The sequence below is a fragment of the Hypomesus nipponensis genome, chromosome 2 (assembly GCF_054491055.1).
Source record: "Hypomesus nipponensis isolate SF chromosome 2, ASM5449105v1, whole genome shotgun sequence".
Taxonomy (NCBI): Eukaryota; Metazoa; Chordata; class Actinopteri; order Osmeriformes; family Osmeridae; genus Hypomesus; species Hypomesus nipponensis.
Window position 1 is genome coordinate 12,492,849 of NC_140362.1, and position 141,772 is coordinate 12,634,620.

Below are 141,772 nucleotides of genomic sequence, written 5' to 3' on the forward strand. Positions count from 1 at the left end.
GGCTCCATAAAACCACCACCATGCCCTCAACATTCACAGACTTGGAGAAATAGAGAGATAGTGTTGTTGCGCATGGATCTACGCTGCATGTGTGTGTGTGTCTGTGTCTGGACAGTTTGTGTGTGGTCTGTGCGCGTGGAAAGTGATGGAAATTGAGAGTGAGGAGGTTAGTGAGACGGATCCGACTTATAACCATGGGGTTGTCAATGGTTTTACATCAGAGAGAGAAGCTCTGACGAGAGAAAAGGTGAGGAGGGAGGGAAACAGAGAGAGAGGAACCAAGGCAGAGAGAGTGATGGGAGGAGAGGAAAAGAGAAAGGAAAAAAGAAACAGGACATGAAACAAAGAGAGAGAACAAGAGAAGTAGCAAAAGAGGTAAAGAGGTCAGATAAGGAGAGATAGGGAGATGGAAAGAAAGATAGGAAGGAAGACGAGAGAGAGAGAGAGAGAGAGAGAGAGAACGAGAGAGAGAGAGAGAGAGAGAGAGAGAGAGAGAGAGAGAGAGAGAGAGAGAGAGAGAGAGAGAGAGAGAGAGAGAGAGAGAGAGAGAGAGAGAGAGAGAGAGAGAGAGAGAGAGAGAGAGAGAGAGAGGTGGCTCCACAGTAAATTCCAGACGAGTCATAAAAAGCCGAGTAGTGGAGGTGTGGTGGGCCACCAGGGACAAACAGAGCAGGTTTCTGGCGCCGCAACATAGCGCCCACGTACTCTGTAATCACTATTGCATGACAAAACGGTCCATGAACGTTAGGAAAAGGACGCTTGGTGACACATGAAGCTATGCTTGCCATTGCAGGACAGATCTTAGTTCAGATAACATTGTGTGTGCTTGACAATGCAACATTTTATTAACATTCAACTCTAGTCTGGTGTTTTTCTGCACATCTTAGAGGACGTAGCACAGTTGGTGTAAACAAAACGAGGAGTTCAACCAATGGCTTATTAGACAACTTGGTGGATGTCCCACCACCCAACCTTCATCAAACCTATCATTCCGCTGCACCCAATCCCAAGGAAGTATACAAGTGGACCTGAGATCAAAGGCTGTAGTAGGCAGAAATCAGATCAGCGTACTCTTTTAGCTTGAATATTTCTCCTCCAAAGTATCCTCTTCTACCGGTTGTCCCTATCTTTCTCACACACACCCTCGCTCTCGTTCTCTCTCTGTCGCTCAGTCTTACGTTCTCTTTTTCGTGACGTATCTCTCTCTCTCTCCCTGTCACTTTCTCCCATCTCTCCCATGTTGTTTCTCTCAAACACACACACACTCACACACACACACACATCTCTCATTCTCTCTTTTTCATTCTCTCGCTCTCCTTTTTCATGGTATGTCAAGTGCAGATGTACCTGACCCCTACTGCAGACCAGAAGAAGAGGTGCAGCCCTGGTGAAAGAGAGCGGCAGAGAGACCAAAACAATCTGGTTGGGGGGGGGGGGGGAGACAGGAAACGGAGGTGATAGTTACCTGACCCTGTCATTAAAGCCTTGACGATAGGGTTGCCGCCGGCGACATATCCTGATAGACGCCAGTCTCCAGTGCAACCTGATGGAGTCATCCAAACTACGCCTGCTTGGTCATGACTTTGATCTCGTTGCGGCCGGCCATTTTGACGTGGGCAACTGATAGCATCTTTGGTGGACTTCAGGGAACAGCACATTTTATTCATTTACAAGACCAAATGAATCATTTATTTTACAACTCCAAAGGAACCACTTAGGTCAGATACAAATCCAAATGAATCCCCTGACAAGAAATTACATGTTTCCTTTTGTTGGGCTCATTTGATTAATGTTGTGAGATGGGTTCTCTCTCTCTCTCTCTCTCTCTCTCTCTCTCTCTCTCTCTCTCTCTCTCTCTCTCTCTCTCTCTCTCTCTCTCTCTCTCTCTCTCTCTCTCCCACTCTCTCTCTCTCTCTCTCTCTCCCTCTCCTTTTAGCTGCACTGTGATCCAGGTCAGGTATTTAGGGACAAAGGACAATAGGGAAACACACTCACGCACACTCACTGACTCAATGGCAACCCTTCACCAACCCAACACCGACAAGCTGCTGTCCGTGGTCAGTCACAAACACAGTGGTACACACACACACACACACACACACAACCCTCCAGGCCTCTTTAACCAGGGGTTTAATAGAGTCAAATGTGTGTGAGCCCACAGAGTGCTTGCTCTGTCCCCGAGGCAAGGACCAAGCTGTCCCACCAGTCATCACTCACCCAGGAAAGAGGGCTGGGGGAGGAGAGCGGAGAGCGGAGAGGGGAAGAGAGAGAGAAATAGGGGCAAGAAGAGAGCGAGTGAGAGGGAGAGAGAGATGTAGGGTAATACAGGGAGAGAGAGAGAGAGAGAGAGAGAGAGAGAGAGATTCAGTGAATGAGAGTGAGAGAGAAAGAAAGAAAGAAAGAAAGAAAGAAAGAAAGAGAGAGAAATAAAGAAAGACGAAGACAGGGTCAACGAGGGACAGGGCTTACAGGAGAGAGGGACGGCAAGCGGATTGAAAACAACATGCAGGGAGAGGTGGAAGAAGGGAGGAGGAACAAGAGAAATAGAGGAATGGTTGGGGGGGTGTGGGGCAGTCAAAGGCCAGAGGCCTTGGTGGGGTTTGGAAAAGGGGAGGAAAAAAAGGGTAAAGGCCAGAAGGTTGGGAGAGGGAAGAGGAGAGCGAGGGAGGGGGTCTCCGTCAAGAGGGATTTTGGCCGAAGGGGGCAGGAATGAAGGGGTGACAGAGAGGAGAGAGGGCAGAGAGGAGGGTAGGGGTGAGAGATAGGTGAGGGCAGGGTGAGCGGCTGATGGGGTGAAATGCCAGGAAAGGAGGGAGGAGAGGTGGGGTGGGGTGAAAAGAGTGGATGGAGAGAGAGAGAGAGAGAGAGAGAGAGAGAGAGAGAGAGAGAGAGAGAGAGAGAGAGAGAGAGAGAGAGAGAGAGAGAGAGAGAGAGAGAGAGAGAGAGAGAGAGAGAGAGAGAGAGAGAGAGAGAGAGAGAGAGAGAGAAAGTAAGGGAGAGAGAGAGGGGTATAGAAAGACCAAAAGACAGCAAGCCAGTCAAAAAGAGAGACAGAAGGATAGGCAGGGGGCCTCACCACCTACTGCTTCTGTGACAGAACAGGAATTTAAACAACCTTGTACACACACACACACACACACAATCCCACCTGCTCAAGGCAAGACAGCAGACAGTTTCCTGTACTCTCATCCATGAGTTTCTCAATGGGAACACACATACACACACAAACACACATGCACACACATACACACACAAACACACATGCACACACATACACACACAAACACACACACAAACACACACCGTCTGTACTCATTGCCATGCTGGTTTGTGCCTGAAGGTGGTCATAAAAACAGCATGTTCTGGAGGTCCTGGTTTGGGCGCAGTGACCAGGGGGCTCACCCCACCCGCCCGCCCGCCACCCAAACCGCCCCCCCCGCCCCCTCTCGCCACGGTGGCTAAATTAGCATGATGACCTCCCTGGGAGTAACATATGTTTTACTGTCTGCCTCTCTTCCCTGCCTGCTTTAACAAATCCCTTTCAAATCTGGCCCACAAATTCCACTTTGGGATTTAGGGTGTGTGTCTCTCGGTCTGTGTGTGTATGTGTGTGTGTGTGTGTGTGTGTGAGGAGGAGGACTCAGAACACACCTTTTTATTATGAGCCAGGGTGATTAGTACAATAGAGTTAATCACTGTTGGGGAGAGGGAGGGGGCGGTGAGGGAGGGGGCGGTGGGGATACCCGGATCCCCCGTATCTCAGGAGCGTTTGGGTGAGATGCAGACACAGTAATCCAAACCTGTTGAACCTATTTACTTCGAAAAGTATGCCACTTTACAAATTGTGTGCGTGTGTCTGAGTGGAAAGGACTGTTAGTGAGGATGTTGCAGAACCTTCTGTGGCATCACAAACTTCAGACCAACCCCAAAACTGAGATAGCTTCAAGATAATGGTTTGCATTTAGGATTTTGGGCTGGGTTGTAAACTGTATGTGTTTAGGACTTTGAGATGAGCCTACACCTTTAGGCTGGGTCACAGGATTCTGGGCTCGGTTTGGGATTTTCATATACGTTTAGGATTTGAATGAGGGTTTATTTTACCCGGGGAATACAAGTGAACCTAGAAATAGAGTCACAATGCAGTTGTATTGGTACACAGAGCCACATGATTCAACACTATTCAATTTTGATGAATCAAACCGATCAAATGCATCTAGAACTCAAAGAAAAGATGGAATAGTCCACCCCCTCCTCCCCCCCTCCTCAAACCCAAATCACACTTTCTAATATTTTTTTTCCGCTAAGGCTACTATCTAGACTTGTAATTCTATGTTGACAGTTCAGTACTACAGGCCAGACTTGTCTCTGTTTTGGTGAATGAAACCCATCACGTTTAAATCCCCACCATAATTCAACGTTTTCAGACGTTGCCTATTAGACCAATTGCCTTAAGCAGGGTGAATTAGCCATGAGCACCCAACTAGTGAGCAGAGGACACAGTGGCCCCCAAACCCTTAAGCCTCTCAAATTAGTCTGAGAGAGGCTTTCGCTGTCTGAACTGAACACACATACAGACCCTCTCGCATTGTGACTCGTTCCTCATCCGTCTGGGAAGGGGAAAGAGAAATGGAGAGGGCGAAAAAGAGAAGACATAGAAAGACAGAGAAGACATAGAAAGACAGGCGGGTAGCGACGCAGAGTAAAAGAGTGGGCCGGAGAGCCCGAGAGGAATGGAGGGAGAAAGGATGGAGGGAGGCTGAAGGAGACATGGGGACTGGGAGAGTTGGGTGGAACACAATCTCTGTTTGAGCCGGCAGTGGGTGAAGAGAGGGGGGCAAATGAGTGGCCAGATGAAGTTCCCTGCAGAGTACGTTAACTTACACACACACACACGCACGCTCACACACACACACGCACACCTCCAGGCCCTGGGCCGCTATCCTTAATGTACCCCATCTCCCACACACGCACCTAAACACACGCGCACACACACCCATCTCCAGGGCCTCTGTGGAGCCCTGCTGAGTGCTGTAGACACAACCCCACTGTGCGGAGTGCGGGGCACAATGGAGGCCGTCATGGAGGGGGGGCCCGCGAGCTTAGCAGCTAGCGTTAGCATGAGAATGCCTTGTAATGGAGAACACCACACCCTGGCCCTCAGCAACACACTCTGCAGCACTGGGCCAAGGCAGATCCCATTAAGATAAGAGCCAACTCAGACACACACAACCCCCCCCCCCCCCCCCCCAACACACACACACACACTCGCACAAAGGCACAGACTCATATCAAGAAACACACTCGCATAGAAACGCATGCCAGCACAGCGAAACATGTAGAAACACATAGAAACACACAGGAGCGCCAGCACACGCGCGCGGCAGTTCGGATATCCGTGCATGGACTCTGTCCTCCTCAGTCACCGTGTTGTTTAGACAGCTCCCCTCTCTCCCTTTCTCCCCCTTCTGTGACCCCCATCCATCCTTCAACTCCCCCATCACGCGGGACTGTGTGCGGGTGCGTGCGTGCGTGCGCGCACGTTTCACCTCACTTCCGAGGCGATTCTCCAGAGGAGGCTGTCGGAGAGTCAAAAAGAGGTGGAAGTTGAATTAAGGATGGATGATACCATTTAGCTTCGACAGGTGTGACCTCTCTCCAACTGCCCCTCCCCCTCTCTTAATGGCGTCTTCCTGAACTGGCAACTCATGCAGCACTGTTGGATGCACCCCGTGCCTTACAGAAACGGGCTGTCAATTGTGAAAACACATTCTCACCCAAGGAACCGATGTGATAGGGTTCACGTGCCAACGCCCGTCAAAATCAATGTCTCCTTTCGAACCCACACGCATACACACACACACGTACACACGCACCCGCAAATACACACACACGTGCGCACGTACGCCAGCTTGATATATGACACACAAACCCCTCCCTTTGAGGCCGCACACCTCTGCTAAGTGCATCAGAGTTGTCAGGTCTCTGTTTGGGTTGGGTGGAAAAGGAATAGCTCTTGTCTCACTTTTAAATCCCGTCAAACACACACACACACACACACACCCACCCACACACACACGTATACACATATTAGTCAGGGTGACAAAGACTCAGATAACAATCAACAGAGCTCCTAGGGATATCACCCCTCTGGAGGCGGGGGGGGCAGGGGGGGGCTCCTCCACACACATACACAAACAGTGGATTTGTACGCGTACACTCATAAACACACAGGTACAACAAACACACAGTAACACAGGAGTGTGTACACACACACACCTTTTTCTAGTAACATTCATTAGCTGCTAACAATGGGGTGCTAAACCCTTGAAAAAACACACACACACACAGAACCCGTCCATATAGGATTAACCCTTCAAAGGCAAACACACACACACACTCACACTTACGCACACTTACTCACACACACACACACACACACACACACACATACACACACACACACACACACTGTAAAGTGGCCCGGTAAAGTATTCCTAAAACTCCTAAAAAGTTACTAACTATACACTGAACATGTTCTTCTATTTCATCACCAAAATTCTATAGACACACAAACACACTGATACACACACACACACACAGACACACACGCTCATAGAGAGATATTGTGTCACTTCAAAGTCATCCCCGCAGCCCCGGGCCTAAAGCCTCTGCATTCATCCAGAGATGAATGAAAGGAAGGTAGGAATACCTGGTGGGGGGCAGAGCAGGTGAGCTTTAATGGAGGCTTTCCCTTTCAGAACATGGTGGGTCACACACACATACACACAAAGGAAATCCTTGATTGAACCACACTCAGTCACATGAAATTATTTCATTTTAAATGAGCTCTTTCAGTGCATTTACCCAAATGTGGGTGTCATTGTGGTGCTTTTGAGGACCAAAGTGTTAGACTGGTCTGTCCTCACCTTCTACTCACTCTAGCTCTCTGATTTTCCAGGGAGGGGGGCAGGTGATTCCCTCCCCCAGTTCCAGAGGCCTTCTGTGGGGCGCTGACAAGTTGGTTGGCCCTTGAATCCCTTCTGTGCTCTTCTACTGTGGGTCACTGACAACCTAACCTTATGGATGATGGCGAGGTGTGTGTGTTTGTGTGTGTGACCCCCTCACTCCCTTTCAGGCACTGGCCCCCGTCCCTGTCATCGATCCAACTACACACTGAAGTGGTCACACAAACCCACTCTGAAGCAGCCACATGGACCCAAAACACACACACACCGAGTCGCACACACACACACACACACACACACACACAAACCTTTCATTGTATCCCCCCCTCCCCACCTGAGGACCCAAGGACACAACAAAGAGAAGCGGAGGAGAAAAGAGGCCCTTTACCTGGAACCATCGCTCCGTGAAGGAAGACGATCAGCTCAACACCACCTTCTTTCCCCTCCGCCCCTCATCCCTCCACGCCCTCCACGCCCCCCCTCTCTCTCTTTCCCAACTCCCTTCCCATTCCCGATCAACCCATTGTCGGCGGGGACAAAGGAAAGGGAGGGAGGGAGAGGCAAACGCGGAGACCCACCTGATAACAGAATGAATGATTCTCTTCACCGTGGCATGTGGTCAAAGGAAAAGAGGTGGAGTAGTGGGAGAGGAGGAATTTATACGGCGGCGGGGTGGAAGTCATGGCGTATTATCATGTGGGTGTCGTGTTGATTTGGGTTTCGGTTTGGTACAGTGGACCAAAATGAGCCATCAAGCCTGTACCCAACTCTGTTCAACAGCCAAGTGAACATCCGTTTTTGTTGAAACTTTTGTTGTAACAGACAGGAAAGATCAATATCTTGGGAATGCAGGGGCTTCTGAGCCAAAATCGATGTAAATGATTGTTGCTAAAAGGCTTTTGCATCAAATTTGAATGTTTCTTTCTTCTAGCAGTCAAAACAAAGCAATACATCATTTAATCGGTTATCGAAGAAGTGTAATTTTTGTTTTGGAATTCAAATATTAGTTCAAGCACTGACCAAGCCCGTGAAAAAAGGTCAGAATTTTGGCCGAAAGTGAAGTTAGTTTGTTGAGAACCACCAAAAGCTATCAAGAGATTCAAACTCTGTAATAAACTCTTTGGGAAGATTTGCATGTGTGTGTTTGTTCCCTGTAGCTTCACTGTAGGGGTTGTTGACACAGGGCACAGTTACAAACAAAGGCAACAGACACCTACAATCCACACTTTGTGTTCATTAGCTTCTACCTTCTACAGGTAGTATTTATGACTTTTACAACAATAGGAGAGGCTGGAGAACTGTTAACATGGTTTATTTTGCTTGTTGAAAACAAAAGTCACTGCTACCCCGGTGCTAAAGATTGTTCAAAATCAAGTTGGATCAAGGATTTTGTTTCAGTGACCATTCACAGATTATTAAAAATATTATTGTTTTCCTTTTAATGTGTTCCACAAAACACTTCGATTTTAGTCTTGGCCCACCCCTTAATATTAGAAAGGAAATACAAAAAGTTTTAGGTTGGGGATTTTCATTTGCAGGGTTTACATTATTTTCATTCAATTGTAACTATGGCCTATTCAATGCTATTGTTTCTTGGTCATTATGCTAATATGAGGGAAAGTAAACACATTTATTCAACTAGTTGCTGACCCAGAGACTTTTTCATGAGGGATAATAAACAAATTGGACTTTTTGTGAACGTAGGTACAAATGTGCTTGCGTGTGCCTCCAAACAGAACTTCGTAGAAGTGTTTGTTTTGTAAGTGGAGCGGCAGTGAACTCTTTAAAACTCTCCCTTGGCCTTGTCTTCACCTCTGTACAACAAAACAAAGACTGCGCCAGAAAAGAGGGCCATAAAACAGCATGAAAGAAAGAGAGAGAGAGATGAAGAAAGACTGAGTGAGAGCTGAGGAGAAAAAGAGGGAGAGAGAGAGAGGAGAGAGAGAGAGAGAGAGAGAGAGAGAGAGAGAGAGAGAGAGAGAGAGAGAGAGAGAGAGAGAGAGAGAGAAAGAAAGAAAGAAAGAAAGAAAGAAAGAAAGAAAGAAAGAAAGAAAGAAAGAAAGAAAGAGAAAGAAAGAAAGAAAGAGAAAGAGAGAGAAATAAAGAGCAGAAAAGACAGGTCTCTTCCCTCGTGTTTAACAAGCTCACCTCTCCGTGCTGTTTACATGTAAAAGCCTTTTAATAAGAGACTCGGAGGAACAGACGACAAGCTGGAACCTTTCATCTCAACCTGCCCTGTCACAGTGTGGAGAGGGGGGCGTTATTTATGGGCGCACCAGCCAGGCTGAGGACACAGTGCCACTTACAGTAAGGCAGACAGAGGGCTCCAGGACACTATCCTGACTAATAAGGGTTTGGGAACATGCAAAGCCAGGCACTCATTCCACCCTCACCCTGGTATTAGTTGAAGAATGATTAGACAGTAAAGGCCTCATTGAGTCCATAAGAAGGTTAAGTTATTCATTTATTTGCTGGAACAAACTCAGTAAGTGGAAACTATGTATTTAGTTGTGTATGTTTCCATCTTGTCTTTAGTCTCACTTGATAGATGTTTGTTCTGCCAAGTGATAAGACCAGTACATTGGGAACATCTCAGGATTGGGCAGATAGAAGTAACCCCATGCCTCTAATTGGTCAGTGTCAGGTCCAGACTCCTCTGACTGGACAAGAGCAATTGAGTTCCTACTTTTTGATTAGTTGAGAGCTATAGGACCCCCGTGGAATTTGAAATACTGTTGGAACACTGCTGCAACTCAGAAAATCACCCAAAGTTAAAAGATTGTTGACCTTCAGTGGAAGGTATTGCCAGTGTTCAGCTATTTATGTTCTTTGCTGCAAATACCATCTTTTTGGTCTCTGTCCAGGCTTACTTTCCCTTTTGTGGTTGTGTGACCTTTGACCCTGTCAGTTCTCCGTGTTCTAGAGGGCCAGACACACCTGCTGCTACACATCACTCCCCCCCCTTCCCCTTTCCCCCCTCCCCTCCCCCCCCCCTCCCCCCCCCCCTCCTCCCCCCCCTCCCCCCCCCTCCCTCCCCAAGGCCAAACCTGCACTAAATCTGCTGCCCCGACTGCACACAGCATGCCAGGCAAAGGTTTGGACACACACACATATGACGTTTACTGACCCCCCCCCACCCGCCCCTCACACACACACATACTGACAGGGCTATGTTCAATTAGGAACATACTGAGGAACACCATAACACACTTTCGTAAGAGCTTACGTAAACAGTTAACGTCGTTGTAGAACGCACAGACACAGTGGCAAGGTATTATTTGCATGTTAACTGAGTGGGTGGGCCTTTAACAAATACACCCGCACCCCACCCTTCCAACACACACACACGCACCACCCCAGTCACCTCATAGACACACAGAATTCAATACAGCACTGGAAACAATGAGTCGATGCTCAACTGTTCATAATCCCACGCACGTTGTTATGGTTACTGGTATAGTGCCTCCGGTACACGAACCGTGCGCCACGCAGAAGTCAAAGTGCTGCGACAGATTTTCTCTATTAAGAGGTGCTAATGACGGAACACCCACAAAACGACACCCCAATTTAACACCCCGCCAGGCCCACCATCAGGGTACAAAGGAGCCTCTGCTTTGCACCCCTGCTGCCCCCCCCATCTCCTCCTTCCCTTCTCCTCTCTCCCTCCCTCCCTCCCTCCCTCCCTCCCTCCCTCCCTCCCTCCCTCCCTCCCTCCCTCCCTCCCTCCCTCCCTCCCTCCCTCCCTCCCTCCCTCCCTCCCTCCCTCCCTCCCTCCCTCCTCCTCCGTTGCTCTCTTCACCTCCACCTACTCCCCTAAAAAAAACAACAGGCTGCGGGAACAACTGTGGATGGAGCTGGGGTCTGGCGTTGGTCAGGGTCAGAGGGGCTTGTGTGTGGCAGCTTGGTTGGCATTCCTGTCATTGTGGGGATGTGACTGGAGTGGTCCCTGTACAAACACACTCTGACCCCCCCCCCCCCCCCCATCAGCGCTTCTCTCTTCTGTCTCCGCTGTCACACCTGTACGGGACCTTGTAGAGGCCCCACACACACACACACACACACACACACACACACACACACAGACGGCTCCTTAAAATAACCAGTGGCCCTGTCTTGTCCCCGCATTGTCTTGGCTGTGTTGTGACAGGGGGTGTGGCAGGTATCTACATATGGAACGGTTTAAGAACATACACACAAACCCATATCTGCTCTTACAAACCTGATATAAAACTTCACACACACACACAAGTACATGCACACACCTGGATAATCATAGAAAGGCATATTCTAATGCACAAGGGGTAAAGAGTCTTACATAATTGCACACACAGACGTACACACACACATGCACACAAAAATGCACACGCATTCACACACACACAGACACACACACAGCGTCCACAGATCCTAATCCCCTCATGGGCCAGGCCACAAGGCCTAAATAAGCAGAGCGAGGGCAAACGTCACGCAAACGTTACGCAAACGGTGGCAGAATGTTAGAATGACACTACAGTAGCGCTGCAGGCAACCCGACCCTCACGGTATTGTCTTTAATGGTGACAGGAGAAAAACAGCTGCCCGGGGGAAGAATGACACCCAGAGAGGGAGGGAGAAAGAGCGAGAGACACAGAAAGACAGAGAGAGACAGAAAGAGACAGAGAGACAGAAAGAAAGAATTATGGAGAGAAAGAGAGGGAGAAAGAAAGAGAGAGAGAGAGAGAGAGAGAGAGAGAGAGAGAGAGAGAGAGAGAGAGAGAGAGAGAGAGAGAGAGAGAGAGAGAGAGAGAGAGAGAGAGAGAGAGAGAGAGAGAAGGAAGAGAGCAGAAGACTCAGGGGTGAAACTAGAGAACGGGGTCGGGGTCAGCTTCATTCCCCTTCATTTAAAAAAAGAATGAAATCCAACACTCAGGATCCTTCTATTGAAAACGATGAGTCATTACCTTTTAGGAAGTTTCATTAGCAGCTATTTAAATATTATATCCAGAGGTCTTCTTTTACCAAGAGACCTAATCCATGGCCTTGCTTTGTCAATGACCATTGGTTGTTTTAATTTGTTCCACTAGTAACGATTTAATGATTTATATTCATAGTAGTCTGCAATTCACACAATGTAAGTCATGCTTGTGAAAATCGAGAGGGAGGAGTTAAAGACGGGAGCTGATACCAGTAATCGGTCTCCAGGAGCGAATAGTGCCACATGAGCAAGATGACAACACCCTGTATCTGTCTACTGGGAACTCAGAGTATGAGAGGCAGAAGAAGATGGGAGGAGAGAGGAAGAGAGGGAGGGATAGACAGGGAGAGAGGGAGGGATAGAGAGGGAGAGAGGGAGGGATAGAGAGGGAGAGAGGGAGGGAGAGAGAGGGAGAGAGGGAGGGAGGGAGGGAGGGAAAGAGAGGGAAATAGGGAGGGATAGAGAGGAAGAGAGGGGGGGAGAGAAGGAGGGAGAGAGGGAGGGAAAGAGAGGAAGAGAGGGAGGGAGGGAAAGAGAGGAAGAGAGGGAGGGAGAGTGAGACGAAGAAAGAGGTGGTGTGGATTTCACAGCAGGAATCGAGGTGTCTGGTTTTGAATATTTTATAGAGGAGCTTTCTGTTCTTTCTGTCTCACTTGTTTGCTCATTAGCTTGTAGTTTTCCTTGAACCCTTCAGTCCCAAAGCACAAAACAGAAAATGTGAAACGGGAAAGGAGTCATGCTTTTTTAACATATTCAGCTTTTTTATATATTCTGCTGTCATAGTAAAGAGTGACTGGTTGTAAGCCTGTGTTTTGGTCCCTCAGATAGACAGACAGTCAGGCCTCAAACCTTTGAACAATACCACTCTCTCCTTGGCCAAAACTCTCCCCTCTCACACACCTCCCTATAAAAACGCTAAATGGCCATCTTTGTGATGACACGTCATATCTCATGTGAAATCAGAAAGGGGGTCTCCCTTTGGGCCCCCAGCCCCCCTCCCCCCAACCAATTCCTCGTTCAATGGGTGAGTGACGTCTATGGCGTGCTGCTTTGAAGTCCAAACCACACACGCTCGCGCGCGCAACAGACGGATACACACATGTATACACACCCACACAAATACACGCACACACATGGCCAGTGATAAAGAGGAGTATTGACTCTGCATGGTCATTTGCTCTTCGTTTGTGTGTGTGTGTGTTTGTGTGTGCATGCGTGCGTTTGCCTGTATGTGTGCGGGAATCTCTAGGTCCTCATGTTACACTCATTTCTTTCATGTTTGACCCCTCATATTAGAGAGAGAGCTCTCTGGGACCACATTGTGTCCTGTTAACAGACATCAGACAGAGGGGGGGGGGGGGGGGGGGGGAGTCACAGGGCAGCGTGCGCGTGTCGGTCGGTGTGTGTGTGTGTGTGTGTACTGTTTGTGTCGGAGTTAGAGAAAGAGAGACTGGGAGAGAGAGGGAGAGTTGGAAGAATATTAAATCAATGAGGTTGTCTTATCCAAACCACACACACACACACAAGCACACAAACACACAAACACACACACACACTCACACACACACACAGACCATCTCAAGTAAAGAAGTAAGAAAAAGAGGATGTCTGAACCCTAATGAGAGAAAGATTAAATTAAACACGACATTTCACTTGAGTTTCCAAGACATTTGGCAAGTTCTTGTCTGCACCGTCCGTCTGAAGAACCCTCAGAATAACCCTAACCCTGAAGAAGGTTCTGGAACTTTTTAGCTCTGCATTGTTCTATTCTTAACCACAACTGGTTCTTTTAGACATAAAAGGCTTCACGAAGAGGATGCTTCTACTAAAAGTACAGTCATCGTTTTTTTTCTTCTGTGCATTAGCTACAAACTTTGAAGTAGAAAGCAATTTTCTCTATTGGAAAAAAAGAGTGAACGTTGTGCTCGATCCCTCTGCTATCCTACCCTGCCCTTTTCCCCTGTCCCTCTCTCCTTTCCTCTCAGCATCTATTGATGAGAAAGCGATTTGAAAGGTCGTTAAGTGAAAGAGATAGGTGTGAATTTTTCATGGCGATAAGGTGTGAGGTTCTGGCAAGGTGGGGCGGCGCGCTCAGGTTCCAAGAGGCCGCAACAGACACACACACACACACCTTTGGCTAACCAACCAAGAAATTGACATAGACATTGTGGAGAAGATAGGGATACTGAGGGCCCACGGAAAGTGGGACAAAATTCCTCTTTTGAATTCAGAAATGTGTCACATGTACATGTTTTTGTGCATAGGTCAGTGTGTTCACATGGTGTGTTCTGGAATGGAACTGTGCCTCTTCCTGAAAAGTCAAAACACACAGTGCATACTCATGGTAAAACCACCGAGGCGGCTCCAGCTCATGACTGCGCATCTGAATCATTTGTCCTTCCTGTCTTTCCAGTCCAGCCGCCTGCAGTCCAGCCGCCTGCAGTCCAGCCGCCTGCAGTCCAGCCGCCTGCAGTGCTTCTCAACGTTTCAAGCCCAGACGGGGCTTTTAATTAAACCCCTTCCCCTCACAAATAGCTAGGTGGTCCCGGAGCTGACCCCTGTGGTGCCTCGCCCGCTGTGGGTGTATGTTCAGGGTGAGGAGAGGGTCATAGAATTGGAGGGAGCCGGAAGTGTGTGTGTGTGTGTGGGGGGGGGGGGGTGGCGGGGGGGTCTCAGGCTCAGGACTCAGAATTCAAAAAATGCTGATAGCTCTCTCACAGCATCCCGGTAGCTCACCTGTTGAGCGAGTGTACCGTGTAAGCTAAGGCCTTACCATGCTGCTCCGGGGCTGAATCCGGCCCAGGCCCTTTTAACTGCATGTCTCTCTCTCTTTCTCATTCTCTCTGTCTCTTTGTCTCTGTCTCTCCCTCTCTCTCCCTCTCTCTCCCTCTCTCTCTGTCTGTCTGTCTGTCTTTCTGTCTCTCTCTCTCTCTCTCTCTCTCTCTCTCTCTCTCTCTCTCTCTCTCTCTCTCTCTCATTCTCTGTTTCTCTGTTTCTCTCTCTGTGTCTCTCTCCCCCCCTGTCACTTTTAACTTACAAAGTCACCAACAAAGCCTACAAAAAAAGAAATCTTACGTGGTGGCGGGCACCTAGTGGATTGGAGCTCGATGCAACGCTTCAGAAAAGCTCTCTCCCAGGTCTGTGTCCAATCATAAACATGTACACACATGGAAACACAATCATAAACATGTACACACATGGAAACACAATCATAAACATGTACACACATGGAAACACAATCATAAACATGTACACACATAGAAACACAACTGTTCCACTATCAACGTCCTGAATATGCAACAGGCAGAAATAAAGCAGGCCTTGTGTAAGCTTGGAAATGAGTTCCTGGACGGGCTCCTCAAAATCGTTTGCGTAACGAATCTTCAATCGTCACGCTCCACCTTCTCCACCTCTCCTCCCTATTTCTCTCTGTCTGCGGTTGCCCTGGACGAGGACGCCTAGGCCTTGACGTCTCTGAGCGAACGTTCCCACAACTTGACTCTCAGTTCTTCTTCTCCAGTCATACACTTGTTGGGCAACAGCTGATCTGCTGTATTGAAACTTTCGACGATTTCTCAACCCAGCCAACGTCTCTGCAGCCCACAAGGGCGTCTTTCCAGTTGAATCACAACTTCGTTGCATGCTCTTGTGTTTGCGGCCGGACAGTGAGTAAGCACATTGTACGATCGTCAAGGTAAATCAGACAGGTCAGCGTCAAAGACTTTGAGTCGTGAATCTCCCCCTCGTGGGAACGGAGAGAGACCATGTAGAAATAGAACACAACAAACCTTTCCTGAACACGCGGGTGGACATTGTGCTTTGTTAGTCGAGGTGTGTTACACACATGACATAACACACAGAAGTGGATCTTCATGTGTTCCATATTCTATAGTGTACTGATGTTCTAATATTCATACTTGGCGCATGGATCGGTAGGCCTAGCCTACTGCACGACTTGTCAAGTGTGGTCAGAACTGATAAAATAACCAAGGAGAAGTTCTTAGTTAGTCAAATGCAGTATGCTGTGTCTTTGTGCCTATGATAATGCCAGGAGTCTGTGCGTGTGTCTGTATCTGTGTGTTATAATGTTTTTCGGGGAAGCGATTAGCTTGAGAGCCGTCACTTTGCATGTACCTGTGCATGTACTTGTACCTGCAACATTTTGCAGGTACATGTACATGAATTAATGCGTTACATATCATGAATTGGTATACATTGTATTTATTGTCATCCCATTAGAACATAAAGGCCATGTCGGATAGGTTTGTTAGACCCAGAATGGAGTCTAAATACAAATTCTATATTTTGGGCTTTTTTGGGGTTGATCTCTTTAATACTTCTAGCCAGTTCTCAATCTCAAGGACAACTCTGGTGGGCTTCCAGTATTAATCCATTAGATGAGAGGGTTGTAATGGTTAGGAGCACAGTGGACCAGTTTGCTTCCTCTGAACGTTCCATGTCATCTGTACTCCTCCACTGTGCACAGGATAACATGAACCGCAACAGATGGGTCCCCCTTAACCCCCCAGCCCACGTCGCACCAGCCTGCCACACACACAACAATCCCCCCCCTCCCCCCAAGCACTTGGTCTCCCTTTTGGGGGGGTCTGGGGTGCGGCTTTGGACCCAGGTTGCCACAACCAATTAGTCTGTCTGACTGCGTTCTGGACTAATCAGCTCTGTCGTCCTTACAAACACACACACACAGACACACATACAAACCCACAAAGTACTATTGTCCTCCCTGACAACAGGCCCATGCCACACTTGTGTACATTTTCCACATGTGCATGTCTTTGTATTTTATACATTTACAGTCTGTTAATGTGTGTGTCTGTGTCTGTGTACAGTGTGTCTGTTCATGTGTGTGTGTGTGTGTGTGTGTGTGTTTTGTTAACAGCATGTGTCAGTTATTTTCTTTGTTCGTGTCACGCAGCGTGTGTTTGTGTGCGGGTCCATAATGAATCACAGCTAAAATGAACCGTGACGGTTTGAATGCTCATAAACCTCTCACTTCATGCCCTTTTCATTGGTAAACACAAAAAAAACAAGGAAAGTCAAGTGATGGAAAAAATAACTAAATACACAGATCTCTGTCCTGTCGACAAAAGAAAAACCGTTCAAAATGACCCAGCCTTGTTAAAATAGCATCTGAAGCAAAGATGAAGCTAACATCTGCATTTTTTTGATAAAAATAAATGTGAAAATCTTATGCTGTCGGAAAGAAACCGGGGACCACTTGACTCTATGTTCTGTGACTCAAAGAGGTTGGATGACAAATGGAAGATACAGTCGAGCAATCGAGAGACGACTGGAAAAATAGAAACAAACGGAGGGGAGGAGGAGATAGTTTGTTCAGTTGTCAGACAGGGGGTCTGAAAATGCAGCGAAAACCTGCAATGCAACAGGTGTTTGAGAAGGAAGATTCAGAGATAGGTTTTGTGTACGTGCCCACACACGCACATCAAAGTGAAAGGGTTCGGTCAGCACGTGTGCCTCTCACACGACAGCTCGGACTTCCTCTCTCTCAGCCACAGTCGCAATCGGTTTCCTGAGGATTGGAGAGACAGCCCAAATATTCACTTTCGCACACTTTCACTTCATTTTTTCTTTCTCTCACATGCACCCAACTGGGCATTGTGCGTACAAGCGTGAGTTCATAAAAGCTGTGTTGGTATCTTAATGTGCATGGTTTGTTTGTATGTGTGTGTGTGTGTGTGTGTGTGTGTAAACATGGGACCTATGTTGGTTTACACTTACAGAACTTGCCACATTTGTGCATGGGAGAAGAAGATGAGAACCAAAAGATTTTCTGCAAGAGTACCCTTGTGTTGTAAACAACCGCATTTCACACACTCACAACCCCCCCCCCCCACACACACACAGACAAAAAATACTTGACCAGACACACACCTATGCACTATTAAGGCTGTGGACCCTCCTAACACCAGACTCCTAACTTCCTGTCTCACAGGAAGTGGGATGAGTGTCTGCCTTCGCGTGAGAAAAATAGGGAAGTCTCAGAGTAACATCACTGTCAAGCAGACTTCTGAAATAACCAAGGTCATATTTTAGCTTTTTCTCTCACATTCTCCATGGTCCCAAACCCTGAAAAGCAGAAATTGTTGTGTGAAGGCGTTGTGACTCATGGTCTGCCCACCCCAATGTGTCTTTCTCAGACATTATTCACCTTTCTGTCATTTTTTTTGTTTTGAGGAAACTTTTAACCGCATGGTTATGGGAATAAAATGATATATCTGTGTCAGAAAAAAAAAATGTGAATACGGCTAAATTCTAGGAAAAGGTTTTGTCAATGTTGTGACTCATGCTTCATAGAAACGGTTTGGTTAAGCTACTGTTTAATAGGATTTAGGACATTTCGGCAGCTGCACCATGAATGGGCACAGAGCTGTAATCACTGCAAGCTGATTACATGAGCGAAAATGAGTCATTTTGTAGTTCTAACAAGCTAAAGCTTTCTCTTGGGTGGACAGCTAAGTCGTTTGCTACAATAAGAGCTGGGGATTGTGGGAGGAGGCTTTTCAACAAGTGTTTGTCATCCTGTCCATTAGTCACATGATCAGGTTTTCATTACGTGAAACATTGATTCATATGTGTCAACAATCTGACATTGGAGTGTGGCTAAGCTCTGAAGACTCTACTTCAGGTAGTTGCCAGTGCATCATGGTCCTGAGTCCCAGTTACACAGCTAAACACGGAGCGTTTGACGCATCGTGTTGTACACCAAAGACCTTGGCAACCAAAGTTATATACAGCATACACTGTAGGCAAATATAGACTCCTGAAGCATAGACACACAAACGGAAGTACCCCACATGCCAGTCACCCCATCTCTCAAGACTTCCTCATGTCTCTCCCTTATTCTTTGGTAGCGGGTTCCAGTTCTGAGGGAATTCCCCCCTCCCTTTCCAACTAAGCCATGCTATTGATGCCAAAATGACTGCCAGACCAGGGAAAGGAAGAGGAGAGGAAACGAAGCACACCTCTTTGATGGGGACTTCAGTCTGTCTGTGTTTACGTGCATGTCTGTACATCTGTATCGTGTGCATGTGTGTGTGTGCGCGTGTGTGTGTGTGCATGCTTGTTAGTGAGTGTGTGTCTCCTCATGCCACCCGCGTGTAACCGCTGTGTATACACAAGGGACCAGGCTTGAAGGAGGTATGGGTGGGGGGGAGCGGACGGGGACGGGGGACGGGGGTTTGGGGTAGGGGGGAGATGGGGGTTTGGTGGTTAACCCCAAACATTGGAGGGAGAAGCTCATGCGTCTCATGCGCCTGGTGTGTGGGTGCTTTACTGGCTCCCCGAGCCCCGGGAGAGAGGAAGCTGGGGGAGAAGGAAGTCCTGTAACTACCCCCAGAACACCCTCACCGCCCCCCCCCCCCCCCCAGGAGGACGGGAGGACCAGAGACCACCCAGAGAGAGAGAAAGGGAGGGAGGTAGTAAGGGAAGGAGGGCGGATTCATATGGGATTGTATGATAGGAGATTTCTCTCTTCATATTTTGTTGAATGTCAGTACTCTGTTGGATGAATTACCTTTGAGGTCATTAAAGGACTACACAGAGTCTGAATGAAAGTAGACGTGCACCTGGGTAAGCAGACAGACAGACAGGCAGGCAGGCAAGCAGGCGGGCAGGCGGGCAGGCGGGTAGGCGGGCAGACAGACAGACAGACAGACAGACAGGCAGGCAGGCAGGCAGGCAGGCAGGCAGGCAGGAAGGCAGGCAGGCAGGCAGGAGGGGCTCACAAGTTACTGCGGTAGACTTTACATGTAAGCCACTGTAAAGGCCAAGCAAACATGAAACTGTAGAGGGGTGCATATCAGAAAATCACCATGTTTTAAAAGTTTTTGTATAAAGGGCATTGTGAGGAAAATATGGAGAAATTTAACGTTGAAAATAACGCTGCATCAGTGTCTATAAATTGTCGTAGTGAGGGCGGTACACACAAAGTCTAACCCAGCAGATTAGAGATCAGTTGGTAGCAACGGAAACCGCGCACTCACCACCTTCATTGATGTGGGAATCTGAAAGCGCAGTCAGAGCTCTCTCATCTCTTCCCACAGAGGTGTGGATACACACACACACATGCATGCACACACACACACACACCTGGATACCCACACACAACCAGACACACACATACATACACAGACAGACACATTCCCTTTTGATATACCTTCTTTCTCTCTCTGTGTGTAGTAGGCAGGAGGTACTATAGGAGGAAGGAAGTACTGCAGAAGGTAGGAGGTACTAAAGGACATAGGAGGTATTGTAGAAGGTAGGAGGTATTGTAGGAGGTAGGAGGTACTATAGGAGGCAGGAGGTACTGTAGGAGGCAGGAGGTACTGTAGGAGGCAGGAGGTATTGTAGGAGGCAGGAGGTACTGTAGGAGGCAGGAGGTACTGTAGGAGGCAGGAGGTACTGTAGGAGGCAGGAGGTATTGTAGGAGGCAGGAGGTATTGTAGGAGGCAGGTACCATAGGAGGCAGGAGGTATTGTAGGAGGCAGGAGGTACTGTAGGAGGCAGGAGGTATTGTAGGAGGCAGGAGGTATTGTAGGAGGCAGGAGGTACCATAGGAGGCAGGAGGTACTGTAGGAGGCAGGAGGTACTGTAGGAGGCAGGAGGTATTGTAGGAGGCAGGAGGTACTGTAGGAGGCAGGAGGTACTATAGGAGGCAGGAGGTATTGTAAAAGGCAGGAGGTACTGTAGGAGGCAGGAGGTACTGTAGGAGGCAGGAGGTATTGTAGGAGGCAGGAGGTATTGTAGGAGGCAGGTACCATAGGAGGCAGCAGGTACTGTAGGAGGCACCAGGTACTGTAGGAGGCAGGAGGTATTGTAGGAGGCAGCAGGTACTGTAGGAGGCAGGAGGTACTGTAGGAGGCAGGAGGTACTGTAGGAGGCAGGAGGTATTGTAGGAGGCAGGAGGTACTGTAGGAGGCAGGAGGTACTGTAGGAGGCAGGAGGTACTGTAGGAGGCAGGAGGTACTGTAGGAGGCAGGAGGGGCTGGAGGTGGATCTGCCCTGAGTGCTTGGCAGTCAGCCACGTTCACTCTCTAACTGGAAACACCTGTAGCCATGCCAGGAACGCCAATCTCAATTCCTGGAGCTCCCTTTCCAGCACGGGCCCTGCGTGATGTGAAAGATCATGTTCTGACACACACACTGTGTTCCCCTGTGTCAGGTCCAACTGTGTCAGCAGGTATCGCTTCTGTGTGGGGATCTGACAAGTGAGGCGATGGGAGGGTGGGGGGGGGGAGGGATGTATGGAAAATAAAGAGAGAGGACACGAGGACGTGTGGAGGAGCATCGCAGAGAGGAGGAGGGGAGGGCAGAGAAAAGGTGAGGCAGACGGGAGAGAGAGGAGGTCTAGACGGGATGGAAAGTCCCCACCAGTCTGGTCAGGTCGGTCATCCAGTTCCCTACGTGGACTGAGCTGGTCTCTCTGACTCACGCTGGCATGATGGAGCTCTCAGCGCCAGTGTGCTCACTAACAGGAGTGACATGTGACCACAGCGTGACTGACTGACAAGAAGTGCAGTCCTCAAAAACATCGCTTAAATTGAGATGTCCTGACATTTTTTACCTCAAGTTAGAGCCCTGCAAGAACAATGGTGAGGTTAACTTACTTGACACCTGAAGGAAGTATTTGGGTTTGATTCCGATAAAGTGAACAGTAATCATATTGACATGTAATTGTGGGTTAAGCTGCTGGTGTAAAAACGTGTGTGTGGGTGTGTGTGTGCACATGGTTAGTCTGCAGAGCAAGTGACAACATCTGCTGACACAGTCATAATTCTCTGGTAGTCTTTTCCCTGTTCTGGTGTCATCAGTAGTCATCATTTCTGGGAAATTTGAGTTTGGAGCTATACTTTTTAAAGGAACTTCAAGTAGGATTTTAGTTTTTTTTTGTGATACCTATCTCATATGTTCAGTGTCTGCATGGGACCCTTTCGTTTCCTGTCAGTTTACCAGAGAGCAAAATGTTCTTCCTTTCCTTAAACAGTAAATCAAAGATAAGTCACCCTATTTGTGGCAACGTTACTTCCAGTTTCAAATGTAAACTTTTCAATTGATACATTGAAGGGATTTTGCTAAATCAATTATGACATCTGATTTAACCAAATAAACATATCCCCTGAGTGCATTTTTATATGAAGGTGGTTCTGAATGCAAAGATAATTCCATACCGTTGTGTGGATACTGTAGATAGTACCACTGCGAACAGGGTTTTGCAGAATCATTTCGTAATATGATAGTGACAGTTGAGAGACAGGAAGGGAGGACCTGTAGGAAATGTACTGGGCTGGAATCGAACCCAGGCCAATGCATTAACGCCCCCTGCTAACCCTTTTGCTTTCGATTGTGTCTCATTCAGGCTGACTCATTTGCTGTTGACACTGTTTTGAACATGATTTGTGGAGCTCTGTTGTCCCAGTGTTGGGTAAGGCACTGGATTTGTACAGGGAGGGCTTGCAGACATGCATAGACAGACAGAGTGGATTATTGGGACTAACTGACTCAAAGGACAACTGGAAAAAGGTGCATAGTGTTGTTGTTATGTAGCATTAATGCTATTAGGTAACATTAGAATAGAGGAGAAGTCCTGAACAATGACAACCCCATAGAATTACTCTGGGATTAGCCATTGTCTTGACTTGTGTTCAGAATGTCTGGGTCATGTTGTATAATGTGTCTGCGTGGATGAATGGATGTGCGCATGTGCGTGTGCGTGTGTGTGTGTGTGCACGTACGTCAGCTGTGCGTGCGTGTTGCAGCTCGACTGGATCAAGGTGTTGGCTCCCTCTCTCAGCTTCCGTCCCAGAGATGGCACCTTTCAAACAACAGAATATCTAGAAAGTTCTCTGGCTGTGCTTTCCTTCTCTGTTGTGTCTAATCTGCGAGCCCACAATTAGGCCGACACTCCTTTCATCCTTCAAGCAAGGGGGAGGAGGGAGCCGTTTGAAGCTGGCGTCTTTCCCAAAACACAGCGGGGCACACCTGTAGCCCAAATTGATAGTGTTGTCCTCTCTTTCTTTCTCTCTCTCTCTTTCTCTCTCTCTCTCTCTCTCTCTCTCTCTCTCTCTCTCTCTCTCTCTCTCTCTCTTTCTCTCTCTCTCTCTCTCTCTCTCTCTCTCTCTCTCTCTCTCTCTCTCTCTCTCTCTCCCTCTCTCTCTTTCTACACACACACACACACACACTCCCCCTGTAGGTTACAACACTTCCGCCCTTACTTCAAAGCCCCCTCAATCAGAGCGGGAGCCTCCCTGGCTACTTTGACTACAGGGCCCACGGAGACAAAACACAGTTTACCTTCTCTGCTCTGCCGGGTTAGCTTCCTCTGTTCGGACTGCTAACTGGAAACACTCGTACGTGAGAGCGGTCATGATGACCCACAACACCTGATAGGTTATGTATGACTCAGTGGCACTTAGCTGAGACAAACATATCCGAGGGACACACCTGACACTGATGATACTCAGTTGAAATTAGCCTGCGTGCATCTATGGTGAAAGAGTGAGGGTTAGTCTATTGACTGGGAAAACCCATAGGAAATGGCATGACTCACTGGGCTCTGATTCGGATGTACTGACAGTGTTCCAGTTGGATGCGTGTGTGCAGTGTGTGTATGAAGGCTGGTGTGTGTGTGCATGTGCCGTGTGTGAGTGTAAGGGCTGGTATCTGTGTACTGAGTGTAATTATGAGAGCTGGTGTATGTGTGTGTGTGTATGTGTGTTTGTGAGTATAAGGGCTGGTGTGTGCATGTATGTGTATTGTGCGTGAGTGTGAGAGCTGGTGTGTGTGTTTAGCCCGGGCTGCATGTTTCAACATGTATCTGAGTCTGGATGTCTAACTCCATTGGTTAGGGTCAGAGGTCACTGAGAATGGTAAATGCATTTATATAGCGCTTTTCTACCTTAGTGGTGCGCAAAGCGCTTTACAATGTTTGCCTCTCATTCACCCATTCATGCTCACACATACCGACGGCATCGAACTACCATGCAAAGGCGTGCAAGGGTCCCGAGTCTCACTCAAGGATACTTCTGCACATGACCTAGGAGGAGTCGGGGATCGAACCGCCAACCTAGGCTGCTGTGTGTATTCCTGGCTAATGTGAGGTCTCTCATGTAACCTGGGCTTGTCCGTGTGTGTGTGTGTGCGTGTGTGTATGTGCGTGTACATACATTTTTATATATGTGTGGTGCACAGGAGCCTACGTGTGAGAGAGAGGTCAGAAGTGACATTGAACGTTAGTCACAAACTATTGATCAAGTGATCGACATGAGCAGCTTATGGATTTCACAAGATGCTTGTGTCCATCAGGTGTTCTTCCTGTAGAGGGAGAGCTCGTATGCACACACACACACACACAGGCACACACACACAGGCACACACATAGACATACACACACATGAACACTCATAGACAGACACATACACATTGCTTCCAGACAGTTCCACTGCAGAGGAGGAAATGGCTGACAGATATTGTTGTTTTGTCAACATGATATCCGCCACTCAAAGTAAACAAAACCTGTTATTATTACGTGCGCTGGGACACACACACTTCATTCCGTACACACAGACATACAAATACTACTTGCCCCAAAGACATGCATCCTATTACACTTAAACACACACACGTCATGCCCTTGTCTGTATTTTTCTCGCACATTTGGTCACTGATTGTTTCCGGAAAACAAGCTCTGAGCCAGATCACTGCATGCTGATAGGCCAGTCTAATAAACATGAATAAACAGAATGCTGCCCTCCCAACCCCCCCCCCCTCCTTCCCCCCAGCCATGAGTTTCTGTTTCATCTCAGGGAGGGTTCTGGAATTCACTAAAAGCACATTTATGGTCCGGGTGTGATGTCTTGAGTGAGTCACCGGCCGTTGGGGACAATGGGCTGGGTGCCGGGTGCCACCAAGTCTGGCCTGCTCTTGTATGCCACTCGGCGCTGACGCCTGTCAATCACTGTGTCTCTGTCACTTCTCCTGTCATTAGCCTCCGTGTGTCTGTGTGTGTGTGTGTGTGTGTGTGTGTGTGTGTGTGTGTGTGTGTGTGTGTGTGTTTGGGTGAGTGTATGTGTGTGTTTGTGTGTGTGCATATTTGTGGCTGTGTTTTTGTGTGTATGACACCTTGTGATGAGGGCCAGACTCACCTGAAAATTACAGGGCTCTGCCCCGTTCTCCTAATCTCTCTCTGGGTTTCTGTCTGTCTCTTTGTCTGTATGTATGTCTGTCTGTCTGTCTCTCTCTCTCTGTCTCTCTCTCTCTGTCTGTCTGTCTGTCTGTCTGTCTCTCTCTCTCCTCAACTCTCTTTCTCTAGCCCGAGCTACAATTTTGTTAGGCCATCTTCCTGACTTTTGGGATTACCACAAAGCTAAAATACTATTCGCTCCCGTTACTGTAAATTCTATTCTGTTCTGTTGGATTCAATTTGATTCTATTCTATCTTGCTTGGTAACTATGCGTGGGCTTTCCAGGGACTCTGATGTTTTGACAAACCTAATCCAAAAGCCTTGGCTTTTCCACGCCTTTCCCTCCACGCCTGGCTTTTCACTTTTTCCAGACAGGTTTCCCACTGACGACGTGAGTGTGTGTCATAGCTGGGATTAAACTCTGTGTTGAAACTTCTCCAGACTGTTCAGTTTCTAATTTTAGTTTTGACTAATTGCATGAATGTGCAACAATGCATGTTTGAGTCTGTGTGTGCTTAAGGGTTGTGAGTGGCATTTGATGTGTCTGTGTTTGTGTGTGTGTTTGTGTGTGTGGGGGGGGGGGGGGTTCATGTGCATGTGTGTGTCTGCATACAAGTGTGAATGTGGATGTGTCTGGGAGCATCTGTGTGTGTGTCCTTTCACAGGTTTGTGATTAAGGCCAATACATTTGGCTGCGTCACTGCGTGTGTACCTGCATGTGCGTGTTTGTGTGTGCCTCCTTGTTAGATTGAGTTGTGTCTGAGTGCTCGTTGAGAGTGGAGAGTTATGAGTGTCCAGCCGTTGGCCCGTGTCACATTGTCCTTGGTCTGAGATGAGTTGTTGAAAAGGGGGGATTTTTAGCCCAATCCTCAGGAGTGGCAACCCTTAAATCACTCCCATGTCTACTCCACACCCTGAAGGGTCATGGCAAAGCTGACCGACGGTTGCCAGATTAGATGAAATCTCACTCTCTCTCTTCATTGTCGTAGTCAAACAATCCACGAGTACAAGATTGGATACTAAAAGGCGCAGAAGGAGAAGTGAGCAGGAGAAGTAGAACGAAATACTGAATTGGGAAACGAGCGAGAGAGAGAGAGAGAGAGAGAGATAGAGAGAGATAGAGAGAGAGAGAGAGAGAGAGAGATAGAGAGAGGAGGAAAACAAGACAGATGAGCAAAAAGAGAAAAATCAGGAGACGTGATTATGGGATGGACAGGATTGTACTGTTCAGTGTGTGGAACAGTCCGTACACACACCAGCGCACATACGCACACACATGCGTGTGCCCACTGTCCTCTCTTTGTCCCCATCCTCAGTCACGTTCTCAGGGGAAGGCTCGTTGATTAACAGGAAAAGCATCTGATGTAAACTAGGACACAAACAGAAAAATCAAAACAGCAGACGGCATAGACATGTGTTGTCCCATGAACTCTCTCTCTCCCTCGCACTCTCTCTCGCTATCCATACCGCTTTCTCAATCACTCACTCATTTTTTTCTTCTCTTCCTCCAAATCTCTTTGTCTGTCTCTCTCACCGTCTCTCTCTCTCTCTCTCTCTCTACCTCTTTCTGTCACTGCCTCTCTCTCTGTGTACGCCTCTCACTATCGCCAGTGGTCTCCTTTTCTCTTTCTCTTTCTGTGTCTCTTTCCTGGTTAACGGGAGTGGACGTTTAACTTGCCGTCGGCTTCAGGGGGAAGATTTGTGAAAATCCTTTATGCTTGAGAAATTCCAAAGTGGTGGAGGTTGAGACAACAAGTTTGGGGAATACCATGTTGGCATTTTGATAAGTGTCCCGTGGGTGTAAATACTGTTGGTCCACCAGTATTAGTCACAGGCCCTTATGACTGAGACACACACTCAAGCATGTGCACGCACACACACACAGACACACAAACACCATTAGAATAGGGGCCACGCCATACAAATGATCACTGACACAACAAGTCCTTCTGATGAATCTCAGTCTTAATTGACGTGTGTTTCGTTCTCAGTACAAAAACAAAGCCTTTGCTTGATGAAAAATTGAAGCAAACACGTTTTTCTTCACGGAGGCAACGGTTCATCCTACAAGACAGCAAAGTGAACTGACAGGATCCACAGATCACTTACTTACTAATGTGTTTTTCTCTCCTACTTCAGAATGGTGGCCATTTTGTCTCAGCTGAGCTGTAGAGCTGTAGCAGTATAGTTTTTTTGTTTGTTTTGTACTTTTTACTTATCAAATCTCTTTTTCAAGAGTGTTGTGGTCAAGAGAGGCAGCCATTACACAATGACAACTTGAAAATTGTAATTCTAATAATAATCTAGTAAAAGAAGAACAATATCACTGGAGTATAATTCAATCATGAAACAACTTTTACTGGTCAGAGAGTCAATCTCAAAATCCTTCATCAACAATTTAAAAACACCAATGTGAAACTGATATGGAAATTGTTCCAAGCGGAGGGAGCGGCGCATATGAGTCCCTTTACCAAATTCCACCCAGTAATGTGAAACAGTGAACAGGAAGTGTTTGTTTGATATTTGTTTTAAGTGCGGAAAAGGATTTTGACCCAGGGCAACAAACGACTGTCTTGACCGGCGACTGTATCGTTTTCTCGTGACGTGACAAAACAGCTCTGGATGAAAAGTGTGAGAACGGCGAGCGCTGAGGGTTACGGCCCACCGACACAATGCGTCCATTCTTCCTCCGTGAGCGCTGGACATCCTTCCTGTTGTTTCTCCCCCTCTATTTTTCCGAATGAAAGCGACATTTTGAATGAAGGCACCTGGATCTTTCACCACAGCCTTGAGCGGCCAAAATAAAACTACGAGGCAGAAATACGCCAACATGCATGGGCTCATACACACGTTACTCACACACCCACACAAACATAGACACATCCACACTCGTCCACACAAACATAGACACATCCACACTCGTACACACATGCATCCACTTGCTTGTGCAGAGTTAGATGCTTGAATGAGGGTACCCTAGCCTAGATGGACAACACACAACCACATATAGTAAGGTACTCCAAAAGCTATTTTGACATTTCGACAACATTGAATTCAGCTCACCTGGTTCAAGGTTCAAAGCTAACCCTTTCACCACACCCTGGACACTCACCCACCACAGGCCACTCCTAGCCCCAGACCTAAGTCCCTTCTCCTATCAGGGACCACAACTCAAGCCCCAGACTTTGAGGCCCTGCCCTGTGGTTCTTGCCTCAGTCCATTGCTACCAGGTATAGATAGTGTTGCAAGAACCGAGAAAGACTTCTCCAACGTTGGACTATCAGAATCAGATGTCAACTGCAGAAGGATACACACACACACACAGATGACACACAACTGATGACAGTAATTACAGTGTTACAGCAGGTCAGTGTTTCCCAAACAGAGATGTCGTGACCCAACCACAGGTATCTTCTACATCCAGGCATGCTCAACAATCAAACCTTTTGAGTCATCCTGTGTGGGTGGGTGAAAACTCTGTGCAAGGATCAATAAAGTATTAGCTCTAATGGAGTCAATGTGCATGTGTGTGGAAACTCTTTCATTTACTGTTGCAGATTTTTGGAGAAAAAAAAATCTCCTCATGTTCAGTCCTGGGCATTCATCCTATTCTTCTGAATCATCTGATTTGTCTTTCGTTTACGTTCAGACAAGTATTGAAAAGTTCCGGGCAGGTCCACAGTCTAGTCAACCTTCCTGTCAAACGTGTTATTGTACCCTTAAGCCATATAACTTCCGATTTGATGCTTCATCAAAACGAAGCTGTCTCTCTGCCTTGTTGGTTTTACTATAACACACACGTTTATTTAACACACAGGCATGCACACACACACACAAACACACACACACACACACACTGGCTTTGGGTCTGTCTAATAAACAGGTCTATAAATAACATCAGAAGAGCAGGCAAACAGGGGAGAAGTGTCTGTTGTGGTTTTTTGTTTTGTCGCTGGAGAATCCTGCCGACACACAAACATCCAGAACAGTAATTACTGTCTCCGTGACTACTGACGACTGACAAGTCCATTTCAGTCAATGTGGAGCAAGAGTTGCGAGCTAAGCCCCGTGCCTCATGACATTTGAACCGAATCCCTTCATTGTAAGTTGGAGTTTGAGAAGGTCACTGGTTTGGGGTCAGTTTTGTGTTTTTGCAGCCCATTGATGGTCAATTGAGGGTTTGGGGTCGGAACTCTGATTCGGTATCAGCAAGAATCAATCTTCTGCACATACAGCTGGTCAGACCAAGAACTCGTTGACAGAAACGGGTGAAAAAAGCTACTTTCTGTGTGAATGTTTGTGTGGGAGAACAAAGCAAGGGTCGGCCTCCTGGTCTGGTTCAGCTTTCAGTTTTCAAAGCCACAGACATTTTGGGACGAACTGGAACGTTCCAGACATGGCGAGGCGATTATTTTCTCCTTCACTGACATGATTATTATTTCTTTTTTTCACGCCGTTTGAGTGTCTGACAAAACTGTTGAGGAGCCATTGTTAACTTGAACATCTGTTCTGGCCCATCTGCTTTCCCTCTCGTTGGTGTCTAAGAGGGAATGCAAACCCAGGGGAAGTGTTTGGTTGGCCACTCATATAAAAGTCAGTGACCGTGCAAGGCCTCAACACCGCAACATGGCGTGCTTTTCTCTCTCTCTCTGTCACTGTTAGAAATGACTGGATGAGGTTGGAGTTAGTCTCGATGGCCTTAAAACCTTTGCTTTCATTCTAACGTTATTACCACTGATTAAGTGACACTGAACAACTTGTCAAATAGGCCCTCTAATTCTACACTTGAGTGAAATTCAACATTTGATTGCATTTGCTTGGCATAAAATGTTTTATGAAAATAACATCAAAAATGTAGATTGTGTCTTTTCTCAACAAAAAGACACACGTACACATACACATAGACACAACCCAACCCTCCTCCCCTCCTCCCCTCGTCCAATCTAAGCAGAAGCCAGGCCAGGAAAATGTGAGCATCATCAAGGAACTAAGTCTGCAAACTCACAAACTTCTGCTTTCAACTCAACTTCCAGCCATGTGCTTTCTCCTGTCCAGCAGGAGGAAGAAGCAGCTGTCCATTTACTTGATCACACATTAACTTGTCAGGATTCATAACTGATTTGTTTACCTCGACAGCTATATTGTATGTCATTTATTCATGTGAGTGAGAGAGAGAGAGAGAGAGAGAGAGAGAGAGAGAGAGAGAGAAAGATAGAGAGAGAGAGAGAGAGAGAGAGAGAGAGAGAGAGAGAGAGAGAGAGAGAGAAAAAGATGGAAAGAGAGAGAGAGAGTGAAGGAGGGAGACGGTTCAGTGTTGCAAGAAGTGTGGAGGCCCCGAGGGTCATTGTGATAAACAGGAAGAGAGGGTTTAAAAATCCTGGCTCTGGGACAAGTGAACACACACACACATTCATGATTTGGAAAGTTTTCTCAACATCATACATCTTTTGTATTGGTGTGCGTTCGCACAAGTGTGTCTGTTTGTGAAAGAGAGAGCGCTGTGTTGAACATCCTATGATTGTGCATAGGTGGCCTGTGAGTGAGAGGCAGTAGCTGTTTCTCAGGGCCTTGTGCACCTGTGTTCCGTTCTGTGCTCTCTTCCATTTTCCCACCAAAATCGGGGACAACAGTGTGCGTGTGCGCGTGTGTGTGTTCCTGTTTTATGGCACCTGTGATGTGGGTATTGTTTTTTGACACATGTGCTGTCATTCTTCCTGTATCCTTTCTTTCTCTCCACCCCCCCCCCCCACCTTCGACACACACACACACACACAACGTCACAGTAACACACTCACACTTCAACGTCTTTTGTCAAACGTATCTCGGATGGTGGCTCGAACAATTAATCAGAAAACATGTGCACATTCACGCATCCCTTCTTTGCTGCATGCACCCCCCCCCCCCCCCACACACACACACACACAGACACTGTATGGGTAATCATATCTGACTATGAAGCGGGGGGGGGGGGGGGGGGGGGGGGGGGGGAGCAATGAGTGAACTGTCTGAGAATAGAAAGGAGGAAGTCTAAATGCAGCCAGGAAGACAAGTGTGTAAGAGAAGCAAACACGTCAGGAAATCCTCCTCTCCCCTCCTCCCTTGTTCCCCTCCCAACTCACTCGCTTTGCCTTGTTTACTTCCTCTCATCACTTTGCACTTGCTTCTCTCCTGTTCTGTCCCTTCAGGCCTCTCCTTCATCCATCCCCCCTCTATCTTTTCCCCTCCGTCTTGCCGTCGTCCTTGCCCTTTGTTGTTTCGGTGTCTTCCTTCTTTGGGTGGCTGCTACTTCTTGAGCCGTTTCACACGCGGTCTGCACCGTACAACCTTGCCACAGAGGCACGCGCGCCCCAACCAGACACACTGCATATTCAGGGACACACATGATTGAAACACACACACACACACACTGTGAGTGATCACTCACACAAACTGGTGGTGAATTTGCTACAGTAATAGGACAGGTGTGACACACACTGCTGTGACCACTGTGACAAATCCACCGCTTGTGATTTTCCACGTCCCAAATAGAGCAAGCAAGAGAGAGAGAGAGAGAGAGAGAGGTAGGAAGAAACAGGAAGTAGTATTCTTTTTTTCCCAGGAAGTTCGAGTGACAGGTTCCTCTCTTCTCCCTGGTGGCCTGGTGCTGGTCCCCTTCTCCACCTTGTTTGTTCTCCGTCCAGCTGGGTCGCAGAAGGGAAACAGATGCCCTTTCTCCGTCTCCCTTTTCCTCTTCCTGGCCTCCCTTCATTCTCCTCTCTTTTTCTCTTCCTCCATCCCTCCATCCCACCCCTCTCTTTCTCTCTTTCTCCCTCTCCATCTCCCTTCCATTCTACCCTCGCTCTCCTTCCCGTTCTCTCTCTATCTCTCTCTTCATCTCCATTTTCCTCTCATTCTCTCTCTCTCTCTCTCTCTCTATCTCTCTCATTATCTCTCTCTCTCATTATCTCTCTCTCTCTCTCTCTCATTCTCTCTCTCTCTCTCTCTCTCTCTCTCTCTCTCTCTCTCTCTATCTCTCTCATTATCTCTCTCTCATTATCTCTCTCTCTCATTCTCTCTCTCTCTCTTTCTCGCTCTGGTCTTCATTCTATTGCTCTTCCTCCTCCTGATGCAGCTGCTCAGGGCACCTGTCCTCCTTGTGGTTCCCACCCCTTTTTACTGTATTGTAGCACCGTGTCCATTGTTGCCGGATGGAGGAGGATGTTGCCTGTTTTCTCTCCCCTATGCTGTGTATATATGCGTGTGTGCTTAGCCACAATAGTCATGTCCTGTATTTCATCAGAATCTAAACACAGGTAAAATGATGTGGCGCAGAAACCTGGTCAGGCACGGACACTGTTAGCTTGTTACTGTCAGCGACGGTCTTGCTGTGCTGCCAACATTATTTTTGTTGGCCCCGGGTTGAATGCATGACAGTGTGTCGCCACCTACTGGACATTAATCAGCCAACAAAATATAAATTGTACTCAAATCTTTTGCGTCTTTCTCTTTCCCTCCCTGTCTCTGTCTCTTTCTGTCTCTCTTCTACATCTTTCCCCGATATATAGAATTAGGGTAAATTGCAAGGTTAACAGTCCGGATTCCATGCGTCTGTACTGTACCAGTCTCTTTCTCTTGCACCATGTGGGACAAGCCAAAGACAAAGCAGATCAAACTTAATCGCCACGGCTGACAACATAACAGAGCCGTGTGTAAACCTGAGTGTGTTTATGTGTGCCTAATACCTGGTGACGTGCGTGCATATATATGTGTCGTGTGTACTTGGGAGTGTGTGTGTCATAGAAAGACAGAGACTGGGCAACACTTAACCCTGAGTACTTGGCTCTCCATTAAGTGTGGGACGTAAACCCTGATCGTTTTGCTCTGAATGTGTTGGTTTTGTGACGGCAAGTGAATCTCTGTACAATACCATTCCATGAATCAGAGTATATGCGTAATCTTCTTTCTGTGTGTGTGTGTGTGTGTGTGTCTCCCTCTAGCTCATTGGCTGAGCATTCAGACAGATTTAGGCTCTGGCCTCCTCTTAGGATAGACATTAGACTCCGGAACCAGTAGAGGGGTTACCTAGTGGTCAGCAGAGGGACTTATCACTTGGGCCATACATCAAACCTTTATTAGTAGGAAGTCATTTCGTTGCCGTGGCGACCCAGCCTTGACCCTGCCAGGGAGATTAAACCTCTGCCCAAAGGTCATGCAGACTGAGGCCCTCAGAGTTTTAGCCAATCGGAGAGGTTGGTAGTCCTATGACCATATTTGAGGCGGGACCCAAGATTTGTGTGTGGGTGTTGGTTGGAGGAGTTTTGCTGTGATTGGGGACAGGTGACACTTTCTGCTCAGTGTTAAACACTCAGTTGCACATACATAGATGAAACATTGATCAACACACCACCATTGGGCACTCATCATTCACAGTGTGCCCTTGAGCATAATGTACAAGTGAGCAAATGTTGATTCAAACAGAGAGACTTGTGCCTCTCTCTCTCTCCCTCTCTCCCTCTAACCTCCATCTTCCCTATTCACCTCACCTCACCTCTCAACTTCCTATGACCATATCCAATTTCTGGGTGCAGAGGTCATCCATTAGGACCCCCCCAAAACCATCCCCAATACCCCCACCCTCCCCACACCCCACCCCACACGGTGAGGCACAAGCACATTTAAGGGGTCGTACCCCACGTAAGGTGTGTTGGGTGGTGGCGAGCCAGGAAAGGGGATGTTTTAGGATTTGGGGGTGGGGAAAATTGCAGATAACAGCGACCATCAGTCTGCAGCCCTTGACCCATCACCCTCAGGGGAGGTTAGTGTCCCTTCGATACCCCTCTATTGACCACCCCCCCACACACACACACACACACACACACACACTCACCCGCAGTGTGACCCTCCGAGTTGGCATTAAGCAGCGGAATTGGGAAGAGGGGGAGGGATGAGTGATGCAAAGGGCTCAATGTTGCTATGAGTTGCTATGTCGTCTATTTGAAGGAATCTGAATGTGAAACAGACTGTCTTGTGATGTTCCACCGTTGAGCTCTGAGTGATGTGGCGGAGCGCTGCCGGTAACACCGGCAGAGGCTGCATTCCACTGCCCAGCAAACGCATCATTCTTACCTTGTAAATACCGTGACCCACTTGCATAATAACAGAGATGTCACCATTTCCAAGAAAATAGCAACACTGGTGTATTCCAATGGCGCACGCACACCAGACACTAAAGCACGGTTTGATTGTCTGAAGTATGTTGGGAAACGTTGGACGTTTCACATCCTGCCCTTCATTTCTACTCCTCCTCCTATTCTTTCCTGTCTTTCGTAATGAGTCGTGCGTGTCTTGTTTCTGTCTCCGGGAGACAGTTTGATGAGGTCAATTTATCACTGGTCTCTCTCTCTCTCTGCTCCCTCTTCCCAGACGCTCTGTCTGTCGTTATACGGGGAAGACATGCTGGAGCTGGACTGGGACTCACACACACAATCTAACTTACAGTCTCGCTGTCCTAGCTTTTTACATGTACACAGGCACTGTATCTCTCTCTCTCTTTCTCTGACATGTACACAAATAAAATGATGTATGGTATCTCTCGTACCATATACAAGGCTTTCATGTAAAATGTACTCAATGGGACTTTTACCACGAAATACCAACCAATGTGCTATCTTACGCTATACTGTGAGTGTTCTGTATGTTGCTGGCTGTGTATTGCCATCAAAGGTTCTAACAAGGAGTGATTAATGCACAACTAATGTAATTGCCAACCAGAGACATGATAGGTGGACACCAAGCTGCAGAGTGACAGTCCTGGAAAGGTGATTGGCGCAAATGGAGCATGACAGCAGAGTAAACCCAGAGCCAGGAGAGGTGATTGGCGGAGGAATGGTATTGTCGTTGTTTGGAGTCTTCTGATGAATGGATGAGTTGACAGAGAGGTGTGATGACGGATCCCTGACGGGGGACAGGGAGGAGGGAGGGAAGAGAGGGGAGGAGGGAGGAGAGGGGAGGGGAGGAGGGGAGAGAGGGGAGGAGGAGGGAGGGAAGAGAGGGAGGGAGGGGAGAGAGGGGACAGGGAGGGGAGGAGGGAGGGAAGAGAGGGGACTGAGAGGGGAGAGAGGGGACAGGGAGGGGAGGAGGGAGGGAAGGGAGGAGGGAGGGAGGGAAGGGTAGGAAGGGAAGAGGAAAAGGAGGGAAGGAAGAGGAGAGTTGGGAGAGGGAGGAGGGAGGAGGGGGAGGGTCAGAGCGGGGAGAAGGAGGACAAGGGTTGGGGGGGCAAAAGGTTTCAGGAGGTCAGAAGGGGGAGACTGAAATCTCAGTGATGACAGAGCGAGGGGCAAGGGGCGGTGGATGGGGGGAGGGGCCGCGGAGAACAGATTGAAAGAGAAAGAGATTGAACGACGGATTTCAGCCGCGGGAAGGGTGTGGGGGAAGAGGAACGGGGGGTCATGATTGAGCAATGGTGGAAGATGAAGAGACAAACAGAGCATGCCCGGTGATCTCTGACCTGTCAGGAGATCAGAGTAGGGTCGCGCCAATAATGAGACACAGGAAAAATGTCAAGGAGGATGAAGACGTGTGTGTGTGTTTGTGTGTGTTAATGCCTGCTCACCAAGTTACAAAAACAAACTTGTCTTAAAAAGTTTGGGATTCAATTGTTTCTGTCCAACACATCTTGCAGAACACGGGCACACACACAAGCCCACTCCCACAAATGCAAACAGCACCAGCTTAATAAAAGTAGAGTTAATTTGAAAACAAATGTAATGTACAAGTACGAGTAGCAGTGAGCCTTCAGCATACATGTGACGCTTTTACAGACATGTTCAGGCGCCTGTTTATTAGACACTTAACTGTGGGTCTGTAAAGCACCTTTCTCGTTAACTGCAAAAGAGAATGAGAGGGGAAAAAGGGAGAGCGAAGGGTCCAGTGTGGACGAAAAAAAACTCTGTGCCTGATAAGGTGAGAAGTAAATATTCACCTGGCGCCTATCTGTGCTTGGCGGTGTCCATCTTTCACTGGGAAAACTAGACAAACAGACCCTGTCTCTAATCACATGTCTTACAGATCCTCTGAGAGAGAGAGGGAAGGAGGGAGTCATTAAAATGAGAAGGTTTACTTCAAATAAAGGAAGGCACAGTAATCCAAGATGACCTGGCTTGTTAATGGGTAACTGTTTACACACACTCACACACACGTACAAATACACACAGTGACACACGCTCAGTCACATGCAAACACACACACATCCAAACAAACATACTTGCACAGTTGTATGCAGTTGTCCAGGAGACCAGGGACTACAAAAAAACTCAAGAGCAGAGTGTAATTCTACTAATTAAATCTATTAAACAACTCTCAGCTTGTTAAACCTTATCAGAAAGATGATCTACCTAGCAACTGCAGCCTAGCCAATTCCATGACCCCTGAACTTTCACAGGAACAAATCACAAATCTACATTCTATCGAAATCCCGCAACAGATTTTATTTCTATACATTTCTTAATACAGATAAAGTAGAAAAATATATATATCACCAACACCAACTCTGACAACCAACAATGGTTGTTTCATTTTGCAGGGAATTGTGGGTACTAGCCTAACGGTGACCTGTTGACCTCACCTAGAGGGTCAGAGTGTTTCACGCCAGTGGCGATCAGGACAGACTCTGTCCCCCTCGTGCCTTATCGACACCCCATTAGAGTGAAGCAAGTCTCACACAAGCAAAAACAAACAACCGTTATGGTTCTGCCAGTGGGTGACAAACCGCAACGACACACCCACCTAGTTTAGTGTTCCACTAACAAAACACAAAAGCAAGAATTACACATTACACACCCTGTTCAATATCTGGATAACATTTACTAATCAATAAATAGACTTAAAGAGCATTTCATGATCAGCAAGAATTGTTCCATGCACACCCTAATGCACAACAGAGGTGGTTAATATGTAGCGGGTTGTGCCTGGACATTTACGATGGCTCTGTTTGGTGAGACTGACGAGTCAGGGTCAACTTCAGATACGACTCCACAAATACCACTTTATTACACTGACGTCTGAAACATGGGCCAAACCGTACACCAATGAACACATTACAAACACATGAACAATGTTAAAAACAAAGCCACAGGAAATTGAATCCTGTTTAATCTGGTCTGATGTTCTGTGGATCTTGAAGTGTCTACTGACTAAGTTGATCATACATGAATGTAGGCGCACAGTATTCAAGACAGGCTTGTGACCAACTATGAATTTGGCCAACTCAAATGACCTTTTCACATTCAAATTGAAATTCCTTAAAATTACAACATACAACCAGGAGCAGAATTTTTCTTTTTTTTTATCACATGATGTTTGATGTATGACAGAATATCTGCAAACATTTACAACAGTCTTTCATATAATGGTTTAACATGCATAGGAACACATTAGTACTAAAACACAAAACAACACTGTTGTTTTCTAGTTCTAGACCAATTCAACTGGGGGGTCCAGGCTAGGGCCACTTATACTGTTAGGGCGCTAGTTACATTAGACATTACCGTTATATATTTCAGTGCATTGCAGGCATTAATAGGCAAAATACCTTGTTTAACATAATTCAACAATTTATTCTTTCAATTCAGTTTTAACGTTTGCATTATATTTTTATTGGCAGTTAGATTCATTGTATTCTTTAATTTGTATGTTTTTTTGTGGCCTTTGGGGGAGGGGGGGGGGGGGGCAAGCTGGACATCACTGGGACATTATCCTCCCACTAGTCTTTGGGACAATCTCTCCTAAACTTGGATCTCTAACTCCCTCTTCTGGTTAATTCCAACATTACACTGTTTACTGCATATGGGCAATTCTAGACTACAAGCACTTTCATGTTGTTTGATCATATTTCATGAAAAACATTACATTTTTGAAAATTCACACTTTCATAGTTAATTTTACAAATTAAGTACTAAAGGACTTTTTACTGGTAGTCTACGATGATTTTTTCATCTTTTTAGACCTTGTTATAGATGCAAATATTACTGTTTTGTGCTTGTCCCATACCCAAACTTCTGATCTTCAATAATGAAAATTAAGTGTCAAAACTGGTTTATCTTTTTTTGGTATGAGACTCAATAAATAATCAGAAAAATTATCAAAATATAATTGTGGTTTAAGGTCAGACAACTATTACTGTTTTATATACAAAATGTAGTTGTCCCACAGTATTGCCATAATTTCCACCACAACACTTTAATGTCCCTGTAAGGGACACTGTATGGTCTTTATGAAAGATTGTTTGAGTAGTTTCTATGGAGATGAACAGTGACATCACAGCACATTTCTGAAATTGAGATTTTATTGATGTCATGGCAAATAAAAATTGTGATTGAAAACCAAGAGAAATTTGAGTCCACACAATGTATAACTACAGAGATAGCATTAAATCTATGCATGGGGCACAAAAGTGCTCGAAATGTAGATACAGTATATGAAAAAAAGCACTTTTAGAGACTACTAAAAGGAACAGGATGTAAAAAATGATCACATTGATAAATACAAAACAATGTGCATTGTTTCAAACCATGGTAGTTGTATATGCATTAATATAAGGGTCTTAAGGGGTTCAGTGTACTGAGTTTGCAGTGCAGTTTCATGGTTCACGGAGGTTCTGTTTTTGTCAATTGTGGTGTTTATGTGCATGTACTCATCTCTCCTCTCGTTTCAGTGTACCCTACCTGTGTGATTAACCGCCACGGCCCTGATCAACATCACCTGTTGCCAATCAAGCCCCTGTGTATATAGCTCTTGTGTTTCTGTCTCTTGTTGCTAGTTTGTGTTTGTACTTTAGAGTCAATCGTCCCAGCCTCACCTTTTGTATCTTTTTGTGAACCACAGTTAAAGTCTTGCTTTTGAGTCCACCACCCATCGCTGATACATACATGTATCGCCTAGCCTAGGAAATGCTGTACACTAGTGATGGGGGAAACAAAGCTTTCCAAAGCAACAAGCAATTTGAAGTGTACACTAGCAGGACAAAAGGCTAACTTGTAATTCAAAGAAATGTAAAGTGTATACCATGTCGATACTAAAATACTTCCACAAGACAAATGACAAAAAAGTACAAACATGTTCTTGTTTTATTGGAAGGAGTTCGTTTTGATATGAGGAGTTAGTTTTGATATGTTATGTGTAGGTTTGAGAACATGAAATCACAGTTAATATAGAATAGTCATGTTTTCATTGTTATTAGATATCTTAAAGCCCTCCACCCAGTACACAGGAGCATACATTAATCTTGCTCCATGAAAAGGTTTTTTGTTTCTCATCTAAAATGATCAATCAGCATTTTCGGCAGTAGCCTTTAACTTGGACATAATTGGTTTGATGTTAATGATTGTGAATCTTTTCACTCACAATTGTCACACTGACTCTCATCCTTTAACAAGACCTCCTAAGACGTAACACCCAGCACATTTCGTAAGAATAATTTTCATTTCAATCCAAACTTGAAATGTTTGAGGACAAAGCTTACATCCCAGCCTGGTTCACACCAACGTTACCTGAATGAACTGGAACAAGTAAATAGAGATGGAAGAGTTTCATTGTCTTTCAAAATAAAAAGGGCAACAATTAGAAATATTCTCCAAACTTGTAATGGAACGTAAAATAGAATGCATGGATGTTTCACAAGACTCTTGATGTGTGTTTTGTCATTAAGACCATTAAATAAAATGTCCTCTTTTAGGTTCATAAAAAAAATAATATTTAATGTTTATGTAATGTTTATAATTATGTGTAATCATAAAATGTTAAGTCAATCTTTTTGCTAACTTGTCAACTCACCCGATTGAAGTGGAAGCTAGCAACCTCACACTCACATGGCAGACTGAGAAGATTGGATTTGAAGCCGTCTAGAAGATAAACAGTCCAAAATGATGAGACACAACAATGTATTTACAATGATCAACATTAATGAGTCAGCATTCAGTCATGACGGTCAGAATTACCTTTTAAAATCTTGAGTTTGGTCAGAATGGCCATAAAGTCGTCATATATAATCCCGTCACCTGTAGTGTATCTGTCCCACAATGCCTTGAAGGTTTCATCATCCAGGGTAAAGTCTAAAAGAAACAGAATGTTACATAGAATTTTTGTTTCATGTTGTGTCCTTGAGCAAGGCACTTCACCCTATTTGCCTCGGGGAGAATGTCCCTGTACTTACTGTAAGTCGCTTTGGATAAGAGCGTCTGCTAAATGTAATGTAACATTGAGACACAGAAGAGTAGCCTACTATGGCAATACATGGTATGGGTATTTCAAATTGAGAACATAATAACAAGAAGTATGTCAGTTCTTTAGCAATGAATTGTGCTTTAGAGATTATCATGAAGTGCTTGCTTGCCCTTAAAACATGACAATGGGTGGAACAACATCTTACCATGGACAGTAAGGGCATCTTTCATTTGCAGTTTTGTGACAAAACCAGGATTCTTCAACTCATAAGAGTCTATGTATTCCGTCTTCATAGTTGACACATAGAGTTTCAGCTCGGAAAACTCTGCTGAATCCAGTTTACCCGATTTATCTTTCTACAAAAAATTGGTTAAGAATTCAAAACTGAGGAACAAGTAAAAACATAAGTATTATTTGTTTCATATACAGATTCTATATGTCAATAGTCCAAAATGTGCAACGATGTACACAATTATTTTTTAAAGCTGTAAAGGATACATCCATAAAAGCCAAAAATGTACGGGCAGTCTGAAGACTTATTCCTGGAAGTAGAAGGACCGTTACTTGGAAGTCTTACACCACGTCAACCACAGTCTGCATGTTTGTACTTGTATGGAGAAACAAAAGTGTGTATGTGCAAAATTCCTTTTTTCTAACCTTGATCCCTGACGTAATAGCCAAGCTTATTCAGCTTGGCAAGAACTTCTTCGGCTGTGAATTCCTGTTACACCACACAATACTTACACTTCATTTTTTCATTTTTTTACTTCCAACATATCTAGGTATGTGTAGTGACTCATGTAAAGTATAAGTAATGAGGCATCTGTGTACGTATTGTGAATGCATATGGATAACAATGAAGAAAACACACCTCAGTTTTGCTGTCTTCCTGTGGACAAAATTAAGGAAATTATTCAAAGTTAAGGGGATAGCATGGAATGGTTTGAAGGAATTTGGTTTATGATTACTTGTTGGTCAACTTCAGTGTCTCAATATAAAGTGATATTAGGCCTAATCCTTTATAAAACAGTCAAAGTTACATTTTGATAATACATGTTGATACTTGATTGATACTTACACTTATACATGAATTGTCAGGAAAGGAGTCACAAGTCAGTTGATTCGGCCATGACAAGCCAAGTTTTTCCAACTGACTCTGACACTGCCATTTGACACGCACACAGAGAGATCTGCAAGGATGCTGTGCTACACCTCCCACACACTGAGGGGTATGGACAGAGCATAGGAAGAAGAGTAGATCGGCTGAACAGACACTCTTCACTAAAGGCTCTAAAGCGGCAATCTGAACAGTCACTTCGCTTTGACTTTTGTGTCCAAGAGTGTTTGGCATGGTTGTCTGATTGTAGGACAGGTTTTGGCACATTGGAACTGTGATTAGCTCGCAGGGCTCCTGTTGTGCAGGAATGCTGACCACACCAAGCTATACAAAACAACACACACAAAAAACACAATTATTAATATTGATGTCCGTGTCTATCTTAATGTGCCTGTGCATGGTTAATTCTGGGTAGGCATTTAGCACAGGGACACTTACATGTTCACAGGATTCGTTTGTAAATGAATCACACTCCAGTTGACTAGGCCAGTTTATGCCAAACTTGATCATAAGACTTTCACAGCCCGCTTTGGCTTCATCACAGAGAGCCTTACATGGTGGCAGTGATCTTCCCGACACACAGACAGGGGTATAGACAGAGCAAAGGAATAGCTGGAGTGTTGGAGAACACATGACTGTCACAAGTGACTGATATTGGTACATCTCAAGAGCAGCATTTTCCTGCCAATTCCGGCTGGTCTGTGCAAGTATGTTTGGCCTCTTAGTGTAAGAGTATTGTAGGTTTTTGCAAACAGGAACGGTGATGGGCTCACACGCTTCTGAAGGAGCTGTGGGGACAGACCCTTGACTCTGAAATTGAGGACAAGGAGGTCAGTTTTTTCTGAATCTACTGAATAAAATATTATTATTTGAATATATAACAACAACTATGTAATAAAGTCTCAACCAACAAATGAATCACCCTAATGTAAATGACCATGTGGTGAGGAGTGTAGTACTGAGTTAATAATCCTGGATTTTATTTAATACAGACATCCAAATTCTACATGAAAAAAGCCTCTTCTGATTGATGATTATTCTTATTTTACTTACATTGAAACATGATCGTTCTGGGTATTGCTCACAATTAAGATCTTCTGGCCAGGTTAGACCTTTACCTTCCAGGACAGGCTGGCAGTCACGCCTCACTCTCTTACAGAGCTCTTGACACGGGTGTGGAGTTGATGTCTTTGATGGCTTGCTCGAAGACACACACTCAGGAGCAATAACACGGCATAGGAATGTTGTGGTCTCCGCAGAGCAGCCCATGTCCACAATCTGGCGAAGCAGATCAAGGTTGTACTGTGTCTTTCCAGTTGGATGACGGGTCTTGTAGCTCACGTCTTGACAAAAATCCACCGCAACACGCTCGCAACGGTCCTTGCCTCGTTTGCTTTTTGCCTCTTGGACCAGGAGTAGGCCCGTTCCCAAAACGAAAAAGGCCCAGATGCCCATGACTGAGTCTGTGCAGTGATACTGTATCAATAATTTGAAAATTCTCAGGTTTAAACGTAATCCCTATGCAATGCAATTCATATGCTGTGCTGCTAAAAAGACAAACTTGCGTAGGCCTATTTTTCACAGACTGAGCGTTTCTAGAACTGTGTTTGACGTTAAAATCAATGACGGGCGAGGTTTAAACATTGAAAGCAAAAAATAGTAGCACTGTTATATAATGTTAAGGGACGTAAATGAAACACAGATGTTTCACAACTCTTGAACAGTAGCCTATCAGAATTTAGTACACAAATTTGAACCATATGCGCATCCTGTGTTATGTAATCTGGTAAATGGTACTAATGCGGCGATGTTATTGAGACACACTTTGTCTCCCGTCCGGGACATCCGGACGTGACAATTATGGGTAATTTTGTTTGTCCCGTCAGCGACAGCTCCAGTCCCGTATTTCAATCACAGCCTCACCGGACAATAGGCTACTGGGAAGAAAGTGTCCGTCATTTGGGGTCGAGAAAGTTGGCAAACCCAGAGCCATTTTCTATAGCGATTTTCTATGGCTCTGGGCAAACCTGAAAGATACTGTAAAGTGGAATTAAAAACGAGTTTCAAGTTCACCACACCACAGAATAATGTGTTATTATACCATAGTCTGGGTGAATACTCGATTCTGATTGGCTGCAGGGGTGTACATTATAGGGTGATAACGGACACCTACTGCGTCATTGCAGAAAAACGGTATTTTCACCGTTCTAAATTATTCCGCTGGCTACACAGGAGCCTGTACTATCTGAAATAAGAACTATCTGAAATAAGTAACCATAACAACAGTGACGGAGTCAAAGCCTCCAATTACAATTTTGAAAGACTTTAACAAGCTAACTTGTATTTACAACAATGAGTGACTTCAATATTGATTTGAACCTATTTGAAAAATGTTTATTTTCTGAATGTAGTGTGTCAGTGTCACGTAACCGCTCATCTCACATCCCATTCGCTATTCACCAACGCTTGGCACATGCTTTCAGGAACTCATTTCACATGTATATAATGTGCTTAAAAGCTAAACATGGAATTTACTTTACAGGATCTTGAAATAAAATAAAAAATGAAGGCAGGATGGATTGCAGTAACTTTTGCAAACCTACATTTACATTTAGCAGACGCTCTTATCCAGAGCGACTTACAGTAAGTACAGGGACATTCTCCCCGAGGCAAGTAGGGTGAAGTGCCTTGCCCAAGGACACAATAGGGTCAATAGGGTCCAAATGCAGTGCTCCCTCCTCAGGCCCCTCTAAACCGGAACTCTCTCCTCAGGCCCCTGAAGCCGGAACTCTCTCCTCAGGCCCCTTTTTTCATGTGTATCCGAGGTATTAGCGCCACCGCTGGTCGGAGGATACTGCAGGCTATTTATATTAATAGGCTACCTTACATTGAACTTCGGTTTTAGCATAGGGCAATAATGTTTAACAAAGCGGAAATTAGCATTGCAGCTAGCGTTACGTATTGCTAACATTACAAACATGATCACTGTTCTAACCCTGGCAAGCATAGAAAATAGGTTTGGCAGTTTAGCGTCATCTAGTGGTCATTATAGAATATCACATGTTTTCCGTTGGTCATTTGCAGCAGCAACAGCTGGCTCGTGTTATTGTTTATTGTTTCCACGGCAACAAGAGCCGGCTCTGAAATAATTCATTTTTTAACGTTGATAATACAAACAACACTACTCTCTTAATCTGAAATCAATATCCATCCTTGTATTTATGTTAAATGTTGCTTCATCAATTACCACTTCAATCATAAAGATGTGTAATAGCACTAAACATATATTCCATATTCCAATAACGTAGGATTACGGCACGGTGTTCATGGGAAACTTAGGCTACTGCAGGGGGATAAATTAACAATAACCATGCCGAGAACATAGCCTTATGTATCGTTGATGAAATGCCTCATTTAGGCTATCACCGGCCAAACTGGCTAGCGAGTTTTTAATATGAAAATGAAATTCAGCCCGCATTTGGCGGGTGTTAATTTAGAACTCTGTACCTAACGCTAGCCGTAATGCTAATTTCCGCTTTGTTAAACACTATTGACTTATGCTAAAACCGAAGTTCAATGTAAGTTAGCCTATTAATATAAATAGCCTACAGTATCCTCCGACCAGCGGTGGCGCTAATACCTCGGATACACATGAAAAAAGGGGCCTGAGGAGAGAGTTCCGGCTTCAGGGGCCTGAGGAGAGAGTTCCGGTTTAGAGGGGCCTGAGGAGGGAGCACTGCATTTGGACCCTTCTCCAAGGACACGTCATTTGGCACAGGCAGAAATCAAACCAACAACCTTCTGATTAATAGCCCAACTCCCTAACCACTCAGCCATCTGACCCAAACCTAGCATTTTTTGATCAAGTTTGAAAGGATTCAAACCAAAACATCCCACTAAAAAGCAACTCATAAAAAAACAAAACATGCTGCAACTCGGTAGTTAGACAGACGAGTGGCCCATAATCATTTCATTCAGTCTGAATGCCATCCTATATTTTGTGCCGGTCCTACCATAATGATTGGTCATAATTGTTACAGTCCTGCGGCACCCACAGATATCAGATTTATTCAATTTGACTGATTTTAGATTGTATTGGTTGCTATCAAGATGTAGGGCTGCCACTATAATTTTACTAAAACTGGTTTGTTTACATATGTTGTCATTTGATTGTTATTATTATTGTTATAAAATGTCATTGCAGAGCTCTGGTAGGCTACCTGTTGTGCTGTTCGCGGCTTTACTACATCTAACAACCAGATTTAGCTAAATCTGTAGCTTCCACGACAGTGCGTTGAACACACACCCACAACAAAAAGGGATTGTTGTTGTGACAAACGGTAGTTTCCATTGCCTGCCAAAAGGGTGAGTACTACTACTACAACAGAATGTAGCTGAAAAACCTATAGCCTTGAAGAGCACCCAAAACACTATCGTATGTCTACTCATTTCATTTTGTGGACAAAAAGCTGACGGACGAAATCCGCATCCTACTTTGTGTTTGGGCTACGAAAGACCTCCAGAGATTTAGTTGCAGTACTGCCAGTAAAGGTGGGATGCAAGTGTTCATATTGGATTTTTTTGTGGGTTAGTAGTCTCCTCGTTCAGCAACAACACATGAGCACCCAGTCGTTTCTATTTCACCTGACGATGAAACTAAAACCCAGGACCGGTGATGTGGGACTTTGAGGCTCTGACTAGGCTCTATGTCTGCTTTAAGGTAGACACGGTTGTGTCCCACCTCCTTTATTAAAACGCGACCAACTTTATTGCAGTGGAGGTAGCTAGCTACTGATTAGACTCTGAGCTTTTCAGGTTATTCATCGCTTCACCCGCCGTCCGTAGCAACAGTGTTGCTAAAGTAGCTAAATTTGCTAGTTTACGTTATTTGAGGCTTTTTTTTCAGGTCGGCCTCCCATCCCCTTGATAGTAGAATGCAGAGGTATGATCAAATTGTCCAGATTCAGGTGTAACAGGCTGTGTTCCCACATGTTTTATTTCGCATCAGAATTAGCTTACCGCAATGACTGTTTGAGCGTTACCATGACAATCGCCGGCTCCGGAAGTTTCCTTTCTCTTGCTATTTAGCTAACTTGTTAACCGTAACCATGTAACCATGACGCGTTGCTAGGACAATGGAGGCTAATGAAGTGATGTAAAGATTTTAGCCCTAAGGTCCGGCTATAGTCTGTGGTAAATGTACACTACCTGGTTCTTAAATAATTGGCGAGTATTGCTATCGAATCATTACCGAATTGGCATAAGCACCAGCCCAGAACCAGCACCTTGGAATTTTTGGTTTAAAAGGGGTGTGTGTTCGTGTATGTTGGGATATATTATGTACCTTATCTAAATATTTTAATTAACGTTGGAGTTGATAGTTTAAACCTACAGTTTTGCACTTTAATTTGTAAGCCTTTGTTTGTTTGTCAATGACATATACAGTTTGTTGTTTTCAAAATAAAATGAACTGAAATGGTCCTAAAATTCTATATATTTTTTTGAATATTTTTTTCAATTAATCGTTTCAAGGAATCGACTAATTGGAAAAAAATAGTCTACAGATTAATCGATAGAAAAATAGTCGTTAGTGGCTGCCCTAGTGAAATTTATTTCAGCATATGACAAAAAGTGCTTCTCAACAACGTTACCTTCCCTGCCTATAATATGATGGAAACAGATAACATAAGAGGACTTACTAATATATATATATATATATATGACACAAAAGTTATTCCTGTTTATTCAGTACATAGGCACAGAAGTGGTCAACATTTAGTTATGTGCATCATTCCTATATTTTCATTGGTCATAATGGGAGTTCTAAAATAACTTCTAATATCTTAATGTTAAAGAGTAACAAAATACCCAGGTTAAGCCTTAGGCCATCCCATCATATTTTCAGAAAATACAGAAATGATTTACTGGCTTCCTTAATGATAAATACTAAACATGGCCAATTGTATACACCACAGTATAGATAAGTCGGGGGGGGGGGGGGGGGTAGGTACCTTATATAATCCTTTCCTTTGATGACAAAACGGTACCCTGAAAGAGCGACTCAAATTTAACTAAAGGCAAAAAGAGCTTGCATTTAACAACCCAATTTTTTTTTGGAAAGCTTTTGTAAAAATAATTTCAATTGAGACAGCGTTTAGTCGTGTGGAGTATTAGGATAGCTTTCACTCCCAGATTTTAGTTACTTTTTAACATGGCGTGTGACACAGTAACAAAACAAAAACTTTTTTATATTAACAGGGACAGCAGATTAATGAGGTTTAAATCAAGTTATTATAAAAGCAAAAAATTATGAAAATAAGTATGTGAGTATAAAATACATACATTGGGGAAACATGAACTCATGCAGATTTAGTTACATTAAAGACCGACCGTCTAAATTGCATTCTTCCGTGTTTCTTCTTTAACAGCTCATAGTGCACTGGATGAACTGATGAGAAAGGGAAAAAGGAGGATTGTGAAAACACACAGGGTCTTTCTTTCTGAACATTTAACATGATTTAATACATTGACTCAAATCAGAGATTGACATAATTTTTGTTTAGTTTCTGACTAGCTTATGAATAGTAATATGAAAGACTTACGTCATCATATTGAAATGCGGCAGACCCTTGTCCAGTTGTGTCCCTTTTTCTGAATACATCTAAAACATAAATTAATAAAAACATGAAGCACTGAAACACTAGTATTTCTTGCAGACTTCTTTACAGGTTAGATCTAATTTAAAGAAGAAAAAAAGCTATGACCAGTTTACATTCATGCTTAACAATTAGTCAGCTGCAAATATGGATTGACTGCAGCTTTGACAATGCTCCTCGGTCTTAAGATTGAGTTCTCCCTTTATTAGACATTCTCTGGGAGAACTCCCACTCTCGGGAAACTTCCAGGTTCTGAACTGGTTGTAGTTCCACTCAAGTTCCATATGAGGGCGCTAATGGTCGAGTGCAGAATGAATGAAGGTCTATGAAGCTATACCCCTCAAAATCCACTTTTCTCGGGAAATTTAGCCGTTTAGCTCCATAGACTCCAATTCATTTTGCACTCGACCGCGATCACTCCCAGTGGAACTCTGCTGGAACTGCAACAAAATTCAGTACAATGGGTCTTAATAGTGCTGCGAGCCCATCTTGGACAACATCTTGAAAATTACACCTTTCTAGTGGTCAAACTTTGGTAAACTTTTAGTATGTTATTAAATACACCTAATACCTACAAATCACAGCTGAGAAACATTTTGTTAGAATTTTTGGGGGGTTAGGTGTTTGTTTTTTCATATATGCAGCCTCCTAAATAGGCAAACAGTTCAAACAATGAGCCTACCTTTATCTTATGCATTCATCACATTTCAACAACTTATCTTCATACCTGTATAACTACAGTACTGGTACCTAATACTCCTTGTATTGTTTAAGTGACCATTTTATGGCCAGGTTCAGGGTTTTGACTGTGTGCATAATACAACTGTGAGCAGTGATAACAGAAACGCTACTACGTCTACTCACCAGTCAGCGTCCTGAGTTTCACACAACAAGCCACATAGTCGTCAAACGTTATCTTCCCTTGAGTACTGTAACGTTTGATGACGCAGTTCATGGCTTGTGGGCTCAAACTGTAGCCTGTGATCAAACAAAGAAAAGCCACAGATCATCACCATTTCTCTCTCTCTCATTCCACCGGGCATCCTCTCTGAGTTGGTGCCTTCTGTCCTATTGTTTCTCACTGTATTGTGTTAGCAGTTAGCTACACCAATAAAATCACGCCTCCTTATGTGATGTTCATACCCATCGTGGAAACGGCCTGATGCATCTCCTGAGGGTCCACAGTCCCACTTCGATCACGGTCGATGGACATGAAGTGCTGCTTCCAACCGTTGAGCACAGCCCACAACTCTTTGAACTCGTTGAAACCCATGGTGCAGGACATGTCTCTCTACAGGAAGTACTTTGGTTGAGGAAAAAACCTCAACAGTTTTTATTTTGCACATTATTTCTCCAAGTCATTGGTTGACACTGTGTACGTTTCTGATATTAATTCTAGCAGCCAAATGTGGCAAAACATAGTGGTCTAACAAACACATGGTAGACATCTGGCATTGTTCATAGCCTGAGGTGACGTTGTTCATAGCCTGAGGTGTCATTGTTCATAGCCTGGTTTCATACTATTTTCAGCTATGACCAGTAGCTCTACAGTTCATCAGTCAGCTTTTAGGTCTCCAAACATGTGTGGATGCACGCGCACACATGTGGTTGCAGCTACTGTTAATCCCTTCATATTTAAAAAATCATATCAACAAAATAAACATACACTGGCTGCAGACCAAAGACAAACAGTAATATGCAGACAACAGACAATGGCCGGGTTTCCCAGATTCGTTAAGAAGCTCTTAACTCTAAGATCTTCTTAAGAACGTTCTAACAGCGCTTTAGAACGCTCTTAGAACGTTCTTAAGAAGCTCTTAGCGTTACGAGCTTCTTAAACAAATCTGGGAAACCCGGCCAATATTTGTAAAATATTTTGTTTGCAGGTTTTGCTTAATTGGCTGCATCAATTATTTAAGACATTTTATGATAGGCTGGTTTGCCAAGGATACATCCAACATGTTGATCATCAGACGGCAAGTCTCCAAGTTAAAAGCTGTCAAAAAAAATACAGAATTTATAACCTATACAGTAGCCTATATTTTGAAGTCCTGGACCTAACCAGAATTTAACAACAACAAAAATGTGTATTTCTGGATGAGAGTGGAAAAATGTGACCACATTCAGTAATGTAGTACTCATCTCTTTCAAACTATCTGTCAAGATGGGTTTCCCCAGATCAATATTCAACTGATAAGCATCACACATTGATCCCTGTGAGTGTATTTCTTACGTCTGTAGCCTCCAGAGAACCCAGCCTGTGTGAGGCAGGCCTGAAGCTCCTCTGCTGATATGTGTCCATCCTACCATTGCCAGCAGACGAAGATAAATCAGTAATTTATCAAACATGCAAAGTGATCTACGACTAAATATTATTCATAAGAGAATGTCTGTGCCTTGTCTTAAAATAAATGGTGGTAGTCTGTAGAATATGCCAATGAATTGATGTTGATTCATTATATTGCATAAGGTTGTGTATTACATTTCCAGCAACTGCAGTAAAATATCCAAAGAGGGGGTCCTGTTGCTGGCCAGGAAATCCTCCATATCCTGGAGCTCCTGGGGCACCTCCATACTGCTGTAAAACATGGACAGAGATAAGACTAGGGGTAGGATACAGCAGTTTGCACCATTATATTGTTTAATCTTTTTTCGCATAACGTGGGATGGCACTTAGCCACCCAAAACTGTGTACAGTACGGCACTGCACTATCCTTTACTGAGCCTGTCCTGTTTCACAAATGTTGTACTGTATTGCGTTGTTTGTACAATGCTTGCACCCGTGCACCTTCTGTGCAGTTCTTGTTGTGTGCAGTCTTGTGTAGCTCTGTGTTGTTCTATGTAGCACCATGGTCCTAGGGAACATTGTTTCATTGACTGTGTATCCTACTGTATTAGCTGTATATTAAGGTTCAAATGACAAAAGCCAGGCTAAAGAAAAGATAGTCATCAGAAGAAGAGTGCGTAGATGACAGAATTGCAACACAGCCCAAAGTTCCTAATTTGAATCAGTTACCATATTTATGTCTCTTATGGAGATTTGTTGCATTAAGTGGAGTTAATCAGTTCAAAGTCCTCTTTTGCAGTTATAGAGGTTTACGACTTTGCCACTTACAGTGTAGGGCCTAGATTTGTAGATGAAAACGATTCAGTCACTATTGTGGCAGGGTATTGACCCCGCCTCCTCTTCTTTAGTAAATCCGGAAAATACCAGAGCACATTCTTGCGAAAACACTCCCTCACAGGAAATAGACCAAACGTAGGCTATTCTATTATAATGCCTCATCTTGGCCATGCATCAATTTACGCCATGGGCCTACCATGTGGATAGAATAACTCCCGTATGCTTGGTCGTAACACATTCAAGCCGTCCCACGACCCCTATTAGCTAATTACGTTATACCAATGACGTAATCAGCTAGTCTAGTAATAGAAATAAGTAAGTAAAGCAAATGGATCACTGCTTGTGGGGTTGACAACTTTTCAAAACAAGTGTCGCAATTGTATGCGTAGGTCTTCCTATTTAATTGTATGGTTTGAAACCGTTTTATTCAACCTTGCTCTGAAAAGTCAACTTCCGGACACCGATACACCTATAACCCATCCATCTTCTCCTTTTTGTATGCGCAATTACATCTGATAAGCTGTTTGCATCAAAACTTACCCCTCCTGGATAACCACCGGGCGGAGCACCATATCCTGGATAAGCCATTTTTAAGAACAAAAAGGAATTGAACGTTGTAATCTTAAATCCTGTCGCGTGTGGTGAAGCGCAAGTAGCTAGCTCTGCTTGCTGACCTGCCTTTTTTGTCCAGAGGGTGTGTCAGTTTTCACCAGAATGAATGTGGGAGGAGTTTGTTGTTGAAATATATGTTATTTGTAGCTCAAAGGTTGAATGTATCATTTTATAAGTCTGCATGTTCATTATTGTTATAGGCATAGACATATATATGTGTATGGTTATACTACCACAGCCATATACCAGAGTCATGTAAAAGGGCATCTGGGTACTACCAGAGAATGTCTAATATTGAGAGAACTGCCACTCTCGGGAAACTTCCGGGTTCTGAGTATCAGTGTATACTTTGGAATACTCTAAAAGTAACCTGTGTAGTGCACTTTGAGTTCATAAAGTATACTTCCTAAAGAACCTCAAAGTATACTTTACAATACTTTCAAGTGCACTTTCATTTAATGTATGTACGTCAACAAGTAAAGTAAGTATTCTAAATATAATTTTACTATTATTTACTAATGTATTAAAATGTTTATGGACCCTCAAACGCCTCAGATCTTGAGTCACTTTGCGAGAACGGGGCCCTCATAATAGTTTACTGCAGATTCGTAGCTCTTCACTACTTACTCAATAACGTACTTGTCAGAAGTATGCTAAGAAACAGAAAATGGTATAAAAAAATGTTGGAGTAGGATGTATGTTTTCTATTATTATACAGCAAAAACAGTCAAAATAATTTTTAAGTACATTACAGGTTATATTTTTTAGATCCATCTCATTCTAATTATTCATGTCTATGAAAATCGAATGCATTGCACATTGAATCTTTTTTTGTTACTGAAGCTGTAACCTTAATTACTGCTAAAACATTTTGAAACCCTATACTCTTATACTAATAATTATCAATTGGAGTATTAATGGGAAAAAACGAAAAAGCTACTTGAGAATTTGAAGGTTATACTGTCAAACTGACTGAAGAACGAAATAACGATGTGAAATAATGAAGATAGTGTGGCTCATTGGCTAGTCAATTCCCATGATGCAAGGCGGTAAATAGTGTTAAAATTAGCTAATAAGTTTGCCGTTTGTCCGAAATACAAATGTCACTTTTTAAATGTGTCTGCTTAGAATGTAGAGTTTTGTTGCGTGGTAATTGTCATTGTTGTGCTGGTTTACCATTACAAAATGGTTAGTAGAAATACATGTGGATCTAAAAGAACATTGTTGCAATGTGATTCCTGTCATGGACATAAAAATACTATAAAAAAAATACAGTTCTTAATTGAATAGAACAAAACACAAACTACAATCAAATCGGAGATTTTTCAACGACAATCAGGCGAAAGAGACAAATTTAGCCGTTTAGCTCCATAGACTGCCATTCAACTTGGCACTCGCTCGCGATCATCCCCAGTGGAACTCTGGTGAAACTGCAGCCAAATTCGGTACAATGGGGCTTAATAGGGAGTGGCAAGGCTCTCCTTAAACAGGCTTTGCCTCTAGGGAGTGCTAGGGAACAGCTTGATTTTCGGCCCCACGGAGCGAAAGGGAGAGAGCATATGAGAAGTTTGGACCAACATCGAAGTAAAAAGGCAACATAAAAATGTTAGTATTCAATTTTACATGTGGCCCTACTCTTTTACAGTTTTTCAAAAGAACAACTTCGATTTTGGTCCCATTTCCAAATCAAACTTCTCATGTTCTCTGGCTGTTTATCAATCCGAAGAACGCTGAGAACGCAAGTACATTTTTTTGAAGAACATTCTTGCAAGCGTCCTTGCGAGATGGTCTTGCAAGGACGCAAGGACGGAGAATGAATTGAGATGGTTAGGGTTTTCCTGGACTCACAGCATTATGATAACACTGACGAACTACAAAAACTAGATAACAAAGCTAAAAAAATGGTCCCTCTACCTGTAATTTTACGTTTTCTGTAGCCCTTGCTAACTTAAAGTACCTAATGTTAACTAGGTTATCGAAAAGTTGGAGCAAATTTACAAATTAGCCGTTTCATCAATAAAATAAGAACATTTTCTGCAACTACACTGCCTATTTCTCGTCACGTTTGAATTCAGATGCTGATTTACAAGTAACGTTTAGCTGAAATATGAAAAGTAAAAAATTACAGTTGTGAGGTTTGTCGCCTCGCTTGACATCTTGCGATGACTTCTGGGGAATCAGAAGCGTTCTCGCTGGTCAAGTCACCATCCGATGCATCCTCGATAAAAGGGGCGGATCAAGAACATTTCCGGGTATTTTTAGCGTTCTTGGTGACTTTTGTTCTTTGGATTGGAACTAGCCTGACGTTGTCATACTCATAATTCTAGTCAGAATATGAGTCTGAAAACTCTCCGTTGGGCTATGACTACGGCGTGTTTAAACCGAACTCGTAAAACAAATGCCTCTACGCTCAATTGGATAGACCTACAACCAATCAGAGCAACGTAATATGTTATTTGTTGAAAACGAATTCAACCCAAGGGCTCTTTCGTGACGTTGTTGATTACGTTACTGTTGATCATCTGTCCATCATCGTATAAAGCCCGCCCTGGCAATTTCATTGGTTCGCCCAGATCCTGGTTTTATGTAGTTTGTTCCCAATATGAGACCCTGCAGACCCAACTTCCAGTCAAATTTGTTTTGTGGGCGGGGAGAAGTTGGGCTGGCAGCCAGGCTAGATTGGAACCGTACTTGGGCTATGAAAGATGACGTCAAACGAGTTCGCAAGAACACAAGAACGGAAAAAAACATGAATTGATAAACAGCTGTTCTCTGTCAGTCGCTCCGTGGGGCCGAAAATCAAGCTGTTCCACTTAGCGCTCCCCCTAGAGGCCTGGATAACTTCCATTGTAAAAACTGGATGCAGCGTTTTAGGTTTGCGTGCTTTCGTTTTTGCAACACATTAATGTATTTGCAGCATTTTTGGTTTGCGTGCTTTCGTTTTTGCAATGTGTTTTTGTATTTGCAGTGTGTTTGCTGAAGGCTGAGCAAATTCATGGAAAGGTTTTCTTAATTTGCTTGTGTTTTGTCTATTTGCCTATGTTTTCTTAATTTGCAGCGCGTTTGCACGTCGGCCACTGTAGTAATGCGATTACTGAAGTTATTAACAGTAATGCGTTACATTACTGCGTTACAGACAAATGTAATCTGATTACAGTAACGCATTACAGTAACGCGTTACCCCCAACACTGTCAGGTACACTGCAATATCATCATCAACATTTATGGTAAAGACAACATTTGACACTTGCCAACCCTGCAACTGTCGATATTTGTCCATTTATAAAAAATTACAATGTTACATTGTGCACATTTAAATTGCAAATCTTCCTTATAATGCCTTTTTTTTTTACTCCTTATAACATTATTATTTGTCATCTGTATTTTCTATTTAAAACCACAGAAGTAAGTTAAGACACCATGGTATCATTACTATACCAATTGTGTGGACTTCCTGTCTAAACAGGAAGCCCTGAATCGTATGTCACCAAATGCTGTGTTTGGACTCAAAGCATCCATGCGGACACCTGCAGTGCTCTACTCTGGTGCTTAGGAGTACCTGGCTCATCTCTCGTTCATAGGAAGACTGTCATTAGTGGCTTTGTGCACAGCTTTCCCAAGGATGTACGGACAAACCCAACATAGAGGGACCTCGTATTGCCACCATAGGCACTTGAGCACACTTGGCACTGCTATTCTGAGTCAATGGAAGGATGAGGACGAGGAGGAAGAAGAGCATGTTACTTGGTCCGCAGAACATTCCACTTTTAGTTGCTGTTCTAGAGGTATGATCTGTTGTTTCTATGGAGGTGTCATAATGTAGGTTAGTACTAGAGGATATTTCAACACTAGATGTGTGAAACACATTTCAAAGAATTGAGCAAGTGTGGTATTTTAAATTGTCTTTGCTCAGATAATTTTGTCTTGATGTTTACATTGGTGTCAACTTGTCAGCAATGACAATTTGTGCTGGTTTATACAGACATGAAGGTCTTAGATAATATTATTGCTTTCCGTACCTACCACTCCCTTCGTGCTTGACCATATGTGCAGATGACTTGTGACCAAGAGCCTTGCCCAAACACAGCATGCCTTTTGGCAGGCCTAGAATACATATGAACTAGTCATGTGACAGACTGCAGCAGAACAACATTAACCTTGCCCTCCTTGCTTATTTTCTTCCTTATGCTATTCTTTCTGTTTCATAATGTATACTTATATCTCATCCTGCACAATTGGAAATACTATCAAATATATAGACACAAACACCTTTATTATGTTCATGTGTCATGTTGTCTCTTACTTTTATTGTTCTGTTTGTCACTAGGGTGCCATGATGTACCAAATTACATCATTCCAGAAAGCTCTCAGGATGAGAGTAGCTGGCAATGGGCTGTCACTGACTCTCCATCGGTGACCTTCCACCATCAGATAGTGAATATCCAGAACCAACTTGATATAGGGCAGGAAATTAGTGGAATATGGATGGTTAACAATCCCCCACACCAGCCTGTGACTTGTATTGATAGGGGAAACTCCTTTTATCACTCGTTTAACAATTCTTTTGAGGACCAAGGAGTACAGGGTTATGGCTGTGTGTGTTTTCCCAGACCAAGTCTGCCTGGAAGGTGGGGAGGTTACCCTCTTTTCAGTCATGGACGTAAGTCTTGTTTTTTTATTCCATCTTATAGGCTGCTATGTGATCTGTTCCACAAATCAGTTGTCTCAATCTTTCAGTGAGGAAGACATTTGTTGTTGGACTTGAGGTGGACATTGTTGAAGAGGTAGCCTTTGAAGACACAGAAACGCTTGAAGTAATGTAAGTAGATTGAAAATAAATAGAAATCTTTTTAAAACACACTGAATAATGTGATTCAAATGTGTATTTTCTTTTCTTTTTTCTTTTCAGGCCAGATGGAATGCTTCCTACTGATATAGAGGAACCCATTTTAGTGCACAGTGACCAATTGTTCCCTCCATAAACCATCATCCAATCACAAATTAAAATGACTTGGATTTTCTTGCCTTGTAGTATGTTTACATGCATATTATGCTATTTAATCAATTGGATATCAAGTTGTTCAAATGTCACTTCGTAATGGTCTTTTTAACTGTGAACATTTTAATGTATTTATTTAATAAATGGAGAATAAAATGGAACAAAAATGACTGACCACCTGTGATATTATTTTTCATAAACAGAGAGCTACAATTCTAATTTAGAAGAAAAAAACATACATTTGTATCTATTTCGACTCTGCAAAACAGAGAAACTTCAAATACCAGAATGCACTTTCTAGCGACACGATTACGTCATCATCCTACGCCAGTTAAAATCAAATTGCGCTGCGGAGCACTATGTTGCGGAGTGTAGCCTACTTTGTAACTCAAATTGATCCCACAATCATTAAAAATGAATGACTCTACAGTCGAGTGTGAAGTATTAAAGATGCAAAAATGTCAGGATAGATTGCGCTGCTTGGAAGAGTTGACCGAATTTACCACTAACTGCAAGAATCAGTTGGACGAACTGATCGAGACGCTGGGATGGACTCGAGAAAAGGCCCGGTCTCGGGTAATCTTTCTTCTACAGTAGCTAGCAGTCTGCTGAGCATGTGGTGCTACATTTGGTCACAAACGATTTGCGACCGAATTAGTTAGCTAGCTAGCTAGCTACATGATATGAGCTATAAAAGACAAAGCTCTAGGTAGTGACACTACAGCCTGGCAGGCGTTGACATCATCTTTGTGTTTTCTGAAGGAATCAATAGAAGTGTGTCCGTACGACCCCAACCACAGAGTTCCAAGTAGGCGCATGGAGAAACACAAAGCTTCCTGTCAGCTCAGCAAAATGGGCTATAGCCAAGAGGAGCAGGTAAAGGATGCAGTAGTTGTAAAAAGACACACAATAGTGACCTCACATGGTCTCCAATGTGCCTTATGTTAACCAGATATGCAATTATTTTCCTGAATGTTGCCCCTAGGCCGAGATGTTGGACCCTTCCGTGTGCTATGAGAAATCCAACATCACTTGCTTTACTATGGGTGAGTGTCACTTTTTCAAATTGGCGCCAACGTGTAGTATGGTTTGAAAAAAGCGTAAAAAACATGTCATCTGGGTGTTCATTTTCATTTGGGAGTATTGGTTGATTAGATGATGATGGGAAGTCTGACTTGTTGCCTCTATCTACAGACAAACACACACAGCAGCAGGTCATCCTCCAGGCAAGAGCAAATGCACCTCCGTTGAGGATGGAGGGACTCTACAGCCAAGGTATGCTCAGGGAACATCAACCTCTGACCTCTAACCAGCCCTAAAACAGAAGATTCCTACATATCCTCCATGTGTGTTTTGTTTGCAGTGACAGGGGTGAGTATTAGAGGGGAGGTGTGCCCTAAACAGTTCTGCTCTGCTTTAGGCTTGCCTGATTTCGTGCAGTATCCTTTTGTGGCATATCCTTTTAAAAGTGCTCTATTTAGATACTCCATACACACACTCACACGGGTAATCACACTCACTGGTGCAAATACACACTTTCCTCTCAAACCTTTAGGAAAGGCAGATTTTTTTTATAGTGTTTATAGGTGTTTTTGATGAACAAAGAATGAAAGTATTGTTTTAAATGAGTGTTCACATACCTGTTTTCAGCCGTATGTGCCTTGTGTGATTAAGGCTGTGTGCGTATGGATGTGTGTAAAGACCTTGCCAATGTGCTGCAGGTGAGTTCTCCAAAGACCCTCCAGATGTTCCTCAGAACCACAAGCGTGCAACTTCTGACCTCACTGTGGCTGACCGATTGGCTCTTTATGATCATGTGACGAGAGTAATCAGCCAACAGAAAGAGCAGGCCGAGGCCTCCAACAATGAGGACCTCTACATAGATTTGGTCGCTAAACTCAAAAAAGGTACGTCTGTGTATTTCAAACAAGACAAACTACAAACGTGTAATTGTCAACTACATGCCGCATACAACCTGATGAGCTTGATTAAGATCTCGCTCACGGATGGGATCTTCACTTTTCCTCACTCCGGTAAGCTCCAGTCAAGTCAGTGGGTGCTCTTTCTGTTTGTGTGCTTGTACAGGTGATGATCAGAATGGGCCCAAGTCTCACCTGGAGCTGATGGCTGAGATGAGGGACTATAAGCGGCGACGGCAGTCCTACCGAGCCAAGAATGTCCACATCACCAAGAAGTCCTACACCGAGGTGTGTATTGCCATGGAATCACCTCTGGATGGCCACACTATAGCAGTGAGCTAATGCATGTCTGTTAGAGAGCATCACCGATGGTGAGACCTTCATCGGCTCTCATACCTCCGAAGATCTCCGTCGTCAGTGTGTTTATAAGATTCTCAATGTTGCGTCCAGGTGGTCCGTGAAGTGATTGACGTTCACTCTGGGGAACTGGCCAGACAGTGGAAAGACGAGCAGAGAGAAGTGGAGAAGCTTGAGGAGACAAAACGTAACCCTCATAGGTAAGGTGATACTTCCCTGTAGCCCTCGCTGCAAACATATTCTGAATATCAAAATATAGAAGAAGATGATGGATAGGAATGAAAATGAGGAAGGGAAAAAACTCCCAATTACTGAACATCATGCCTCACAGTCACTGTCAAGGCGATTGGCCGGAACAGGATTGCTGGAACATAATTGGTTGGAATGTAGCGGGCCGTTTCATTAGAAATTGACATTCCACTGGACTGAGCTGCACTAAGCTGTGTTGCAAATCTTCTCTCCGACAGCCTCATTAGCTTACGCAACATGCTTAAAGGAGACAACTTTTTCATTTATTTTTACTGAAACAAATTTACCTTTTGAACACTTCAAAATTCAAAACCATAAAATTACCACAGAGACTCTCAAATAAATGTGATATGTAACCTGATTTGCATGCATTGATATGCTTTTTAGGCAAATATTTATAGCCGAAAGTAATCTGGATGCCAGAATGATGAAATGCCATGAACCGTTCAAACTCTTCCCATTCTTCTCACTGTCTCTCAGAAGGAGGTCCGAGGACAGGCGCTCTCCGTCCACCGAGTCCCGGCACTCTCACGTCGGCCCCAGGGAGGGACACCGCAAACGCCACCGCAGTACGGAGCGCAGCCGGGCAGGCAGTAAAGAGCCCAGCCGGGCAGGCAGCAATGAGCGCAGCCGGGCAGGCAGCAAAGAGCGCAGCCGGGAGTCGAGCCAGGAGCACAGACAGAAGGAGAGCAAGAAGAAGAGAAAGAGGTGAGACTGGAACCGGATGTTGTAACGTCGCCCTGTCTGTGTTTTACGTGCTGCGGATTGTGGCTGTTTGGATTGTGCTCGTCATTGTCTGTCCATGCCGTCCGCAGGGATTCCCGTTCCCCGGACGAGAGACATCATGACAAGAAGAAGAAGAAGAAGAAAAAGAAGGACGACAAAGAGAAAGAGAAGTGATTTGGTCGTTTTCAGCACCTCTGAGGACAAGTAAAATGAGGTCAACTTACCTTGGAAAGACCAAGAGATTTCTTGTAAATTCAATGTAAACAATAATTAAATTAGAATTTTTGATTTGATGGACTGTTTTTGATTTGGCCTCCTTACTTCAGGATCCCACTTTGTAATTTACGGGTAATGTCAAGTACATAAATGAGACAAAGGCAATTCAGTTAAATTCAAAGTGCTTCCCCTGGGTACTGCAAAGATAGGATCAGCTACACACGGTGTGCTACTTTGTGTGGGTCTTTTGCCACTAGGGGGCTGTAGTTCTAGTTGGTGAGATGATGAACCCAAACTTCAGTTGGTTCCTGTTTCCTGCTCTCTCGTGTCTCGATTGGTTTTTATATTCCACACATTCAGAAATAACAACCTGCTTGCAGCAGAGTCTTTGAGACACCTGTTTCAGAAAGACACTTTTGCTTGTAGTCCATCTGGTTCCGATTTCTGCCTGTTAGATAATCCCCAGGACTCAAACCACTGCAGTTAAGAACTAGAAATAGGGACACAAATCAGAAAGGATGTCCTGATATTATCCCCAGGTCAGTCTTCTGCCCTAGAGTTTCATTGCACACTCAAACATACTTTGCGTTGTAAGGTCCAGTTCTGGGATCTGACCACCAGTGTGGACATACAGCTAGTGAGCATGCTAGTGGCGGTCACGGCGGGCTGAATCCACCTGGAGGTTAAAGGTCCTCCTCTTCCTCCTCTGTCACTGTACAAACACTATGGAATGTTGGACAGCAGTGTTATAGCTGGCACACTTTTACCAGCGGGTCAAAGGGCACTGGAGGTCAGGCCTGTTTCCAATAAATGTCTATAACCCAATATTGTCACTCAGGTAAAAACTGCCATCAGACATCACTGATGCCTGATTGACATGGGTAAAGTTTGCAGTTCTGTCAGAATCGAATTGATTTCAACAATAAACAAAACTATATAATCATAGTCATGCCTAGGTTTAACATTAAGCTTCTGTTAACTCAATGCATAAACCTTTTTTATAGCTATAATTGGAAATGGTTTCATTATGGTTAATTGGGTAAAAGTTGATTGACCGAAAATAGTCCAGTAGATTAAGGGTGAACAAGGGTGAAGTCATGTCCCCACTCTATAAAGCTCCTGTTGGACAATACTTTCCCACTTTCTATTTCCTTTCATCCCTCTCCTCCGTGGCCGCTGTCTGAATCCCTCAATCCCCCAGTTTATTTGGAGTTTGGGGTAGACTCAGGTATTTCTCACCCTGTCGAGGAGAGGAGAGCAGGGAGGGAACATAGCCTCTCAGTGCCTGAGAACCTGAGGGATCCACAGGAGAGAGGAAGAAGGAGGGAGGGAAAGAGGGAGAGAAAGAGAGAGGGCAGGGGGACCATCGGGAGCAAGAATGCTGTGAGGAGCGCCGTTCACGACAGGACAAAACTGGACCTTTAATCGTTATTTCTTCTTTCGTACGTGTACCCTGACTGGCTCTGGTTGGAGCGGACGTTACAGAAGCAAGTGGACAGAGCCAGCACCATGGTTGTGTCCAGGGGAACGGTAAGACTGCAGTCGCCATGAGGTCCAACGCTGGTCCAGGAGGAAAATATGGGGTTTGTGGTGGAGGGTGGGGGGTCGTTTTGTGGCCTGCATCCATTGTCAGTGGTAGCCGTTTGAAAAGTAGGCTATATTGAAATGCTGCATGGCATTGGACTGGGATATATTGTTGACTCAAGTTATTTCTTTATGTACTACCATTGTGAGGTTCTCAGCTGTGTAGGCCGAATGCCATTTGGTTGGTTGGTTCATTTTTATACTGGGTTGGAGAGTTCACTAGTATGGGATTTACAGTTGTGCGTAGGATAAAATCAAAGGAAATATCCTTCCAGGATGTGTAACTTTATTGCTCCTCCATTCCAGTATAAAATGACAAATACTAAAAACTGAATGTTTATGAGTGTATACCACAAGCAATAATACAAAGTGTGTTCTTTTATTATTCAGTCTAAAGTGTAATTCCAATAGGCAAATCGCCTCCCACTGTTTGTGGAGTGTTAGGCGGAATGGGAAACTGTCTTCATTAATAGAGATCAAACAGCAGACTGTATCACGTTGCTCCTCACTGCCCCAGGGGACCTGCAGGTCAGGAGGGATCACATGCTCAGTGGCTCCTCCCACTCACTGTGTGAACATTATTTTGAAAAGGATTGTGGGAACATGCCCAGGTAATCCACGGATAAGGACGTTATTTATAGTGTGATTACTATTACAGACATCATTCAACACCATTACAATCTTCACACCATTACATCCAAAAGTCTTCCTTGGATTATTGCGATTCCTATGTTGGAAAATGGGTTGAATAGACTTTTAGAAAGTTATACATCTTACCATTCTAAACATTCTTGACTAATATAATAATATATTACTATAATAATGTATTTCTTAATGAAACTCCTTTATTTAGATGTGTAGGTGTGATTAAACATTTTGACTTTTTGAAAATGCAAATCTGTCCCGCCCACGTTTTATTATATTTATTGTCTGCATCCTAAAAAGGTTCTCCTACCCACATTTGAGCAGGAACCTACGCCCCTGCCTCTGTGTCACTGACTCTGACTCAGTTCCTCGTGTCATAGTTCTAAGCAAGAGAATTGAAATACGAGTGAACTGCATTGGACTGTATTTAACAGACATTCATGTACTTGAAACATCAAAGAGAGAGAGAGAGCTTGTGAAGCTCAATAGATCTTAACTCCAAAAGTCATAGACTTGGATTACTGTGGACCATTCTGGAATGTGAAACGAGCCTGAGAACCGCAGTCGCTCACCTCTGGTTTCATCCTGACAAAGGGCGTTTTGAGCTCTCCTACGTACTCCTGTCTCCTCCAGTCTCAGATGAGCTCTTCCTCATATTTTCAGACCTCTATGTGAGCAGGGTGGATCTTGGCCCTCTCAATGAAATCTCCTCCCAGTGATCATGTTTCCCACTGACAGCATCCAATACAATGTATTAAAAGGCTGTCCAGAAAAATATATTAGTAATATGGAATTTACAAAAGGTTCACTGTCAGCTGAATCACAACTTTTCAAATTTGAATTGAACGTTTCAAAGCATATTATGCTGCTCAAGTTTCAGGAGCACGTGCTTTCCATCCCAAATCCAGGTTTTTTTGGACTGTTTTGTATGTGAATATGATGGAATAATGGAACAAACAACCGTTGTTTGCTACAGAGCTGTTAGGAAGAATAACAAATAAAGAACTACCGAAGGTCATCAAATCAAAGTTTGCCACACACCATCACACAAGAACAATGTGCAGTGAAATTATTTTTGCTGACTCCTTCGTGTGCTTGAAAAATAAATAAATTGAGAATATTTTGTATAGATGTTTATGCATTATTCACAGATTATTCACAAATATGGGTCTGAACATTCATAGTTAGGAATGGTTGGAATAGGTGTTGTGCTGAGATGCAGAGTCAGTCGTAGTTCTTCCAGTAGCGAGGTAGTGCGGGAAGGGTGCGTTCTAGCTACGTTCCAATTATATTTTATTGTCTATGCTGAAATGCATTTTCTTTTTCATCTTCAAGTCTTTTAGTAATGATGTGTCATTCAAAAAGTCACAAACACGTAGAGACTTGCATTTCATATGCTGTTTTCTATGCCGGTTTCTTGTCTCTCCACCAGGTGTCCATAGCCTTCCGGTTGCTCGCGCTCCTTTTTTGTGCCTTCTTCTCCCACGGACAGGATGAATACTCTGGCTTTCACTCAGGTGAGGAGAGAAACATTGTACGGGCTATAAATTCCGACAGTTTTACATTTATGAAGATTATTTATGACGTATATTGTTTTGTGTGTGATGTCAAGTTTGCGATTAACCTATATTTAGGCATATTGTTCCAATGGACAAAGTGAAATCAGCTCAACAGGTCACTATTTGTTTATAAAATTGTCAATGGCAACACTTTACATTAAGGTTACATGACATGTAACTACATAGCAATACCTACAGTAAAAACATGCTATGTAATGCTATGTAATTAAATGGTATTGTATGAATAGGTATAGTTCAGTGGTAAAGAATGGACTGCTGATCAAGAAGTCACAGGTTCAAATTCTCTCCTCTCCATTGCTTTGGAGAAATGTACATACAGAACATTGGCAATGGATATGTGGTGTGAGGGGGAAGTGTATGCTGTTAAGTACAGTTGAAGATTGTGTTGCCAAGATATCCACTTACTTACCTCTGAAGTCCAACTTCCTCCATTCAAAGTTTCCCTCATAACTTAATGTAATGTAATAAAGTGTAACTACATAGTAACTACATAGCATTTTGATGCACCTCAATCCTTTCTGTAAGTATTGCCAGGTAGTTACATGGTAGTTAACAAAAGCTTCATGTAAAGGGTTTCCTTTTAATTCAACTTACCAACAGACATCTTTAATTTTCTATCGTCAGGTGACGAACACACGTATGAGGGCTCCCTGGTTGACAGCTATGACCCGTCTGGCTACCCTCACCCAGGTAATGAGCAACTGAAAAGATATCTCAGGTCCCCCTCGCCTGGCTGAAGCTAGGGGTTTGTTCCCTTTCGCTTGTTTCCAAGCAGCCCATGGAGCAAGCTTGACCACCTACTGTGAAACAATTGGATCCCAAAATATGTAACTGTCTTGTGTGGCTAAATTGCCCAGTTTGACATTTCCCTACCCACCTACCTACCTACCTACCCCCCCCCCCCCCCATCTCCTGACCCCCACCCCTAGCAGTGGAGTACCCACCAGAGCCCACCCACAGCTATGAGGAGCAGCAGCCCTCAGAGTACGACCCTTACGCTCCTGCCCCCACCGGGGTCACCATGATCACTGAGGAGTCCTACCCCTACGCCACCACCACTGAATCCCACTACGCCAAGAAGGACGTCACCATAACCTCAAAGGTGCTCCTTGAGTGACAATCAACAATGGGCTTTACCTTCATGCTTTGGTTGTTTTGATGATCATGTTAGGATGTGTGCAGTTATTTTCTCTCAGCTATTTCCATAGGAAGGTTATCACATGATTTTGATATTCTATATTCTAAAAATTCAAGCAGAGATGTCAGTCCAGATTACTTCTCACAGTTTCAGCAGGTGTTCAGTAGAATACATTAGAATATAGCGATGCATCTATATTGCATTTTTTATCTGAAGTATTATAAATATACAGAGACCAAAAGCAACATGACCAACATTTTTTGTTTTTGGTTTGTTCCAAGTAATCGTTGAACATCTCAGGTTTGTGGTTTCCTTGGGAAATACTACCAGCACAAATGTTGCATATGGTCATTTATATTCTCCTTTGACATTTCAAAATCCCTCCACACAGCAGACATTTTGGCCTAGCGCTGTGTTGCATGTGTAGCCTGCATTTGTTAGTGGCGTCATATACTTACGTAGACTATAATTATAAAGTATAATTTTGCACTGGAGTCAAACTTCACATAGAGCGGAGCCGATGTTGATATTTTTTGCTCTTATTGTCCGATTCCGATAATCTTACCAATGTTTTGGGTATCCCTAGTAGTATGACATACTGTTGACTCATGAACATGACATATCACATTCCCACATATTTCAGGTGCCATACGATTCAGAGGATTATGACTCGGGTGAAGACGCTGCTCTGGGGCAGGAGGGTCCTACAGAGTGTACAGGCTGTGAGCCCGGGGAGCCTGGCTTCGCTGGATTTGCAGGGCCCAAGGTAGACAATACTACAATTATGACGACCATCTGTGCACATTAAAACTACTTTACCGTCTGATTGATTTGAGAGAGTGCAATACATTTAATAATAATAGTTGTCTGATTTGTATTTGTTTATTTATCCCTGTGTGGAAATATGCCTTTTGTTGTATGTTTTGCATTTTGCATTTGCTTTATACTTTTACTCCGTTTGTCATTACCTTTTTTTTGATGGACAGACTATTTATTCTGATTTGTCTATCCATTCAGGGAGAAAGAGGTCTGCAAGGAAAACAGGGTTTCCCAGGGGTTCAAGGAAGGGAGGTGAGTGTGTCACTACACAAAGACAAATTTGTATAAAGGCATATCATCTGTAAATGGCTTTAATAAATACTGTTATTAATAGAATAGAACCAAAGGTGAGACACGGAATTACCACAGAATTATTTTTACTGAGGCACTTTTAAATGTGCTGTAGGTAAAACGTTTAAAGCCTTTATTCACCTGTGTGTTTCAACATATACAGTATAAATATATTATTTCAGCAAACACAGATGTTGTGCTGTGTAAGTGATGCATTTCCAGTCAGCGTCATGGAATTGTTCTGGCCAATGGTAAACCAGTCAAAGAAATGTTCTGAAAGTGAAACGTGTACATTTTTTACATTTAAAGATACATTGGGTAATATTTTTATGGAAATAAAATAAAAAGGTTGTCCTCTATAAACATGTGTATGCTAATGAGGCCCTTTGAGGGATGTTGCAACACAGACAGCTTAGTACCCGTGGAATGTCAATTTCAAATTTAGGAGCGGCCTGCTACTTTCCAGTCAATTATGTTGCAGCAATCCTGTCCCAGTCAATTGCCTTTGAAAGGTGAATTTTCCTCCCTGGCTTGTATTGAGGAACCACTGTCAAATAAACTTGAGTTGGACAAATACATGAAAGAATGGGGGCTGCTGTTTCTCATATTTGAATTTATTTTACAATGTTACATTTTGCAAGTTGACATTTCATTAATACATGAATTTACAATGTTCAACATTGTTCATGGTGATTTATCATAGTAAAATGTACCATAACCTCCAATCCCATTTCCTTTAAATCTGAGGTTTTTGAGTGCAATCCCTGATTATGACACTCTCCATAATCACTTAGCACTCTGAAATTGACTGATTAGGTCTGTTTCATCAGGGTTACAAAGGATTCAAAGGGGTTAGAGGACGTGGAGGAGACACTGGCCCTGTGGTAAGGAATCAATGATGTGAAGACAATCACACCAGTAGCTTACCCTGACACTACTGTTAACTGACTGAGATTTTCACTACACATATTAGTTGTCAAATGTCATGATCACACATAACATATATGCATAACAACAACAGCTCCTATTGGGATAACTCATGTTTGACCTTTTACCAGGGTGATTCAGGGCTTGATGGGGAGGAGGGTGCCTCTGGTTATTCGGGAGCCATGGTAAGTAGTAAACCTTATCAAACATTATCCAGTCATTTTTATTATTTATTTTCTGTCAACAAATGCATCTGAAGAGTATGTTTTTCATGTGCAGGCAGGCTTCCAGCTTCTCAGTTGACCGTCTTTATTAAATAGGACCACTAGATGTCACCCCCCCCCCCCCCCCGTTTGTCTACAGTGTGTTTATCAAGTTTATCAGTTTAAAGTGAAACTGAAGGGAACTTCTCACATCCTTTGTGTTAACTTGTTTGACTTCTTCTTTATTTTCCCCTTCTGACTGTTTACTTTCCCTCTTTACTTTTCCCCTCCCCCATACAATCTCCTTTCATCGTTCAATTCTTGAGAATGAAATGAAAAACAAACTCTTCCTCCACTTTCTGTTTTACTTGTCTTTTCTTCCATTCTTTTTCATTCACATATGAGAAGCATTTCACGGTGTGTTGTTGGCAAGTTCATCCTATCTGAATCTCCCCCCTCCCCTTTTCAACAGGGTGTCCCTGGCGTGCCAGGTGATCCAGGTGTTGATGGCGTTCCTGGGCTGAAGGTGAGGACCAGACACCCTATAACCATACAACCAAAACAGTGGAGGAGGTGGAGGTTTCACTTCCACGTAAAACCCCCTTACACTCCCTGCCATACAAAACTGAAACAACTTTGAAATGAGCACCGCTAGGAATTCCCCATGACATACTGTATTGCACTGTGAAGAACCACCATGACTTGCTACCCAGGTAAATGCTTGGACTTGTCCAGTCAAATTGATCAAACCTGTGAGGTCTCATACTGTATATATAAAGCTGGAAAAGTTAACAGAGTTAAATCTGTTTTGAAGTCAAACAATCATTACTGCATGTTGACAGAATCGATGTGTCATTGATTACCCCAAAACTACTTCTGACATCACAGACTAGAAGTGAGAGCTGACAGAGAAGCCAGAGACCTTTAAAAAAGAATCCTAGACAAGTGGTTTGATGTTATTGAAAACCAACTAGAACACCAAAATGACCCGTGATACAGAAACCCATACTAAACCAGTTTGACACCAGAATGAATCAGTATATTTCCATCCAACTTTATTCTGACATCTACATAGTCAATATATAATTCCATTATGTAAAAATGAAACCATTGTAACATTCCCTCCACGAGGTCCCAGCAGACACTGAACATAAAGTTTCTTCATGATATTTGCATGTAACGGATTATGTGTATTCTCGTCCACAGGGGGACATCGGTATGGAAGGACCCCGAGGGGGGGTTGGGGCCTCAGGGGAGACTGTAAGTGTTGTCCGTCCATATCCATCAAACCTCACTGTAAAAAACAGCGTCCCTTCAATGTTAAACCTTCACACACTAGTCCAGCTCTCTGAATCTCGTACTATGTGTTGTTACATGTTCTCACATGTTTGGTTCTATTTCATATATCAGGGCCCAGTGGGAAAGGCAGGGCCTACTGGTCCTGGTGGAACGACAGGAATCAAGGTAAATAATGTCAAACTAACAGCCCGACGTCTCCTGACCACAACTTTTACAAAGGAAACTACAAGATTTACATTCACACACACGACATAATAAAGGTCAAACAGTATGCAATTGTCAGCTCTAGACCTTTTCTCCTGTTTGCTCCCCATCGATTCTGAGATTATGGACTTTATTTCAGGGAATGCTACTTTAGAGCAGCTCCTTCAGCATTTTTTCCCAGCTTTTCCTTTGTCGTTTCTACAGGGGTCGATTGGAGTGACCGGGAAACAGGGGCCTGAGGGACGAGAAGGAGACAAGGTACCATCATCTCTTTCTGAGAGTAGCAAAAAAGAACCTCACGCTTATCTGAGACAAAAGGAGGCTATTGACTTATACTTCTTCCTTGTAACCGTGTGCCCTGTCTCACCTTCCTCTGTACAGGGTCAGGGTGGGGCTCCTGGATTCTCCGGAGACCACGGCGAGCGAGGCTACAATGTAACCTGCTCGATTTCTCCTTTCATCCCTCTCTCCATCGATCCGTTCAGTTGTAAAACATGTTCTTCTCTGTCTCTGCTTTTATCTCCTCTGCTTGTGCAACATTGACCGTTTTTTACTTTTACAGGGTTATCCTGGAGAGACAGGTGGCCGAGGGGATTCTGGTCCTAAGGTATGAAAACACCAAGAAACCCAATGTTTATATTAAAAAATCAGGTACAGCGTATACATCACTGAAAACACCTGAACTACACCTTCATATCAGTAGCGTGGCCACACTCATTTATATGTCCGCCCCCCCAAAATTCTGAGAACATACAATGAAAGATTAAAGTGTTGTTGATATATATATATTAAAAAGTTGCCCCCTCATGTTAAAATGTTGTCTAAAAACGTTTCCCCAAAAATAAAATGTCGTCTACACCACTGCTTCACATATGAAATACCCCAAATCATAACATTTTCTACTGCAATGTGTATCGCCGACATTTACAAAACAGATGTATTGTCCTGAAGATAAACCCTTTGATAAGGACAGATACAAATTGGCCATGATTATGAATTGATTGATTTTATAACAGGGGAAGAATGGAAAAAATGAAAGAGAAAGAAATATTTCAAAACCAAACGAGACACTTAAGTTATTCCACTGTCAAAACTCTGTCTGCATACACATTGAACTGTTTCTGTTTTGGTTTTTAAATAAGTCTTTCTTTCTCTTTCATTTTCCCATCATTTATATTCTCTCCTCCCTAGGGGACCCAAGGCTCAAATGGTATCCCAGGTAGTGATGGGGATCCTGGAGAGGACGTGAGTGACTTCATATCATTACTCATTTAGAATAGATCCTAGAGAAATACTGTAAGTAAAGTCCCCGAATCAAATGTACTTTCCCCATTCTACTGTAGGGACCTCTTGGAGTTCCTGGTGTGATTGGTGTCCCTGGAGAATTTGGTGCCAAGGTGCTGTATAATGAGTGGCTGCTCATTTAGGCTGTCTCTCGTGAAGCATTATGCGGCAACTATAGAATGCTTTAAGATAAGATAATCCTTTATTAATCCCACAATGTTTACGGTACATTAATGACCAGTTTTGTTCCTACAGGGCGACAGAGGTGCGCGTGGTGTGCGGGGACCTCCAGGGAGGGTTGGAGCAGGGGTAATACATGTTATAACTACCTCATGGCCTTTAGTTGAGCTTATTTGAAGCTAATATGGGAAGCAAATAGCTTCCCTCTTTGGGGTTTCCCCTCTGGTGTTGTTGCTAAGTATTTAAATGTCATGGTTGCATGTGGGCAGACAGCGAAAGGTTATCTACATGAGTCACATGATCATTTATTTGTATTTATTTTATTTAACCTTTATTTAACCAGGAAGGTCCCATTGAGATTACAAATCTCTTTTTCAAGATAAGGTTACAAGGTAATATTTGTTCACGAAGCAAGGATGAAAGCCAAAAAGGAAATCACTGCTTGTTTTATTTTTCCACAAGGGACTCCAAGGAGAGAGTGGAGATGCAGGGGTACCAGGACAACCAGGACCCAAAGGCCTGCGTGCCCAGCCAGTATGTGAACAGCACAGACCCACCAGAACACTCAACTATTCATTATTATTGCAATGATCTATTTACCTGTGCAATAAGCATGGTATTAGCTGTTAATGATTAACTTTATGTTGGAAATATATATTGAATTTCTAGGGAGCCAAAGGTGAGACAGGACCAGATGGTGAGAAGGTAACCTTTATTTTAAGTAATAATCTTAAATAATCATTATTGGTTATCAACAGCAGTAGAAAATGACAAGTCAACTCTCTACTCAATTGATTAGTCAAGTCTTGTGTATTAGACCTGCTGATCAATCAGCCTTTGATCAGCTGTTGTTTATGTGTTTTTCCTCCCTCATGACACAAAGCTGTCATAAGTAATTTGGTGATAATCACAAGGTTGTCACAATGTGAGTTGTTGTTCTCTCCCTGTTGATTTTCCTACAGATAGTAGATCGGCGAAGTGTGTTTTCAATGTTTTGCCTCGTTTAATTTAATTAATTTAATTTAATTTTTCTCAGGGTGGATCTGGAAGGACTGGAGTGAAGGGGGTAAAAGGTGGAAAGGTAACCTTGTCTTAATGCTACACCTTCCTCTTTTAATCTCTAAAAATAGTACCACTTATTATTTCCCCAGACAGGTTTTTGTAATATGTTCTCCACTTCCTCATTCTCTACAGGGAAGTTTTGGCGCACGTGGTGACAAAGGACAGGTGTGTTACGTTTTTCCCCCCTGTCATAGAGAAACCATGCATGTGATGTCACATTGTAACTCCCTCAAGAATAGTCAGATGTCTCTAGCTTTTGAGACTTTTGAAATGAATATGCATGAATATGCTCATTCCAAATGTATCTCTTTATTTCTTAATCCCTTCATCCCTTCCTCTGATCTTCAGCAAGGAGAGAGGGGCACCCGTGGACGTGATGGTCTTGCTGGACGTGTCGGACCACCGGGTATCCCAGGACCAAGAGGACAGTCAGGACCAGGGGGTGATCTGGGGGTCAAAGGTCGTGCAGGACCCAAAGGAGTTCCAGGTGCCGCTGTGCGTATCAACAGTCTGTCCCGCTGAAGTAGAAACTTGCAACGTCTACCACACTGGTTCATAACACGAAAGTGATGGCCCTACATATTTGTTTTATTACTGTCAAAATCAGGCATCAAAGCATTTGACCCTATTGAAGTATTGGATCAACTTGACAGTTTGGGTTCAAAAGGAACTTTGCTTGGTGGATAAATGGATTGATGGTAAATAGATTGATTTTAAGAGTTGGTTGATTGATATTTTTGATTCCTTCCATTCACGTTAGGGCCCTGGTCTGACAGACGAGCAGGTGTTGCAGCTGTGCAGAGGTGTGGTCACTGCCCAGATCTCCCAGTATGCAGCCTCCATCAGGGCCAAGTGTTCCCAAGGCTGCCCCATCAACAACCGCACACTCATAGGACCACCTGGAGCCCCAGGACCCACCGGAGGGTCAGGCAAGCCTGTGAGTCAACAGGCCCTTAAAATGTCAATTAACCAAGCCCTTGCTTTACACCGCCACCACTGACACCAGCACTTTTAAGGGTTAAGGATATCCCATGATTCTTCACCACCAATTTCACTTTAAATCAAGGTTGGGGAAGGTTATGGGGTCAGCTGTTGAAATGGTTGTATGGTGATAGAAGAACTCTACTTCATCTGCTTGTCTTTTCTTTTTTCCTCTTTCTCAAAGGGCAAAGCAGGCAAAGCTGGGGCCAAGGGAGGCCGAGGCATCATCGGAGACACAGGAGCAGAGGGGCAGAAGGGGGCACAAGGAGAAAGAGGTATGTACACTCAAAAACAAACATACAAAAGGTGAGCTTTAGAACCATACTGTATGCAGTACGAGAAGAACCTTAGGTAAAAAAAAAAGAGCGATTTCCAAACAGTACTTTACAGCAAAAACCTCCCCGAAACATTTGAGCTTATTGTATCTGCTGGGTTATAGCGTTGCATCCACCATGTAGAAAATATCTCTGGTAAAGTGTGAAGGGACTTCCAATTATAACAACTGTAACAAAACAACGCATTCACAAACAAATATTAACCATTTCACAATGGCGGCTCTTGTCAAGAGGGTACTGAAATGGTAAACCCTGGTAAAGACATACTGTACACTTCAGAGCTCCCTACTGACTTCCCCTTGTTCCACTACATCTCTGATACTCTCTATTCGTCCACAGGTCTGAAAGGCAACAAAGGAGTGAGAGGGGATGCTGGAAAAGGTCTGCCAGGACATGATGGACACCAAGGCCTCAGGGGTAGGATACAAAATCTGTTCTTTAACCAACATCATCTTTAATGGCTCCCAGCTATGTGTTATACTACAGCAACATAGACACTCCTTGAACACTGAACAATTTGAGTGAAAATGTGGCCAGGCTTATAAGCCAGATAGCTGCAAACAAATAGTATCCTATTAACAATATGTCTGAAACATTATCCTGTGCCCAGTTTTTATTCAAAGGGTAATGACCCGTGTTCAGTCTTTAAAGGTCATAGTATCAGTTTTTGAATGATCCTTTCAGGATATTGATATCTCTGAATTATATTACACACATTTTGCCACGTCACCTGAAACCTTACTGACTGGTTGCTGTTATTTGTTCCTTACAGGTTTACCTGGCCACCCAGCGGAGCCTAAGAATGGCATGGAGGGTCCTCATGGCCCCCGTGGGTTCCCTGGCCCAGTGGGCCAGCCTGGCATGGCAGGCAACGCCGGAGTCCCTGGCATATGTGAGGCACGAGACTGCAGCATTCACGCGCCAGTGGTGCGCAAGGAGCAGGGCCTGGTAAAGGGACCCCTCAGCCCTATGATCTAACCCCAGCCAAGGAGCTGTGGAAGAGGGCTGCTGTATGCCGGGGTGTCGTCCTGAAGGGTCGCTTCATGGCAAAGTTTGGGTCAAGTCCATAGATACTCCAGTTCTCCCCGGGAAATTGACTTCGATTGCATTGCATCAAATGGCATTAGTCTGTTTTGGTCTTTTCGATTTCCATGTTCACTGATATTGAAATGGAGTTGGTCCAAGCACATGGGCCCATGGAGCTTACGAGATTTGATGAAGTTTGGTGAGACAAGCTGGACTCTGTACAAAGAGAGGAAACCAACCACGAGGACATGCCATCTGAGCCACACAAGGCTCCCGTAAACTCAAATGACTAAGATTTTACATGAATGCTTTTTGTTTTTCAAGCCCAATTTTATATATTAAAGGTGTAAAAAAATATTTGGTAAAGGCAAAAATGTTCATCTCAATCATACTATTTGTTCTGTTATTATAACTTTTAACTATTGCTGTGGGTACATAAAAATAAAATACGGAGATGTAAATAATTTTGTAAAGTATCTGACCTGTGTGTGTTCCAATACACATCACTGTTTTAGATAAAGGTTTTTTTTTTCTTAAGAAGAGTCCTTACTTTATTACAGTTATCATTACAGCTTTGGTGTCTGTTTTGTGTCATTATTTACTTCCCAAATGAACCCTTACATCTTTTTATCAGCACAGAATAGAAATCACAGTCAAACAAGCACAGTATTTTATGAATCACCATATTACCATATTCTACTATTGACAAACAATGTTTGTCAATAGTAAACATTAACCTAATATGTGATATACATGAGTTATAATTGCGGCCACTGCTTCAACAAAAGTCATCATAAAGTGGCTTTGGATTAAAAGCATCTGCTAAATTAAATTAACGCATTTTAAGTTAGTCTTACTGTATGTTTAAACAACACATAATACAAACTTGAAATGGATGAAAGTGCAAGAGAACTTTAATGAGAAAATACAGATGATACAGAACAAAGGGCAAATGCCACACGGCCATCGATAAAGAAATTAAGAATAAGACTTCTCAACAAGGTCAGAGACAGCTCAGCTTATATAGCCATCCTAATGTAATAGATGTCTTTGAGAATGATAGGGTTACCAATAAAGATTCATATATAAGAATAATCTAATTATAAATATCAATTTCTTAAAAATACATTTTATGTTATAAACTATATCGGTATAATATATATATATATATATATATATAAATAAAACGAATTTACAAATATAGTTATACAGTAGTTAATCTTCACATTTGTAGAATTGAGCAGTATTTGTGAGTGAAGATATGCAAACAATTGAAATGAATTGAACTTGGACTGATCTATCACACAGAAAGTAATTTACTTGTTTCTTTGATTGGCTCCTAGCGTGTGAAATCAGTAATACAGTGAAATATATACACTTTTGTTCAGCTGCTACAATTTGGCATCTGTAATGCTATGTATAATTCACAATAAATATAAAAATAATTGCAATAGGTAACCTTAGTAAATACATTATCGGACCAAGTGCACCTTTAAAACACTATCAAATGTCGCAGTGCAATGTAACATGACACATAATTTTGACAAATATACAAAATAAAGAGAGCACTGATAGAGCTATAGACTGATAGATCACTATAGAGAGTTTTAAGCTTCAAGAAGGCCCCAAAACAAAAACACAGTTTTCTTTGGCAGGAATGGCAGGAATAATGCCTTGAGAGACGAAGTGGTCTGAGGTACTAAACTGTGCATGGTGCCTGAGCCTCTACGAGTCTGCGTCGACAAAAGACTAGCAGCACAACTAGAAGCAGGACAGAGAAAATTCCTCCCAAAATTCCTGAAGCACAAACAGAAGAGGACATTTATAAAAACATTTGCCAACCCTGAATCAAGCACATTGACAACTAGTACTTTGCAATCTTCCATAGCTGGAATCATAGGAGGTTGACAAAATAAATGTCTTGCTGCACGCTTCACTTTGATCAATGATAAAATACAATTATAATAATGTTATAGTTTTCTACTAAACATTCAGCAGTCTAGTGACTGCAATTGGTCCATTAAATTGATTGATTAGAATGATTGTCCATATCCCCTCCCCATCATACCACAGTGAATATACAAATTCCTTGATCTGGCAGCAGTCAGAAGAGTCTCAGTGCTGTGCTGTTGCAGACAGATGTTCTCTTTTACAGCTAAAGAAAACAGAGCAAGTGACTGTGTGATTCACAATATTAAATAAAATAATGTATTAATGCAAGGACGATCAAATTGACATTGAAGATTTGAAACGTGTATTATACCCAGATAAATTACATCCTAATAATAAACACAAACCAATGTTAAAATCATATCATACGTTCACCACAGTAGTGTATCCTTTTTTCCTGTAATGTACCATTCTCTCCCTATGTGGAATAATAAAAAAAGACACTTTTTGAAGATGGAATCCAAATAAAAAATTGTAGTATATCTAGTCATTCTTAAGTGACCCACGTTTGAACACACAACAGTAAGTGTCAAGTTGACACATTTGCTCAGTGTGATTTTTCCAGAGGAGATCTCCATGCAAGGGTCCTGGCATCCCCTGGGCTTACTTTTGTATTCTGCAATGGGCTGTGTCAAAGAAAAGGATAATCAATCACACCATACAGAAATCACGTAATTTGGTGAAAAAAATGTGGTCACTGTGACAGAAACCTAAGCATACATTGTTAGCTGATCCTTTGAGTGTAGGCAATAGATTACCATATCCCCTTTTGTCCAGCTTTGTTCACATTTTGGATGTATGGGCAACTCAAGAGTGGATCCATCCCTACAGCAAGGATAAGTCCTGTAGTCTTCCTCTACAGTCGCTGATACCGACACTAAAAAGGTGGTAAGATTAAGAAAGTTTATTTAACCATGTCCATTGAAGACATTTCGTTTCTGGGGGTCAGATGGCTGAGCAGTTAGGGAGTCGGGCTATTAATCAGAAGTGACGTTGAGTCCTTGGGAAAGGCACTACACCCTACTTGCCTCGGGGAGAATGTCCCTGTACTTACTGTAAATCGCTCTGGATAAGAGCGTCTGCTAAATGTAAATGTAGGTCAAATTGTCTCATCATCACATAGGAGTAAGTAGTATGAGATCATTGTAACGAAATGTTATTAGGCTCTCATTTACATTTAAATTAGACTTAAGTAGACTATGCTAAGTAGGCTATATGCTCTTTTTCCGCTTGGGTAGGCTAGACCTTTTCACCCCACGTTGACTGGGGGAATCCAATGAGTAGGCTATCTTGTGATCGGGACTTTACTGGGATTCCCCAACGCATCGAAACCATCACGCTTTAAATTATTATTAATATCTTTTGATTTATTCAGTATTGTCGATATCAGATTTTCCATTTAATAAAACAATCATAACCAGCATTTACATTTTAGCCATACACCGACCGGCATTCTTGGTCCATTCACAATCACAACCTACCAATTCTGCGGCATGCGTCTATATAATAGGTCGTATAGTCAAGTATAAGCTTTTACTACCATTATCCATTTGCAACAAGTAGCCTACTAGTAGTTATCTACATTGGAATTCTTGGTTCTGCGCTTCATACTACTCACCACTTTTCCTTGTCAAAATTAGTAGCAAAATACATTTTATTCGCACCATGTTTTCTTCCATTCGCTATGTTTTACTGTCTGGTTGACTCGTGTAGGGCGGGGCAAAAATTGAAACCGAAAGTATAGGCTATGCTAAGCATAAATACAGAACACTGGAATGAAAATGCCATTCTGAGAATGATTATTGACTCCAGGTTTGCAACAATGCTTGTTCTAGTCCTTCTCCAAATCGTGGCATTAGGTAAGTTGTTCTCGATTGTATTGGGGTTTTAACTTTGTCGGCACATAACCAGGCGATATGAGTTCCTTGCTGTGCCCAGCACCTAAAAGGGAAATTGTTGTAGCCTATAGGCTATTAGATCCAAAACATCATGTCCATGCCTTGCTTTATATTTGAAATCGCCCTTGTCTGTTTATACAAATGTTAAACCGTTCATAGGCCGACATGTCGTTCTCCTTGAAGGAATCATTACTTAATTCCACCAATAATTCAGGACACTTTATGAGGGCATATGGTGTTGGCTCTTAAGGCGCCAAGTCTAAACTGTCAGGTTGTGAGGTGGGGTAGGACCCAAATACAAGAGAGAAGCGTGGCATTGCGAGGAACACAGGTTTATCCTCAAAAACCGGGGAACAAGTAGGTTGGGTATGCTAAGACGAAGACTGGACACCAAACAGGAACCTAAATACACAGAAACAAACAAGACACAGGTGAACACAATGAAACTGACGAGAACTAAACGAAATACAGGTGACGACAATTACAGGGAAACACTAGGACAGAGCAAAACCAAAAACAATAGGGGGGGGGGGGGCACGGCTGTGGCCGTGACACTAAACAGTCTTTCTTCCACGTCAAATACAATTCATCCAGCTGTAAAATACAAATGCCATAACGATTTTTCCTAAGAGTGACACGTTTCTTCTTTTCCTTAGCTGTCAGTGTAGATATAATCGAGGACTCTGAAGAAAGTAGGTGTACTTGCGGAGAAGACGCGCATCTACGATGTAAAGCTCTCAGTGAAAGTGGAGTCCAGTATAGAGCAGTTAGGTGGTATAAGGTAAGAACACTTACGGATTACGGCTTAACGCTTCAATACTTTTTTCAATGCTTTTTTGCAGAGGAGTTGTTTTTTATGACTAGTTGAAGATCCAATGCTATTTTGCTTAAAGCAGAAAGAACTAAACAGAAGGAATTTGTGACATACATGTTCCCTTTCGTGGTGCTGTTTTGTCATAACTTAATGACAATGATAATTTGGACAATATCATGTTTTAGCCTACTTGGCTAAATGAATAATGAGGAAAAATCTCCTACCCAAAACACTTCACCAGTAAGCTTGCTCAAAACTCACTAAAAAGTAACTGTACACTCTGATTCCAGATCAACAAGGATCCATATCAATTGAGTGGCCTCCTCACAAGAAATCTTACTCCACCTAACAAAACAAGGATGTATGCAGGTTTGGAGCGAGAAGTGGAACTTAATAATTCAGTGGATATTATCCTTCCTAATGTGACAGCCAAGGACAGTGGGAGCTACCTTTGCCTGCTAGCTGCACCAGTTGGAAATCAAAACCAGGAAGGGCAGATTCGTCTCAAAGTTTCAGGTGAGTCAATGGAAAACTTGAATACATTATCTATTTTCTTACTAACCCTTAAAGATCTATACATTACACACCTACTTATTTAAGATGTGTTTGCATTAAAATATTGTTTTATTTGTTCCCAGGATGCCCTGACATAAAGTCAGACCCCTTAAAAGAGACTGACGTCTACCTCGTTTATGCTATTTTATTGCTTGTGGCAGCACTTCTGATATACATCATCAGCTATGTAAGTTGTTTTTACTGTACAAAATTATTTTTTGAAGTCAATACAAAATCTGTTGCGTAACATTCCAATTGGTAGGCTATCGGTATCTATGTGTTTATATATATATATATGTCTGTGCCTTTGCAATGTATCACTAATGACTTCTCCCACTTGTTACAACCATAGGCCTGCCTGAAACAGACATTAATGCAGAGAAACAAGAGGAACCCCCAAGAAGTACTTCTGGATAAGCCCCTGGAGAAGAAGGATTTACTGTTGATCTATACTTTGGGTCCTAATTGGTCAAGACAGGGTTCCATGAAACATGTGTGCGTGTGAGACCTTGCCCTGCGTGATGGAGAGGTCTAAGGACAGACATGGCAGAGGCATGATCAGGCTGTTTCAGCCACTGTTACAGCGGCTCTGAACAACTCTGAAATGCCAGAAACCAAAATAGGTCTACAAGCAATTTTATGACACGGAAAGGTGATGTACTGCCTCAAGTTGAGTCAGAGGACCAGAGATTGAACCCCAAAAAAGGCACGTGAAGGAAGAGGTGATGATTCAACACTAAGGCAACTTCCCAAGCCCCCACCTCCAGCTCTTCGAAGGCCTGATAAATCTTCATCAGTGGAGGCTAGTCAGAGGAGGATCATGCTCCTCAGTGAATTTTTTTACATGTTATATGTTTTAGATAAAACTATACTAAATGTATTAATATGTCACCAATACATTTATAAAATACACAATAGTCTCCGGTAACTCAACAGCACTGTCTGTGACAGAACCATGGTACATCTGGAGGACTGCTGGCCTATGTCCCCCTCGGGCTGCATTGACTTCAATACAAACCTACCCGAACCACCCCGTCCACAGACATGCCTGGTAATAATATTAATAATAATGGATTTTATTTGTATAGCACACTTTAAAATACAAAGAGGTCTCAAGGTGCTTAACATGATATAGACAATCACAACAACAATAGTACAAAGTAATACAAGTGCTTATGAAGTGCAGAAAATAGGATCATATAAAATACGAAAAGATCATATATTTAAAATAATTAAAAAGATTATAATGAGATTGAATAATTTTTATTTAAAAACAGTAAATACATTTTATGTATTTAATTTCAGACAGAGTAATTAAAACAATGCAATGCAATCTAAAAACAACACTGAAAAGAAACAAAACCAGTAATCAGGACTTTAGGTGAAGGCAGAGATAAATAAGTGGGTTTTGAGGTGTGATTTAAAAACAGCGAGGGAATCTAAGGCCCTAATGATCTCCGGAAGCTTGTTCCAGAGTCGTGGCCCCAGCGAGAAGGCACAATCTCCTATTTTAGTCCATTTTGTCCGGTGAACTGCAAGGAGGTTTGAGTTTCCGGACCCAAGTGTCCTAGATGTGAAATGAGGGGTGAGGAGGAGGTCCTGGAGATAGGTTGGACCGGTAGTGTTTATGGCCTTGTGAACTAGGAGAAGGACTTTGTAAATGATTCTTTGGTTGATTGGAAGCCAGTGGAGGGAGTGGAGGACTGGGGTGTGAAGTGGAATAATATCACACTGTTATAAATATGAAGATGAAGAATGAGTATGGATTATATGATGAAGAATGCCATTTGATTAAGTTTATACTTAATACTTGTATACTTTATACTTATATACTTTACATCTTTATATGTTATATCTTATATTTTTATAGTTACACTATGGAAAAAGCCTGATGCAAAGTTGTTGACTGTTTAGTATTTCCCCTAAGAGATAGAAGGAAAATTAAGCCCAAAAGTGTCAATCTGGATGATTGTGGATGAGTGGGAGATAAATCTATGTGAGCAAGTTCCTATCATATGAAAAACTACAAAACCCAGCAGTAAATGAGCCGGAGCCCAGTGTAACTGGCCGTCAAGGTCAGAATAGGTCTACAAAAAATAGATGACTTCTCTATGCACCTGCAATCTGAATCTCAGAGAGAGATCCAATAAGAAGTTAAATGAATTGTGACAAAACAAATATTGTACCAATAGTAAAACTTACAGAACTGATAAGGTTTTGATATAAAAGAGTGTTTGGAGAGAATTTCTTCAGTCTGGTTCTGCAGAATCACACTCACGTTTTTTGGAATCACCCTGCCTTTTTGGATTCCAATAAAACTCTTTGCATCAAACTCTGTCAGATTTCCTGTACTGTTTCAAACGTAGAAAACTTTTGATCCAAGACTTAGACTTAGTACGTTGAATTTTAACTTCTTCAGGTGATGTGTTCCGAACCCGGGCAGCACTGTTCTCAACATACTGCAGGTAAATAATAGTAATTATTAGTAATAATAATAATCAAAGCTTCTGCAGTATGAACTGACATACTGAGCATTATTGAGGGTAAAATACTTCAGCGAAAATGTGTGATGTTTGTTGTTTACTAGAGATGTATTGTGGGAAATGAAGACATGAAGGGTCACTCTGAACTCTGAATTCTCTATAAAATGTATGATTGCATATTGATATTATTGTTTCTTATTTTTTCTTAACACAATGTTTAACACGGTTTATGAGTGCTACAGTTGTGTTCCAGTTTTGTTACACTTGTGTTACACCTGGAACACAACTGGATCCATCCAAACAACGCTGAAACGCTGCACTGCACGTCCTTGGGTTCTGAAATGAACGTCTGAAAGTGTAGATCAGTGCACAGTGCCCTGTTCTCGAAATTATTGTTAAACAATCGTAGGCCTCAAATCCCACTATAAAACTTGCAAACAGACAGAGATTTCACACAATTATAGAAAGCAGTATACAATAGACCGAGAGGCACATGCGCCTACTCCATAGTTTAGCGCAGCCTTCCTTTGTCTCTAGCAGTGGTAAAGAAACACCGGCCCATGGCCATCTTTGAGAAGGACAGTGTTGGGAAAGGGAGTAAGCAAGGTCCAGCAAAAGACTTGATGAATGTAACAATTGCTTTCACAAGAAAAGTTGAAAATTGCATATTGAATTAATTCTCCCGGCAATAAGACTATTTAAAGGTCACATAAAATGCTGTTTTTGGATGCTTTTATATAGGCCTTAGTGGTTCCCTAATACTGTATCTGAAGTATCTTTCTCGAAATTCAGCCTTGGTGCATAGTTAGAGCCACTACGAGCAGTCCCTCAATGAGCTTTCCTCAAAACGCGCTGTTTCGGTGTATGTAGCTTTAAATGCTAATGAGGAGGAGAGGGGCGGCAACATGCGCTAATAGGCGCGTTCGACATGATCCGACTTCATGCGGCGCCGCAGCCGGCTGCAGCCGGCTGACTTGAAAAAGTGCATTCTGGTTAGACTTTTTGTCCGACTTGAGACGGCGCCGAGGACACGTCACTGTGACGTCGCCATCAAAGTACCGTGAGATCGATTCGAGAACTGCCGGTTGTGTAGCCGAGCGCATTTTCTCAAGAGCAACTGCACGGGTTCAAGTGACAACACAGCTATTTCATGATTGGCCAGACTCACACACGACAACTTTCACGTGTTTTGTAATATTTGGACACCTTCAGTTTCGCCAATGCGCAAATCCGGACCAAACAGTTGAATTGAATTAAATATTTATGGAAGAAAGGGTTTTACTACGCCTCTTCACCAACGGAAAGACTACGTTTAATTAAAAATAGAGTAAAGTGAGCAAACAGCGCTTAATCAGCCATGACTGACGTCAACGCAGCAAACCACGAGAAGCTGAAATGTTCGACTTCACAGAGCCGTTTTCAACTCCTCCCCGACTGCGAGCGGCCACTCTCATATACCACATCTTGCAGTGTCGCACACCCCTAGCAGCTGTAGAGTGAGGCGATAGAGGATCCCTCTAGATTGAAGAGAGCTTGATCGACAGGTGGAGTCTGCCTGGTGTGTAATACTGTTCATTCACCAATCAGAGGCTTTAACCCGGCCCCTGACTTGGTGACGGGGGACGACGGATTTATTTTGCTGCAGAAAGTTACACCGTGGATAAATGTAAGTATAAATAAATAAATGTAATTATAAATAAATAAATGTAAGTATAAATAAATAAATGTGAACACATTAAAACGTAAATATATATATATACACACAAATACATGTAACATTTATACATTTGGTGTCTCTTTTAATTTGTAATTTATATATTTTGTCTGTCAATTAGGCATTACATTAACTAATTAGTCATTTATTTAAGCTTTGTGTTATAATATTTATTTAGTTAGTTTTGGCCCCTATAATCCTCCATAGCAGGTAACCATATACAGTAAAGCAACAAAATGATTTAGCGTTAGTTAACTTACTTGTGCAAGGTTTGTAGCTTGACCAAGGAGATTTTAGCCTGACGTTGTCATACTCATAATTCTAGTCAGAATATGAGTCTGAAAACTCTCCGTTGGGCTGTGACTATGGGGCGTGTGTCAACTGAGCTCGTTAAACAAATGCCTCTTCGCTCAATTGGATAGACCTACAACCAATCAGAGCAACGTAATATGTTTTTTGTTGAAAACGAATTCAACCCAAGCGCTCTTTGGTGACGTTGTTGATTACGTTACTGTTGATCTTATGTCCATCATCATATAAAGCCCACCCTGACAATTTAATTGGTCCGAACAGCTCCTGTTCGGATATAGTTTTTCCGCAATCAAGCCCCTCCAGACTAGCCTGGCTGCCAGCCCAACTTCTCCCCTCCCACAAAAAAAATTTGGTCGGGAAGTTGGGTCTGGAGGGTTTCGTATTGGGAACAAACTACATAAAACCAGTATCTGGGCGGATCAATGAAATTGCCAGGGCAGGCTTTATACGATGATGGACAGATGATCAACAGTAACGTAGCCTAATCAACAACGTCACGAAAGAGCCCTTGGGTTTAATTCGTTTTCAACAAATAACATAGGCCTATTACGTTGCTCTGATTGGTTGTAGGTCTATCCAATTGAGCGTAGAGGCATTTGTTTTACGAGTTCGGTTGAAACACGCCCCGTATAGTCATAGCCAACCGGAGAGTTTTCAGGCTCATATTCTGACTAGAATTATGAGTATGACAACGTCAGGCTACCTCCAGACCCAACTTCCCGACCAAATTTTTTTGTGGGCGGGGATAAATAAGGCTGGCAGCCAGGCTAAAGAGATTTAGTAATAATCCAGAATTTAATTTCAGATAGGCCAGCTTTGTGTTGGCTCAGATTGAGGAAACAGTAGTGGCTGAAATGTTTGGCGCAGACATACAAAACTTTGGGAAGTTGTGTCGGCGCATTTCCAGCGAAAATACAATTAAGATACTGGTTGTGCAGAGGCTCGGATGAAGGAACTAAAAAAAGATTTGTGCTTGCATTTGTACATCCAAGAACCGAGCAACTGTTATGCTTGGTTTGTTTGCTCGTCATGATGTTTCTCAAGGAAAAAACGATATGGCACTCGCCCCTTGCACGGTGGTAGCTCAGTTTCTCATGGGCGGGCCAGATGATCTGGGCGGGCAAAGCAGAGAGAGCGGAGGTAACCTTGCTCCTATCTACGTCACTAGGAGGAGATTGAGCCTTCATTTTGAGCAATTGAGCCTTCATTTTGTCAAAGGCGGAGAAGAACACCCAGGGCTTGGTTTACACCTATCAAAAATTCTAGCCACTGGGGGACCAAAGGCAGGCTAGGGCAACTCATATTAATGTTAAAGTGGAACTGAACTGATTTATGAAGTACGGCTCATATAATTATTAAAATAAAATCACAAAATGTTATCTGAAAACTAAAAGAGCAAAATGTTCCATTTGTTAATAAAAACGTTTTAAACTTTACTATTTAACTAATGGGCGCAGCCATCTTTGAATCGTCATGTCTGTGACGTCACGAGAATGGTTAGGTACTGTGACTGCAGTCTGCTAGCAGTCATCAAGATAGACATTGATAGATTTTCAGAGAGAACAGAGGTATAAATTGCTTAAACGAACCAGCTAAAACAAGGTGTTAAGTAGGATCTTACTGGCTGGTTGTACAAACACATTTTACAAGACATAAGGCATTCACTATCATGTCCTACCCAAACGGCAACCGGTTTTACGAAAATGGCTTGTATCTATACAGCGCCAAAGCCCGCCAGCTGCCCCTGGATTCAGAGTTTGCAGGGATCACTTTACAGAAGTGGTTTATATTTATAAACCTGTTAAATACGCTAACGTTAATACACACACTGGCGTTTTTGACATAGCTACGCTATCTAGTTCTCTAGCTCCTAAATTTACATCTGATTGTACAGTAGCCAAAGCTAGCTCCGTTACGTAACGTTTCCTACACTGTAGTTTGTTTAACTAAGCAGCGAACAAGTTATCAACTCAACCAGTGAGCATGTGGGGCTACTAGTAACTGAAACTTACGCTACCAGCTATGTATAGGGCGCTCCAAACTTATTGTCAGATGCACAGAACAACACAGGGTCAGACCGAGCATAGGTTACACATATGATAAGCTAACATAAAACTGGTCTCTCTCCTCACACAGCATGGGAAAGAGCCTGTGCTCAATGATGAACGATCATTTTGATGGACCACCAAACACCCAGGTTATGCAGGTCTTTGATCAGATCAATTCTGTCTTTTGGCATTGTCTGCAGTTACGACAAGTACCTAGCTAGCTACTAGTACATCACCACTCGGTGTTGTTCAACTTGTGAGTGTTAACTATATTTACATCTTTACATCGGACAAAAACACATTCTGCATCATATGGGACAACTGCGGTCCTGCGGGTACATAACGGATTGGTTCGAAAGCATACACCATATGATGAACAGGGATGGGTATGATGGGTCGACTTTCTTCAATTTTTAATGCAGTTTGACGGGTTGAAATTGAGAGCAACCATTCTCGTGACGTCAGATGTGTACGTCATTTAAACATGGGGCCGCCCAGTTCTTTTTGAGTACATCATTTACACACAAGAAATGTCGATTATTTAAAGAATATGGCATAGAGTTGTGTGTTATATAATTTTTTCATTCATTAAATGCATATACTATTATAATATCACTGTGTCTAATTGCAGTTCAGTTCCACTTTAAATAATCTCCTAAAATGAAGTTTTCATGTCATGTGACTTCAAATCTGAAATTATAATTTATACATTTAGCAAGGACAAGGCCTGTAAAATATGATCACCGATATAATTTCTATGGTCTGTATCATTGCTACTCCGAAAATGTGTATGAATGGTAATTTCTTTTATAAGAACTTAATGTCGACATATCTATCTTTAAAAAGAGATGTTCCCTGACCGGGAATCGAACCCGGGCCGCGGCGGTGAGAGCGCCGAATCCTAACCACTAGACCACCAGGGACCTTCCGTGATCAGCTGTATTATCAACATAAAAAATAATCTATTTTCAATAGTAGAAGACTTTTACTTTGATTTACTTAAGATGAAAAACTGGAAAGAATGACACAGGGAGACGTGGCTGAACTTTGCTGTTTACATCAGAAAACGGCGAAGCACAATTTAATACAATCATTGGGGTAAAGCACGGTCTCTTGCTGCCACCTACAGTCAAAAACAGCTAATGCAAGTTAGATGAGCTGCAAAAAAATGCAGGGGTAGTAGCAGGGGTAGTCAATAAAACTGCTGCTCTCCGGCTCTGCAGGTTCATGTTACTCTGGGTAGTAGCCTATACATACTTCCCTGCCACTCCTGGGAATCCTGTGTGGATGTGTGGGCTATTTGGGCCTTGTTTTAAGACAAGGTGTCAGAACCTACACAGTAACGTGGTAGAACCTGTACAGTAACTACTACTAAAAGTGCCCAAATGAATTAAATAAATACACCATTAAATAAATCACTTAAATGTGTAATTAATTAAAATATGACTTAATTCGTTTTGGCACTTTTAGTCCTCCATAAACAGCACCCCTGTGGTGGCACATCTGCTGCCTTCCTTTTTTGAAGGACACTTGCATCCTTCCTTGGACAAAATTGTACTTCTTCATGTTGATCTGTACCAAAGACAATGTGCATTAAGTGATAAAAACATTTTCATCTAGATTCAATTTAACAATATACTCTAGTACGAAAACTGATACACATGGTACACATTTAATGTTGTTCAAAATTCTGCAACAGTTCCTAATGTATCCTACTCTTAAAACACTTCATGATGCAGCCATGTCAATTGAGCAACATCAGAAGATAACAGCTGATGTACATGGAGGCTACTGTTCTTCCGTAATCGACTACTCTTCTTGATTCCATAGACCATTTATTTTTATTTATAGGTCATTTATTGTAACATACTCTATACATAATGTATTAGATTGCTAGATACAGACCATGAGCTAAATAGTCTAGTTGTTAGGAAATGTTTAATTGTCCTTAATTTCCCCCTGCATGCACCATTCCCTCCTCCCACTACCTTACAGTGTTATGTAATATATTAGTAACCAGCAAGCGATCTAAATAGGTCTAAACTATTAAACAGTCCTACTATACAACATAATGTGTGAAGTAAAATATGTAATATTAGCCGACTACTGAACAGTTAAGACTACGTGAGCTACAGTAGCGAACTTAAGAAGGTTTTCGCAAAAAATATGGTTACGATAGTTTCGCACAACTAAATCCTAATACATACACTTTGTGACATCTCCAAACAATATTGGCAGTGACTGTAAAACATGGGCGTCAGCAGCCTTGTGGGGGACACACATTTTGCCGGGGGGTCCGGGGGTTTCTCCCCAAGAATGTTTTTAACCTTTAGAGGAGTGAGTTCTAAATATTACCGACGCTGCCACCAGAGTAAGTTATTTTTTCAAAACGAAAGCTAGCTAGCTTTAGTTAGCTTCCGTTACCTAGCAACCTAGCATAATACTCGTAGCAATGCTACTACCTGCTAGTGTTACTTGTTAGCTTCCTAATTGTAAATTTTGAAGCCATACTATAGCGTTTGTCATATAGTTTTTGTCTATCCCCAGATAGCAAACTTCATTGAAACTACGTTGAATCAACATTCCGCTGTCAACGCTAATTTCGTTGAATCAACGTCAGACTCTGATGTTGATTCAACATCATTTTGCACCCTTATTTAATATTGAAACAACGTTGAAATCACAACGCAAAATCAACGCGATCTCAATGGTATTTCAACCAATATTACTATCGAAACAACGTTGTAATCATAACCTAACTATAGATCAACATGACTTCAATGGTATTTCAATCGATATTAAACCACAGAAAGCATATAATAGGTGAAACTGTCCTGCTAACAGCCAGAATAAATGTTATGAAGGCTATCCTACACATTAGGTTTATGTGATATATAAATGAAAAAAAGACAATTTTTGTTAGTAAAAATATTTATTTGTAAAAAAACAAAAACAAAACTTTCACTCCTGCTCTGTTGGGCGTCCAGCCCCTCGGTCTGTCTGGGGCATAGCATTTTTGTGTGGCCTGGGCAAATGCAAATTCTGAGATTTCTGTCCCCGTTTGCTGAGTTAGGGCATCTAAAACAGAAAACATACAAACAAACACAAAGTTATAACTTTCAGTTGTGATTTTTTATGCTGATGAATGTTCTCTGTGGAATCAAGTCTGCAGTCAAACTTTCCAACGTTCCACCCCATTACAGTTACGACCGTTTCTTACGTTCATTTGTTAAAGATTTGCCACAGCAACTAAGAAAAGTAGCCTCCTACATTGATATATCTAAACCACTATTTCAAACTAACAACGTGTAGTTTTTCATAATTGTATTGTGCAGCGTCAAACTTGACATTTCTCTATTGAAAGTGGCTGGGCTGTCGATCACGCCGGTCGACTAGCCTAGCTATACGTTAACACAGTCTAGGCTAGCTCTACCAAATTGAGAAAATGACGATTCCCGACATAACCATTATATTTTTAAGCCGGAATGTTTTGAGCTTGGTATGTATCTACCTATTAAAGTACAACGTTTTGTCATACGTTTTTTTTTAAGATCCACATTTCTGACGAGGGACTAGAAATAGCTCTAGCCGGCATTAGCACTAGCTAGCTACAGTACCAGTACAGAGTTGGTAAATTGGCTATACACATTCAATAAATACAATATGGATACTTGACTATGACTGAATTTAATATATAAGTATTGTAGTATATGTAAATAAACTATAAACGTCTGCAAATATTACATTTGGTACAATTTCACATTAGATCAATATTCTGCTTACCTGATGTGGATCCACAAATGAGAAGGAAGTTCATCTGACGTTAATTTACCAAACGATGGTCTCCCGGTCAACTATAACTCAATGACTTTTCGACCATATTTCCCGGTCAACTATAACTCAATGACCTTTCGATCATATTTCCCGGTCAACTATAATTCAATGACTTGTCAATCATTGTTCCCGGTCAACTACAAATCGATGTTTAATCAATTAATCAGGACAACTATAAATCAATGTTGTTCCAATGTATCCTGTGTTTCATCGATATTGCGATAGTGATTCAACGTTTATTTAGCATTGAGATTTCAATCTCAACCATTCTGATGATTTAGATGGAAAATCAATATTGATTCAATGTCGTCTTGCTATCTGGGTCGGAAAATACTCGGTTGGAATGTTCAGAATCACATATGTGTGACGGTACTCTGTGGGGCCCGCTTTCGAACGATCACATATACGTGACGCTACTAATTAACGGGTTAAAGATGTAGATGCAATTTCCCGCATTCTGGTGCATTTACTATAACTATTTATCATAGTTGTTATACATAATGAGGGTCTGGACATTAAAATATTTTGAAAACTAAACTTCCCAATAAGAAATGGGACATCTTCAACTACCTGTCACCTTTCAGCACTCACCTCAGCAACAGAGCTGTCTCAACTGCCCCTGCATGCTGCCCCTGCCTCTCACTCTCAATCTCAACCACTTCAGGAGACATGGAGATGCATTGAGCATTCTTTCATATTGATAATTGAAATAAGCTTACATTTACATTTACATTTAGTCATTTAGCAGACGCTCTTATCCAGAGCGACTTACAGTAGGTACAGGGACATTCCCCCCGAGGCAAGTAGGGTGAAGTGCCTTGCCTAAGGACACAACGTCATTTGGCACAGCCAAATGCTCATTGTAAAGCATTGTAAAGCTCATTGTAGATTGTAGTAGATTGCTCATATGAAGATTTCTGAGAAGTAAATAATGTTATATTTTGATTGCAAGTAGCTCATTGTAGATTGTAGATTGTCGCTAGTAGCTCATTGTAGATTGTAGATTGTAGATTGTTCATATGAAGATTTCTGAGAAGTAAATAATGTTATATTTTGATTGCAAATGTGGGGGGGTCCAAACTACTTTTTTTTAAGTGAGGGGGACGTGACCCCCCCAAGTTATATTGTGGCGACGCCCATGGCTGTAACCGACTTAGTAACCGTTTGCTCTGCTGAAGTATTTTGTTGTTTTACGTCAGCAGGTGACTCTGCACCGCCTCTCTGTTAGGACTTGCGTTAGGAATGGTTAGGACGTGTTCGGAATTGTAAGGATTCCAAACATTCCGAACATATCCCGAACGTCTTTCCAAGCTTTTCAAAAATTTGATTTATTTCACTTACAAGAATTGATTATCATACGCAGTATTATAAGTTGTCGTGGCCGAGTGGTTAAGGCGATGGACTAGAAATCCATTGGGATCTTCCCGCGCAGGTTCGAATCCTGCCGACAACGATACATTTTTTTGTCCGTACACTCCTAGCCCAGTAGTACTACGAACTCAGACCGTAACCGTACAGATTTAAAAACAGGTTTGGAGATTATACGAGTAGGTATAGGCAGTAGCAAGCAGAGAAGTAATTTGATTCCATGGCAACGACGCCAATTGTTTGGCCTATACAGATACTGCTGTACACTAGGGCATACACGCAACGATGGCTGACGATTTAGACGAACTTCTTGATGAGATTGAAAGTAAGTTTTGTAGCAATGCTTCACTTTCGCCTCGAGCTTCATCAGATGAATGCCCGGCTCAGATTCACGCGAAGCAAATAAAAGGAACAAAGGCAAACAAGAGGTACGTTGTACACATTGGGGCAGATTATGGCTAACGGGTATGGTCTGACTTAAACTAGCTAGCATCTATCTAAAGAGCTATCGCTAGGTTGGTCAACAGTAGTGTTAACGCGTTGTTAAGCGCCGTCAAGTTGCTAGGCTAGCACTGAACCTGGAATGTAGCTAGCGTCGCGAGCTAACAAGTGGTCCTGTTATCTTTCACTTCAGTTCCTCCTCATCGACATCAGCACAGAGAAGAACCGACATCGAAGATATAGATGCCCTTATTGATGACATATTCGAGGACGAATACGATTCCCTGGATCTAAAAGTGAGTCACAATCCTGATTTATAGCCATAGAAGCTGAACCGCTCGGCCAAATCGATGGTGGGTAACTTGGTTCTCTGTCTTTTTAGCAGACAGACCAGCTTTCAAATGTGACAAAGACCGAAAAGGGTCCCGTGGCAAAATCAGGACAAAAAAAGTGAGTGCAAACTATTCCATGATAGGGGTCACACAGGGGGAACATGTTATATTATGTAAAATGGCAGGTTATCACTGTACAGTGGTATATATATGAGTTGTCGTGGCCGAGTGGTTAAGGCGATGGACTAGAAATCCATTGGGATCTTCCCGCGCAGGTTCGAATCCTGCCGACAACGATTAATTTTTGTCCAGGCCCACTTCTTACATTAACTGTCCAAATACGACAGCCATGCCTTCGATTCTCATCAATCAAGAAAGAATCACACTTTGAAGCAGGTAAGAAGTTATATAGATAACACTAGCTTCCAAGTCACTTCCATAGAATCAACGCAAATTTCTGCATTAGGAGATGGAGCGGGAAGCCTTTCAGCTGCAGCTTCCCTCGGCTCTTGTGACAGCAGTAAACCAATTACTTGTGGTAAAAAGCTATGGTGCGTGGGGTCAATTAACCAGTGCAAGAACTTTTGACTGAGTAGTTAAGTACTGATTTAGGGTTTATGTTTAATGAAATGGGGAAAATTGAGGTGGCCGTCGGAAAATAAGTGGACATCTATCGAGACATTTAAATGCCAAACTCGGCTGGAAAATAAAACACGATTCAGGACTTGACATCAACTTTTTTAGGCACTTGTCCTTTGAACAAGTAGCCTACATTTACGTTTCACTTATCCATTCGGGATGTCAAAATTGCTCAAAAATGACTTTCGAATATTCCCTTAAAAAACATATATTCGAATATATTCAAATTTCTGGTAGCGCATTAAGTACCCTACGTCAATAACAGGACAAATTAATACAACGAAACACAACTAGGCTACTTGTATAGGTAGGTGGGCCTAATTTATCTTTTTTAATTAATGTTATCTAATTTATTTATATTTAAAAATATTTGACAAATTACTTACACAAATTCTTGTTCCAAATATGGCAGGCTTCATTCAGTGATTGAAACAAATATTATTAACATTAAAGTTTTACAGTATAGAACCGACATTGAACGCTCCAAGCGAGCTGCGCTGTGGTAAACATGGAGATGTAGCTTCAAGTTGCTAGTTGTTGAATGGTAAGCTAACTCCAGCTTACATATGTTTACACACTACTTTAGCTGTAGGTTTACCATCAACTGACCAAAATCAGAAATATTTCCAGACATCACTCTTTAGATTTTTTGGGGTTACAATCACTTTCTATGCTGCGGTGAAGCTGGGTTCTGCACTTTCTGCCCGATTCCACGCAAGTCAACTGTCAGCAGTGACGCTGACGCGCGCACCCACCCGCAAAGCAGACAGACGCGCTGCGGATGTGTTTTTTTTACATTCGAATATTAATTTTCATATTCGAAATTGGGTTTTTAACCACTATTCGAATATATATTCGAATTTAGAATATTCGTTGACGGCCCTATTATCCATGCACAAAAGTCAGTTGTCCCTCTGGCCTACAAAGATGAGCTGTAACATACAAATAATATAGGTAAGGTGTTATAAAAAATGTTATTTGCTATAAAACATTTACACCATTGCTGCAGAATGAAACACTTTCTGTTATGTGTGTTGCAGCTTTGTCACAAGATCTCTACAGACCGTGAAACTAATTTAATGCTCAACACTTGGTAGGCCTACTTGAAAGATGAATTATTTACTGTGTCGTCTCAGTTACTATCAGGGCTTGGAATCGGGCTAACAATCAGAAGGTTGCCGGTTTGATTCCGCCCGTGACAAATTACGTGATGTCCTTGGGCAAGGCACTTCACCCTACTTGCCTCGGGGAATGTCCTTGTACTTACTGTAAGTCGCTCTGAGAGCGTCTACTTAATGACTTAAGGTTACTAAGGCTACTAAGGTTAACTAGCAACGCTAACGACATTGGCTAACTCAACTTCGGTAGGCTATCCTCAGTATTTGCAAGCTAGCTAAGCTTATACTATATCTAAAATAATTTTGTAAACATAACAATGTATTTCTCCACTAAATGTGGGGCAAGTCAATTTCTCTTCCAGTTGCCCTACAAAAAAATCCACTTGTCCCGGACAAGCGAACAAGCCTGTCAAATGTCGAGCCCTGCAATTAAAAAAAATCATGTTAAATCTCATAATTTGCTTTTACATACCGATGCATCTTTTATTATTGGGTCGTCGATAGCTTTCAATGTACAGTGCTGTAACTGATTTAGTGACCGTTTGCTCTGCTGAAGTATTTTGTTGTTTTACGTCAGCAGGTGACTCTGCCACCACCTCTCTGTTAGGACTTTCGTTAGGAATGGTTAGGACGTGTTCAGAATTGTTAGTATTCCGAACATATTCCGAACACATTCTGAACTCATACCGCCAGGAATTGGACGGTAACGATCAATCCGTACAATTCTGAAAACTTTACGAACCTACATTCCGAACAAGTACTGCCAGGGGTTTGAACAGCAACCACAACCCGTACAAAAGAAATCCATAAGACTCTCCCCGTGCAAGTTCGAATCCTGCCGACAACCATGTATTTTTCACTCGCAAAGCGCTATTCTGTTGGTGAGAAAGATCACTAGGAAATTGTAAACAACTGACCACTAATCACAGGAAACAGTGTGCTGTAGTGTGAGGTGTCTTCTTTTTAATTGGTGTTTAGATGCTGTCCAGTTTTCCTGGGTGGAAGCTTGGTTGCAAATGGTGTTGGGACAGCTATCTCACAAAGGTAATATTTTTGGGGCTGAAATTAACTCAGTGACAGCCTGGTTAACATGAATTTCACATCCCATTTCTAAAGCAGTACCTGATTCAGACTGCTTCTAGTACTGTGTCTGTGTGTACATCCTCAGTGACTTGTTTCTAAGCAACCATAACACAACTGCTAACTTCTAACTAAACCTAAATGTTTTTCTTCATTAATGACTGTGTTGATTAGATCATGTGACCAGTTGAGGTGTACCTCCTGTGATTTCCGGATAGCCATGTTCGATGACCATGAGTGGGACCCCTCTTGTGACTACCTCTTCTTTAGGTGAGTCTCCTTGAGTCTGGGAACCAGACGAATCTGCAAACTCATATTTTATGGGCTCTGGTAAATATGTCTGGCCACCCTCCTGTTCAGACAGATTTCCACCTGGCTTAAATAGTGCTGGACCAATCGCAACCATTTATTTACTATTGGGGCAGGTTAAAAACAACGACTATACAAATGTAATGTAATGTACAGAGGAGCGTCGTTGAGACATTTTTGTAAACAATCAAGATTACATTTCATTGCTCTGATTGGTTGTATCTGTCCAATTCTAAACAATTGCATTCAGAGGCATTTTTATCTGCGCCTGTTGATAATCTTCCTTGGAAATTGAAACTGAACTGAGAGGTCCCAGACTAATACACATTGATCAAGCAATGCCAGGCTAACTGAGTCAGTGTGAACATTTTAAATACATTTCATTTTGTCAGTAGATGGCAGTGTTGAGTTGTATTGCAGTTCGCCATACTCATAATTGATATTTTCTGATTTAAAAACTATGGTGGTGTATAATCTTTTGTGGTACTTACAATTGGCATCCTGAAGCACCATCTTGTGAACAAGTCTGCACCTACAAAAATGTTACTTGTGTTGCCTTTAAGAAATGTATGCTGTGTTTGTTGCACTATCACTATCCTATAATCTGAATGCTGTACTAATGTAGTTTCATTGTTGCACTGTGCTACTATGGCTATCATAAACTGCACATCCTAAAGGCAGTTAATCCTTTAGAAAACAACATTTTAGTGTTATATAAAGGGAGACCTTACTTTTGACATAACCCTGGTGAATTAAATTGTCGTCCTTTTGTATGACCAAAACTTAGTAAATGGTGCTTAGGGACCTTCTTTATGTTTACCTTTAGAATGTGTTTGGGTGTAGAATCAAACCAATTTTTAAACAGCACTGAAGTGCTGATTTGTTTCAATCCATTTGGCTGTTTCCCTATTTCAAAGAATCAGCTCGATAACAGCATTTGTATTCACACAGAGATGTTAGCAAACTTTCTGGCAGGCTTATAGACACCCGCCTCTGCCTTTGGCAATTATGTAGATAATAACAAGGCACATTTGGCCACCCCTGTCCAGAATGCTAAGCAATATTTAAAGGCCTCTTGGCCTCTCTCTGGTATTCCTTGGGGCTGCCACGGTACTGTTCACACTGCGCTTGAACCTATGCGATACCTTACCCTGATGACAGTAGCAGTTCCCTGGTAGTCTAGTGGTTAGGATTCATTGCTCTAACCACTGCGGGCTGGGTTTGTTTTATTATTATTGTTTACGTAACATAGTTGTATGGGAAAGCAAAATGGGTAAAATAAATACTCCATTGAGAGGGTATGTAAGTTGTCGTGGCCGAGTGGTTAAGGCGATGGACTAGAAATCCATTGGGATCTTCCCGCGCAGGTTCGAATCCTGCCGACAACGACTGACTTTTGTCCAGGCCCACTTCATTAATTGTCCAAATACGACAGCCATGCCTTTGATTGTCATCAATCAAGAAGGATTCACACTTTGAAGCAGCGGAGGTGGTATAGGTAGGTAGTTACATGGGTAACACTAGCTTCCAAGTCACTTCCATGGAAGCAAGTCTTATTATATGGACACCTAAACTTAGACACTAGGGATGCATAAATGGACAAAGACCGAAAAGGGGTCTGTGTCAAAATCAGAAAAAAAAATTGAGCGCAAACTATTCAATGATAAGATGGTTACACGGGGAACATGTTATATTAAGTAAATTGCCAGGATATCACTGTACAGTGATATAAATATAAGTTGTCGTGGCCGAGTGGTTAAGGCGATGGACTAGAAATCCATTGGGATCTTCCCGCGCAGGTTCGAATCCTGCCGACAACGATTCATTTTTGTCCAGGCCCATTTCTTACATTAACTGTTCAAATACGACAGCCATGCCTGCAATTCTCATCAATCAAGAAAGAGTCACACTTTGAAGCAGGTAAGACGTTATATAGGTAACACTAGCTTCCAAGTCACTTCCATGGAAACAACGGTAATCAAATGGCCACCTAACCTTAGACATTAGGGACGCATGAATTGACAATATGAATCAATACCCTATGACAGTAGAATAAACATAAAACCATACAGTGCATAACACAGGCTTCTCTGCTATCTGGTTAGCTGTTGTTGTTATGGCTGTGTCGTGTGGTTTCTGCAGTAGTAGATGGAGTGGGCAGCCTTTCAGCTGCTGGTCCCTTCTGCTCTTGTTGTGACAGCAGTGAACCAATTACTTGTGGTAAAAAGCAATGGTGTGTGTGGTTAATTAACCAGTGCAAGAAGTTTTGACAAAGTAGTTAAGTATACAGGGATCATGTTTAATGACGTGGTGAAAATTCAAGTTGTTGTGGCCGTCAGACAATAGGTGGACTACTATCGAGACATTTAAAAGCCAAGCTCGGCTGGAAAATTAAACATAATTCAGGGCTTGACATTAACCTTTTGAGGCACTTGGACAAGTACATTTACGTTTCACTTATCCATGCACAAGTCACTTGTCCCTTTGACCAACAAAGATATAATGTAATATACGAATAATATAGGGAAGTGTTATTAAAACTGTCAATGTACAGTGCTGTAACTGATGTAGTGACCGCTTGCTCTGCTGAAGTCTTGTAGTTTTACGTCAGGTGACCCTTTGCCTCCGCCTCTGTGCGGACTTGCGTTCGGTATGGCTAGAAGGTGTCCGGAATTGTATGGAATCCGAACATTCCGAATATATTCCGAACACATTCTGAACTCATACATACCACCAGGAATTGGACGGTAACGAAAATCCGTACAATTCCGAACACATTCCGAACAAGTACCGCAAGGAAATCCATTAGGGTCTCCCCGCGCAGGTTCGAATCCGGCCGACAATGGTGTGGTTTTCTCTACCAATCAGAGGTGATTTAATCCTGCCTTGGTCCCCTGGACTTTAACTTTTTTTAGAAGCCCCTTTTGGCCTCATCGGCCTACTGCCTGCCGGCTAACAGTCTTCATTATCTTTTATGGATACACTGATTCACAATTTGCATTTACTAGATATATTTTCAACCTCATTCACGCATCGAGTCATGGTTATTTTCTCTTCTAGAGGTTTAAAAAAGTGAGCGCGAGAGTAGCCACACACAGCCAAGTAAAAAGATGTAATAAAAGATATCATAAATAACAATCCTGAATTCTTTCCGTAAAAATATCCCTATTGTCTATCAGAAAACACTAGTAAAAGACATAACAACGCAGTTCAGCACCAACCACAATTAACAGTGACTTTGCTAACATCTTCGGTAACTTTGTGTGTCACTTTGGTGCCTCAGCCAGGTGGAGCAGCATCGATTGTTGTACACTGACTGGTCGACTCACCAACAACACCTAGCTCTTTGTATGCAGCTTCAATGACTAGCATTATCCTTGGCAGACGAGGAGGAGGAGGGCATTGGAGGTGATAATGAGGATGACAGTAACAATGTTAAAGCTAGCTTGCGATAAGTCTGACAATGCCGTTAGCCTGGTAACTATTTCAGATTTAGGATTAGTTGGGGCACAGATTTACCCCATGTGTTATCTTCGGGTCATTATGACCCCACCACGTCTTGCGGCAACTTTACCTCATACAAAAATAAAGTGAAGCATTTTCTGTCTCATTTTCTGTCGGGCTGTCTCACACCCCCCACAATGCAAATGTTAAATTAAAATGCTTTTTGTTTTTGTATTGGGCTTGCAAAGTTGTTGCAGCACGACGATAGGTTGTTGTGAACCTTCGGGTCATTGTGATCCAAAGGCAGCAAAAGGGAGAACCTAGCTTCTGGGCTCCTGGGCTGAAGCCCAGGTAAGCCTGTGCATTAAAGCCTCTCTGCTACCAATGTAGAAGGGAAAACTTTTCTACAGTATAGACGTTAGTTCCATGTAAAGGAATATACCACCAACAATGAGCATTGATTATATTAAGATAATGTGTGGCCAGATGGTCAGATTAATTCCTTGGGTATCAGTATCGCATTGTAAGAGCTGTTGCATTGCTGTTTGTAATTTTTCAGTCTGTGCGTGTGTGCATCCACAGGAACAACATGCCAGACTGTCTAAAGCTCCGCGCCAAACTGAGGAAGAGGAAAGGGGCGCGGGCGTACGCCTGTCAGTGCAGCTGGCACTCTGCTCGCGACCTGTCCGACCTCACCCAACAGCCCAAGCTCAAGTGGGTCTGCGGGAAACACTCAGCCTGACAGACGTGGAGCCTCCTTAAACATTATCTTTCTTATTTCATAGGTGATCAGGAATCTATCCTCCGTCGAAAGACATGCAAAAAGAAAAAATGCTTTGTCTCTAAAACATCCCAACTGAAGGGCCCCCTCCCCTGTTCATCAGCAGTTTGAGTTTATTTAAGGGGATCTTTGTCTGAACTTCAAAACGTACTGTAGCTAGCTCAGTTTTAGGTTCATCAGAGCCAGCTAAATACACACTGCACTGTGTTAAACAGTGGATTACCTTGATATTGGATGCTGTAGTTTGAACTTTTGTCTTAATTTCCATGTAATTCCCATGTTAAGTGAAGTCTGGGAATGTGTAGTATGCAGTAGAAGATGTTCAGTCCTTAATGGACGGTAGTCACCGTCTCATAGACAATCAGTGACCCACTTTTAGCTCGGACGAATGGTCCAATGAACCAGGATGAATTTCACCAAGTGGTCTCGTTAGACAGATTACCTTAGACCATATATCCAAACCCAATTTAGCAAGAAAACTAAATATTATGAGGTACAAGACCAATAAATTATGTTTTACAGTCCTCAATGAAACACTTTAATATCCAGTCTAAATTATATGGAGGTAGAATGTTTACATAAATGCAAATTGCTATCAGACTTTGTTTGCCTCACAGAATCAGAATTTATAATTATTGGCAGCGTAAAGCCTCCTGGCCTTATGCCTGAGTTTTTGACATGTGGTTGCAGACTTTTTGGTGTGTATGGGCATGTGATTATGAATGTTAAATTCTGCCTTTGTATGGGTTAACTAGTGGTCAAGAACTGTTAGAAGGATGGTATGTTTGGGGTGTTAAGGGATGTGGACAATAGTCAGTGGAAATTCAAAAGACATTTCCTCTTGCTACTACCTGAACTATGATTTATGTAAGAAATCTTTACATCAGAAATGTTGAGTAAAAACGCAAACTATTTACAACCAAAGATTACATGAGAATTATTATGTGCTAGGATGTCATGAAATGTAATTATGTATTGGGCTACTTTGTGAGTAAATCAAATGACAAATAAATGTTTCTTTGTATTTGCCTAAATATATTCTACTTCTACGATCTTCATGCCTTGTGTATGGTAGACTATCCACATTATCATACATATCTAAGTACAACCAAAACAAAATGTTGACATCCCCCAGTGTACTTGTGGGTACTAGAAATACCAAATATATATAGGAATAATGGGGACCATTTATTGTTGCCGAAGGTCTTTAGCTGTGTTTGTGGTTTTAGACAAGGCCAGATTAGTACCCCAAAGGACCCTTGGGTACTGAAGCTCATGCCCAATTCTGAAATGTGATGGCTGACATCTGATACAACAATGCCATCAAGCAATATAGATATAAGTGCAAGTAGCAAAAGAACAGTCACTAAGTGAGCAGGGCAACATACTGCAAAAGACAACATACTATAGGCTACTGACAAACTACCTCTCACAGAGGCCTTGAGCCTCCCTTGTTTTGCACCACGACTCCATATCTCGCTCATCCGGTCCTAAGGTTCTTGTGCGCGGTGGGGTGTTGCGTTCCCTCTTTCAAGAGGCGTACGAAACAAGCAGAATCACACCATAATTATGCAATACACCTGTTATACAAACAGCCTGTTATACAAAAGTTCTTATCTTTTTCTTTGCAACGTCTCAGATCAAGTTCAGCTCCCTCATCAGCTTGGACTTGATTGCCATCAAGGACAGTGCAGAAAACTTCTTCTGACCCACAAGTGTCCTGATTTTCAGTTGTGAAAATGTCTTCTCTCACTCACAGCTGACTAAAGTTAGACTATAGTTGGCTGAGACTGAGCATAGCTGTTTATGGTAATGCTTCCAAGGTAACGTTGGCTAGCTCGACATCCTTCGCTTCGTTTCGAGCTTTTTTGAAAAAGTTATTTAATAGCTGGAAATGTATTATTGCAGCCGCATTATTCCCCCCCCATTTTCCTTTTTTCCCTCTTTCTCTTTGCAACCCGCTGGGCTTTGGGTTGCTACCGCTGTCTATTTTCTGCAACACAAACGTTAGCCTACATTAACATTTTTACCACAGTTCCACTTACCTATATATCTGACCATGGATCGGTTACAAATTAATTCAACTGTTTTAATCTCAACTCCTTCTCAGAAAAACTGATCTTGAATCAGTAGGGCTACGAAAGCACCGACTCTATGTGGCGGATCTTGGGGGCCCCAGGCGAAGACAGGCGTGGGGCCCCCATACCCAGATAGCACACATACGTCGGGCCGACGTTGGCTTAAGATCGAAACGTCGTGTTCTATTCATAACGTCGGATAAGCATGGAAGCAGGAAGAACGTTCCATTATGCTCATTCCGTGTTGTATTGCAAGCATAGAGCCAGAGACTCGCGAGTCAGAGGCGTTCACTTTTTAAACCGTCATTTATCTTCATAAAGGAGCAGTCGTTGTTAGGTAAGTAAATGAAAGTAGAAAAATATCAAAACGTTTTGTGATAAGTAGCCTATGCCTACAACAATGTGTAAAGTTACTGTGATGAGATAGGATCCCAACCGGCTAGGCTAGTTCGACACTGGTCAGACATTTTACAAAGATGTAACTATAACTCCTATTCTCACTCCTTTCAATCCATATAATAATTATTAATATAATAATGACTAGAGAGGGTACAATTTCTGGGGAAATTGTAGGGTTTGCTTGCTAGCGTCGGTTGCAGATGGGTCCGTTTATTAACTGTAATTTTTACAACTGATATTTCTGTGCTTGGGCACCCCCAAAAACAGTCTAAAATCGCCACTGCTGTGAATCCATATTAACAAGGCCTTCAAGTTTCTCTGTCAGTGTAGTTGACTCTGCTGTCATCCGCCGGGAAAAACAGACGATCAGTTTCCTCCCATGCAGTCGTTCTCATTTCCAGTTGAATGATGCGCTCTCATGCGCTCTTATATTTTATCAGGGGGATGCTGGGGGGGTGGCTTAATGTTGTGGGGCGGTAGGGACGGACTGGGAGTAAAAATAGGCCCCGGACTTTGATCTAGACCGGCCCACCAGAACTGGCCCCCATATACGCCACCACAGCTGCCCTGCAAATGCAAGCATATTCTGTGTTCAATGTGATGCAAGTTGGGGAGTTCTATCCTTAATGTGGCTTAATGTGACAATTGTGACAAATGTGACAGATTTGTTGGCCTTTATTTGAGCGCAAAATAGTTGAGCTTTATGTAAAATAAACATAGCCGTTTTTCAAACCTTGTCTAGTGAAGGTGATTTCTTTGTCTCTTAATTTTTCAGCCCCACTCTACGTTGCTTAGCCTGGTTTTTCATTGTTATTCTTCTCCCGGTGCTCCCGATGGCCAGTCTGCTACTCCGGAGCTGTGCTACAGTGGTGGATTTTTAAGTCATGTAATTTTTAATTCTCGTACTGTCAGGGTTCTGAGCACCCCTAGTTCCCTGGTTCCCGCGGCCATGACTGCATGCATCGTCTTGTCTATGCAGACCTGTCAAGACCACCCAGGCTCTTTGAATTAAGTTTTGACACAATTAGATAGGTTGACTGGCTTACATGAGCTTAGCTCAATACATTTCCCAACATAAGCCTGTTCTTTCTTTTAACAGATTATACAGTCTTGTTTTAAGCTCAAACTCATTCACAAAATACAAAAAATAACATATCACTGGGAACAGGACTGAGAATTAATCTCACCAGGAAACATCATTCTTAGAAAATGCTATTCACCCCTGAAAGACAAATTCACAGGGTTATCAGAACTGTGTCCAGTGTACTGATTGTTCACAGCGTGATGCCATGGTTTGCACACAACGTAACAGTACAGGTGCTATCTTCTGAGAATAAAACACACTCAAAGGCTTACAGCCCACATACAAAAACTGATGTGTCCAGCGTTCATTATTTCAGATGTTCATGTGTATACATGAATCCAATTAATTCACATATGTTCCGGATTGGTGAGGTAACGTTTGCATTTTTTGTATAAATTTCACAAACCTGCTGATTCAGGCTTGCTTACAGCCACCTCCAGGTTCTCAGGTGATATACTGGTGGATCCTGGAGAATCCACTCTGCCCCCCACCAAATCTGCCTGTCTGGGGAAAAAAATCTCTGAAATCTACACCCCAAAACTTTAAGAAAAATTCTGAAGTACCAGTTACAGCAATTGAGGTACAGCCTCTGGGAAATGTGCCTTGATTTAAACGATCTTTTCTGTCTTGGCTAAGAATTAAGTCTTCAGGTCGTCATTCTCCATCGATATTCACACAACATTCCTCAGACAATGTGCTGGAGGATGACTGGACTGAATGACACATGGACAAACGTAATTATTAGTTCTGTAGGAAAAGGCCTTGACACTCCAACTGTGAAAATAGGGTTTCTCACACAGGCATAGCCTCTTTTTGTTACCATGGCAACTGGTCTTACGGAAGCTTTTGGGTTAATCATCATGCTAGTTTCTGAGAATCTACTTCTGTGAAGCAACTCAAGTCCCAACATTTTATAACTTGTCCTACTTTTCTTGACTCACCAACTTTATGGTGGATGACCAATAGCAGGAGTGGAATACAGCAGTAGATGTAGTAGATTTGGTGTGAAAAAGTTTTGCAACACAATCTGACACCACGTAAGGTGTTTTGCTTGAAATGCTACGCTATTGTATGAATCAATAGAAATACTACGGGTTTGCCTTCTGGAAATGGCAATGTTCAAGGTATTAAGTGAGGAACATTTTCAGGTGGTTGCAAGTTACTACTATACACTTTTCCTCATTAAATACCTTGAAAATACCCATTTCCAAAAACAAACCTGTGACGTTTATGTGATGTGTATACTGCTTTACATTGTGCAGTGAGGCTTGACAAAACTGGGGGTTTCATCACCTTACCTGGTGCAGTGGCAATGGCATTGAGAGACTGAAAAGATTGAAATCACAGTTCTCACAGAGTCACACTGTTCTCACAGTCATCACTGTCAGAGAACACTTTAACAAGGTATGATAGATCTAAGGGCCCTCAAATGGAAAAAGACTTTATGAATAATTAAATGTGTGTTAGATCATAACAAGAAGGGGTTGGCCAGTAGATAGGCTACTCACTGTTGGTGTACACTGCTGTGTTCAGAACACTGCTAAGGTTGGCAAGGGAACAGTCCGCTCTCCTGGCCCCCTGTTGAGATTGGTTGGGCATGAGGCAGAGGTTTTCTTTCATCAACCAGATGTGTTAGAGAAAAGCACATTCAGTCTTTTGCTTTTAACACATCCATTAAATAGTGTGATAAAAATGTTTGCTGTTTTGCTTGAGGACGGACAATATGTTTGACAGGAAAAATAATGAACATTTTTCATTAGGCCCCTGCCACGCCCATCATGTTCGCTGTTGTTCAGATATGTTGCTTTTACAAAGTGGTGTGAAAACAACACCATGGTGATGTTGTTTATTTAGATTCCATTTTCATAACTGAAGAGAAAAAAGTAGTTAGACATTCTGTGTATATCAAACTGTCTATTTCCTCTCTGTCACAGTCATTGTCATTGTTTACTTCAACACAGCACATGGATACAGTTTCTCAGTTAGGCTACTCAGCAACGTATTTTTTCCCCAAAATTATAAAAAAATATCACATTTGATGTCTGTGAGTGCATGCACCTGACTGGTTGAGAGTAAGAAATTCGCAAGATTTAAGGTGAAGGATTGAATGATTGAAACAAATAAGGTGAAAGCTAGACAGTGAGTGACTCATCAGCTTGTTTCCTGTCTTGAACCACAACAAATGGATGTTGGAGAAGATGGCATAAAGAAGGGCAATAGACATACACATACACAACAGGTGGTAGATGGGATTCGGCAGTGGTGGTCGATGTTGTCTATCCTGGAAGGTGGGGTGGAGAATAGGGATGGGCATTCGATTAAATTGTCTTAATCGATTGTCGGGAGAATTAACGATCGATTTTCGATTAATCATTAACATTTGTACATTAATATTCACTATGTATAGGCTATATCAAAATGCAGTGAAAATAGAAAAAAAACAACGTGTTTCCGCATTGAGATCTGTATTACAAGAAGAACAACTATTTCTGTAACTCCTAGATGCGGAGCCGACAGCTAGAAGCCGGTGCTCAAACACAACTGACCCTCGTTTTTTTCCGGCTAACAAACAAAGCTTCATAAAAACCTTTGCCCTCGATAATACTTAAGGGTAGCATATCCATCTCGATCGACTTGCAGATATGTTGGGTAATTTTCTCTGCTCGTTGTGCATCGCAGCTCCTCGTGCTAACACCGAGACAGAGAATGTCTAATATAGAGAGAACTGCCACTCTCAGGAAAGTTCCGGGTTCTGAACTGGTTGAAATTCCATGTGAGGGCGCTAACGAGCGAGTGCAGAATGAATGGAGGTCTATGGACGGGTACCCCTCAAAATCCACTTTTCTCAGGATATAATTTTTTGTCCAGTAATTTGAATTCTGAATTCGAAAGGGGAGGCCAAAAAAATACACAATGCCGGGTTTTAGATTTTTTGAAAGTCGCCTTTCTGTTCTAAAAAGCTTTAGAAAATGGAATTGACGTCATACACATCGTACGACCAGAGCTACTGCTTGACGGCAAGCTCTGGTCACTTACTTTTTTCTCTCAGGGCATCGACAACACAGCTGACAGGTCAGGCTCTCCCTGTCAATACACATGCTTGAAAGAGTTTTGGCTTGCTAATGTTGTTGCTAATGTTGCTAATGCTCCGACATTCTGATTCCGCTTCGGATGCCATCAAGCGGGAGCTCTGGTTGTATCAGTCCTTTACTAACCAATCAGCATTCAGTAGCAGAATGCTAGCGTGTTATGGGCAACAACGACTCACCATGTAAGAAATCAAAAGGACATAAGTACTCGTTCATTCAATTTTCGACCTATAATCCATGTTGAACATGCACAAACTACAATCAAATCGGAGATTTTTCAACGACAATCAGGCGAAAGAAACAAATTTAGCCGTTTAGCTCCATAGACTCCCATTCAACATGCACTCGCTCGCGATCACCCCCAGTGGAACTGTGGTGGAACTGCAGCCAAATTCGGTACAATGGGGTTTAATAGGGAGTGGCAAGGCTCTCCTTAAACAGGCTCTGACCGAGAGCAGCTGCACCGCCACTAACCAGGGTCGGATGTACGTTCTTCAAGTGGTAGGCCTAGCTACATCTTTTGAGTTGTGGAGGAGTTGTATTTATACTAAGCTTTGCAGTGTTGGCAGAGAACAAAGTAATTTCTAAGTCAAAATGGTCTCACGCTACACTTCGCCGTGACCTCTTCATGTTTACTTTTGAAATACATGGCAACTCGCCGGTAATTGAGTAGGCTTGTGGCGTTTTTTTTCTCCAAACATTGGCTTCGTTTGGTAAACTGTTTAAATCCTGCCACATAGTGAAATCCATTGCATTACTTCAAGACTCGCACTACGCAACGGAACACGCATTAGTTTTATCGATGAACAAATAATGTCATCGACAAAATTCTTAATGATCGGTAATCGATCGTCGATTAATTATGCCCATCCCTAGTGGAGAAGAAAAACACTGTAATGAGAAGTGAAGACATATTAGATACCCAATTGCTGTGAAATTAGGCCTGTCCATGAAGTGAATCGCCAAGTAGGCCTACAAGTTCAACACAAAATCAATTAGGCTAATCTGGGACATTGGGTAATGTGGGACACCTAAACTCCAGAGCGTTTTCTTCCCTGCTATGACAATGTCGAGTCCAGTGGTTCTCAACCCTGGTCCTACACTGAAAGTGGGGCGGGCAGAGCGGGGCGTCAGCTTCCAATTCATTTTCAATGAAACTAGGCATTGACGCTCGCGTAGGGCATTGTGGGAAGGCGAGCGGGGCGTTGACGCTTGGATTTTCACGACTTTATGTAAATGAGGAGCGTGAAAACGCTAGCGTTGGCCAATCGGGTTGGTTTCTTATAACGTAGCAACTGTTGGTCATGGTAAACATTTCTAGGTTTGACAATTTCAAGATGGAAGAGCAACTCATCGTATGTGTCTACACACTCCGTCTTGTTTTATACGCCTCTATACGATTAAAGAGTCGTTAACAAAAAACGTATACCTGGCGCAGGGTTGCCAAGGTTGTCGGTGTCCTTGGTGTGTTATATTTAGTCTCGTCACTTTAGCTAGCTACAGTACGTACTGTAACCTAGCTCTAACTTTCTTCTGTTCTAGCTGCATACTGTACAGTACTAGTCTAGCTACAGTAGTCTAGTTTACCCGGCACACGATTGACATTCAACGTTGAAATGCTGGTTGGCAGTCACTCGCTAGCCATACAGTAAACGTGTAGTGGCCATAACCTAGCGAATGTTACTGGAAAAATGTTTGAAGTGCTGTACAGTACTGTAGCCTATAGCCTAGTTGACAAGATCATGCAACATCTAGTAAGCGTATCTGATTCTTTCCATCATGCCGTGTAAAAGCTGTATTTTGAACGAGACAGGAGCACCTATATATCAATAATGATTGCTATTGTAAATACATGAACCCAAGTCTGCACACTTGTCCATGACACCGTTATACAAAAACTACAACAGTGACCTTAGAGAACTACAACTCAGTAATAACGTTTTTAACACTCTCTCGAGCATGGTGCACTGTGGGAAGGTCAGCGGTGCAGAGCGTTAAAAAACACTGCAGTGTAAACGCACCATTAGGGACCTCTTGCCCTGCATGTTTTAGATGTGTCCATGCCCCAACACACCTGATTTAAATGAACGGTCGTTATCATGCTTCTGCTGAGCTAGATAACAACTCAATCATTTAAATCAGGTGTGAGAAACATCTAAAGCATGCAGGACAGAGGTCCTTGGGGACCAGGGTTAAGAACCACTGGTCTAGTCCACAAAACTCTAGGTTTAGTATGGATGTTATGCAGGGCTGCCAACTGTCACTCATTGGCCATGAGACACACACATTTCAACCAGTTCACATGCTCTCACGCCACACCTTGTATGTTTCACGCTGAGAAGGAAAATGCATGCTAAAAATGTCCCAGATTACCCGAATTCCCCCTGTTTATTATTGATCTATAAAATGCACAAGTTGAGAATCTCAGAAAACTAGACAATACATGAATGAAGGGCAGTTACGTAAATAGTATCCCAATATAGGGTTCTCAAGCCTCACGCATTGATCGTGAGACAGAAGCAACATTGGGGGGGTGGCAAAATCAGCTGGGGAGATTTCCTTTCCTTCTTTTTTTTTAACGTTTAGCCAAGTTATTATATATTTTTATGATTATTTCGGACAGCGTGCGTGGTTGCCTGTTGTAGCACATTTATATATTTTTTCAATTTTTATATCAATATATTGGGAGGGGGGGGGGGGCATTTTGACCAGGTTTGAATATTGGGTGGAATTATGATTACGGACCTGCAATATGGTAGCATTGAGTGACGATTATCATAGCGTTCGCAAGGACAGAAAAAGGACACCGCACGGCATGATTAGCCTTGTCCTACCAGACTCTCGTACATTTCATTAAGCAAAATGAAAATTGAGCGGAAGTACGTAGGAGGGCAAAGCCGGGCCGGATATCTTTTGTTGAGGTTTTTAGATAGGGCTCCTAGTAACGGACTCAACGTTCCATGCCCTCATGACCTAACATCATTGGGTAAGTTCAAACATTGGGCCTCATTCTCGAACAATTTTTGAATTGTTACTTACGTGCTTCGGAAAAACAACGTAAGAAAAAGACATCCGCCAAATTCACGAATGCTTGAAAATGTGTTCCTACGCAGCAGAAGTTTTCTAAGCTGTGCTCCCCGGTAAGAGTTGTGTAAAGTTGAAAGCGCGTCCTCGTGCTCCTGCATTTGCATATACACGCCACGACAGCTCCTTATAAAGGCACACAACAGCAGTGACGTTTTGAATTTTCCGCTTCGCATCGTGCCTAAAAACTCTCCGTACCTGTTCTAAAATCAGCGCAAACCACGGCCTCTTGGGGCTTATTGCTTAAGTAAACAACAGCTGCAAGACACCCAATGCAACTGCCACGAGACACTTGCGTACCACTATCAACAGAACAGTAACTGTCATGTACCAGCGGAGGCACTGTCACGTACCATTAGCTACTGCAACTGCCACGAGACACGCGTACCACTATCAACAGAACGGTAACTGTCATGTACCACTGGAGGAGCTGTCACGTGCCATCCCTCTCTTGCCCTCCTATCTCATGCCCAGGCTGTCCAACGGTAAATTCAGAGAGTCAAAAATACTAAATCGCGAATTATTTTACAAATGGAGTTAAAGGTAAGTTTGTGAGCACGTTTGTTGCAATACATTGAAAAACTTGAAATTGAAATATTTTATCCATATAGTTTGCTGATTTCTGGATGTTATTGTTCTGTCCTGCGATGACCTTCATCAGCGTTTTATGTTGAGATTTGTTAGCGAATATTAGCTAACGTTACCCAGAGAAATCGCACGGTGTGCTGTACCGACCATCATTGTCCCCCAACTGTAGTGGTTGTGCCTAACCTTAACCTCGACCTGTGCTCTTACTTGACTCTACTTGCTGACCTTAACCTCTCTCCTCTGCTACGACTCCTGGCCTTAAACTAATCCTAACCTCAACCGCCGTTGTGACGCCTAAACTCAACCGGGCCTCCAGAGCTGCATCCGCAGAATGTATTTTTAGTTTGTAGTCTAGTAAAAAAAAAAAATGGTGCACCAAAGTAGGAAGGAGAAATAGCGGACCAGACGCAAGCTTTTATTTGGAAAAGTAGAAGCATGAGACGGGAGGGCATGAGACGGGAGGGCATGAGGCGGGAGGCTCTAGGCTGCAGCCATATACTCCTGGGCACATACCACTAGCACATACCACTAGGTGCCAGTAGAGGCGCTGGCATGTACCACTACCTACTAACACGTACCACTAGCTCCACTGGCACATACCACTAGGTGCCAGTAGAGGCGCTGGCATGTACCACTACCTACTAACACGTACCACTAGCCACTGCCTTGTACCACTCGCTCCACTGGCACTTACCACTAGCCACTGACACGTACCACTTGCTCCACTGGCACGTACCACTAGCTACAGTACAGTACATTTTCGGTTCTAACTGCCTCTCAAAAATGCTTCCGGCAGGGATTCCAAAATCGTCCGGGATTTTGCCTGGTCGGATATTTGAGTTTCTCTGGGTCTTTCACAAACTAGTTATTACGCCCTTACAAGTTTTGGAAAGCGTATCTCCCATATGTTCCACCTTCTTGCGCGAGTTCTGACTCTGAACTGTCATTGGTCGACTGCCTTCTCAGTGTTGCCAGATGCACTATAATTATCCTCCAAATACAATCATTTTGAGCCTTTGGTACCATACTTTGTCATATCTGGCAACACTGCTATAATATAAATGAGTGTGATTTTTTTTATTTTAATGTGGACATGTGGAAAAATTATTATTTAGATTTTTTTATGTGTTATCATTATTTCTTTAATATATGGACAAGACAAATTAAAGACATTAAACAACCACTGAAAGCCACAGAAGCACTGGACTAAATGCAACAAAAAAGATTTGTTTTACATTTCCACTTTGCAATTTTGTTGAGGTTCAATAAATAAATGATCATATAGCCTATGTCATTTGTGTCATTTTATTTGCGATATTTGTATACATTCACATGGTCGTGATGCAGCATGCAATACACTACCCCCCCCCCCCCCCACACACACACACACACACCCCCGCCGCAACAGTGTCCTCTTTTTCACAAACTCAAATCTGGTCACCCTAGATTGGCTAACCCTGGAAAGTCAGTTAGATAAATATTAACCAAATACCAGTTAAATTGTTGTCCAAGAGGTGCTGGTCACTCGTCTGATGGTATGGAAGAGATCTGTGCAATATCCTGCAGAAGACAACAAAACCGAGGTAAACAGTACACAGGTATCCATGAAATAAAATACATGTACACACAAACACACAGCAAACAAGATTAAATGAAACAGTTCACACTTTATGTTCATAATGTACTGGACATTTCCCCATCTAGGCTTTAAACCCAGCAACACACATAGGATCTTTGGTGGTTCAGAGGGATGGTAACACTACCTGAGGTTAACTAGAGTTACCTAAGGCTAACAGATAGATGCAAAAAGGTAAACCATCCCCCCAAAAATTTAAAATTATTTTAAGGAAATGTAACATTAATCGTGTAATTTATATAAGAGGTAATGCTAGCTGTCTTTGAAAAAACTAGATTCCTTTGATTTTGCCATTGATGTAGGACAGCCCATCACCACAAGTGCATGACTCAGGCACTGACTGTTATACAGTCTGATAAGGCCGATCGAATCACTTGTGACTCACTTTCTCAGGTAGCAATCACATTCCTGATTGTCATAAGCTTAAGCAGGCTCCAAGCCAGATGTTCAGGCTTTCATAAATGTTCTTGCTTAGTGTGGTTACAGTATGTCTCAGTTGTAAACTATACCATAAAGGTTTGTAGGTGATTATTTCAGTGTAGTATGTGAAAAACCATGAAGGGTTCACAGAAATATGTTATTACATTCATAAGTTGAAATATCACATTATTGTAATTCATGGTTTCGTTTAACTTGACACTTAAAATTGCATGGCATGATACTGTAATTTCTGTGAAAGGGGAATCATGAGTGTTGGTTGGCCACCATGTAACTATGACTCAAATGACAAGCTTCTTTACTTTGTTGGTATTTTACCACTGAAATGTATCATCTTCGTAAATGAAGTTCGATATAACTGTGGTTCGGGAGGAGAAGACCCGACCTAAACTCTTCTTTGTTCCCTAATTCTCCTACATATACATATATATGTATGTATACACCTCAGATCCACCTGTCATTTTGTTCTCATGTTTTTGCAATCCTCCCTCCCACCCTCCCTTTTTTACCTCTCCCTAGCTATCAAATTCTCTCCCCCATCCAGGCACCCTGGGCAATCAGCTCAGCTCCACCATAAACCTAAGGACTCATCCTCCACACTCAGTCTCCTTCCTGGTATACTAAGAATGCTGTATGTTCATGTATAGTACTGTATGTTAAGACTCAGTGTATGGATTTTTTAATTGTATGCTGATGAATTGAACACTTGTACCCACGAATAAAGAATAAACGTCTGGGCTGTGAAGGCCAAGACTTCTGTGCTCTTTGAGTCACTTCCTCTTTAAATGTCACCAACCAAAATGTATAAACACCGCAGAACCAGTTAGTCTAAAATATATGAACGCTGCACTAGTTAATTCAAACAACGACTGGGATCTTGTACGAGACATATCTAGCTTGCTTCTTTGATGTAGCTTTTTCTTTCGCACTTTTTGTATTTATAGTTGCAAAATGCAAGTGGTGCAACAGTCAAAATAAAGTTAGTCATCTACCTTCCACAGTATCCTATTAACACAGTGTCGGCATACTTAGCATGATTGGGTAGAATTTCACTAGTCTGTCTGAGTATGCCCTCCAAAACAATTAAAAAAGGTTCTGCCTCAGATATAATTGCTGGACTCCTGTATCATTACAGCCAGCCACAATGCCTTTGCCTTTCCCTCTCTGTGTAATTTCTCTTAGTAATCAAGTTCTCTGTAGGATTGCTGCTGCAGCCTTGTCTGGCTCTGTATTAAATACACACAACAATTGCCTTATCCTTTGCTTTACTGCATAGCAATTTTGTTGGCTGTAATATTGTGGGATAATTGTAAATAGGAGTATAAAGAAGGACTAGTGTATATTCATGAAAGAAATCTATGCAAACATCAATGACCTCAGGACTCAACTGAAGCTTGCTACAAGTATGCAGTCACAAATGATGGAAACTAGGGATTTAAGTTACCTTATACCATGGTCTGGGTGAGTACCTGATTCTGATTGGCTGCAGGGGTGTCTATTATTAAGTGTTACATCATCAGTTGAATATCAAGCCTGTTGCTTATCCTCCTCCATAGACCACAAGTTGCTGAAATTTCCTAAAAAGAACTGTGGTAAATATACATGTAAATATCAACCCTAACCTTGAAAATGAAGAATGGCATTGTTTACCTCAAGGTTTATTATATTTGTCTAGGAACTATATTTCAGTTTACATGTTTAATGCCCTTCACTACTATCCCCACTTTCCCGTTTTATAGCTTCTATTGGAGGAAGAATATTTACAGCAGAATATAAAGAAATACTTGGAAGGGAATTATTTGACAATTTGTCCACCATTTACTCCTAATCTGTTGCTTGTTTGGCAAATGAACAGAAATGGCTTTAGGATGTAAAGCATATGCTTGTTTTGTGGTTGTGTCTTTAAGGTCCACTGCCCTCCCCAGATCTTTCCAGATTGTCTATCAGAACTCAGGCTCGACCCAAATGCAGACCAAGAGGCAGAGCTGAGTTAGCGAGTCTTGATTTGTTTAAGGCACAAGTCGGCAGGCAAAAGAGTAGTCAGTGTAGTAATCCATAAGGCGGTCAGGCAGATACAGGCTACTAGGCAGGCTCAGAGTCAACAGTCAAGGCAGGCAGGTGGTCAGGATCAAGAGATATAAGAGACAGAAAACTACACAACGTAATAGTGGGGAAAGCGCAGGTTAGGTTTGACTAAGAAGACAAAATGAATTGTCAACCCAGAAACAGAAAATGCAGGAATGACTAGCCTATACTGTGGGTCTACACCATGGGTATTGAGGAAAAAGGGAGATGTGCTACTGACAGAAGAATTTAGTTGGTGGGGCCAGGCTGAAATATGAACAGAACAAGTCTGTCCACTGAAGTTCAGAATCACATACATTTCTGTTGGACACCTGTGAGTTAACATAGCTGAAAAAAGGGATGAAAACACATTCAGGACTGTCCTTTTTTTGAAACACAGAAAGTTGAATAGCTGTTCAGCACATTCAACAGGACGAAATGCCAATGAATACACAATGAGGCCAATTTTCAAGAAAACTTATCGATGCAAGCCAATACCAAAACTCTATCATTACAGTCTGAAAAGAACATCGACCAAAGCACAGATGTCCATCAGTGTCTTTGTGTTGGCCAGAGAGGACTTAAAACATGTTGTCGAATGGGGGAGAAAAAGCCAAAAGTGAATGTTTGTTTTTTTATGTCTTTTGCTTTTTTACCCTGAAAAAACAGTTTAGTATACTATTCAGTCTTTTAATAGTAATTGTGTATATATATGTATATATATACTGTGTATATATTGTGTATATATACTCTAAATTTTCGTTTTTTCAAACTGGTAAAGTATTTGTACTCAAGTACATCATAACATATTTTTTTTATTGACCAGGTAAAGAGGCAGTGACGTCTTTTTGCAGCCCTTTTCTATACCTAATTACAGTTTGTACTGCAATTCTGTGGGTGTACTGTACATCAAATAAGCCCATTTATACATTACTGTAGCTATTCAAATCTATCTCTATGGCAATACCTATTTTATTGTCTTATTACTTCCATTCATCTTACTCATTCATTCGTTCATCATGGCTCACAGAACCCATATAGAACAAGTGAGTGATCTTTGATACACCTTGACCCCTTCCTTATCCCCAAGCATACTGTAGTCCTGTTGGATTGGGTCTCTTTTCAGTGTGAAATGGAAAATTATTTTGAGTTGCTTTGTTGAATGGTTTTCCATTAAACTGGCTTGATGCTGAACTTCTTGCACTTTCACTCCACTGGATAATCGTTCTGTCGTACCATTAGTTCTATCAAACTATCTCCCAGGATTTCTCAATGTTTCTTTTAACCAATATTTCACGAATAACAGAATATTTGTACCACAATTATTATGTATTTTCTACATTTACATAAAAGTAAACCCTCAATAATGTATTCAGCCGTAGTCAAGGAGCAAATCACAAACCATAATCATTGCAAATAAAAATAATTTTATCACAGCCACAAATAGTTGCTGGCATAGTAAAAAAGACAAAGCTCTTCATTTGTCCTGATGGATGCATTTGATTGTTGAAAGGCAAATATCAAGCATATAGCTTATAGGCCTGTCCTTGTTCAACCCATTGCCTACAGCCTAGCACTGAATATTGGAATACTTTTGATCCCAACAGTCCATACCGCTCCAGAAAGTCATTCTCTCAGAAAGTCATTCTATAGACACCATTAGTGTAATTACTATCAATCAAGGAACCCATGAACAACACCACGGACCTACCAAAGACAGCTGCACTCATGCACACTGAGAGCCATATCCTCTAAGCTTTTGTCATTTCTTCTCCCGAGCTCATGGTCGATAATTCGTCACATTAAATATTAATTTGGAAGGATGTCATGTGTGACTGGTGCCAACTCTAAACATATATGACATCTTTGCAGGTGCTGAAATTCTTTTAATTTTTTTTTACTCTTGAAAACGTGATAAAAGTAGCTGGTTTTGGGTGAGGGGGCCCACTCCCCAAATCTTATGTGTGTACTGTCATTACGATCTTTAACCATGTGTGTGTGTGTATGTTATCTTTACCATCTTTCATTCAACACAATCAGTCCCTACATACCTGGGCTCCACACTGATCGAGTATGTGAGAGAGGTGGTGTAAACACATGGCTGTTGGCAAGAGAAATAAGTTGTCATGTTGTGACATATTTGTTATCACAAAAACACCCCAGAGGGGGGCAGCTGGAACTAAATTATGGATTAATCTGCCAATCACATTTCTCTAGACTGACAGCATTGGGATTGCCAGGACCAAGAGGCTGACATAATATCTAAATAAATCAAACCGAGTTGTTTTCATTCTGTATGGAAACAACCAGTGTTAAACTGGGTCAAAACAACACAGCAAATGATCCTCTAGAGATAATCGCCATACTTGTAGATTCACATCTGGGTATAGCTTTGGTTTCTTCATTGCCAGATGAGAGACCCATCATTCAACGAGACTCTATTTGAAATTCATGACACTCTCAAGTAATTCTCTCATCTCAACAAGGTCCTGTTCCAGGGGCTCCAGTCTGTCTCCATTTTACATCCTTTAATGCCAACACTGAGGTCACGCCAACTCCCAGTTCCCTTGGATATAGCCCTCGTACATTGCTGTGGTATTAGCATATGGCATTAACATATTGATTGGGGTTATAATTAGACAAAAGTCTCTTGTGAAAGCCGTTAACTGGCTTGTTTAATTTACAAAGGAAACTTCAGATAACTGGCACAGACACTTAATTACTTCCCCTTTTCTTGCACTATGCTTACTGTAGGAGAGTATTACTGACGTAAATCAATCAGGTATAGTTGGAAACTCAAAGTACTTGTTGCACTTTTTTTATTTTTCATAAAGTTGGTTCTGTTTTTTATCACCAGCTCTCACTGTGCAACCCTGGAGTGAAGTTTCACCCCTTGAACCTCAAAGTGAAATGTTTTAAGCAAAAACTACATGACATTTTTCAAACTGCACTTTCATATTTAGGAAATAATTTGATGGCAATTTGTACCATTTTGTAATTGACTTGGACAAATCATTCAGTCCCCTATTAATGCCTGACATTATATTTGTCATTTTATTGAAAAGGATGTTTATTAAAGAACCCATTGTGCATCCTAGGCAGTCGTTGTTACCAGTGGCCCTACTAGCCCTGAACCAGCTTCTAGCTGGCTAAACCACCCAGTGATGATAGTCAACACGGGGTTATTAGACTTGAGGCAAAGATAGAAAGATGTATTCCAAACACAGGTATGACTATTCTAAGGGAGAAAAATTAGGATAAAATGGCACCAGAATACTGCAGTCGATAGCTCTCTGAAGAAATACCCTTTCACACATTGGAAGATGAACTAAGGCCTAGAGAACAACAAATAAACAGATACACATGGATTTTTGTAACCAATTCTATTCTCTTATAATCCCCACGGTTGTTGCCCTTTGTTCCTTCCGGTTTTCTCTAGTCTTTCTGCCAATACATTTTGAGGAAGGATTGATCCACGATGAACACACAGGACAAAACTGAACATGCATAACTTGAGCTGTTTAGTAATACAGACAACCGACTGTTGACGTGTATCATCACAGCGTTCCCTTTTGTATCTCAGTTTCACCACAGTTGACTGGGTTTCATTAAAACTGCCACCCACTCCCCCTTCCTCAGCAGGGCTAACCAATATGTTTCCCTTCTGTGTCTCTCTGAAATTTGATCTCCCTGTGACAGACATGACCAACATATCTGTCTACAAAGACAGGTGCTGTCGAGTCATTTTATATGATCTCTCTGTATATTCTCCCCCTGTCGATGAGAAGTATTTTGTTCAATATCATACTTTTCTCTATGGGGGACTTGAAATGACTTGCCTGTTGATGGACTTGAAATTAAGTCAGATGTTAGACCACATACAGGGGTAGTGCTTATAGTAGTGGTAGTTTAGTTGCAGAAATAGGTTAAGTTAAAGTAGTAGTAGGAGTTGTGTAGTTATATAGGAACATATTTAGAAGGCTCTCAAGCTAATAGCTAAACTGTTAAGAAGTTGGTATGAAATGGCCGAAGGTTGGTTGTTTGGTATGAAGGTTGCCGGTTCGATTCCCGGCTGTAAAAAATGACATTGTGTCCCTGAGCAAGGCACTTCACCATACTTGCCTCGGGGGAATGTCCCTGTACTTACTGTAAGTCGCTCTGGATAAGAGCGTCTGCTGAATGACTAAATGTAAATGAAATCACAGCTTCTTTTAATTTCCACATTTTTATCTCTCCATGTCAACACAGTGGATATGTTTAGCCACTCTGTCCCTGCAAAGGTGGGTCTATCTTGGCCAGACATGCGTAGGCACGGGTCCTCATAGTAGCCAGGGGTGGAGCTGGATCTGCTCCAGCGTTGGACGGTCCTTTGGCTTGGCGCTCAGACACCAGCGAATCAGATGACGGCATTCTGATGGGCATAGATCAGAAAGGATTTCAAAATGTATACTGATAACAAGTAGGCAACCACCACCCTCTCTGTTCCTGATGACACCTTGATAAATTAATCCCATATAAGATCACCACCACTCATTTAAATTGCCACCCCGCACCCTTTTTTTCTCCTTCCTCATCCGTCCATCCCTCATCCTCTTCCTTCCTCATCCCTTTGTTCTCTCACCTGGGGAGACGGCCCTAGTGAAGTGCACACGCCCCTTGATGGTCTCCCGGATGGTGGTGAAGGGCAAGAGGCCACACACCAGGGTGAAGAGGGTGATGCCCACAGACCAGACCGTGGTGGGCCCTGCCAGGTACTGTCTCTGGAGGAACCACTCTGGAGGGGTGTACTCCAGGGTGCCTGGAAGCAGAAGTGGAAAGTGGTTTAACGTCTTGAACGCACCATTGTGGATTGTCAGAGGAAGCAAAGTAGCGAACCCCTTGCATTCACACATAACAAGTATAACTATCTCACCCCATGCTGCTTCTGAACTATGATAGGTGTTCATGTGAGCTCAAACGCTGAATTTCGCAGATGAAAAATGACCATTATTTTACTTTAGTTGAACAAAATTAGACCAACCTGCATAGTCCTTGTAGGCGGTATACTTAAGCAGATCCCCACAGCCAAAGTCAAAGAGCTTGACCCGGTGAGAGTCGATCTGGATCAGCATGTTCTCCGGCTTGACGTCGCGGTGCAGGACCCCTCGCTCACGGCAGTGATCCAGCGCCCTCAGCAGTTGCACCATCACCTGCCGTGCCAACCCTTCAGTGATGAGGCCCCCGTGGTCCTGGCAGAAGGCCACCAGGTCCTGGCAAGGCTCGGGGCGCTCCAGCACCATGACGTAGCGCGTGGGCTGGTCAAACCACTCCAGCATGCGCAAGACGTAGGGGCACTGGGGAGCCATGTTTACCTGCTTCATGAGCGCCACCTCCAGGGGCAGGGGTCCGCCTTGTCCCGGCTGGCCATTGGGGATGTCGTACGTAGAGGATGGGGGACAGAAGGGTTGTTTAAACTTTCTTTTCACTTTTGTCAGCAGCTGTTTACGATTAGCCCTTTCTTAACGCTAACTACCAGCAATGTGCATATTCCAATTTTTAACAACATCCAACATCTGTGGGATTTAGTAATGGGTAAAGTCCCACTTTGTGACCCACACAGAGATTTAGGGTAAGTTTCAGATCAACATTTCAAGTTCTTCTGAGTACTCACAATGTCCAGCTCCTCCTCGGCTTGGGCCTTGGACACATACTTGATGGCTACCTGTAAGACAATCGTATCAGGGCTGAGCTTCTTCAGGGTCTACGGCTGACCCACGTACCACATTACAGTACTCTCACTTAGTCTTCTTCACACAGACGGTATCAAAATGTCTGTGCCTGTCACCTATCATGAATAGATCTTGTGAATTAACATCTCGGGAGAGAACAAACACAAAACAGAGAGGGGGGTATTTTTTGAACAAAGGGTTGCTCGGTAAGAGTGAGAGAACAATAGATAGGGCACCTTCTCTTTGACATGGGATCCAGGTATGCAGAGCAGCCATGAATAGGCATAATACTATTGAAATGATTTCACCTGAGTGATGTAGAATTACAGTGTTATAAAAAAAACTTGAATCAACCCAGGGTTGCATAATGACACACTGAAAGGATTTCCATGAAAGCAAGCTTCCTTCACTATGATAGTAATTGCCTCACTTAATAATGACATGGTTATTATGACCAGGCTTTATAAAGACAAGCAACAAGATAAAATCTATCAATGTAACTATCCATAAAGTAATTTAGGGTTTTGAGGCTTGAAGTTTGGCAAGTGAGAAATTGGCAGAAAGAAAAGGTTAAAAAAAAAAAAAAAAAAAAGGATGGAGATGGTAAAAGGAGTAAGAATGTATTGACCCTATTGTCTGTTAAGGGAAATTCATTCTTTAAGGGTAGGGCACACAATGACGATTTGTGAGTAGGTGATTTTTCAGTTATTTTAATCTTGGCCATTTATTTTCTCATAAATCATTCTTGGTCCAAAAATTGATATTGTATATAGAGCTATAGGCAATACTTGATAATACTATTGATACCATGTCATTTACACAAACAACAGCTCATTAGGCATTGGCAGGAAGAGACTATAAGTTTTATCACAGCGCATAGACAATTCACGTGAACTGATATTGCTGTCAAAAAGTCAGGATGGAAGAGAGGGAGGGGGACACTGTCTTACCGGCATGCCATCAGACTTCCTGGTCCCCGCATACACTGAGCCATAGCCCCCTTTACCTAGCAACGGCCCCTTGAAATACAGCTTCTCCAGTCTTGCTGCTAGGGCATATCAGCGAACACAGAGAAGGAGAGGAAGAGAAAGAGAGTCAGAAGACCAAATTTTAGCCCACCTGCAGGTACAACTGTTGCACCTTGACCATCTAGAGCTATATTCAACTTGTACACTTAGTGTATTGAGTGGGACATGGGTCATGAGCACCAAATTCTCAATTCCTTCATTTGAATAACTCTGACAGCCTGTATGGAGGTGTTGATTAGAATATTCTGTACCTTTCCGGGGCCGTTTAGTGGCTCTGGGACGGAAAGTAGAGGAGGATCCATGGTCTTGGCAGTGACCTGTCTCCTCTGCTCTTCTCAGGGGAACAGGCCTGGAGCTCTGACCCGGGATTGGAGCTGTGTCATAGGGCGTGGGTTCCAGCCATCCAGTAGGGCGCGGGCTCCAGTCTTCCAGGGGCACATCATAGCAACCTTGGCTAACGTTTTCAGGCCGTCGGCACAGGACCTTGGGAGCAGGTGGCGTATGCATAGCACATGGCTCCATTTGTGTGCTAGATTCTGGTCTGGCTTTCGAGTTTTGGGCATTGTGAGTACCTGACCTCTTCCTCTTTCGGCCTCTTTCCCTGTCCGGGTCTCTCCAACCCTGGCCCTTGGTATTGGGGGCTGAGGGTAACAGAGTATGTGTAACCCTCAACCGAATTTTTACAAGGAATATCCTCCTCAACAAAGATTTGATAGATCACATCTACACACTCCTTAGATTATCAAACTGAGAATATCCCAATCTTCCATTTACCATTATCAATAGACTTGGATTAACATTATGTAAACTATTTGTTTTGGATTGATAAGGAGATCAAATAACATTTGAAGTTAGAAGGAGGCTAACCTAAGTTTATATTTTACACACTTCTGTGCTTGTTAATGGAATGTATGGGTTAATAAGGTAGCCTATTTATATAAAGTCTCAGAGCTCAAACATTTTTGACAACGTTTTACCTGCAGAGAGAATATTCTTGGAGCTGCGTGTTATCATGGTTGCAAATTATCCTTTTACATCAGCCATGATTTTATGTTGGCTGAAACGGATATATCTCACCAGAGGCCTATTGGCATCATATTTGTTGTGACCAGTTTTAAATACTCATTCGCTCTGACGTAAAATACAATGACGGATAAACCGATTGTGACGGTCGCAGCCAGGCATGCCGAGCTGTGAAACATTTATAAATGCTTTACCCGACAATGTAGCTATCAAAGTTAGTTCATGCTGGTGAATTAATGATATTTATTTTGAATTAAAAACATTGCCCTTTTTTAAGATTTTCCATTAATCAGTCCTGAACGGAATTCCGGAAGAGGGCGCAATTGAACGCAACTCGTCAAACCAGACGTCGTAGGTAGCGCATATTTTCATTTTGTATAACCTGTTCTTCTCAAGTGATTGCGTAAACATAAGTTAAATATCGCACATCTCGGCAATACAAAACTGTCTTATTGCTTAAGAGTTGTGGTCAACTCTAATCAAGTTGGCCTACATCGCATTTAGCTCAGAGAACATTTGGAAAAATTCGGCCTTGTGTTTGAGGTCCTAATCATTGGGATACAGACTATGCTGGACAAAAACACGGCGACGAAATCTGCTGGGGAGTCTGAAGGACCCCCCCTGAAAACGTTTTACGATTAGTTATGAATATGATTACAGTTATTATTACATGTATATTTTATTTATATTTTTGGTTGAGGTCAGAGAAGGAGGAAGCATTTAGGAGTGGGGAAAGAGACCGATTCAAGGAGTAAAAGAACAGGTTTAGCAAGGTGGTGAAAGAGGCTAAACGACTGTACCTAGAGAGATTGAAGCGTCAGTTCTCTGCTAACGACTCTGCTTCTGTCTGGAGAGGGCTCAGGCAGATCACCAACTACAAGCCCAGAGCCCCCCACTCCACTAACGACTCCCGCCTGGCCAACGACCTGAACAAGTTCTACTGTAGATTTGAAAGACATTTGGACTGTCCTGATCTAACCCCTCCCACCCATTTGGCCTCCCCCCCCTCTACAGTGACGACTCTCTCCATTCAGGAGGGTGAAGTTAACAGACTTTTCAAGAGGCAGAACCCCCGCAAAACAGCTGGGCTGGACGCTGTCTCTCCTGCCACCCTCAAGCACTGCGCTGACCAGCTGTCTCCGGTGTTTACCAACATCTTTAACACCTCATGCTATGTCATGTGCCAGCCTGTCTCAAGTCCTTTACCATCATCCCTGTGTTCAAAAGCCAAGGCCAACAGGACTTAATGACTACAGACCCGTCGCCCTGACCTCTGTGGTAATGAAGTATTTTGAGCGCCTTGTGCTGGCACACCTCAAATCCATCACAGACCCTTTCATGGACCCTTGCAGTTTGCCTCCAGAGCCAGCAGGTCAGTTGATGACGCAGTTAATATGGCCCTCCACTTCACCCTACAGCACCTGGACTCCCCAGCATCCTAAACCAGGATCCTGTTTGTGGATTTCAGCTCTGCCTTCAACACCATCATCCCCGCCCTGCTTCAGGACAAGCTCTCCCAGCTGAACGTGCCCGACTCCACCTGCAGGTGGATCACAGACTTCCTGTCTGACAGGAAGCAGTGCGTTAAGCTGGGAACACAAGTCTCTGACTCCCGGTCCATCAGCACCGGATCTCCTCAGGGCTGTGCCCTTTCCCCTCTGCTCTTCTCCCTGTACACCAACAGCTGCACCTCCAGTCATCTGTATGGTCAAACTTTTGAAGTTTGCGGACGACACCACCCTCATTGGGCTCATCTCTGACGGGGACGAGTCTGATTACAGCTGGGACACTTACAACCTGGTGACCTGGTGCAGCCAGAACAACTTAGAGCTCAATGCTCTTAAGACAGTGGAGATGGTTGTGGACTTCAGGAAGAACACAGCCCCACTCACCCCCATCACCCTGTGCGACTCCCCAGTCAAGACTGTGGAGTCCTTCCGCTTCCTGGGCACCATCCTCTCCCAGGACCTCAAGTGGGAACTGAACATCAGCTCCCTCACCAAGATAGCACAACAGAGGATGTACTTCCTACGGCAGCTGAAGAAATGCCCTTAAATATATTATGATTACGGCCCTGGTGTTGGCCCTCAAATGTGTTTGACTATTTCTCTTGATGGTTGTCCATAGGGCTATGTGCATCCATAGAAATGGTCAACTAAACTGTTTATCATAATTTAATAAGCCTCAGAAGAAGATGGTAGTCTAATTGAATACAGTTGTTTACAAATTCTACAACAGGATTATGCGATTTTAGGACTGTAGACTAATACTTGCCAACAGTCAACCAGATAAATGAAATTTCATGGCAAAGTTAAAGCTGCAGTAGGTAGGCCTATATTAAAAAATAAATTATAATATGATCAACTGTTTCCAATTCTTGTCAGAATTTCCGTGCATTCATCCAACTCGAGTTTGATTGGTTTCACAAAATAAGCAAAGTAACAAAACATACCTCACCAAAGGGAGGCTGGAACAAGATATCTGGAACATAATTGGCTGGAAAGTAGTGGGCCTCTCTAAATTTGACATTCCATGGGCACTGAGCTGTTTGTGTTGCTAAACAACTCTCTGAGGGCCTCATTAGCTCACACTACATGCTTATAAAGAGCACAATTTAAGTTTTTTACTAAAACAATCTTACCGGTAATTTGACGGCCCTTGACACACCACCAGAGTAGAATCCCACACTTGATGTAAATATATTATGCACAAGTTCATATTCTTACATGACATTTTGTTTTCTTATTTCTACAGGAAATGAGAAAAGGTTTGTGTTTCAAACTGTAGGAAGCATAGGGCGGTCATTGATGCTGCAATTTCAATGTTCGACTGATGGCAGTTAAATTCCCTTCAGCACATCTACAAGTGTCTTCTTTTTGATGAAATAACTTGGTGTAACTTACTCTCCCACAAAGAAACAAGATGTCCTCTTACTGCTAATGAACAGGACTGGACTGTGCCATCCTGGGCAGGTGTGTACACCTGAGTAGCAGCCTTGTCATTAGGGAGTTTCTTAGTACTCCTGTTTTAAACCAAACAAGATTGAAACATTTCTTTTAGTTATATGGTTGCCTTGTAATTGATTGAATTCCTTGTCATTATTTTAGCGTTTCATGACAACTTTAGCTTTTTAACCATTATCAACTGCCCAAGCAGTGTTTTGATTATCAAGGCTTCAAGGCAATCTAATAATTTAGATTTTTAATCCAAATCTTACTGTAATAGTCTTGCAGACCAAGGGCCATATTTTGGTTCTATGACCGTTGTCTAAAAATAAAAAATAAAGATAGCTTGGTCTATAATACATGAACGCACAGAAACAGTGGAGAGCAATTAACTTTAATTAGCTTTATGGGAATTTCACAATCAGTTTTTCTCCAAACCTTCATTGCCACAGCTGCTCATACCTCCAACAGGAAATCCACTTCAAATTATGCAAGAGGAATGAAAAAAGTCAGTCAAAGTAATTTGAATGAAGACGCAATCTTCTCAAGCAAGAAACAGTGAAGGTTATCATCTACATGAATAAATACAGTATAATCAGAACAACCGTAACATCAATTAAACTAAAGGTTGAATATTAGGCTAAAGGCTGTGTATTTTGCATACCTAGCCTGCAGGTCCTATCTTTTCTAAAATACAGCAAACTGTAGATGCACTTTGATCACAAGAAACCATTTTTGCTTCCATCAGAAATGTTGCATATAAATCGATCACTGATTCGTATCAATCTCTTGTGGCTTCTACTAGGTATTTGTCACCAGAATCAAAAAACAATTGGTGACGTCCAGGGACAGCAGGGAGCTGAATGTGCAGCAGGTGTCCCTGAATGAATCCTGCTGCTGCTGCTCCCCACCAGGAGGTTGATGTCCATGCACCTTATTGTTCACCCGCATTCAGTCAAGTACAGAAAGTGACTGTACACAGTGGTTTTAAAGACCCTAATGGGGAACAAAAATGGGGGGGGGGGGGGGGGTTGTTACTTTGACTAAAAGATTATTGCTGAATGGCCTATGCTGCTATAATACGGTTATGCTCATCATCAGTTAATCATCCGCTCCATCAGTTACAGGTAAACAGTGGCTTCAAAGAAACAATCTGGCTGTGCAGAGAGCAATCTGTTCTACCCATTTTTTACCATGCAAACACTTGTTCTCTCATCCCTTTAGTCATAATATTGCTCACAGGGCTTAATTGACAAGGACAGTGGACTCTGTCCATGCGTGTGCTGAGCACATTTATCTCTACGCTCATTGCACAGACATCCACTCACTTAAATATGGTGATTTTGAAAAGGTCAGAGACATTCTGGCCAGTATCAAAGAAGGTTGGCTACGGTAGAAGGGTAACTTACCTTTGATTTATATCCAGGGAACCCAGTGTGTCAAGTCTGTTTCTTGACAGACGTAGGGACAGGAAACAGCTAAGCTTTTTTGAACTGTATACTCCATTGCATACTCCCTGCCATTTATGCAAATTCTGCACTTTAGAGGGTCCTTGACAATGTAAATGGCTTTGGGCTATTTAAAATGTTAGGCCTCAATGAATGAAATTCTACACTTCTGCTAACCACTCTAGCTTACAGAGATCTCCATCTTTGTTATTCTCTTGAAAGATCAGCAGCAGGAGCATTTCATTGACACCAGCATGCTGAGTCCTGGCTTAAAACACACTGGAAACCAGCCATCTGTAACTGCAGGAAACAGACCTGCATCCAAACAGACATTGGAACACATCGTCTGGAAGTCGGTGAGACAGGGTCCATGTGGTTGGAATAATTGAAGACTAAATCTGTTTGGCTGGTCCACATAACCAATTAAGTGCTTTATAGATACATTTGCTTGATTGACTCATTGATGGAGTTTATTTGAACTGTGGTTTTCGAATAGACTTACGTTGTAAAATAAATCACTGATGAAGAGCCCATTTTGGCGGAGAGCAGTGCCACTCCTCCCAAAACACAGCCTGTCACACACACTGTCATCCTCAAAGAGTCTACCAAGCTTAAGTTACAAGGTGATTTACATCTATGGAAATGGTGTCACAAAATGACCCACTGACACTTCCTCTTGTAGTGGGTGAGATATGAAAAATAGCTTAGGGAGACATAGGTCATCAAATTGACAACTTGGAAGAGTTATTTGCCAACGTCAATATACATTTCTCAGTCCATAAAAAAGGTTTTTCATATAAAAGTGAATTGGTTGCATTTCATGTCTGATTCCCTGTTGTCTGAATTTTTTTTACTGACATATTTTATAATTTTTTTAGACCAGAATTTTTTCCTCACTGTTTTGTTTTTGAGGTATTTGGGGACATGCTCACTGATATAAACATAGTCACAGTGCAGTCATGGTTGTCAGAGAGAATATGTTGGGGTTCAAAGTTCAAAAGCAGCTCCTCTGGCACAGACCATTCCAGGCCAACATGGTCAAGAACTCAGGCTTAGCTGCTGTTTCCATGGGTACCGGCATGTCAAGATTAAGGGGCGGTGCTGGGAACGTAACCGAGCCAAGTTGTTTGAGTTTTGGGTTCATTCTTGAGGATTATACCTATAAGAAGCAGCAACACTAATATTTCAGTTTGTGAAACTAAGTATGGCTCCTACTGGGTATACTAAAACTAAACTGGATATTTTGATTAATTTCAATGCCCTTGAGCTGCTGTGACAACCAACATTTACATTTTATAACCATTGTAATGGTTCTCACCGATATTGCACCAAGTAATTCAACATTTCAGTATCAGTATGGCATCTTGATGAATGTATAATTTAGGAATAATCTACATGCATGTGGGTAACAAGCATTTTAACATGAATCTTAAATGTTAAATGCATCAAACCCCAAGGATGCCAAATAATTGGGTGGAAAAGGTTAGTGGACAGAATTTCCTGAACATGCTGAGTCAGAGTGATAGGATCTTAAACATTCTCTGAATAGGAACCCACTGTTCATGATTTAATTCCTCATCAAGACAAAACAGACACACAGCCTGGTCTACACGACACAAACCTGACAGACTAGTTCAGCCAGTTGTGTTGAAACAGTCAAAAATAGTTAAGTGTACTGCGGGTCATGTGACCATCACATCATGTCAAAGCCATCAGATCTTATTACTCGTAATTTCCTTGCTCATCTACCCTTCTAGATTGTTTCTCATTCATCCAAAAATAAATTATTGGAGTTCCTTGTCCCATTTCTAATACACAATCATTTGAGGTGTTTCAACGCTGATATATGAAGTATGTATGACGCCACAGAAGACAACAGACATACTTTAGGCAATACATTATTTATATAATGACTTCAGAGGGAAAAAATAGATTAGTATCTATGGATGATATGCTGGATTACATTCAGGTTATAGCCCTTTTGAGAAAATTTAAACAAAAATTCTAAGAGAATATCACAAATGATTTACTAGCCAATATCAAACAAAATAAATCAAACTCCATTCAAGTGGTTTAAAAACCCAAAATGAGGAAAACAAGCTTGTTTGGAGAATGGTGCATTTTTCTATAAATCTCACATTACCCTCCTATATCTTTCCAATCAAAACTAACCGTTTTTTTCTCATTAGGTTGCAAACTAAATCTCAGGTTGTGTTTATGCCCAGGTTTCGTTCACCCTCCAGAGATGATGTTACGGCCATTCCTGTCAGTGTTTCTGGTCTATCATTAATGCTGCTCCGGTTTATGAACCCTTCTCAAAGGGACAAAGAGAGAGTAAAGTGCTGGTGATTGATCCGGTCGCCAAAATTGTGGGCGACATGAGCACAAGGAGACCTAAAACAGCATTGTTTTAACATTGACATGAATGTACAAAATAATTCCGAAAAACTGTACAATTGTTCAAAAATTGAACAAGATTCAAACAAAGAGTAATTAAAAACAGAGCAAAGTCCTTGAAAAAATATAATTTGGGAACTCAAGTATGTAGTATTGCGTTGGATTTATTATTTTAAAGACAAATGTGTCAGAATGAATCTGTAAGGGTACCAGTTTTACAAATATCTTTAAGAGATTTAGCATTTTTAAGTATTTTTGAGGATGTCTGAAAATTAAAGACAACCAAGTGGTCACAAATCCAAAATCAGAAGCATTGATCATCTTGTCCTATTGCCAGAGGTCTACACGAAAAAATAGCTTGTTTTTGTGTCTGTGTACAAGAAAATATACAATGTCAAGAATTTGACATTACGAGGTCTCTACCACCTGATTGTTGGAAGTGTAAAGACCACCAAACCGGGAGCCAATCAGAGGAAACACATGGAGAAAGAGGAAGAGAAACCTTGACCCAGAGTGGAAGCCATGAGACTCTGCTCTCTTCAGCAGAGCCAGTAAAAGAACTGCGTTTGGTAAGGCCTTTCACATTCACTTCCCAGCAGCATAGCAGTAGACTGAAGGTTGGTGGTGGGTAGTTTTTCCACTGTTCCTCTATGGAGCGTTTCACTTCCTGGTTAAGCGGCAGGGGAATCTTCAGCACGTGTGTGTTTACGTTGAAATAAAGGGGAGTGACCAACAGATTATTTGAGAGTTTACGTTTAGGTCTTTTTGTTTTAATAGTTTTTTCTTTAGGGTTCTGCTGTACTGGGGGGTTGCTGAGGTCGTTTCTGTACAGGCTTTAACCTTCGACCTCTGAAGGTCATGTTAGGAAGCAGTTTGATGTCGAGGTGACGACAGTGGCTGGAAGACAATGGGGTGATTTCCTCATTGTTGCTGTCAGTCAGTCTAAGTCAAGAAAACGAACAACCAAACTCAACCAAGAAGTCTGTCACAAAACTGAGCAAGGAAGAACCATTTGCAGCACGGAACTATATAAAGCTTTGTATAACGTATTGGTGACAAGTTCCATCCATAATTTAAAAAGAACATGAAAGAGACATTGACTCCATAAAAAAATAACACTCGAAATATGCACATTATCGGAATATACACTTTGCCCTAAATCCATTTTTCTACTGTACTTATACTGCTAAAATACAGCACTCACATATAATAAGATACCTAGAAAAGTAAATTTCATAGCTACAAAATTAAAACTAGCTCTTCACTGTAGAGGCACTATGTGACATGAAGGCAAGTACATTTTTGGGACAGCTTACTGTCGGAATTGTTTAATATACTGTGTAATCATGCCAATGTTGGCAGATGAACTGCAATTTCTTTATGACTTGCTACACTCAATTTCTGTCTCTTTCTCGCACCCAAAAGAAAGGCTTGTTCACAAAGCATGAGGTGATCTGTTTTAGCAAATATACAAAACCAACAACTAGTAAGGCTGACTACACAAGCCAGGATTTTGCATACATTTGAGTTGTTTGTTAATAGGAGGGCCCTTAAGTTCTGCTTTAAAGACAAATATTGAGTGTAGGGTAAAATTGAGGGTAGAAAAATCCTGAAGAAACTAGTGAATAAATGCACTGTTTGGTATATTACCTGAAATATTTATAGCTTACCCATTGACAGTCAGCCAAACATTTGCTTTTCACCACAACAATGGTTTGCATAATTTAAGGACTTTAGCACTCCATCTGTAAAAAAATACATGTCAATACTACAGGGAAAGATTGTAGACGGAATAAGATAAGGACAGTTAGGGTGTCTTTCTGTCTTGTAGTGAGGACAATTGATTAGTAATTAATTACAGGAAGAATGGACTGTGAAGCAAAAGTGTCATTTTAGGAAGCAGTCAGTTTATGCCTAGTGTTCAGATGTTTACCAATCCAACTACATGACATGTTAACAACACTGTCACAGTTGGAGACAAAGCCCCAAAGTAATGAATAGAATATTTTGTTCCCCCCCAAAAAACAAAAAAACAAGAACAAGGTGGGGGGGGGGGGCATCCTCAGTCACTGCTGTCGTCCTCATCGTCCTCGTCCGACATGTTGTTGCTGTTGTACTTGGGGCCGTATCTGCTGTAGGAGTCTGAACGCACCCCCAGGCTGCCCCCCGAGCTCAGCTGCACGTAGCAGAACTCGCAGACACGCACCGGCTTGGACGACTGGCTGGGCAGCAAGAACTTCTTCTCCGAGCACGGCCCGCACACCACAAACCCACACTTGCGGCAGTGGTGGCGGCGGCTCATGGGCGTGAACTTGACCTTCTGGCAGCGCATGCAGATGGTGGCCTCTGAGTCGGGCACCCAGACCGCGGCGTGCTCTCCGGTTGGCGCCTTGCCGCTCTTCTCCAGAAGGTCGCCGACGCACTTGCCGATGTGGCTCATCCACTCGGACTTCTCGGTGGCGGTGGCGGCGTAGACAGCGAAGGACTTGGTGGGCGTCTTGATGAGCCAGCCGTTACGCAGCTCCCCCTCGTCCGGCACCGTGTCGATGGTGACGCTCTCCAGCGGAATGATGTGCTGCTTGTTGTACTTCTTCTTCTGGATGACGATGTTGCCGTACACCAGGATGTCGTTGAAGAGGAAGAACTGGCGCGCCTTGGGCTTCTTGCGGCACAGCTTGGTGAGCACGCCCTCGCCGATGAGCACGCGGCCTGGGATGGCGAGCGGCTGACCTGCCGCGCCGAAGCAGCCCTCCACTACCCCGATGCGCTTGGAGTTGGCCTCGCTGTTCGCCAGCCGGTCCACCATCTTAGTCTCGCCTGAAAGGGGGTTGGGGGGGGGGGGGGCAGGAAGAGGTGAAATAAATCAGTAAGTAAAAAAAGGCTCTCAAAGTGTGTAAAATCTTTGAATTGCCAATCCCCATGATTGTATGCTAGTGGCAGCAACCCTTTGCATTCCAGTACCTTACATTCTGTGGAGGAGATTGGAGAACTAGAACAACAGAAAGATTCAACCTTGTGTAATGATGGAGTGAAAAGTGATATGACTAGCTTGCAAAAGAATCTCTGTTTTGCCAAGCTCTGAGCTCACATTAGACAACATGATGTTGGCTATTTCTAACCGAGTTTGACATGTTTTGCCAGAGGGCATTCATTTAAAGGTTGTTTAGCTTTACCTTGACGGCATTGCCTTTGGCATGGTCACCTTGCCCATGCCAAAGGCCCTAAAATACTCTACAATCACATTTCCAATCATACACACGCTCGCCTGGGGGAGAAGGCATGGAATCCAGAGTTTAAATATTGGGCATCAGGATGGTTATCACAGAGGTTAATGGCTGCAGATGGTTGACCTTCCTCAGCACCCACAACCATCTGGCGTACTGAGACGTACTCCAGACGAAACAGACAATCTGCTTCTTTTTTTTAAAGCTCAATTGGACAGCAGTACTGAGGTTTGCTAAGATAAACTCAGTGCATCCCTGAATCTGACCACTGTAATGTCAGCTTCTTTTTCTTTTAGAAGGATCCCATATTTGGACCCTGACTAACCCTGCATGTACTTAGGATTTTGTTCCCCTCCAAAGTCCCCTCCTTCCAATTCCGCTCTGGTGTCTCTTGAGTGTGAGTGCTGGAATTAACTTTCTAATGGGATGTGGTGTCTAATCTCTTTTTTCTCTTTGGTGCCTTCTCTTTATCCGGGTCCTGTGGTCTTCTGACTGCCTTCACCTCATCCCCAAACTCCCAGTCCCCACAAGACGCTAAATGAATTAGAGACATCACAGGCGCCTGGCACCGAATCAGGAACACAAAAGTTCAATTTATTTCCGAAGGGGGGCGGGGGGGGGGGGGGTCATTTCATCCTCTGGAGTTCCTCCCTCGGGGAACGTAACGCTGCAGCTCTTCCACACTGGACAAGCAACTTCAAATGAGAGAGGAGCGAGCGGAGAGGCTATTCTGCTTTGACCCAGATGCCAACAGATGAGAGACAGTCAGCTGGGGCTTCTGGGCTTTTCCCTGATTTCACAGTCTGAAAAAGTCAAGGGTCTCAGATGACGGATACGGGGTGATGATGCTGCCCCCTTGGGCATAGGAGGACTAGCACTCTGTGAGAGCGAGACACGCTTGACCCTCCTGATGCACAAACATTCTACAAGGCATAATGACTTACAGTGTATACTATAGATTCAACACGCATGAGCACTCAATCACAAATCAAAGCACACGCCGACCAACAATGTTAGCATCAAAACACAGCCTACCCAACGAGTGGGATCTGGAATGGGCCTTGTAGTCATAGCGCACAAAGTAATTCAACACAAGTGCACACAAAAGAGTCACCGGGCAGAGCAGAAGTGTACAATGGAGCAGAGCAGTGCTTTGTCCCTGCAGGCCTGGCACTGCCAGCGCCACAGTAGAGATCATATTAATTAGCAACACAGGCTAATGCTAAAGTTTTAACTGAGGCCTGGCTCCTAGTTATTTGGGCTTTGGTCATCGCAGGAGAGCTACTGACCGGTTAGATATGGAGTGGAGCATGGCATGATCCTGGAAGGGAGGTTGTAGGCCAACATAGAGGGCTAGTGATATATTAGCCATATTAGTCATGCCTCGCTGCCCACTAGCATGACAGGCACATTCAACCTCTCATTTAGAGAAGAGGGAATAGATCTTGCAAGACCAGGCAAGAGAGAGAGAAAGAGAAAACAAGACCAAACAAGAGAGAAAGGGTTGTCGAGGCACACATTGGCTGTGTGCCTCAACAACACTGCAACAAAACTAAAGCCTTGTATAAAGCTACCAGCTATTGTGATCTGTCCATGGTCTGTTTAAAAAGGAACAATTAAAATACCATTGCCTGGCCTTGGACTAATACCTAGGCAGTGCGTTTGGGAGTACGCTTATCAGTTTAAGCCTTTATAGAACCATAAATACATCCCTGCCGACTGAAGTGGAAGCACAACACTAACAGGGCATGGATAAAACTAGCACTGTACAGGCTAATCACCTCTATATTCAGTCAGAATCATTACAGAAACACTGATAAAAGGAACCACCACCGCTTTTGATCCATAGGAAAGCACGTAGTGCTTAGTATGGTAGGCTGAATATCTTCCGATAGTGCGGAGGATAGAAAGGTGTGACTCCTGATTTTAAGGGTTTAATGTGTAGGAACAGGACCGCCCACCTTTTGGCTAAGCACCCCGGTGACTCACCTTTCCATTAGTGAGTCAGTTAGTCCTGTCTAACTTACTTTGTCAAAGCCTGAGACTTTGACAGCCCCACCTAGCCAAACATACCGTATTTCCGTTGGTGGAATCGAGTCAAATGACTGAACCCTAGTTTGTGTAATCTACTGGAGCACTATAGAATAAGGGAAAGAAAATAACACACTCTTGCTATACTAATGTACTTAATTGTACTATGTTACAAGGTCAACCGACAAACAAAAAAATAATTATTATCTTACATCGTTGACTTCTCCTTCAAATATTTAGAGCCCCAGAAACAGCAGGCATTAAGTGACTAGACTGATCTTGTCACAGTAGCTCACTGGTTACTCTTGACCTCCACTGCCCATGTTGGCAGCCACTGGGAGGGTGGCAAATAAAGCCATCCTCTTGCTAGAACAAGCCAGGGCCAGGCTTGTGGTTTGCTCACTTTGTCGGCTTCTACCATCACCAGCAGGCACTTTTGATTCCTGCTGTGGAATAACACCTTATCAAATATGCCTTCAAGGAGGGATCAATAAGACTAGGCTTGACTATCCAGGCTACTTTAGGTTATGGGAGCAGCACTGGCTCAAGACAAGCCCATGATTAATTGATTACTTGATCCGTCTCCTCTCTCTCAGCTTTCGTTGTCTTGTCTGTTTCCCCCCCCCCCCCACAGCACAGGCAGACTGTCCGACATAGCATTTTCCCACACGCAGACACATAAGGCAAATAATTAGGAGATACAGTTGTAGGAAAGAGAAAAAGCAGCCAGGCTTGTATCACATCATGGATCAGTTCTCAACTGCCTTTCACGCTGATTAGGTGAGACGGCCACTGCATAAAGGTCTGATTGCCCTGTGTGCATCTCAAACTGTGATAGAACGCATCTAAAAATACTACTAGGCTTCCCAGACATGCCACCACTGCACAATCTTGATCTTCATGAAGTCGACTGGGGGAGGGCGGGGACAGAGGTGTCCAAGTCCTTAAAAACATCTCCAGAGATCCGTATTCTCCAGACAATATTGCTGAGTGTAAAGTCAAGGTATGATTACCCCAGAGAGCCATCTGTTTCAGGTGCTACTGGTGGAATCTGCTCCAACAGCACTGCTGTTAAATTTCAGCACTTTCTATGACAGCCTGACAGGACAGTGGTGACTCAAGCAGAGAGCGAGGGGAGAGTGATTATGAAAATGACACAGAGACTTTTGTGTGTCATTAAACAGCCTTGCATTCACGACAAGCAGATCCATTTCAGCAGGCCAGTACAGAGCTATGGTAGATGCGACTAATAGTGACTATACTAGCAGACCTATCAACATCCCCATTTTAGTTTTCCACCGACAATAAAAAAACATCTTGTTGTAGGCGTGCTGTTCTCAGTGCTAAACCTATATCATGTTTTCAAAGACGTAGCGTAGTGTATCGGTTAAGAGCAGCTTCTCTTTTAATTCAGTTACTAAGCAAGGGGCTTCATATAATGTCGAAGTGGCACTTTAATCAAAATATTTCCTTAATCCATATTTCAATTATATCCAAACGATATGGTGGCTTATATACCTAACATTATATGAATGCACTTTAGATATTACAGTTTCTGAACCCCCCCCTAAAATGTGTGGTAGCTTTTGCAACTCAAATGCATTACCACATCTTTTTGGCTTACAGAAACAAATCACTCAAGTTATTTTCAGACAAATGTTGACTAATAGCCTAGGGCTACTAAATGCACTTGATTTGTTTCTATTAGGAGAACACCGGTTCATTTGAAGTACAACAGCTGGCATGTTGCTGATCGACCACAATCCCAAAGAGAATGCAAGACTGCCTTTGGCTGTCTCCCTTCAAATGACTTAACCATCCTTGGAAGTCTCTATAAAACTCATTTTCAAAGAAAGGGTAATAATCCAATTAAGTGATTAAGGTGGACATGCAATCAATAATCTTGTTTTGGAGTGTGCTGGAAAGAGAAGAACGTGTGTGTTGCAGCTTCTGTGTCATGTAACGGCTTGTCTGTACCAGCCAATATCCTGTGTTAAGACAATTCCTGGAGGTGATAGTCCGTTTATTTTGACGTACAAAAAACAAATATGTTTGCCAAACTGTGTCACCACGATAAGAAAACCAGGTACAAACATGTTGAGTGGTCCAAAGACTGAAGTGGACTTTTTAAATTCCTGGAATTGTGTGTGGAACGACTGAGTGCGATTGGTGTGTGGACGCAGAAGATGTGTGCTTGTTGCAACAAAACAGGAAGAGATGAGGGTACCCACAAATGTTATCTATCAACGGTTAATACCCAATATGAATTTACTGTCTGCTTCCTTCCATGCTGAGAGGAAATTACCTCACCTTAAATGACCACAGTGTCTACAAATATTCAACAAAAAACCAACGTGTACAGATGTGTACTTCTCCTGCTGTCAGCAATGCAGTGGCTACCCTTTCAATCCATGGATTTCCAAACTTTATTCCATTATTTAGTATGAGTACCAGGTTAATATGAAATGTCAAGGCAACTGATAACTACCATTTGAAGCTCCCTCAAAAGTCCAAACAGTATCAAGCAACTCTTTGTCTTTAAAGCACCCTGGCATGATATTGGCCGTGTTTCCCAGATTTTTTAAGAAGCTCTTAGTGTTAAGAGGAATTTGGGAAACGCTGCCATTTTCCATTTTGCTGGTACTCTTCCGTGGCTCATATGGCATAACAATGTAACAGTCCTGCACAAATACTACTCGATAGTACTGGTAGGCTACTCATGTCGAGCCGGTACCTCATGGTAAACAGTCGGTTCTTGGTATCCTAAGCATAATTTGATGCTTCCAATAACGAGTACACTTACATATAATGAAGTAGCTTGTAAATTTGGCGAGAAACTAACAGTGGAGCCCTAGTATTGCCCTACAGTCTACTTTGACTCCCGCAGCTCGAACATTTCTAGTGGCACCTTGCACTAGTGTTGAGAGAATGACCCTTCAGCGCAGCTCCTCAAGTTGTTAATGAGAGAAGTCAGTGACTCGGGTGAGAGAGCGGAAATCCTTCTCTTTATTAACCAGAATCAGATTCAGGATCGTGTTTTTCATCGCCAAGTAAGTGGTCACAAACAAGGAATTTACTTTGGTGAGAAGGTGCATACAGTGAACATTTAAACATAATGAACAGAATTAAAATGAAGAAAATGTACAACAAAATAAAATACTAGGGCTATACAATATAATATAAAATACGATAAATACAATAATATAGAAAAAAATTATACTGAATATGTTTTGACAGTGTGTGAGGCAAAGTGACAGTGCCAGTTTGGGGCCTTGTTAATAAGGCTAGTAGCAGAATTAAAGAAAAGGTTCTTGTGGCGTGAGGTTTTGGTCCTGAGAAAAGCCTTCCCCTTATTGTAAGTGTACTCAGCCAAGCTATATAACTAAGGCTACATGTGTTATCAGATAGCCGGACTGCTTGTAGCTGGGTACTGGCTTTTCCCCCTAGACTACTGCTTTTGCATTAGTCTGCTTCATCATGTTATTAACCCAGGCAGTCACGTGTTCTAAACAAATCTATAATACAAAACAGAGACATAAAAAGAGGAATAAAAAAACATAAGATGTTATAGAAAACCTCAGGCTAACTACAACTTCATCTACAGACAAACAACTTTCATAGGAAATGTATTACCACACAAATCAGTCTGATCCAAGATGTACAGCTGTGCTTTAGAGGACACACTTTGGTCTTAAAGCGTGTCTACACGAGGGATTACAAAGCCTCAGTATGAACATGAGGCCAAGATAAGAGGATTAAAGGTTAATCTGCGGTGTAGGTTGACTGTTTATGTGTCATCTAAACAGGTGACCCTATCACTTGTGCAAAAGCTATCTGATAAATCAGAGTAAAATCAGTCCGTAGACTGCCAATTCAACAGCATCATGACTAGCATCCTCACCCACAGTGAACTACCAGATTTTAGAGCACAATTTAAAATCTGAGCTAGGCTGAGCTCAAATGCAGTTGCTTGTGTTAGGCTTTGTTAGTATTAGACAGTCATACACGGCCTGGTCATCAGGCAACCAATTACCACTACAGCCTATGTGCGCAAGTAGGCCTACCTATGTCTACACCACCAAGCTAAAGTACAATAGCAGTAGACTATAGCAGTTCAGAAAGTAGGCTACAGTTAGTATTGACTGCTCGGTGTGAGTTGTGGCTCCAGTTCCCAGGCCTCTGTGTTACAGTGACAGAAACCCCTCAGGCTCGGGCAGAAGAAGCAAAGCCAACGATGCCCGTACGGGTAGTTTGATCAGGCATCCATTCACTACGGTTCAGAGACTGCAGATTATAAGTGTGGGACCACCATGACCTATGCACTGGGCACTTGAACAGCTCCGCCAACTATGAACAACAGTACTAAAAAACGACATTTACTCAATCGTTTACCTTTTGTCTTGGAAACATACAATGTGGTCGTGTTTGTGGTCCCTTGTAGGCTACCTTTCAGGAGTAAGAGTGGCATGAAGAACTCTGGAACCATTTCTGTTAGGTTAAGAGGAGCGAAATATAGAGGAAGTGGGTAAACTGCACTTCAGATGCTAATCAGGATTCTATAACAAGGATGGTTGATGTTAACCACAAGACACGTTTAAATTTGAGACGCATTTTTCGTCTCTCACTCTCGTATTAAAATCATCTCGTCAGACATGGCTTGACACAAAATTACTGATAAAAAGTAGAAGCTAGTCAAATGTAATACAACACATATTGTTTCCAAGAGGAGTCCAATTGTGAATTATTACTATTATTACTATTTCAGAGTTAGCTGGCTGAGTGGTTAGGGAATCAGGCTATTAATCAGAAGGTTGCCGGTTCAATACCTGGCCATGAAAAATGACATTGTGTCATTCAGGGCAAGGCACTTCACCCTACTTGCCTCGGGGGAATGTCCCTGTACTTACTGTAAATCGCTCTGGATAAGAGCGCCTGCTAAATGTCTAAATATAAATGTAATGTATTTCAGATATTTAGAATCTCTTGGGCAGTGACAGTGAGTGGGCACAGTTGTGTTAATGTCCCAGACTTTGCTCTTTATGCTGATACACCATGTGACCTACTACAAACACTCATGTCACAATACTCTTACTACAAAAATACTTAAACAGAATTTACCACACCCTTATTTGGTATAATTGAAGCAGGAAGTGTGGGAGTTGTAGTAAGACAGAGGCTCTTGCATTAGATTCTAGAAAACTGAGTTGGAAGCTGATCATCCTTCCAGCTTGTTGCTTTTTCTACTCTCGTCAAAGTTGCCTAATTAGGCAGCACAACTTTGTGCCATTAGTAGGCTTGGTATTGTGAAATATATATTCTTTATGTCTACTTCACAAAGTTATTAAAGCACCAGAAACCCACAAGAACCCTTTTCATACTGTCAACTAGTTGCCATGGCAAGATACAAACTGGAAAAGAAAAAGTGCTATACACAATACTTCTATTAGAGAATCGGCACACAGTCTATTGGTTGTACCACAGGGTAGAAGTCAAACCGCACAACATTGCGAGAGGCAGCCAGTTGAATGTGTGGCCTACTCCTTGCTTCTGCTTTCACAACATATTAGTCTTCCAGTTCACTCACAGTAAAAAAAACACACAAAAAACAGCATCAACAGTCATGCAAGAAGGCCTTGCAAAGCCACAGCTTTCACTGATGATTGGCAATGTGAAGCGAGACTATTAGTTCACCCATAAAGACAATGCCTTTGAGCAAATATTGATATGTGAAATAGCTGCCCGCACTGGGTTTTTAGAAGGGTTTCCCCTCAGGCATGAAGTCTTTCTTTTAGAAAAGGACTAGAAACACTGAGGAATTCTCAGGACACATCTGTTTCCCTCATTGGGGTGTGCTTGTGTCATGTGTGCAGCACGTTCCCTTCTGAGCCATACAAACAGATCAAAAAACGGTTTATGGTGGAAATGGGGGTTGAGGGTTTGCTTGGTATGGTTGGAAAAACTTTTGACTGCAAGGCAGCCACCTGCTGAGCATGGGGAAATGTGCTTCCCCTACCTTGCTAACTGTTTGCTAATAAATAAAGCAGACTTGTGGAGTGTCATGACTCATATTATAGGTAAAGTTGTACATGTAAAATCTAATAATTCTGAGCATTCAGAGACCACGGCATAGCCTAAATGGTAAATAAAATGTCATGAAATGACATTTGTGTGTGCCAGATGGGAATGGCAATCAAAAAGGAAATACATTAGCAGTCAAAAGCCCCAGAGAGATGCAGAAGTGAAATGCAGCAGAATATGAAAGACACTCCTGTAGATAGGAAACTCTTAACCCATGAAATGCTATATATATATATATATATATATATATATATATATATATATATATATATATATGTGCGGCCGTGTCTTAGAAGTAAAGGCAAGCAGGCTTAACAACACACTGAAGTTATACTACACGAGAAATAACCAAATGTGTGTCAGAGAGCAAGTATTCTAGTGTTTTTAATCTGCATCCATTTATAAACAACACCCTATTGGATTAGCTGTAGGGAGATGATCCATCACCAGTCTGGCAAAATGTGTCAATTACTTTTGTGCATTAGGCTGGAGGTGTTCAGCTAGGCTAGTCAACTTCACTGTGAACCACCTCCTCTAGAAAGACTGGTATTACAGCTCAAATAGGAAAGAATCTTTCCTTTGGCAATTTCTGCTGACAGAGTGGCATAGTTTGGTCTCCGCACCTAGATGAACACACTTAGTAGCAATATGCAGAATGTGGTACCCAACCCACCTAACAAATCAATGTGAATTGTAAATTTGCATCTGAGCAGTGGAGATCTCTTACCTGTTAACATGTCTGGTGTAAACTATTATTGTCTGGGGAGACTTACCTGTCGAGGATGAACCAAAGATGTAATTTCACACCACTCAAACTGCCTAATAACCATCATTATTCCAACTATAGGCTACCCTCAAAAATACTTAATTTCAGTACTTTCTCATTATGTTTTGGATTGCTATTGGCCAATACGTTTGGACTCTGTGTATGTCATATTGATGATAAATATTTTCTGACAATAAGAATAAATAAGAATAATCCTTCTATGAACAGACGGAAGGCAACACTTGGATATCGTTAGTCCCCAAGTTTATCCAAACAAAAGTGAAATTGGCCAATACTTTACACTCAACAGGAAGAACACTGACAGCTGGCAATCCTTATTCATGTTTTTGTATGACTAGTTAGGTTCATTGATAGGTAACTGAATGTTAACGATATAATAATCAAGTTTTTCAAGACGCTTCCAGAAGCTATTTAGGAACTGTCACCAGAGGTAGCTAACGTAAAATTGCGGTCCTGTAACAATTGGGAACAACACTGGCTAAGCACCTCTTCCTCACTTTTGAAGTTAAGCGTAGCTAGATTCATTGATACCTAACTGAATGTTAACGATATGATAATCAAGTTTCTCAAGACGCTACCAGAAGCTATTTAGGAACTGTCACCAGAGGTAGTTAGGTTAAAATTGCGGTCCTGTAACAATTGGGAACAACGCTGGCTAAGAACCTCTTCCTCACTTTTGAAGTAGTTCCTTACTTAGCTTGCTGCTACTGTAGCTAGCTGAACAAGCTAGCGCGCTAGTTTTGTACAAGGTTTAGATAATTATGTTGCTAGTGTTTCTAACTACGCCATGATAATGGAATGACTCTTAAATTCATAAATCATTTTTTGTTATATGTTGTAGTAGTGTTGTTACCAACATTAACATTGTTTTACCGGATCCTCGATTTTGTCCATTGCAATCCAATGGGTCACATTTCCAAGTTACGGGCTAGTCTACCAGTGGTGGAAAAGTAGACGAATGTTAGCTCTAGCTTGCCAGTTAGCATGATTTCAGACACTCGCCACTGTAGCCAACGTAATATGCTTAAATAAAAATACATACCCGACTGTAACTTCTTTGGTTATTAACTTAAGTTAATTATTGCTCCGTGTAATCCAAAATTGAAAGCCCCTATCTTGCCGTCCGCATACAGCGGATCTCTCGCTAGTTGCCTTAAAAGTAACAACAATATGGCTACGTTGAGTACAGTAGCTGGGTAGCAGTTGGGGTGGCGTCACACCACTGATTGGCGTGGGATGAGGCAGGAGTGTAATGGGATAGAAAGTTGAGATTAAAGTCAAAAATAGGACGGGGCTGCCTGGTAGTAATTAGTCATTTTAGATAGCTCTAACATGTTCTTTTGTCAAATGTACTACAAAAAAAGAAGGCAGTTTGTAATCTATTTAAACATTTTGATTGCACTCAATTGCACATCCTCATACCAATTTATTTCAGTCCAGATTTTCACGATTGAATGATATATTAGGATATTTTATGAAAGGCTGAAAGTTTTATTGACATTCTTCTCAAGGAGCCAAAGAAGCTCAACGGCAGAGTTATCCATTTGAAGAAAGTACCTGTGTCTGATTTATTTTCAATTCAATATAACCCATGAGGCAACCCAATGTTTTACTTCCAGACCGATAGTGGATGGAAAACTTCACAGAGAGAGT

General features: G+C 42.6%; 9 protein-coding genes, 1 long non-coding RNA gene and 5 other non-coding genes across 21 annotated transcripts; 9 read left to right on the forward strand and 6 right to left on the reverse strand.

Annotated features, from left to right (window-relative positions):
• Positions 1-37,157: 37,157 nt before the first annotated feature.
• Positions 37,158-44,150, reverse strand: LOC146300844 (uncharacterized). Its single transcript, XM_084706504.1, has 10 exons — positions 42,508-44,150; positions 41,893-42,264; positions 41,416-41,778; positions 41,209-41,226; positions 40,995-41,058; positions 40,836-40,879; positions 40,543-40,693; positions 40,112-40,225; positions 39,948-40,015; positions 37,158-39,673 (listed from the first exon to the last, which is right to left on the reverse strand). Exons 1-10 carry the CDS (start codon positions 42,907-42,909, stop codon positions 39,650-39,652), a joined length of 1,620 nt encoding a protein of 539 aa, XP_084562630.1. The 5' UTR covers positions 42,910-44,150; the 3' UTR covers positions 37,158-39,649.
• A 2,895-nt stretch (positions 44,151-47,045) lies between these two features.
• On the reverse strand, positions 47,046-51,961 carry sri (sorcin). Of its 2 annotated transcripts, none has more exons than XM_084706513.1 (8): positions 51,775-51,961; positions 50,593-50,685; positions 50,344-50,413; positions 50,063-50,106; positions 49,254-49,401; positions 48,975-49,088; positions 48,057-48,115; positions 47,046-47,902 (listed from the first exon to the last, which is right to left on the reverse strand). In XM_084706513.1, exons 1-8 carry the CDS (start codon positions 51,820-51,822, stop codon positions 47,876-47,878), a joined length of 603 nt encoding a protein of 200 aa, XP_084562639.1. In that variant the 5' UTR covers positions 51,823-51,961; the 3' UTR covers positions 47,046-47,875. The 2 variants fall into 2 exon arrangements, with proteins under 2 accessions (XP_084562639.1, XP_084562638.1); XM_084706512.1 differs by having other exon boundaries at positions 50,593-50,688.
• A 186-nt stretch (positions 51,962-52,147) lies between these two features.
• On the forward strand, positions 52,148-57,163 carry LOC146300846 (uncharacterized). Its single transcript, XM_084706511.1, has 4 exons — positions 52,148-55,631; positions 56,174-56,506; positions 56,584-56,665; positions 56,756-57,163. Exons 1-4 carry the CDS (start codon positions 55,469-55,471, stop codon positions 56,826-56,828), a joined length of 651 nt encoding a protein of 216 aa, XP_084562637.1. The 5' UTR covers positions 52,148-55,468; the 3' UTR covers positions 56,829-57,163.
• A 9-nt stretch (positions 57,164-57,172) lies between these two features.
• snrnp48 (small nuclear ribonucleoprotein 48 (U11/U12)) lies at positions 57,173-60,389 on the forward strand. Of its 2 annotated transcripts, none has more exons than XM_084706508.1 (9): positions 57,173-57,421; positions 57,608-57,721; positions 57,831-57,891; positions 58,040-58,120; positions 58,567-58,752; positions 58,931-59,052; positions 59,215-59,321; positions 59,854-60,078; positions 60,186-60,389. In XM_084706508.1, the coding sequence occupies exons 1-9, from the start codon at positions 57,260-57,262 to the stop codon at positions 60,268-60,270; spliced, it is 1,143 nt and encodes a 380-aa protein (XP_084562634.1). In that variant the 5' UTR covers positions 57,173-57,259; the 3' UTR covers positions 60,271-60,389. The 2 variants fall into 2 exon arrangements, with proteins under 2 accessions (XP_084562634.1, XP_084562633.1); XM_084706507.1 differs by having other exon boundaries at positions 57,175-57,421; positions 59,851-60,078.
• A 1,272-nt stretch (positions 60,390-61,661) lies between these two features.
• On the forward strand, positions 61,662-74,352 carry LOC146300848 (uncharacterized). The gene is made up of 26 exons (XM_084669769.1): positions 61,662-61,842; positions 63,974-64,058; positions 64,746-64,811; positions 65,051-65,223; positions 65,903-66,025; positions 66,277-66,330; positions 67,200-67,253; positions 67,428-67,481; positions 67,972-68,025; positions 68,706-68,759; positions 68,910-68,963; positions 69,207-69,260; positions 69,384-69,437; positions 69,565-69,609; positions 70,194-70,247; positions 70,346-70,399; positions 70,542-70,595; positions 70,929-71,000; positions 71,136-71,171; positions 71,503-71,547; positions 71,661-71,693; positions 71,877-72,023; positions 72,289-72,465; positions 72,694-72,784; positions 73,184-73,261; positions 73,617-74,352. The coding sequence occupies exons 1-26, from the start codon at positions 61,822-61,824 to the stop codon at positions 73,820-73,822; spliced, it is 1,992 nt and encodes a 663-aa protein (XP_084525895.1). The 5' UTR covers positions 61,662-61,821; the 3' UTR covers positions 73,823-74,352.
• A 453-nt stretch (positions 74,353-74,805) lies between these two features.
• Positions 74,806-77,526, reverse strand: LOC146300849 (uncharacterized). Of its 2 annotated transcripts, XR_014767069.1 has the most exons (4): positions 77,439-77,526; positions 76,579-76,697; positions 75,939-76,446; positions 74,806-75,667 (listed from the first exon to the last, which is right to left on the reverse strand). It is a non-coding gene; the product is annotated as an uncharacterized LOC146300849 (long non-coding RNA). The 2 variants fall into 2 exon arrangements; XR_014767068.1 differs by having other exon boundaries at positions 74,806-76,446.
• A 19-nt stretch (positions 77,527-77,545) lies between these two features.
• cd83 (CD83 molecule) lies at positions 77,546-81,419 on the forward strand. Its single transcript, XM_084706514.1, has 5 exons — positions 77,546-77,679; positions 78,375-78,499; positions 78,823-79,048; positions 79,171-79,274; positions 79,440-81,419. Exons 1-5 carry the CDS (start codon positions 77,568-77,570, stop codon positions 79,590-79,592), a joined length of 720 nt encoding a protein of 239 aa, XP_084562640.1. The 5' UTR covers positions 77,546-77,567; the 3' UTR covers positions 79,593-81,419.
• Positions 81,420-86,495: 5,076 nt separating this feature from the next.
• On the reverse strand, positions 86,496-86,567 carry trnae-cuc (transfer RNA glutamic acid (anticodon CUC)). The gene has a single exon. It is a non-coding gene; the product is annotated as a tRNA-Glu (tRNA).
• Positions 86,568-90,849: 4,282 nt separating this feature from the next.
• On the forward strand, positions 90,850-90,931 carry trnas-aga (transfer RNA serine (anticodon AGA)). Its single transcript has one exon. It is a non-coding gene; the product is annotated as a tRNA-Ser (tRNA).
• Positions 90,884-100,018, forward strand: cfap418 (cilia and flagella associated protein 418). Of its 2 annotated transcripts, none has more exons than XM_084706518.1 (6): positions 90,884-91,274; positions 91,481-91,583; positions 91,673-91,737; positions 94,355-94,420; positions 94,631-94,726; positions 98,792-100,018. In XM_084706518.1, the coding sequence occupies exons 1-6, from the start codon at positions 91,132-91,134 to the stop codon at positions 98,949-98,951; spliced, it is 633 nt and encodes a 210-aa protein (XP_084562644.1). In that variant the 5' UTR covers positions 90,884-91,131; the 3' UTR covers positions 98,952-100,018. The 2 variants fall into 2 exon arrangements, with proteins under 2 accessions (XP_084562644.1, XP_084562643.1); XM_084706517.1 differs by having other exon boundaries at positions 90,887-91,274; positions 91,670-91,737.
• Positions 91,834-91,915, forward strand: trnas-aga (transfer RNA serine (anticodon AGA)). The gene has a single exon. It is a non-coding gene; the product is annotated as a tRNA-Ser (tRNA).
• On the forward strand, positions 96,072-96,153 carry trnas-aga (transfer RNA serine (anticodon AGA)). The gene has a single exon. It is a non-coding gene; the product is annotated as a tRNA-Ser (tRNA).
• On the forward strand, positions 96,504-96,585 carry trnas-aga (transfer RNA serine (anticodon AGA)). The gene has a single exon. It is a non-coding gene; the product is annotated as a tRNA-Ser (tRNA).
• Positions 100,019-117,660: 17,642 nt separating the features above from the next.
• Positions 117,661-121,304, reverse strand: LOC146300857 (serine/threonine-protein kinase pim-1-like). Of its 2 annotated transcripts, none has more exons than XM_084669801.1 (7): positions 121,164-121,304; positions 120,438-120,827; positions 120,109-120,203; positions 119,101-119,151; positions 118,471-118,849; positions 118,072-118,248; positions 117,661-117,861 (listed from the first exon to the last, which is right to left on the reverse strand). In XM_084669801.1, the coding sequence occupies exons 1-7, from the start codon at positions 121,198-121,200 to the stop codon at positions 117,770-117,772; spliced, it is 1,221 nt and encodes a 406-aa protein (XP_084525927.1). In that variant the 5' UTR covers positions 121,201-121,304; the 3' UTR covers positions 117,661-117,769. The 2 variants fall into 2 exon arrangements, with proteins under 2 accessions (XP_084525927.1, XP_084525920.1); XM_084669794.1 differs by having other exon boundaries at positions 120,109-120,206.
• A 6,180-nt stretch (positions 121,305-127,484) lies between these two features.
• Positions 127,485-141,330, reverse strand: plekhf2 (pleckstrin homology domain containing, family F (with FYVE domain) member 2). Of its 2 annotated transcripts, XM_084706520.1 has the most exons (3): positions 141,162-141,330; positions 140,060-140,105; positions 127,485-130,816 (listed from the first exon to the last, which is right to left on the reverse strand). In XM_084706520.1, the coding sequence occupies exons 2-3, from the start codon at positions 140,067-140,069 to the stop codon at positions 130,062-130,064; spliced, it is 765 nt and encodes a 254-aa protein (XP_084562646.1). In that variant the 5' UTR covers positions 140,070-140,105; positions 141,162-141,330; the 3' UTR covers positions 127,485-130,061. The 2 variants fall into 2 exon arrangements, with proteins under 2 accessions (XP_084562646.1, XP_084562647.1); XM_084706521.1 differs by lacking the exon at positions 140,060-140,105.
• Positions 141,331-141,772: the final 442 nt, after the last annotated feature.

Excerpts from the sequence above, each read along its gene's own strand:
- LOC146300844 (XM_084706504.1), bottom strand. The coding sequence starts at position 42,909 with ATGGGCATCTGGGCCTTTTTCGTTTTGGGAACGGGCCTACTCCTGGTC. Across the intron at positions 41,779-41,892 it reads CAAACGAATCCTGTGAACAT|CTTGGTGTGGTCAGCATTCC; the intron begins GTAAGTGTCCCT and ends TGTTTTGTATAG. Across the intron at positions 40,694-40,835 it reads CATTTTTGGCTTTTATGGAT|AAAGATAAATCGGGTAAACT; the intron begins GTATCCTTTACA and ends AATTTTTTGTAG.
- cfap418 (XM_084706517.1), top strand. The coding sequence starts at position 91,132 with ATGGCTGACGATTTAGACGAACTTCTTGATGAGATTGAAAGTAAGTTT. Across the intron at positions 91,275-91,480 it reads GGAACAAAGGCAAACAAGAG|TTCCTCCTCATCGACATCAG; the intron begins GTACGTTGTACA and ends CTTTCACTTCAG. Across the intron at positions 91,584-91,669 it reads ACGATTCCCTGGATCTAAAA|CAGACAGACCAGCTTTCAAA; the intron begins GTGAGTCACAAT and ends CTGTCTTTTTAG.
- snrnp48 (XM_084706507.1), top strand. The coding sequence starts at position 57,260 with ATGAATGACTCTACAGTCGAGTGTGAAGTATTAAAGATGCAAAAATGT. Across the intron at positions 58,753-58,930 it reads GGTCGCTAAACTCAAAAAAG|GTGATGATCAGAATGGGCCC; the intron begins GTACGTCTGTGT and ends GTGCTTGTACAG. Across the intron at positions 59,053-59,214 it reads CCAAGAAGTCCTACACCGAG|GTGGTCCGTGAAGTGATTGA; the intron begins GTGTGTATTGCC and ends TGTTGCGTCCAG.
- LOC146300846 (XM_084706511.1), top strand. The coding sequence starts at position 55,469 with ATGTACGGACAAACCCAACATAGAGGGACCTCGTATTGCCACCATAGG. Across the intron at positions 55,632-56,173 it reads TTTTAGTTGCTGTTCTAGAG|GGTGCCATGATGTACCAAAT; the intron begins GTATGATCTGTT and ends GTTTGTCACTAG. Across the intron at positions 56,507-56,583 it reads CCCTCTTTTCAGTCATGGAC|TGAGGAAGACATTTGTTGTT; the intron begins GTAAGTCTTGTT and ends TCAATCTTTCAG.
- cd83 (XM_084706514.1), top strand. The coding sequence starts at position 77,568 with ATGCTAAGCATAAATACAGAACACTGGAATGAAAATGCCATTCTGAGA. Across the intron at positions 77,680-78,374 it reads TCTCCAAATCGTGGCATTAG|CTGTCAGTGTAGATATAATC; the intron begins GTAAGTTGTTCT and ends TCTTTTCCTTAG. Across the intron at positions 78,500-78,822 it reads GAGCAGTTAGGTGGTATAAG|ATCAACAAGGATCCATATCA; the intron begins GTAAGAACACTT and ends CTCTGATTCCAG.
- LOC146300857 (XM_084669794.1), bottom strand. The coding sequence starts at position 121,200 with ATGATAACACGCAGCTCCAAGAATATTCTCTCTGCAG. Across the intron at positions 118,850-119,100 it reads CCGAGGAGGAGCTGGACATT|CCGGGACAAGGCGGACCCCT; the intron begins GTGAGTACTCAG and ends CCCAATGGCCAG. Across the intron at positions 118,249-118,470 it reads CGCCTACAAGGACTATGCAG|GCACCCTGGAGTACACCCCT; the intron begins GTTGGTCTAATT and ends TTCTGCTTCCAG.
- LOC146300848 (XM_084669769.1), top strand. The coding sequence starts at position 61,822 with ATGGTTGTGTCCAGGGGAACG. Across the intron at positions 68,026-68,705 it reads ATGGCGTTCCTGGGCTGAAG|GGGGACATCGGTATGGAAGG; the intron begins GTGAGGACCAGA and ends TCTCGTCCACAG. Across the intron at positions 71,548-71,660 it reads AGGGGGTAAAAGGTGGAAAG|GGAAGTTTTGGCGCACGTGG; the intron begins GTAACCTTGTCT and ends CATTCTCTACAG.
- sri (XM_084706512.1), bottom strand. The coding sequence starts at position 51,822 with ATGGCTTATCCAGGATATGGTGCTCCGCCCGGTGGTTATCCAGGAGGG. Across the intron at positions 50,689-51,774 it reads CCGGTGGTTATCCAGGAGGG|CAGTATGGAGGTGCCCCAGG; the intron begins GTAAGTTTTGAT and ends CATGTTTTACAG. Across the intron at positions 47,903-48,056 it reads CCGCATTTCAATATGATGAC|TTCATCCAGTGCACTATGAG; the intron begins GTAAGTCTTTCA and ends CTTTCTCATCAG.